Source organism: Marmota flaviventris, chromosome 16, assembly GCF_047511675.1.
Source record: "Marmota flaviventris isolate mMarFla1 chromosome 16, mMarFla1.hap1, whole genome shotgun sequence".
In the NCBI taxonomy this organism is placed as follows: Eukaryota; Metazoa; Chordata; class Mammalia; order Rodentia; family Sciuridae; genus Marmota; species Marmota flaviventris.
Genome location: NC_092513.1, coordinates 78,453,023 through 78,568,505, shown reverse-complemented (window position 1 = coordinate 78,568,505; position 115,483 = coordinate 78,453,023). Strand labels below are relative to the sequence as shown.

Genomic DNA, 115,483 nt, shown 5'->3' with positions numbered 1-115,483 from the left:
TTGGTCTATAGTGTCTTTTTCTGTTGTGTCCTTTATAGATTTGTTAGCAAGGCAATATTGACTTTATAGAATGAGTTTGAAAGCTTCCTTTCCCTGTTTTATGAATTAAGTTAAGCAGCATTGGTGTTAGTTATTAAAAACTTTGGTAAGATTCAGCAATGATTACATCTGGTCCTAGGATCATTTTTTTTCTTCTTTTAATCTGAAAACTTTTTATTACTGCTTCAATCTCATTTATTGTCATCAATATATCCAGGTATTTTGTATCCTCTTTGTTGAATTTTGGTAAGTTATATGTGTCCAGAAACTTTCCCATTTCTTCTAGATTTTCTAATTTATTAGGCACAGAGTTTTTCAAACTTTCCCTAATGATCATTTTAATTTCACTCTTTTCTATTTTTAAGACTCCTTTTTTAAGTCTAACTTTATTTCCTTGGTCCTTCTCTTTCTTTTTGTCAGTTTAGCTAAGGGTTTGTCAATATTATTGTTTCAAAGAAGCAACTGTTTGTTGTATTGATGCTTTATATTATTCTTTTAGTCTCTAATTTATTTATTTTTTCTCTGATCTTTACTATTTATTTTCTTCCATGGATTTGGTTTGTTTTTGTTTTTATAAGACAGTATGATGAATCATGGCATTATTTAGTTCTGTTTTTATTTTTTGATATAGGCATTCATTGCTATAAGCTTGCCTATTAGCACTGCTTTCCTTGTTCTGGTGTGTTATGGTTACATTTAATTTGATTCAAGAAGTTTTAAAATTTACCCTCTGATTTCTTCTATAATCTACTGTTCATTTAATAGTGTATTGCTCAATTTCTCTGTGTATTTGGGATTTCTGCAGTTATTTATATTTTCTTTTTATTGTGATCAGATAAAATACAAGAAATTATTTCATTTAGAAAACATTTGGTAGGAGTTCTTCCATAATCTAATATATGGTCTATTCTGGAAAACATATTTTGTGCTGAAGAAAATAATGTGTACTTTACAACTGTTGGATGTAATATTTTGTAGATGTTTGTTAAGTCTATTTAATTTATAGTATAATGTAAATCTGATGTTTCTTTGTTGATTTTTTAGTCTGGATGATGTATTTATTGTGGCCTATCTTTCCATTCATCTCTAATCATGTTTGTTTTTTAAAATTGGGTGCTCTAAGACTCGTTGCTAATGCATTTATAATGATTATATCTTTGTGATGAATTGTTCCCTTGATCAATACATAGTGACCTCCTTTTCTCTTCTGATTTTGTTTTAAAATCTGTTTTGTCAGTTATAAATGTAGCTACTCCTTTTTGCTTTTGGATTCCCTTTACTGGGAGCATCATTTTCCATCCTTTCACTATCATTGTGTGTATGGTTTCGTATGCGAGGTCAGTTTCTTGTAGGCAGCATATTGTTAGGTCCTATTTTTTAATCCATTTAGCCAATCTACATATATGGAAAATTAATAATATTTACATTCATGGTGATTATCAAAAGGTATGTACTTGTTCCAGTCATTTTGTTCTTTTTTACTTCTGTGGTTTTGAATATTTTATGTTTTTTTTCTTCCTATCTTATTCATCTTGGAAGTTTGATGGTTTACTATTTAGATAATGTATGATTCTATACTATTTCTAATGTCTGCTCCTTTAGTGGGATTCACTTTCTCACATTTGCTGATTATTTTATCTCCCTTCCTCCTCTGGGTACAGTATTCCCTTTTGTACTATCTTAGCTTTTCATCACTGTGACACAATACCTGAGAAAACTCTTTAAAGAAAGGAAGATTTATTTTGCCTCATGGTTACAGAGGTTTCATTCTGTGGTTGGCCAGCTCCATTCCTTTGTGCCTAAGGTGAGGCAGAACATCATAGCAGATGGGCTTGGCAGAGGAAAGTTGCTCACCTCCTGGCAGCTGGGAAGCAGAGAGAGGGACAGGAAGGGTCTGGAGACAAGACATATTCCACAAGGGCCTGCCCCCAAGGACCTACTCCTTTCAACTAGACCCCACTTCCTACAGTTTTCACCACTTCCCAGTAATCCATTCATATTATGAAGCCATTGATGGATTAATCCACTTAGGAGGTCAGAGTCCTCTTGATTCAATTTTTTCCTAAAAGCCCCACCTCTGAATACTACTGTACTGGGGCCTTTGGGGACATTCTGGATCCAAACTATCACAAGTATCTTCAGTGATGCTGGTCTAGTGGTCATGCCTTCCCTCAATTTATTTTTATCCAAGGTCTTTATCTCCCCTGTTTTCTTGAAGACTAACACTTCTGGATATAGTAGTCTTGTTTGGCATGCTGCTCCTTTACCCAGACTTTCTTCTTTTTAAATATCACCAGTCGGAATGGATTATAGTCAAGCATATGGACCTTAGTTTACCTTAATTACTTCTTTAAAGGTCCTATTGCCAAATACAGTTCCATTCTGAAGTATTGGTGGTTGAGACCACATATGAGTTTGGGGGCACATAACTCAACCATAATAGGCAGGTGTGGAGAGATTGGTTGTCTCTGGCGAGCATCAGGGTCTTAGGGCCACCACAGTGTTTGTAGCAGGGGTGCTCATGGGGCCTACGGATGAGGGTGGGGTGGCATGGCTAGAGAAGCTCTGCCTTTGTTTCCCCAGCAAGTGACGATAAGTGACCTCATGCATAAGTCAGTCAGTAAACAGCCCAGGGACAACCAGGGTCTCTAGGACTAGTCAAGTGGTAGATTGCTTGATAAAATGAATAGTACTGTGTAAAATGTCAGATTTAATATCCATAGACTATAAATCCAAAATCTAAAATAATTGTACAGAATATTATGAATTATGAATCCATGTGACATAACCTAGAAAAAAATAGTGTGATGTCACTAAATTCCGATTTTATTTACCCATGAGGCCAATCTGATGTTTATAATGAAATTGTATAATTGATACTGTAAATATGTGATCAGTTTAGAGACATGCTAGAAGCTTAAACACACATTGGTTCCCATCTCACTACATTAGGCCACCCCCACCAGCACCTGTCATCCCAAAAGGATGTGACGAAACATCAGTGTGTCTTGTCAATACTGTTGAATAAAATGGAGTCATTTAGCATTTTTCTACCAGTTGGCCTAATGGAAGCCAGTGTCAATGTTGGTTCAAGTCTATGGGGAATGAGAGCAACAAGAATGATGTGACAGGTTTGTCTTAAGTAAAATGTGTCCAATTAAAAGTGCTGTCCTCAATTCTGAGATTATGCCCTTCTTAAAGTTTGCATTAAAATTTACTTACATTTAAGAAATGAATGTCATAAATTCAGTTGTTTTTAACTTTCTGTTTTATTTTAAATATTTTGCTTTTATACTTGGCCAACACAAAACAAAGATTTGGATTTGGGAATATCAGTGTTTTGTTTATTTAGAGGCTCCATAAATGTATAAAGTTGAAGATTGTCCCTATAAAGCAGCATCTCCTGGGCCTCAGAGCAGTTCCAGGAGCCGTGCAGTACAGGCAGCTTGTGTGGGGACCTGTGTGTGCATATCAAGCAGAAGGGGCATCCTTATTTTCCTCATTGTTAGTGAGCAGGTGGTAGGGTACCTCCCTGATCCTTGACAGTCCAGGTCCTCATGGATCTGGGATCTGCAAGTGAAGAGGAGCATCCTCCATGCAGAAGGTCTGAAGAGGGGGGGGGAGGTCTCTACAATTATTCCCTCTAAGCAGAGGTTGGTGATCCCAGCTGTGGGTGTCCCTCTATAGGACTTGCTGATGTCGTTGTCTAGTTATCATTGAACAACCCAGCATGGCCTTGTGGCTTAAGAAGGTTCCTGCCAAGAACCTGCATACTATGATGGGAGTAAGTAGGACCCTGATAGATTTCATGCTCTTGTAGCAGGACTTCATCTGCCAACTGACTAGTAAAACCAGTGGTAAACTAATCACAGCTGCAAGAAATGAAGCATTGTGAAGAGGACCTTGGAAATGCCATTATCCTGACAGTAGCACTGAACTTACTCTGAGGGTCATAGCAGAGCCATTAGCAACAGAGGCTTTTATTTGCATTAAATGCTGAGCAGTCCCTTTTGTATAATATGCTGTGATTTTTATAATATATACTGTTAACCTTCTTTATCTGCAGTCCTCGTCTATGGATTCAACTAACCTCCAATCAAAAATATTGAGAAAGAATGATTTGTCTGTATTGAACACAGACTTTTTTCCTTGCTGTTATTCCCTTTACAGTACTGTATAACAGTTATTTACCTGGGCCCAGAGCCCATGGGAAACATGAAGTGGCAGGGCACGAGCCCTCCCAGATCATCTGAAGTTCCGTACACTGGGAACACTCCTTCTGTGCACTGTGACTGTGGCACTTGGGCTGGGGAGCATCCTGACTTGGCTTCTCTTGAGCAGTGACTGAGACTAAATTCTGACCTGCTTAGAGGTGCCGTCTGTCTCAAGTGGGGTGCTCAGGGTGCACTGGAATATACCTGGAGAGAGGACCTGACTGGCACCTCTGTAACTGATTTGCTGACAGTGAGCCTGGGGCCGAGATGATAATGACGGCCCACAGGTATCACTAACCAGACACAGTGCCCACCGTTTTGCATGAATTAAGTAAATCGCCATGTTCTTAGGATTCAGATGTGGAAATAAGAAGCTTGCCCCGGATCACACAGTGGGTGTGGGTGGGGAGTGATGCTCAAACCTGCTAGCATGGCCTCTTTTCCTGACCCATATGGGTTTCTGGACTCTCTGGGAGTGTGGCCAGGACTCCTGACCCTACAGATATGCTCAGGGGGCCCTTGGCAGGGACTAGTGTTTACTACTGATTCTAAATGCAGGAAACAGGCCCCTTTCCTCACCCAGGGAGCAGCTCCTGGGGCAGGTGGTTGTTAGTTGTTCTCCACCTTCCGTGGGATAATCCACAGTTCCCTGTGGAAAGGACAAACCTTCTGTTTGTGGGGGAGCACATACACTCTAAAGCTGATAGATGCCTGATATTCTCTTTGGGAAAGCTGCAGTTGTCCTTATGAACAATGTTAATAAACAGAGAGAAGTAGACATCTCAGGAGCACCCTTTCATCAGCTTGTTGTTAACAGGTTAGCATGAAAAGCCCCTTGTGCAAAGGAGAACTGTGGAAGGACTCACTCCTGCCTTTGGGAAATATGGAGTGTGTCATCCACACCCAGGGCGGTGCCAGCCCTGTGCAGGTATCCTTGGCTGCATCGGATGGAAGAGAATGGAAGGGAGAAACTGCCATTTCACTGGGCTGTGGGTTTATCCTTTCTTGTAGAGGAAAAAGAAAAATAAACCTGAAATCTATGGCACTACTAAAGGAGGAGGGAGGGTGCAGGGCAGATAATCTTTTTAACTAGAAAATATGCCTTACCTCTGCATAATTCTGAGAATTGTTGTTAGAGAATCTGAGCATTATTGAAAGTAAATTCTAAGAAAACCATATTTATTATACATATAAGTTTAGTAATCTGTTACCAATATTATTTCAGGGAATATTTTGGAAAAGTATTTTGTTAACTGGAATCAATCCCATTGGCATTAGTAAATAAACATTAATAAAATGGGATAAAATATATTTAGATTATTTGGGTTTTCCCATTATCACTTTATTTATTAATTTTAGTAGGTTAGCAAGATAAAGAAATCAGAATGTTCACCTTGCTCACAATCGTGGTCACTAGCACAACTCAGTAATTTATGGAAATTTAATATTTCTTTGGTTAATGACCATAACAACTGTGGGTTAGAGCTGAGGCTAGTAAAAACCTGTAAAGGAAGGAGTTTTTCAGGTCCACACTTGGAATCTGCAGTTTTCTTTTTCCTGTTAGAATGCTGTGACATTACAAAGGAACAGAAGTTCTTGAAGATTTTCCTAAGCAGAGAAGACCATTTGGGGGGCTGTGTTGAGAGTGTCTCAGTGTTTCAGGATTCTGGCTAGAGAACAAGGCTTGGGTGGACACTCTTGTGTTTCCAGTTGGCTGAGTGTTTTCAGATCCACTGAGAAGGAAGAAAGGATGTGGGGTGTCTGTGGGAAGTCAGTGTGTGTCAATTCTCTGTGGGAACTTTGTGAGGTGTCTGTGAGATGTCTTCGTGTGAGTCTCTCAGAATCTGTGTAACGTCTGTATGAGGTCTCTGTGTGAAGACCCTCCATGTGGTCTCTGTTCTGAGATATCTCTGTACTGTGTCTTGGTGGTCTCTGTGGTGAGTTCTTTGTGGTGAAGAATCTCTGTGGAGATGTTTCTCCAGGGTCTGGAACTTTAAGGGAGGTCTCTGGGAGGACCATGTAGCAGTGAAAGGCTATGGCAGGTCTGTTAGGTCTCTCCTGGTACAAGCCTCCATCAGAGGTCTCTCTGGGAAGTCTGTGTCAGGGGTTCTGTGAGATATCTGCATGAGGCTCTGAAGTTGGTATTATTTCTGAGGGATGTCCTTGGGTGTCTGTAACTACTGTGTTGGAGGTTCTTTGGTGGTCTCTGGGGCAGTCATTTACTTGGGTCTCTGAAGAGCTAAGTGGAAAGATCTAACTTGTGTCTGACAGAGGATTCTCTGGGGGTCTCATACCCATGTGTCTCTGTGGGGTCTACTGATTGTCGGCATTACTGCCCTTCATAGATACAGAGGTGACAGAGCAGAGGGCACAATGACTTCTCCCTCATGCTTCTGGCTGTCCCTCAGTGTCACTGTCTGTGGCATTATCCCGTCAGGATCCTTGGGGTCCACATCCAGCTCCTCTGCAGTAGGAACCTGCCTCTCTAGGCTCTGAGAGGACCCAAAGGGGCCAGATTCAAGGAACTAATTCTCTTCTATTCCATCTGCTTTCTGGGTCTATTCTTGATGGTGGACCCACTCTGTGGTCTGCTATGATCAATGAAGGGACGGGACTTGGCTCAGGAGTGGCCTGTAGGACCTCTGCCTGCACCAGGAAGGACTCTCTGACCCCACCCGCATATGTAGTACTGTGAAGCATCAGAGCAGGGTCATGCCCACATCATCTTCCTTGGTGGCACCTCCTGCATAGGACTCCATCAGGGAACAAATAGGGCTGAGAGCCCCGGAGTGGTGCCAGGGTGAGTGGCACATCCCCTATGTTCCTTTGTCCTTTTCCCAGGCTGCTGTGCTTCTCATCCACCTGTATGCCAAGCCCACGCTACTCTGCTTCCTTCCTTGGCTCCATTCTTTCTAATTCTCCACATCCCACTCTCTGCTCACTGTGCCCCACTATACATGGCCTATTTATTTATTTATTTGTTTGTTTGTTTATTTATTTATGGGGGTTGAACCTAGGGGCACCTACCCACTGAGCCCCAGCCCCAGCCCTTTTTAATATTTTTTATTTAGAGACAGGGTCTCTCTAAGTTGCTTAGGGCCTTGCTAAGTTTCTGAGGATGGCTTTGAACTTGCAGCCTGTGTCAGCTGGGATTGCAGGCATGCACCACTGCGGGAGTCTGGAGATTGTTATTGTATGCCTAGTTGGGCCCCAAGGGGAGTACAGTGGACCATGGACAGGGGTGTTACACCTAAATGGCCCTTAGCAGTCAAGTCACAGTTCCCACACCCACACATGTGGTGCTCCATGTGCGGTCCTGGCCAGTGCTCTTGAGCGTAAAGAAAGCAGGGGCAGAGATGGGTGACATGGCCATATCATAAGGACTGAACTGACAGCGGCTTTTGGGGCCCATTTCCATGCCAGCCTCTATCAGGCAAAGCAGAGTTCCTAAGGCAGACTTGTAATCTCAGATCCTCAGAAGGCTGAGGCAGGATGATTCCAAGTTTGAGGCCAGTCTCAGCAGCTTAACGAGACCCTGCCTCAAAATACAAAAAAAAAAAACAAAAACAAAAAACTAAAAGGGCTGAGGGTATAGCTCTGTGGCAGAGAGCCATGAGTTCAGTCCCCAGGACCATACCCACTACCCCACCCCACACAAAGATATGAGAGATTAGACTCCCCCACCTCTGAACTCAGGGCCAGCACACTAAGCCCCTCCATAACTTTCCTGTGCCCATTTTGTAGTATGTGAAGCCACTTGTCCCCACAGATGCCCAAAGTTCAAGGGAGGGGGAAAGAAGGGAGGGAAGTTGAGCCAGATATTGGGTGTGTTTTTTGGAGGGTTGCCTTATACTGGCAAGTCTCCAGAGTTATCTGTTATTTGTCTATGTGATGACCAAATGATGGATACATGATACAATGAGGGGATCTGGGGTGAGGGTGGTCCTCAATGTCACTTTTACCTCTCTGCTTTTCCTCTCCCTTCTAGAACCCACTGGGAGGAAGAACAGATGCCGACCCCCTTCCCTGCGCCCCACCATAGCACAGAGAGAAGACAGTACCTCAGATGAGAAGAGCATGTATTAGGAAGCAATAGACATCTCTGTAGGAAGAGCCCTTAGCACACAGCAGATGTGGTCATGACAACATGCCTTTTCCTCCACATGGAATGAACTGTTTCTTTGGGAAAAGATTTCCCAACAGCAAAGAAGTGAGAAACATGATGTTATTCACCAGACAACAGACTTCTCTGAAGACAGCGGTGCCTGTGACAGTGGACATGGTGGCCCAAGACACCTGCTGCCCTAGGCCTATGCTGGCAGGGGCTGGTGAGTGGTGCAGACAGCCTGGGCAGCAGGGCCTGGTTGCTCTCCTTGTCTCTGATTCATCTCTTCTTGGCCCGAAGGCTGTGGCCCTCAGGCCAGCTTGATGACCACAGGCCAAATTACACATCACTCCCCTTTGCTCTGGGGTGAGGGTCCCTTATGGTCACAGGAATATCTACCAACCAGGATCTGGAGTTCCTCTTTGTGCTAATTATCCTTTGAGGTAGAAAGGTTATGCAGCAGGCCCATTTTCTCCTCTAGGATCCATGCAACAATGGTTATGAGTATCTGGCATCAGCTTCCCCCTGTCTATAAACTTTGTGCCTGCTACTAACAGGAGCATTGGGAAATGGCTGATGGGGATTTATTTTTCAAGAAATGTGCCACCCCTTTTCCTTTATTGAGGAGAATGTATTGCAGAAAGTTCCTTATCCTGTTCCTGAAGTGCATCTCTGAAGGAGCCTGTCCTTTCTCTGGAGGGAGTCTCAGGAGACTTGTCCCCACAGTGTCTCCTGTTTTCTTGACCTGGGCAGGAGGCACACGCACCAGCATGGGAGGGCTTCCCTCCTGAACACTGTCCTTCCTGTATTCCTGACCTGGGCACACACAGCCCTCTGTCTTGCCAGTGGGACCAGCCATGTTCCTCTTGTTTTTCTTGGGCCCTGCAAGTTCAGTATCTTGGGCTCTTGCAGGTTCTGGCTGCTCTTTTTGCTGATTAGGAGATGACACGTCCCCTGGGATGTTGACACACTGCTGCTGGATATGTTCAGGAAGGTGGACAGAGTTTTCTGGGAAGCCAGATGTCAAGAGAACAGTCCTAAAGGAACACACCAGTGGCACCGTCTTGAAGATCTTGAGGCTGGTTCTCTCGCTCAGCATCTGTTCTCAGGCAGGAGTCTTCTGGGTCTTGGGAAGTGGAACTTCAAGATGAGGAGGGGATTTACTGGTCCCAGAACTCCTCAGATTCACATGAACAGTTTGGGAGTTGGACATCTTACTGGTTCACATGATGACTACCTCTTCAGAGGGCTCCTCCTGAGCCTTCTCTGTCTCCCCGATTTCTTTGGCCTTTGAAGTTTGGGACTCTCCATTGATCTAGGGTTGACATGCTGAGGCACGGTCTTGTGAGCCCACACCCCTCTCTCCAGTGGCTCCTGTCTGTCTGCCCTATTCTGGGCTTGGACTTGGCTCCAGGCTGCCCCTCCCAGACCCCAGGATGGTATTGCTCTGCCAAGTTGTGGCCACAAGAACTTAACTGGGGGCACTGAAAGGGCAGGCTGCTCCCATGTCCAGTTGGAGGTCCTCTGAGGGGCCACAGTTGTCACCAGATGGAGTCCTGCTCTGACCCTCAAGTGAGGTTCCAGGGAGAGGATTCTTCAGGGTGAGACCCTTCTGAGTGGGTTCTCCCAGGACCTTGGCATCGTGGACAAAGGAATCAGCCCTGGAGTCACAGAAGGCTGATGAGGGAGGGGCAAACAAAGGAAGGGCTGAGGCTTGAGACTTTCTCAACTTGAAGAGATTTATGTGCTTGAGGACCTTGAAGGGCAGGTCCCCCTGTGCCTCACACAGAGACTTTAATGTGTGCTGCCAGCACCTGAGGAGTGCCGGCGTCCAGGAGGGAGGGCTCCGTGAAGTGTTCCTGCAGGTCTCCCCACCTTTCAAGGATGGTCCATCCCCAGGTTCCTTGTGAGTCTTTGAGTTTTCAGGTGGTGCAGACACCTGATAGGTTGCAAACCTTGAATGACACCTGCCCACAGGAATCATGCCCCTTTGATCTGCTCCAACTTCCTCCTTGAATGAACTTGCAAGGTATCTGTATGCTTCTTTTCTGGATCTCTTGATGAATCATTTCCTGAGTCACTTTTTGAGAATCTGATCAAGTCCCTTCCTGACTTTGTCTCAGAGATGACTTCTAGAACCTTCATTGGGAAGCTATTTTAGGATCATTCTCAGATTATGCCCCCAGAACATTGCCCAGGTACTTCCTTACCTGTACTATTTCTAGGTTCCCTACCCTTCTGACTGCTATCATCTAGAATCATGGAACTCCAGAAAGATCCATAATTGTCTTTTGCCATATTGGCAATTTTACCCTGGGCTCCATTGGGTCTGGAGATAGCTGGATCTTATGGAATATTCCACACCAGTGCTGGGTGAACCTCTTCTCAAAGGTGGTTACTCCAGTTTCTTCTGGTGCTAATTAGTGATAAAATAACTTGGGAGTCTGGCAGTGGACTATGTTTCTGGGAGGCCATGTGCTGGCTGTGAGTTGTCTAAAGATTTCCTGAGATGTTTTGCTCACATAGGGTAAAGCTCTCATACTTTTTAGTTGATTCTTCAAAGGGTGATGTTCTGAGTGTTAAACAGCAATTAGAACAGGACATTGCATCCCCTTCTTGGGTTGTAGGGTTGTAGGGCATGAAATGCAACAGGAACTATTCAGAGGTGAATGGCTGATGGGATTTGGGGAGACAATGTGAGATGGCCCTTGTTCTGAATCTGTGCCAGTGGTGGGGCCTGAGGCCAGGATAAGGTTGGAGTCAGTTTGAGGTTTGACTACATGGTGGAGCAAGAGCTGAGAGAAAAGAGTCATACAGGCTCCTTAGTTTTAATTTGACTGAGATGGAATTAAAGAATAAAATGGAAGAATGTCTAGTGGGAGTCCCTATAGTGGGCACCAGAGCCTTGCTGTTTAGAAGGCTCACACAAAAGCTGACAGCATTTCTGCTGTAAGTGCTCTCCCAAAACCTTGGGTAAAAAAGCTGCTGAGGAACAGAAAGCTGCTGTGGTTTGACTTTTGTGTTCCAGAAGGGTTGGGGGGGGGGGTGGTAGTGTCCTGCTCATAACCCAGTGGCTGTACTGTGCTCCCCACAGAATAAAGGGGGTCATCTGATACCTTTTTGTTCTCAATGTACAAATTTTCAGTTCTGTTCTTTTGCTCACCAGTATTTCCTGCAGTTTCTGGACAACAGAGTTAATGAAAGAGGTACCTTTGGTCTCTACCTGAAAGCATGTGTGGTTTGCACAGAATGCATCCTCTGGTGGGTGGGAAACATGATCTCTCTGGGATTCACTGTGTGAAGAGTTGGAGAACATGAGACTCTGGCAGCCATCTGCTACCAGGAGAGGGATGCGATGGGACAGGTGGACAGAACATGGCCTGAGACTGCTGGGACAGGAGATGGCAATAGAACAGAAGAAGGTGATGAGACAGGAGATGGTGAAGGGACGGGAGAAGGCTATGGGTTAGGATCCTGATGGCAATGGGACAGGAGAAGGCAATGGGAAAGGAGATGGCAATAGGAAAACGTTATAGTTCGGATGTGAGATATCCCCCAAAAGCCCATGTGTGAGACAGTGCTAGAAGGATCAGAAGAGATAACTGGGTTGTGAGATTATTAACCCAGTCAGTAAATCAATCCACTGATAGGGATTAACTGAGTGGTAATGAAGAGGTAGGGGGTAGCGGGAGGGAGATTCACTGTTGAAGTGGCTATAGGGTATGTATTTTGTATCTGGAAAGTGGACTCTCTCTCCACTTTCTGATCACCATGTGAGATGCTTTCCTCGGACACACTCTTCTGCCATAATGTTCTGCATCGCCTTGAGCCCCAAGGAATGGAGCCAGACTTCTGTAGACTGAGACCTCAGAAACTGTGAGCCCTCAAATAAACTTTTTCTCCTTTACAGTTCTGATCAGTTCCTTTAGGCACAGCAGCGGAAAAAAAAACAGCTGACTAAAACAGAAAACCTCATGTTTTATAAAATATTTTAAAAGCTTCTACTTAAGTCTTCAATTGGTTCAGCTTTTTTTTTTCATTCAAGTTAGTTCTTGATTGATTATCTTAATCTAATCATCCTTGGCCTAATTGCATGGAAATGACTTTCCTTTATGGTGGAAATGAGAGTGAGGAAATAAACAGGAATAGTTATAGTATTTGTTTCTGATATTAAATGAAACAGTGTGCACACCATTGGAAGTTCATGATTCTTATACATATTAAACTGTGCTCATAGTTTGTTTGGGTTGCTAAAATCCAAATGAATCACCTGCAAAATGAACTTCCCATCATGTGATAGTTGTGCTCAGTTCCAGTAGAGCAGGTTTGCTGATGTTTTAAAACATCTCCCTGGTCATGAATCACAGCTAATCTCCATTGCCCATGACCTTCCTTTGAAATCATGTCTTTGCTGGGAAGGCCAGCACTGCTGCAGCTGACTCTGAAGTGCTTTCCTTAAAATACTCCTTTACATGGAAGGAGATAAGAAACAAGCTCAATGGAACACAAGTTACTGGTGGTAGTTACTTAATTTCAGCTTATTCTGCTGACCTATTTGAGGCACCCTGATGCACACTCCAGGGAAAATCTTCTGGCACAGGCCTCTGTTCTTGGGGCCTGAGGCTCTCAATGGTGGCTCTAGGTCACATGCTCAGGTCCTTACTGATCCTGGCCCAGGACACAAGGACAGAGTCTGGGGAGGATGCTGAGTAAACAATAGGAAAACACATGAGCATTCTCTAGAGGGGAAAGTGGTAATGGTAGAGTCACTGAGGGTCCATCTCTGAAGACACTGGTTTCTAGAAATGTAAAGATGGGATGGAAATAAAGTAAAATGACAATAAGGAATATGATTGGTTTAACTTGCAGAAAATGTAGAGGTGTATCAAAAACTCCTATAAAAACCAAGAACTCTCTAAGGTGAACTAGAAAGAAACCCAAGGAAACCATGCACCATGTTCCCACAGAAGGGGTCTGCCATACCCTCATGTTGTCCTTGCCTTGATGAGCAGGAGCCCTGCAGAGCCACCCTTCCACATCTTGGGTCTGGGTCCTCAGTTCATAATCCTCCTGGGGATGACTTTTGACTCTAGGGCCACTGGGGATAGGACAGCATTGTTAGTACATACTGAGCCCCCAGTAGGTTATGTGCTATGACAGTTGGGCTCAGAGCCAGAGGACTCAGGGCACAGATGAATCCAGGTCATCACTATTCCTTTGTCCTCTAACTGGAGCAGGTCTGAGTAGGAGGAGCTGGGCAGTGGCCTAGGACATGGCCTGTCTGGATGTGGCTCTTGAGACACATCAAAGCCTTGTACCAGGGGCTGATTTCACCAATTTACTCTGACCAGTGAGGTCTCAGTGCTGTGGCTCCCACTGCTTACAGGTCCTCTGCACCTGGTCTCAGCCACCCTGAGTAGCCTGCACATGGATGACCAGGACCTCAATGGAGTATCTGGGATCTTGGGCTCAGTGGACACAGAAAGCAAAAGTGGTCACCACAACCTCCAAGGGTCCAAAGTATGGAGACAGAGAATGGCTGATAGGTGATGGGTCTCAGTCATTAAAGCTGGGTTCTGCCAGGACACTAGGATCAGGCCCTGGTAATCTCTGTGACAAATCAAATGCACAGTTCCTTCAGCTCCCCAGGCCTCTCCACCCACACTCTGTAGCTCCTCACTGGAGTACTATTCATCATTTATTTGTGGACATATTCCAAGTGCCTGATTCTGGCACACAGCTTCCCATGACCTTGTACTTAGGGAAAGGGATGTGACTGGAATAAATACATAAATACTGTGGATAGCAGTGGGCCAGGAAGGGGCATGGACTAGGAAGAACAGACCTGGCTCTCCTGGGAGAGATCTTTGGGATGGGCTCTCAGGGAGAAGCCCATTGAGAAGGGAAGGAGCCCTGTAGCATTGGGGGGTGGGCATTCCAAGCACAGAGTTATCAAGCAGGGTTTCTGGGAAGGAACAGCATCCAGAATGGATCAAGAAAAACCCCAGCATAGGTGGCATGTCATGGGGGAGGGTCATGGTGAGAGTGAGGACACAGAGCCCCCAGGGGCCACACCCTGCAGGACTTTGAGACACTGGGTGAGAACCTGAGGTTGTTCTAACCAGGTGCATTGCACAGGAGGATTTTGAGGAAGGCGTGGCTTTCTCTGTAGGCATTCTGGGGCCTCTGTGAACAGGGAAGGAAGGAACGGAGGGAAGAATGCTGGGCTTAGATGAGGAGGGTATTACAGGGGGTCCATGGGGTCTCTGTCTCCCACTCGTGTTCCTGACATTCCAATCTGTTTCTATTTGTGGGAGACTGAGCATTCCCTCAGTCTCCCCAGAAGACCGCGATGTGCTCCAGGCCTGCACCTGTGGAGCAGTGTTCTGAGGGATGAGGGCAGAGGGCGAAGTCTCAGTACAGAGGGGGTCTGACAGTTCCCCTGATGAAGCCAGTGGTTATGGTCCCTCATGGTAGTTACAGCTGGATGGCTGAGGGGTTTGGGGTAATTTTGTATTTTCTGTGCTACACTATATAATTCATAGTAGAGGAATATTATTTCTCTTTTAATTCACAACTTATTCCACTTTAACTATGGTACCTAGTGTGTAGCAGTTCCTCAACTTGTGGTCTATTTGTGTGTGTGTGTGTGTGTGTGAGAGAGAGAGAGAGAGAGCGAGCGAGAGAGCGAGGGGGAGGGAAGGTGGGGGAGAGAGGCTGTACACTTTATTAGTGGAAACTTCTCTTTCTCTGTATTCTACTTTCTCACTTATTTATAACTCCATAAATTCCTCTCCGTCTTTTCTGCTCACCTTGTGTTTGTGTGGGTGGCTAGGATAATGTGTGGGTGCTCAGGCCCTGGGAGGTCGATGTGAGTCCAGATGCTCTTTGCTAGTTTATATCATCCCTAGAGTCCATCTGCTATAGGTGTTTATCGTGTTTCCAGACTAGTCAACAATCCAGAATTCAGTTCTTGTCTCTAATGAGATTAAAAACAAAAAAAAAAGTGACTTTTATACATTTGTGAAGATAATAACTAATACTGGACAAATTAGATGATTTCCCTCACTGGATGTTGGCTGCATTTTATTCGTGTTTAAAATTTGTGATTCTCTAACTGTGGGTCAGAGCTGAGGCTAGTGTAAACCTGCAGAGGGAGGAATTTTTCAGGTCCGCACTTGGAATCTGCAGTTCTTCTGTCCAGAGGCAACGGCATTACAAAGGAACAGAAGTTCCTGAGGATTTTCCCAGGCAGAGACGCCATCTGGGAGGCACACTGACAGTGTCTCAGTGTCTCAGGGGTCTGGCCAGTGTCCTTGTGCTTCCAGTTGGCTAAGGAGTTTCACATGAAAGAAAAATGATGTGGGATTTTCTGTAGAAAATTTCTGTGAAAGGCCTCTGTTCAGTCCCTGTGGGGATTCTGAGGTGTGACATGTCTTTGTGGGTCTCTCAAAATCTGTGTAAAGTCTGTATGAGGTCTCTGTGAGGACACTCCATGAGGTCAATGTGTTTGTGTGAGATGTCTATGTACTGTCTCTGGGTGGTCTCTGTGATAAGTTCCGGTGGAGGACATCTTTGTGGATGTTTCCCCAAGGTCTGGAACTCTGTGGAAGGTCTCCGTGAGAGATCACTGCATGAGGACCATGTGGCAGTGAAAGGTTGTTGTGTGAATTCTCTGTGTTAGGTCTCTGAGGTCTCTTGGTACAGATATCTGTCAGAGGTCCCTCTGGGGAGGTCTGTGTTAGGGGTTCTGTGAGATCTCTGTGTGAGGGCCCTGAACATGGTGCTATATCTGAGGGAGGTCCTTTGTTTCTGTGTCTGCTGTGTTGGAGGTTCTATGGTGGTCTCTGTGCCATCTTTAAGTTGGGTCTGTGAAGGGCTATGTGCCAGGGGGTCTTACTTGTGTCTGACTGAGGATTCTGTGACATGTCTGTGTGGGGGTCTCTGGGATGTCTCCTGGTTGTTGGAATTACTGCCCCTCATGGATGACAAAGCTGACAGAAGCAGAGGGCAATAGGACTTCTTCCCTCATGCCTCTGGCTGTCCATCAGTGTCGCTGTCTGTGGCATTATCCCCTCAGGATCCCTGAGGTCCACGTCCAGCTCCGCTGCCCAGAGAACCTACGTCTCTGGACTCTGAGAGGGCCCAGCAGGGCCAGATTCAAGGTCCTGACTCTGTTCTAGCTCATTCTGTGCCTGGGTCTGTTCTTGATGGTAGGCCCACCCTGGGGTCTGCTATGATCAAAAAAGGCACAGGACCTGGCTCAGAGTTGGCCTATAGTGTTGGGGACCACAAATCAAGTCAAGATGGTGCCTGGCAGTTTGCCAGGAGGAGTGGTTTGTGAGGCCACGCCACCGAGTCATTAAGATGATGGGGATTTCTTATTGGCTGACTGCTGTATCTAGATGATGTTAATTGAGACAAGCTGTGTGTAATCAGTAAGGTATATATACCCCTGCTGTTCCGCAATAAAGCGGCTCCTGCTACCTGGGTGCCCGCTACCTTGAGTTCCCACTCAGTTCCCGCTAAGTTTCTCAGCAATAAAGCAGTTCCCGCTTCAACCTTCAAGTTGCTTGTCACCTCCCGGTTATTTTGCCCAGCCGGACTGCGGCACTATAGGGCCTGTTTTTGCACTTGGGAGGGACTGCCTGGCTTTACATATGGAATATCTTTAGACATTAGAGGAGGTTCATGCCTGTGTCATCTGCCTTGGTGGCACTTTGTGGTATAGGCCTCTCCATCAGGGAACAAAAATGCCAGAGGGCGTTGGAGTGGTGCTGCTGCCTTCCCCAGGTGGGCCACAGCATCCAACACTCTGCAGACATGCCTTTTCCTCTCCCCTGTGGGGTCTACCTCTTTCCCGTGTAGACAGGCCCTGGGAAGAAGCTTGTATTGGAAGCAGAGTGCTACCCCCAGACCCAGCTTACCCCTACCTTTTAGACAGTCACTGCCCTAATATGACAAGTTTTGACCAAACCACCTCTTCTTCTTTAGTCTGGACAACAAGTCCTGGAAGCCTAGAGAATCTTGCGTCGTGACCCCAAGCTACCCCTTTGGCCTTTTAGGTCCCCACCTTTCCACTGCAGAAGAAGTGCTAGGGCCATGTGTATGTCTAAAGGTCCCTAAACTGGGAGTCACAGCTAGAGTTCCCTACTCTTGACTACTCCAGTTGATAACTCATCCCTTCTGTAATTAGAGAGGCAGAGACATGAGGCCCTATTCAGTATGATGCCAGGAAACGAATCTTCTCTACCAAAAGGGTTGCTTCCTCTCTTGCCTGTGTCATTGTTCAAGAGGCTTCTCCAGGTTTGTGGTCTGTGTGGGGCCAGGATGAGTCCATAATGTCTCCTCCCTGAGGTCGGCACCATCCACCATGGCTGTGCCATCCACCACATCTGTGGGAGGCCATCCTCGCACGTGATTTGAGTCACCTCCCTGGTTGGATGAGAGGCGCTTGGGCACTCTTTTGTCCAGAGCTTTCCCCACCCTTCTCAGGGCTAGTCCGTGTGGAGGCGTGTCTGGCCACTACCCCAAAGACCCAGTCATCTCCCCTGACCTTGGGACACTGCCCCCCTTAATCTTCATTGGATGGGATTTTCCCCAGAATTTTTTGTTCCCCAATAAAAGTCCACTCCCAGGCATGTTCTCTCTCTCTCTCTCTCTCTCTCTCTCTCTCTCTCTCTCGCTAGCCTCTTCAGTAAACCTTGCTACCATAATAGGTGGCTGGAGGCTGGAGCTAGGAGGAGCCATCCTGGAGCCTGTTTAAAGGTAATTAGAGTCTGTCTCTTTAATTCAAAACTCCCTAGAGGTTTCTGACGTTTCGAACCTTCATTCATGAAGCCAGTGCTGGTTGCGGGCTAAACACATCATCTGTGGTATCCCCATGTTACTCTGCCTCTTTATTTGGCTCCATTTTAATTCACATCCCATTTTCTGTCCTCTGTGCCCCGCTGTCAGATGGTTAGTGCATGCATATTTGTGTCGGCTATAAGGCAGATTGAGAGGTGGCGAGCTGCAAGTGAAACAGCCCTGAGCAGCCAACTTACAGTTCCCACCCAGACACACACCAATCTACAATTTTTATTCTGGACACTGCTCTAGAAAGTGAGGAAGACAGGGCAAAAGCAGGTGACATGGCTACAGCATGAACCTTAAGCTAAAAGGAGCTGGCAAGGCCCATCTCCATGTTAGGCTCCATAAGGCAGGGATTCTCAGGACAGGTGTCCTCTGATCCCGCCAAGGTATCCACTAGGCAGGACTCTCCAGCCACCTCTGAACTCAGGGCCTGGATACTACCCCCTCCCCAACTTTATTGAACATGGGAACCTACTAGGTTCCGTGGTAAACCTGTACCCCAATCTCTACAGCCACACAAATTTCAGAATAGAGAAAAGGCTCTGTTAGACTTTAGGGTGGGGTCATTGTGGGGTTGCCCCATCTTGACGAGTCCCAAAGGCATTCTGTTTTTTCTGTAATGATCAAGTCATGAATTCCTAGGGTATATGAGGGGATCTGACATAAGGGTGGGTACTCAATGCCACTGTCACCTTCCTGCATGTCCAGTCTCTTCTAGAATCCAGTCTAATAAAGAGCACACATGACCTCCCCTTCCCTGTGACCAAGCAAAACACAGACAAAAGGCTCTCTGGTTTAAGAAAACAGTGTTATTAAGCCATCATCACCTCATTAGAAATAAGCCATTATCAAACAAAGGCTGGGCTCACATGAGGACAGTTTCTCTCAGTGTGGTCTGAATTGTGGGAAAAACTTCTTCCCAGCAGGACAGGAGTGGGAAGCATGTTGATGCTGATGAGACAGCAAATGTCTCTGAAGAGCACAGTGCCTTGGACAGTGGACACTGTGGCCAAGATACCTGCCACCCTGGATCTCTGCTGGCAGGGGCTGGGCAGAGGTGCAGACTTCTTAAGCAGCAAGGCCGGATTGTTGTCCGGGTTTCTGATCCACCTGTTCAAAGGATGGCTGACCCTGAGGCTGGCCTGGTGACCATGAGCCATAGCTCCCATCCCTCTTCTTTGTTCCAGGGAGGAGGAACAGCTAGAATAATGGGATTGTCTACCCATAGAGGCCTGCTGTTCCTCTTTAAGTGTGTTTTTCTTTGAGGCCGAATGTTCATCATGAAACATCATTTTCTGATCTATGATCCATCCAAAAGTAATCATGAGTGCCTGGGCTTCTGACACTGCATTGTCTATAAGCACTTGGCTTGTGACTGACCCTTGGCTTTGGGTAGTCGTTGATGGGATCATGATTTGGGGTAGAGAGTTTGCCTGCTCTTTGGCTTTACTGGGGAAGATATTTTGCAGAAAGTTCTTTATTCTGTCTCCAAAGTTTCTCTTTGAAGGAGCCTGGGAGGACTTGTCCCCCACAGTGTCCCCTACCTCCTTAACTGGGACAGAGGGGCCCATTTCCGCAGCACAGGAGGGCCTCCCTTCTGAAAGCCTTTCTCCCTGTGTTCCTGACCTGGGCCTCACGCTGTCCGCCCTCTTGGCAGTTGGCCTAAACGTATTTCTCCTGCTCTTCCCTGGATCCTGGAGCTCAGGGATCTTGGGTCCCTGCAGGTCCTGGATGCTGTCTTCACTGAGTCCACACTGAGAAGTTGATGCACTCCTACTGGACATGCTTAGAGTGTTGGACTGTCTCTCCTGGGAAGCTAGGATGTCTGCAGCCAGGAGCACCTCAGGGGCACAGTCCTGATGAAACTTGTCAGTGGCAAAGTCTTGCAGGATGACACCTGTAGCCAGTTCTTGAGGCTGGTTCTTTGGCTCAGTCTGTGCTTTCAGGCATGAGTATTCTTGGCCCTGGGAAATAGAACTTATAGAAGGGGGGGGTCCTTCACTGGTCCCCTGAGATTCTAAACTCCCTAGGGAATTAATATGAACATTAGGGAAGTTTGAAGTCTTCCTGGTTTCCTTGGTGATTCCCCATTGAGAAGACTCCTCCTCATCATCCTCCAGCTCTCTGACTTCTTCAGTCTTTAAAAGTTGGTGTCCTACCTGAAGTGATGACATGCTGTGGCATGAGCCTTGTGAGCTCATACTTCCAGTCCCCAGGGATTCCTGTCTGCCCATTTCTAGGCTTGGACTTGGTTCCAGACTGTCTCTTGCAGATCCCAGGACAGTACCATTGTGCCAGGTTCTGCCCACGAGAATGTAAGTGTGGGGCTGAGAGGGCAGGCTGCTTTCATGTGCAGTTGAAGGAGCATCTGGGAGCCCACCGTTGTCACCAGATGGAATTCTGCTCAGGGACTCAAAAGAGGGGCCAGAGAGAGGACTCCTCTGGGTGGGAACTGGAGTTTGTGCTACCTCCTTCAGTCCTGGACCTTTCTGAGTGGGTTTTCCCAGGACCTTGGCATCATGGGCAATGGGGTTAGCCCTGGAGTCATAGGAGGCTGAAGAGGGAAGGGCAGGCTGTGGAGGTGGTGAAGCCTCAGAGTTCCTCACCTTCAAGATATTAATATGCTTGAGGACCCTGAGGGGTAGGCTCCACCTGTGCCTCACTCTTAGACTTGTAACATGTGCCTCCAGTTCCTGCCGAACGCTAGCATCAAGGAGGGAGAGCACCTGGGAGGTGTTCCTGAAGGCTTCCCCACCTTTTAAGGTTGGTCCACCCCAAGTTTCCTTCTGGGTGTTTGAACTTCCAGGTAGGACAGAGACATGGTATGTGCCAAGCCTGGAATGCCGAACACCCACGGGAATCGTGCCCTCCTGTATTATCCCTGGCCTCTCAGCACCAGCCCTCTGTACAGCAGGGCTCCTGTTGTCTGGAATCACTGAGTTCCATGAAGACTCACAACTGTCCTTTGCCTGACCTGTCTTTGGGATGTTATCCCAGGACTCCGTCAGATTCAGAAATGGGTCCATATTGGGTGGTAGTCCATACTGATGTAGCATGAACCTCTTCTGAAGGTGTTGATCCAGTTTCTCTTGAAGATCAAGGCTCGGGAAATCCCCTGGGGGCTTGTTGATGGGCTTGTGGTCACAGGAGGCCCTGTTCTCTGAAGTGAGATGGCTAAAGATGTTCTGAGACTTTTGGAACAAATGAGGTAAAGCTTCTCCAATTTCTAGTTGTTTCCTCAAGTGTTCATATTTAAGGTGTTGAAGGGAAGGGGAAAGCAGCTGGGTCCCCTCTTGGCTTGTGGGGCATGGAAATCCACAGGCAGTATTCAGAGGAAGATGGCATGGCAGGCTTGGGAGAGATGATGGGAGATGGTCCTGATGGTGGATCTGAGCCAGCAGTGGGGACTGGGACCAGGACAAGGTTGGAGTCCCAGGCTGGAGTTGGACAAGTGGGTGGAGCAACTGGGAGGCAAAGAGTGGCCCAGGTGCCGCCTGTACCTTCCCTGGAATGTAATTAGGTACTTCATTGAATGCAATGGAGGAAAAGTCTGCTGAGGGCTCAGACATGCTGACAGTAGCCACCAGGGACTCGCTGTGCAGAATGGGGAAGCCCCAAAAGAACTGGCTCCATTTCTGCTGTAAATGGTCGCTCAGAATCTCAGTGTAAAAGAGCTGCTGAGGAACAGAAAGCTTCTCTGGCTTGCCTTTTGTGTTCCAGAAGGGTTGTGGGATGGTGGTGTCCTGTTCCCTGCCCAGTGACTTTATGGTCATTCCTAGATTATTCAGGGAGTTGTCTAATTCACCCTTTGTCTTCAGATTACAAATTTTCATTTCTGCTCTCTTGCTGATCAGTATCTCCAGCAGTTTCTGGACACCAGGGTTAATGAAAGATTTCCCCTCAGCCTCTACCTGCGAGAGTGGGCCGTTTGCCCAGAGTGAGTCCTCTGGTGGGTGGGGAGCATGATCTCTCTTGGATTCACTGTGAGGGGAGTGGGAGAAGCCACAGACTCTGGCAGCCATCTGCCACCAGGAGAGGGATGAGATGGGACAGGTGGAGAGAACATGGCCTGAGACTGCTGGGACAGGAGGTGGCTGTGGGACAGGTGATGGCAATGGCACATGAGATGGCAGTCGTACAAGAGAAGGCGATTGGCCAGGAGTTGGCAATGGACCAGGAGATGGCATTGGCAGAGATGGAGGGTGGGCCATGGGATCAGGAGGACGAGATGGGGGAGAGGAAAGTCCACGTGGCTGAGGTGAACGTCCTTCTAGAGGAATCACAGACTCTGGAGACTGAGAGGCACTCAGGGATGAGTGAGACTCAACAGTATCTGAGGAAGTCATTAGGTCTGCTGAAGGAGCAGAGGCCAGGAGCAGAGGACGCTTGCTCAAAGGAGTCAGGGAAGCCAAAGGGAGGAAGGCAGTGGCCAAGGCGTCCTCCTCGGGCAGTGTGCATGACTGGTGGGCTCCAGCTGACCCTGGTTTGCACATCTCATCTGGGTCATCTCCTTTTAAAAGGAGGTGAAAGCTGTTGTCATCATGGCACTTCCCTAGGTGGCTACAAGAGATAGGAGGCCCAGGCTGCAGCCAGGAGCAGATGAGGCCAGGAGGTAGGGCAAGTGGCCAGGGGTGCGCACCTGTAGCCCAGGGCCCCTCACTGCCCCACACCCTGAGTGTCCAAAGCCTTGCTCTCCCATACCCCAGAGCTTTAGGCAGATCTGCCCCACGGAGGCTGCCCCTCCCCCATGAGAGCTTTGTGTGGCTGGATCTTATCACAGGCAGCAGGAGGAAGGGCACAGGGACTAGTGGGAAGGCCTCACCTTTGTAGAAGTGAAAGCAGGTCTTCAGTCTCTTCCCCTTTCTTCCAGCAGTCACTATAACCTGAAAATGGAGGCTGGGTCATTGTGGAGAAGGGAATGTCCATGTGGGGCAGACTGGGAGAGTAGACTCTGGAGGGCCAGCGCCAGTGTTCAAGGCCACAAGACAGGTGACAGGGATAGCAAGGCACATGCAGGGGCAGCACTTTGTCATTTCTTTCCACCTCCACCAACCCCCATTATACTCCCTATGGGGAGAAAGAGTCAGTCTTAAGGGCATGAGACCTTGTTCACACTTTGACCAGGAAGTCCCAGTACCATATCCAGATGAAGTGTGTGTGTTGGGGGTGGACAAGTGGCAGTCATTGTAGATAATATATCTGTCCCATTGGGAAGATGTCCCAAAAGGAAAGGAAATCAAATGATCTTTCCTTCTCCTCCTCCCATGTCCCCTCTACAACTTGTTGCTAAGGTAACTGCCCTGGAATTGCTCCTCCCTGCAGGGAGCTGTAGGAGTTGTTGATTGATGCCTCCTGGGCTGCTGCCTTCCTGCCTGGATCACTCCACCATGGGGCCCACCTCTGGGTCATGTATGCAGAATGGGAGAGGAGAGGCAAGATAAGGGGAGAAGGAGGACATGAGGGCAGAGGAATTCTAAAATATAAAAGGGTCTGGGCACCCCCACTTATTTATATATGCAGGTCTGGGACCCCTCTTCTGCAGAGGAATATAAATAAAACTCGCTTTCTATGCTTGCCTTGGTGTTTCTCGGGTGTTCAGTCTTCACCCCTAGGAAAACAACTCAGCCTTTATGGATCCTCCTCACTGGCAGGATCTCAGACAGCAAGGCTCCAGTCGTGCCCACACCACCCCGGCCCACCACAGCTTCATTCTGGGCACAGAACCTGAGAAGTGTCATTGGTATGATTTCTTTCTCAGGACCCTTCCTCTCAGGTTTCTGCAAGTTATATCATCTTGGACATGGCTCTGGTCTCTTGGGGATAGTAGATAGAAAGTCACCTCTGGGGTGGAAGGGCAGGGCCTTACCTTTCAGAATGCCACTCTTCTTCCTCTGTTCCTTTTTTACCTTCAGATGCTGACCAACAGGAAAAAAAAAAAAAAAAAAAGAGGCTGATGTCCAGTTCTCCCTCTGCTGTACTAGACCAGCTACAGACATTCCATGTTTCTGAACAACATCACTTTCTACAGCTAGTGGAGACCCTTTTATTCAGAGAACATTTTTTTGGGGGGAGAAAAATTTTATTTTTTAATTTCATGTTTCAAATTCATATCGTACAATAAGTACTACATAAATTTTGCCTTTAGTATATTCAATATTTGACTTGGGCAATAGTTCATCTAAATTCATTTAGTGTAATATAACTTAGCCTGTTTTAACATCAAAGATGCAAAATTAGAAAGTAGGGCATTATCAGGACTTTTTAATTGGCCCATGTACTTTTCTAACTTGCTATTAGGCTGTCATATTTAGCATTTTCCCTTAAGATTGGTAAAAACATGCCTAAAGGGGTGTTATGCAAGAGATTACATCTTAAAAAAGTGGTCCCCTGGGTTGTACTTACTATGACAAAAAAACCACTCACTGGCACCAAATACAATTTAGATTTGTATCATTGGTTACAAGAACTGGTGAAAGCCAAAATGAATCTTTGGGTTTATAGACTGGAGGGTAGAGGAATCCTGTACTGCATTTTACATCTCCTAAAAGTAGGAAATCTTTTAGCAGCTTAGACTTTTTTAGTTATAATACAAAACTTAATTACATTAGGATTTACTTTGTAATATAGTTTACAACCAAATCAATTATGACACATACACTGGCACTTTAGCATGAGGGCAAACTTTAAAAACAATTCTGTACCTTTAAAATTAGGCCATAGTATAAAAAAACAGTCCATCGTCTTTCTACATTCAGCAAATTCATACTAAAATATTCTATTTTTGTAGGCCAAGAAGACTTTACATATGCTACAAGTTTATTACATGTATTTACATGGCTCTTCTCCCCTAGGTACTTTGAACTTTCACATTATACAACTCCCCACTTTAAGCTTTGCAGGGATATGAGGCCAGATCACTGTCAGAATAGCTTTGCAGTTCTGTAATACAAAAAAAAAAAAAAAAAGTATTTTTTGAAAGCTATCAAGTGCTCAATACTTTTTCTGTAAAAAATGGTTTGGGTGCATTTATTGGCAGATACCTATCCATTGCAATTTAAGAAACAGGGCACCTTATACTGCATACTGTGCCTCATTCTAATAAACCCTAAGTGCCCTTTACACATTGATCACTGCAATTTAGTAAAATGCAACTATTAAAAATTCACATTCTTTCTTGGCAGTGCATTATGTTGTTGGCCTGTTACTAGTTTGGCTTTCTGGGACATTAAACTTTCAAATGTCCACCTAGTTTTCAATCCTTGTCTCAGCTAGATGCTTAATCTGATTCACTACCAGAGAACATTTTTAAAGTAGCAGAACTTCATTTGTTTCCTTTGGAAAACAAAAGGGGATTTTCTACATGAACTACCCCATGCATGTCCTTAGTCACTGATCCTTGGCTCAGGAACAGACTCATTTCCACAGGCTCTTCTCAGCTGTTTAGCAGGGTTGTGCTCCCTGAGGCCAGAGGGGACTCCAGCAGGTGATGGAGGCCCTCAGGGCTCAGCACAGCCCTCACACCTCAGCCCAATACAGAGGAAAGGCCTGCTCCAGAGATACACACCAGAAGAAGATGACTGAATGAGCAGTGCTCAAGGCCTGTCCTCCTCCAGAGGTTCCCAGCTCCCTCAGGATCCAGACCTCAGCCACTGAGTCACTGTGTGTGCTTCACTCTGGGACCTGCAGCTCCCCCCATGGATGGTCTGAGAGCTTCAGATTGGAGAAGCCCTAGTGCACACTCTCTCCCTGCCCTGCCCTTCCTGTCTCAGAGTGGTGGTCTGTTCTGTCCTAATGTTGTTTTTTTTTTTTTTAACTGTCTCTATTTCTTTTGGAAAAATGGAAAGAAGAGGAGACAAAAGAGAATCTGTTTTTTGTTGGGTATGGCCTGAGGGTTTCTTACCTTCCTGAGTTTTCCCTTTTTCCTTGGTGGTGGGAAGGATGGATTACCCTGGAGGCAGGGCAATAAGAGGAGAAAGAGCCACAGTCCACACACAAAGGCAAGGATCATATCCATTGTCGAGGTGGTGAAGCTGGGGTTCAGCCATGTGTCACTAACGCTGTTCAGAGGAAAGAGAAATTTCTCCATCTTCTGAATCGCACTGTTCTGTTTGGACAAATGAGTCCTGAGAGTTCACTTCAGCAATGAGGAGTCCTACCCTGACCTTTGTCATACAGGGCTGTGCCCTCTCATCACAAAGGGATCCTGACAGCAGGGGAGGGGCAAGAAGACCACACCCCTGCCCACCCTCCAGCCCAGCATGTTCCCTACTCTTCTAGGCTGTCTAGATCCTTCCTTCTAGTTCCACCTGCTCACCCTACCACAGGAGACCTTAGTCCATGTCCTGTTGTTTCTGCCTACCATGTAGACATGACCTGCTTTTTTGTATATCTGTTTAGCTCCATTGATATGACACTTTTGGAAAACTGGATCATTCCTGTAATTGTTATTTCACAGGGATTGTTACTCTCAGGTTCCCCCTCTCTGCAGTTCCAGCTTCCCACATTGTAGTTCCTTGCCTTGCATCAACTCAGACACAGAACTGACATGTCTTCTGTATGTATTTTTGTGAATTTTGAATAAAATTTCTTCATCATTTTTTTCTAGTTAATTTTATTATCTTCAGTTAGAGGGTCTTGAACAACAACAAATAACTAAATTAAAATATACCATTATTAAGAATTCAGAAGAACAGTATAGAAAGTTTTTTAAAAATTCAGAGAATTTTTTGGGTATTTCTAGTATGTTTGATTCCAAAATCAATGAATGTTCAATGGCAGAAGATATTTTTGAGAATTTCTCTACAAACACAGACATGGACACACAGAGGCACACACACACACACACACACACACACACACACACACACACAGAGATGCAACCCCAAGTATTCATGTGTGATATGCATACCAAATATGCATCCTGTGATGTGCATAGCAATGGATTTTTTTTTTACAAAGAGGAAACATTGAATCCAGAGGTCTGTGTTTTATAACAAATTTGCTAAGTTTCCAGCCCTTATTTTACAAGGAGTGTTTCTTCCCCCTTCTCCCTCCTTTCTCCCTGAGTCTCGCCTCCCACATGTGTCAGTAGCCGTGGTGATGGGGACGTCCAGGTCAGGCAGCCCCACTTGCTGGAAGGATCTCTGCTCCATGCTGCTGTGTCCCCTCTGCTCCTTTACTGTACACAGGTTGGCTGTACTGATGTGGGTCTGTTTCTGGGTCATATTTGCTAAGACTTCATTGTTATGTTTTCTTATCTTCTTTTAGGACTTAGTCTGTAGATTTCTTCTAATCTTTGTCTGATTTTGTTATTACATTAGAGCTGGTTTGATACAGTGGGTTAGAAGGTAGCTCCTTTGCTTTAATCTTCTGGAAGAGATCTTAGAGAATTGATATAATTTCTCTCTTAAATGTTTGTTAGGATTCACCAGGAACCTATCTTGAACTGGTGGCTTGGCCTTATTGGTTCTGTATCTTTGATAAGTTACAGTTCTGTTCAGATTGATCATTTCTTTTTGTGTTAAATCTAGCATATTTGTCTTGCAAGAAATCAAAAAGTACATTTCCTGTAGTTTCTTGAGTTTAAGAACATGGAGTTGTTTGTGGTGTTCCTTTACTGTCTTTCTAATGTCCATGGGATCTGTATGGATACCACCCTTGTAACTTCCAATCTTCCTCATTTTTATCTTCTATTTTCTTTGATATATTGTCTAAAGGCTCATTGATTATCATGATTTTAATTGACAAATAATCACACACACACACACACACACACATATATAGGGCCTAATGGGCCTAATGTAATGTTAGGATACACTATGTCAGGTCAACTACTATATCCTACCCATTGCTTCCCAGACTTATTTCTTTATGTGAGAAAATTTAAACTACATTTTAGCAACTTTGAAATATTAACTATAGTCCCTATGTTAATCAGCTTTTTGTCCCTGTGAATGAAATACTTGGCAAGAATAACTTAGAGCAAGAAAAGTTTACTTTGGGTTCTGCCATCTCCATCCCTGGGTGCAGGGTGAGGTAGAACATCATGGTGGAAGGGCATGGCAGAGGAAACTGCTCAGCCCATGGCAGACAAGAAGCAGAGAGAACCAGGTGTGGTGGTGTGTGCCTGTAATCCCAGGGGCTCCAGAGGCTGAGTCAGGAGGGGGCAGGAGGATTGCAAGTTCAAAGCCAGCCTCAGCAACTTAGCAGGGACCTAAGCAACTTAGTGAGACCCTGTGTCAAAATAAACATAAAAGGGCTGAGGATGTAGCTCAGTGGTTAGGTGCCCCAGATTTAATCTCTGGTCTAAATGAATAAATACATAAATAAGCACAGAAAGATAGGGGGGCGCAAAGAGAGAAGCCTGGGGCCCCACATACTGTTTCTTAATGTTACATTGTGCACTCAAAAGGCACCTTCTGTGACCTAGTTTCTCCAGCCACACCCATCTGTCTGCAGTTAGCACTCAGTGGTCCATTCAGATTAATTCATCTAAAAGAGAAAGTAGTCCACCCATAAGTTTGCAGATCTCATAATCCAATATATTCACCTCTGAAATTTGTGCATTACCTAATACCTGTGCTTTTGGGGGGACATTCCTAGATCTAAACCAGGATAATCACCATTCTTTACTGGACTTTAGAAAATGACTTCCTCACCCTTTGATTTTCTGCTGTTTGAGTATAAAATGTGAATGTTTTTTTGTTTGTTTAGTTTTGCTTTGTATTTCCCCTGCTTGGTGAGGGAAGGTATTCCTGGCCGTATGATTATATCTCAGTCTTTTAGTGAGTGTGGGCTCTTGAAAGGAGCTGCATCGGTTTCCTCATTTTCCCCCCTCTCATGGGACAAGATATGTCTGGAGGCAGCTGTGGTTGGATGTTTTCCTCTCTCATATGGAAGAGCAGTGGGCGCTGGTGTTGAGTGTGTCTCTTCTTCCAGGTGTGGGGCTAGAGCAGGCTTGAGTATGGTAGTTCCCTTATCTTGGGTCATTTAGGGTCTGACGAAATCTCAGTAGGCTTTTCTTTTGTAAAATAGTTTCTCCTAAGGTTGAAACTTCTCAAGAAGAACAGAATGCTCTGGTGCCCTGTGAGATCCTGGTTGAGATCCTGGAGGTAAAACTCAACTGGTGGTAAAACTCACCCTGAGTGACTGGGTCAGCTTTTTCACAGTGAGTTCAATTCTTGTTCAGGTTTTCCTAGTCCAGTATTGCTTCCCAAAGAAGATTCTGCTCGTGGGTTTCCACTCTAAGAACTTATGAGCCTCTGAATGTGCCTTTCTGTTTCACCAATTTTGGGGGATAGGGGTTGGTCCTGGGCTCCAGTTTCTTTGATGAATCTAAGACTTGTTGATTTTTCAGTTTGTTTACCTTTTTATATGTTATGAGGACAGCGTGGATTTTTGTTGTTGTTGTTGTTGTTTTATTTTTGTACTGGGGCACTCAAACACTGAGCCATATCTCAGCCTTATTTTTGTATTTTATTTAGAGACAGGGTCTCACAGAGTTGCTTAGTCCCTCACCATTGCTGAGGCTGGCTTTGAACTCACAATCCTCCTGTCTCAACCTCCCGAGCCGCTGGCAATACAGGCATGCACCACCAAGCCCAGCCAGAGTGGTGATTTCTAAGGTTGTTAAATGATGAACAAGAAAGAGGTTCCCCCTAACCTGATTTGTGCATTGTTTATTCCATTTTCCAATGTGACCCTGATCCTCTTAGGTGTATCTGGCCCATATGAGGGGGTTGTAGTAGACTGCTATGCTGATGATCCCCAGTGAACCACATCTCTCAGTAAATACTCAAACCTTTTGTGGTTTCTTGTTGCAGTGACTTCAGGCTTGGCCATATGACTTGCTTTGGTGAATGGTCTTTGAGTTACTGTAGGAGAGGCTAGGAAAGAGCTTAAACATGAGGCGTGTCTCTTAAAACTGCTGTTGTCTGTGGAAGCTCATTCTGACCCCATGGAGAATAGATGGTTCTCGGGTCTCTACCATGTATGCTACAATAGTGCCCACACTCCAGGTATGTGGGTGAAGCTATTTCAGAGACTGTAGGTTCAGCCAACTCATCAATTGATTATAGATTCATGAATGGGTCAGGCAAAACTAGCTCAAGAAACCACAACCAAAGCAGAGAGCCACAAGCCCTAAAATGATGCTGTTTGAAGTATGTGTGTATGTTAATGCAGCAATAGTTGACTGGGGCCTTCAACATTGACAACTTGAATAGAATATAAAGTCATGTTTAATGTTAATGTCATTATGATAGTTCGTTCACATATTATTGTGTTATATTTTACTCTGTGTAAATCCTTATGTTAAAATAAAATTGTTGCTTTATTTGCATTGTCTTATTTCTAAATATTAGATTCAATGTGAATTAGGAAGATTGTTTTTATCATAAATTAACATTTCTGCTTCTGTGAGTAGAACATCTTCCACTCTTTTCCCTGTTCTGAAATTACTAGGGACCTCCACATTGAGAGTAAGGGATGGATGCAGAGCTCTGCTGCCTCCCCTGGGGCACCATGAGGAGCCCACTACAGAGGGAGGAGGAGCCCCATCCCCACCATGTTTATAGGTATGCCCCAGGTCTGGCTGCTGTTAGAGCAAGAGCTGTCTATTTCAGTACTGAGGAAATGGTGATAAGAGGAATAAGAAATTATTGTATATGATATCCTAGGTGATGAATAATCACTTGCTATGTATAGGTACAGGACCCATATATGTGAATTCGCATTACTGTGTAATGTTTTGGTACTGATAACGTTCAATTTTCAAAGTCAAACCAGACATTTCTAAGTGGCCCACAGTGTTCCCCTCAGAATCAGTGTCCTGTGATATTTCTTCCCCAGTGCTCTAGAGTTGGTTGTCCTAGGTTTTGAGCTGGAAACAGTTGTATTCTGGGTACTTTGGATTGTTTTGTCTGTATTTTTCATTATGGCGCTCTCTCTCTCTCTCTCTCTCTCTCTCTCTCTCTCTCTCTCTCTCTCTCTCTCTCTCTTTATTTTTCTTCCTGCTCCTCAAGTCTAGTGCTTTCACTGCTAAAGCTATAAAAATTCTGACTTCTCATTGGGAGTCCTCACTAGTGAGCTCCTGGTATATAGCTCTTTCACCAATATATATTGTCTGTGTGGGGCTGGGGATATGGCTCAAGTGGTGGCACGCTCGCCTAGCATGCGTGAGGCACTGGGTTCGATTCTCAGCACCATATAAAAACAAAATAAAGATATTATATATATAAATCATCTATGGCTTCTGCTTCGGTAAGTGTGCCACTCATTTTACCCCAGCTTGGCTCCAGTTATTCCTTCTCCTTCTCCAAACCTGTCTACCAGCTATTGAATATCTTAATGATGGTGCAGATTCCATTGAAAATAGTATTTTAAGAGGCCTTCTGAAAATGTGATATATATATACACAAGGTATATTACTGAGCCATAAAGAAGAATGAAATTATGACATTTGCCAGTAAAAGGATGGACTGGAGACTATCATGCTAAATGAAATAAGCCAATCTCAAAAAAATCTAAAGTCTAAATGTTTACTCTGACATGTGGATGCTAACACATAATAAGGAGAGGGGAGGGAAGAATAGAAATTCTTTGGATTAGACAAAGGGGAATGAAGGAAAGTTAGAGGGGGTGAAAATGGTAAAGACAATTGAATAAATTGCACATACTTTCCTATGTTCATATATAAATATACAACCAGTGTGACTGCACATCATGTACAACCACAAAAATGGGAAGTTATGTTCTATATATGTCTGTCAAAAAACATTCTTCTGTCATGTATAACTAAAAAGAACAAAGTTTTTAAAAAAGCCTTCTGAGAGTCCTGAAAAGCAGTCTCTCCTTGTTCTTGTTCTAAAACTTCATGCACATCCTTTGTCATTCAGGATTATTTGCCTGGTTGAATTGTCTTTGTATATATCTGAGTTTTCTCATAGATGGTGAATTATTTTGAAGGATTTTTTAAAAGTATGTTATAGATTTACATATAAGTATAAACAGGTGTATATGTTTGGGGATTGAACCATTTATTGTTGACCATTGAGCTACATCCTCTGTTCTTTTTAGTCCTTGTTGTTTTTTGGGACAGTGTCCTGCTAAATTGCTGAGGGTCTTGCTACATTGGTGAGGCTGCCCTCGAACTTGTGATCCCCCAGCCTCAGCCTCCCCAGTCACTGGGATTGCAAGTGTGCACCACCTCCACTGCACCTGGCTAAATTCATCTATTGTAGTAATTGAGCTCAGCTCTGTACACCCCAGAGCCATTTCTTACATGTAGCAGCTGCCTTGTGAGCTGCCCAAATTCAATCATCTTAAATACTATCAAATTAATATTAAATATTTTTCTTTTGAGCTGTTTTAAAGCATATCATGATTGGGGTTTTATTGGAAAATGTACATAAAATAAAACTTATCCTTAACCATTTGAAGTGTACAATTAAATGGCGTTAAATCCTTTCACAATGTTGTGCACCATGGATATTTTCCATTTCTAGGCCTTTTCAGTTTGCTAAACAGAATTCCCATGTTGTTAAACAAGAATGCCCCATTCTTCCTCTTCTCCAACTGCTGGTAACCTCCACTCCACTGTCTGTCTCTATGGAATTGCCTGTTCCAAGGACCTGATATTTGGAATCATATTTTTTTTTCTGGTTTAGCACTTCTATTTTCCCAATTCATCTACATTATTGCATTTTTTCAGAGCTTTATTCCTTTTTAAGACTGAATGATACAACTTGGCATGAACATCCAACATGTTGCATATTCATTTGTTTATTTAGGGAACTTGGAGTTCTTTACACCACTTGGCTAATGTGAATTAAGGTGCCATGAGCATTGGTGTGCAAGTGTTGGTTTTAGTGTATCCTTCTAATTCTCTTGGAAATATACCTGTAAGTGGATTTGCTTAATCATGTAATAATTTTATATTAATATTTGGAGGAACTATCATACAGTTTAGTGTAGTAGTTGGTTAATTTAAATTCCCACCAGAAAATATTTTTCTTTCTTTTTTCTTTTTCTTTTTTTTTTTTTTTTTTTTTTTTTTTGTCCAAATTGAAGAGTATTTAGCCGGCCAGCTGGTGACTGCTCCCCACAGAACCCATAAGTGTCTCTGCAAAGAATAACCCTGAGCCTAAGCATTTGAGGATATTTAAAGGCAAAAACTGCAGAAACCACATCTGGGTTGACGTAGGTGGAACCCACCAGAAAATTTTATGATTTTGTTTTCTCCATCTTCCCTCTCAACATTCATTTTCCATTTAGCTTAAAACAGCCATTGTAGGGCTGGGGTTGTAGCTCAGTGGCAGAGCACTTGCCTAGCATGTGTGAGGCACTGGGTTTGATCCTCAGCACACATGAAAATAAACAAATAAAGGCATTGTGACCGTCTACAACTACAAAAAAAATTTTTTTTAAAAAAAAACCAGCCATTGTAATGCATGTAAAGTGATAACCACCAATTAGTGATTTGCTTTTCCCTCATGACAATGATATTTTCATGTGATTATTGACTATTTGTACATCTTCTTTGGGAAAATGCCTATTGTTTGTCCATTTTCAAATTGTATTGCTTCCTAGTTATCGAGTTATAAGAACTCAATAAGAATTCTTCATCAAATTTGGGTTGCAAATATCTTCTCTCACTCTGTAGACAGGATTATCCCTAAAATATAATGACTTGCTCCTGGAAACATCCCAGTGACAGGTGTGCTCCTGCCTCCTGTCCTGTCCTTTGAGCCATATTCAGGAAAAATACACTGAACAGTCCAACTAGTTTGGGACTGGCAGATTGTTCATATCAGCCTTTTGCCAAACAATAAAGGACACACAAAGCCTTAACCCTGTGTAGCTTTCCATAACAAGAGAGCTATTCAAAACACCACTTTCAAAGGTCTTGAGAAACTAACATAATGTATGGGTACTGATGCTGGATTGTCAGTCAGGACACCCAGTTCACAGGCCATGTTTTTCAGCATTGTTCCCAAGGACATGAAACATGAGGAAACTTCCATCTGCCATATAACTCTAAGTCAGCAAGCAAGTTTGGTGGAGAGAGAGCAAGTCTTGTTCAAGTATTAGGCAAACCCACCTTGGCCAGTTGGACTGGAATCTTTGGAGAAATGTATGTACAATATGCCAAAATACACTCTACTGCCATGTAGATCTAAAAAGGACAAAGAAAAAAGAAAAAAAGAAATGTTAATAGATTTAAATGCCCATAAGTCTTGGATGCCTTCTCCTATGAGCAGCTGGGAGCTCTGGCCCCTGCCCCAAACACCATGCATGTCCAAGCTGTGCACCCAGATGGTATCCTACCAGAGTTGATGCAAAGACAAAGAGCTCTGGGGTTTTGCACCCAGTAAGCATTAAGTCCAGGGTGGGGACAATTCCATGGGGGCTCAAGTGGCTTGTCCCCCACAGATGGGTTGGCTATTTCTTGCCATAGTGTGAGGAGTCTCCTAAGTGGATTCTTGTTGGCCTTGTTGGGCTCTGGACCTGTGATCATGCCCTCATGGATTAAAGAAAATATTCAGAGAGCTGAACTTAGCCTCCTACTCTGGCATGTCATTCACTGTCCACCTTTGGAGTCACTCATGGACTCTGTCCTCTTGGTCAGTGTTTGGGATGCTCTACAGCATCTCCTCCAGATGTTGTTGCCATGTTCTATGACATACACTATGCCACCAGTACTTTCTTGTTTGAAAGTACAGATTAACCTTGACAAGATCCTACTCAACATTTATTTTTCCATCCATAGCTGCAGTTCTCACTTTTTCTTTTTTCTATGGAACATTTAGTGTTATAAAGACAAAATGTTGTGTGTGTGTGTACAGTCACACACCTCAAGTCACAAATGAAGACACAAAGTAATGTCTTATATATTTCTTTCCCCTGATGAGGAGCAATTATAAGTCATTGATTTGGTTTCTGAGTCTCCTGGTGGGAAAAAAATGATTATTATGGTCATTTGCATAATTGTTTTCTGCCTGCTCTTTGTGCATGTGTCCTGTTGGTGCCCTGAACTCTGCTCACAAGCTGGATGGGTTGCATTTTGGCATGCTGTCTACACAATGCTAAAACCCCTCACAGGCTTAGGGCACACCATGGAAGAAGGGGCATGTGGGATTATAAGAGCCAGTTACAAGGGGTGGAATGTAGGCATTCAGCTTGACATGATTGAAGCCATCTTAAGTTGTAATCACCATGACTCACCCAGAGAAATCCCAGTGGTTACTCCTGCATTGTTCCCCAGCAAACTATAAACATATAAAATCATTAGAGTAGTATATGGAGCCTTATGACTGGAACTTAGTACTAGGAATGTGACCAACTCCTTGATACTAATTTAAGGTAAACCAGCTACATTGCAGCTAGGATGAAGTCAGTTTTGACCAAACCCATATATAATGTACACCTTTTGTTCTGTCCAAAGTTGTGGGAATGCATTTGCTCTTGCTGCCACCCAGGACCACACATGTATGTCAGTAAGTCCCCCCAGTAAACTGCACTCTGGAATCCTAGATCTGTCTGTGTCTTTTCTTTTTGTTTTAAATGCAAAATCACAATGAAGTGCAAACAATGCCCAGGAAATAAAACTGGACATGACAAAAATAAATAAAAGCCAACAGTGAGTCCTGTGTCATAGAAAGCATAAAAGGGGAACAGAGAAAAAACATGAATTCTATCATCACTGTGTTGTGCTGTGGAGTCATGTTTTATCCCCAGCATCTTTAGGAGTCAAATGTGACATTCAGTTTTGAGAATTTTTGCTTATACCTCCCTACTGTACTGACTAAAACAACTTGGTTTCCAGCAGAAGCCTGTGATCATTCCAACTGGGGCTCTGGCTCTTCTTCAGTACACGGTACTTGCTTCTTCTTGATGTTTGTCAGTAAATTGAAGATGTTGGACTGAGGTCGTTTCCGTTCCTCCCATTCTTCCCCAGGCTGCAGCACCTGGTCTCCAACCAGGGTACGTCCCAGGTCCCTGGACTTGGGTGATGGTGACTAGACAGAACATGGACCAGACCAGGCCAGACCCTCATGGCGGTGGATGAACATTTTTTAGTCCAAATAAGAGGGAATACAAATATGTAGGAACTGAGGCCATGGATTCTTGAAGGTAACAAACCCTGACCTGTAACCCCAGCAGCTTGGAAGGCTGAGGCAGGAGGATTACAAGTTCAAAGCCAGCCTCAGCAATTAGCAAGGTCCTAAGCAACTTAGTGAGGCCCTGTCTCTAAACAAAATATAGAAAAATGGCTGGGGATGTGGCTCAGTGGTTAAATGCCCCTGGGTTCAATCCCCAGTACCAAATACATAAATTTAAATGATACAACTAACTAGTCATGAGTCCCTTTTTAGTACCTCAGGCTCCATAGCTAGCATCACCTGAAACACTGAAAACAGGGACCACTGAGAAGCCCTGGAACACTCTTATGTCTTTTGGAAAGGAAAATAGATCAAGATACCTGTGAGTTGATCCTGAAGTAAGACAATGAAAGTATATTGGTGGCCTTGCCTGCTGATGCCAGGTACAGGGGATGTGTTGATTTGCTCATGAAATGAAACCACATCTGGTAGAAGAGCTGTAATTGAAGTCACCACCTCCTTAAGCTGATGGTAATCCACTGTCATTCTCTAAGGTCCATCTGTTTTTGCACAAGCCACACAGGAATATTGAATGGGATATAGTGTAAATCATACACCCTATGTCCTTCGAGTCCTTGATGGTGGCACTATTTTTTCCAGTCCCTCTAGGAATGCAGTATTATATTTGATTTATTATTTTTCTGGGTAGAGACAGTTCTAGTGTCTTCCACTTCACCTTTCCCACCATAATAACCCGCACTCCATGGGTCAGGGAACCAACATAGGGAGTCAGCAGCTGCTAAGTATGTTTATTTCAATGATGCATTAAAGAATAGGTGGAATAACAGCAGGTGGGATCAGGGACCTCTGAGCCAACTTTGAGATGCACTTGAGCTAAAATTCCATTGATCACCTGACCTCCATCAGCAAGCCCCTACCCTACTTTGTGGGCCACAGCAGTGTTTGGGTTTACTGGAATCAGTGTCAGTTCAGAGGCATGTCCCATAATCTCCCTAACACCTGATTATTTCCAGTATCTTCAGTGCACAGTCATCCTGGTAAGAAGTGGTAGGTCTGTTGGAATGAGTCTGGGAGAAAGATTAATCATTTACATGTTGGCAGTGCAGAGGGTCTTTACACAAGGGCACCCAGCCTTCCCTACATTCAAGACCTTCTGGTTCTGCAAACTGGCTCCAGTCTGGGAGTTGATTGAGGGAGGATCTTTAACTCTTTTTAGATTCAAGTTTGACTTCTGTTCACTTGATCTGAAACTCTTATGCTGTGCAGATTCAGTAAGAATCTAGTAGACTTCCCATCTGTTAAATTCCTAGGAATTCAGTAATCAAGCAGGCCATGCTGCAGGCCTCTGCTCCTCAGATTGCTCTGGCTGGTCCTTTGACCCTCCTGTCTCCATTGTAATCATGATCACTTTTCCTCTGTAACTGAGTGCTGCCATTCGGCCAGGATCAGTTCTTTCCAACTACATGCTTTAAGTTTTCAGATTTAGTGTCAGCAGTTTCCATTTAATTTCTGCCCTACAGTAAATGAGACTCTATACAAATTTATTTCTCAAAATTACTCTGAAAGATGTATTCTCTGGACTTTTATTTTAGGATAGGTGCGCAGATACTAAGGACAAGGCCATTCTAATTCATATGTTTCTTATCCTTTGAATTATTTTCTCTATGTCATTCCTAAATAGTTCTGGCAATAATTGAATTTAGGTCACCTTTTGGTCCACATTTCAGTCAGCAAACCAAATAATGAGATGCTGTTCGATACTGAGCTGAAGTGCTAAAAGCAGAATCTCTATTTAGTAGGCCTCAATCAGTACATTCGGTCTCATCCGACTTTATGTCTCTTCCACCATTGTCTCATAAGTCCACTGCCACACATATGTCCTCATTTTTATGTCTGTATAAATTTTTTTAAAAATCATGTAGCCTTTATGGAGTGTACCTCCTCAAGGATCCACTTTGAACCACAATTTTAAGGCCTATTGGGACTTGAGTATGGTTGTAGGCCTAGAAGCAAAAAAGGCAATGAGGGTGGGTCCTGAGGAGCATGAGTAGTATCTTACCTGGAGGCTGACTCGGGAGGGGACTGGAGTCTCTTCAGGCAAAGCTGGGTTAACTCAGATGGGGGTGGAGCAGCTGCTTCTAATGGCAAAGAGGACTGGGAATTCAGGGGTTCCATCTCTCAAATGTCATCAAGATCTTGCCAACAGTGCCATTTCAATTTATGGACCACCCCCACCCCCACCCCTGGCCCCAATCAATGCCCTCACAGCAGACGCTCTACAACGTTGGGAATTTAATGTGCATCATAATTCAGCCACTCACAGGATGTGATTCTGGGTTTGCTTTTTGGCAGTCTCAGCTCTGTGGTTACAGGGAATGAGGGTTTCTTCCAGGGCAGATGTAGAATCTTTGTGGTCATTTGTGTGAGATTGAGCTGGGAATTCGAATCCCTGAGTTCATCCTTTCTTTAGTCTACTTTGACCCTAACAATTAGGGGCACTAGCCAACAGTATAGTTGTTTTTAGTTTGAGGAAAATGCTCCAAGGTATCAAACGCATGGCCACCCAGAACCTTCCTTTTTTATGATTAGGAATGGGCAATGGAGATACTTGGCATACTTCTGTTGCTGCATCATGCCGTGAACTATCAGTGTTTTCTTCAGGTGCTCTGTGCTTGTTAGTGCTGCTAGCTTGGAAGACGACTGATGGGGTCTTGACTTTTTGCAAGAAATATGCCATCCCCTTTCCTTTATTGAGGAGAATGCATCGCAGAAAGTTCCTAAGGGCCTCTCTGAAGGAGCCAGTCCTTTCTCTGGAAGGAGCCTGGGAGCACTTGCCCCACACTGTGTCTCCTACCTCCCTGACCTGGGCAGGGGGCACATCCCCCAGCATGGGAGGGCTTCCCTCCTTCAAACCTTCCTTCCTTATGCTGAGCTGGGCCATACACAACCCTCTCTCTTATCAGTTGGACCAATTTTTTTCTTCTTGCTCTTTCTTGGGTCCAGGAGCTTGTGGATTCTGCAGGTTCTGGCTGTTCTCTTTGCTGGTTGAGACCCTACAGGCCCCTGGGCCATGGACAAGCTGCTCCTGGATATGCTTAGGGAGATGAACAGAGAGTCCTGGAAAGCCAGGATATCTGTGACCAGGAAGGAGCACCTCAGTCCTGAAGGAATATGTCAGGGGCACAGTGTTGAAGTATGATGCCAGTGGCCAGATCTTGAGGCTGGTTCTCTGGCACAGTCCTTGCTCTCAGGCAGGAGTCTCCTGGGCTCTGGGAAGTAGAAATCCTAGAGGGAGAATTTCCGAACCATGGTAAAGCAGACTGTAGTTCCTGACTGGGTTATACTTCCATGCCCTCTGGTTTGTAGGGTTATGTGGTTAGTTCTGAAAGATAAGTTGGATGTGGAATTGATAGGTCATTTCTGAGCCCGAATTGTCAGGACAAAATCGACAAATACTCTTTCACTTCTGCATTGTGACCCAGAGTTCCCAGTAGGTCATCAAGGTGAGACAAATATGGGAGTTTAAAAGACTGAATTGATTTGACATGAGCAAATGAAACCTGGAACCAAGGCCAGTCTGACTGCTCAGGCCAGAAACAAGATTCACAGTCAGACTTCAGAGCTACACCATCAGCAAGAAGTAACATGGGGCACATTCAATAAGGGATAATGACCTGTTCCCTGGGAACATGGACTTACCAAAAAGACTTTGATGAAAAAGTCCAACAGGACTCAGGAGCAGATACCAACCAATCTTCAGGGTTAATATCAAACTGCCTTAGCACATAGTGAAAGTCAAGGACCAACCTGAAGAGCTGACACATACCAGAATGTCTCCACCCATCACACAATTCCATTCAAATACCATCCTGCAAAGAAGCAGGAACAGCACTAAGAAATCTGAGCCCTCCTGAAAGAAGCTCACTCATCTGAAAGAGGCTACTGGGTCCAGTAGAGATCTGATTCTGGGGGCAGTTCTGTAATCTGGCATAGATGGTGGACAAAAATCACACCTAACTCTGACTCTCTGAAGGTTGCTGGCAATTCTGAAAACTGGGCTGACTTATTCTGTATGTCTCATTTGGTAACTTGAGCTGTGTACAGGGACTGAGAGACTCTGAACTGGAGAAGGAATGTGAGAAAATCACAAAAGAGCTTCCATGTGGCAATCTCAGGCAGCCTCTGTCCAAGCTGTTGGCGCTTCTCTACCCACCTGCTACCCTTGTGCATTCCAGACAAGCTTTGACTAAATAAAGGGACAGGGCTACCAAGACAGAGCTCTGTGAATTAACACATGCACATGTTTTATATGGATGATGTCAGCTTTGGCCTGAGCACAGCCCTCAACATCCATAGTGCATTTGCAGGGCCACTTGGTCAAAAAGTTAAAAAATTAGGAAAAAAAAAGTGATGACTTTAAAATAGAACATCTCTTTGCCCTTATATGCTAAATCTTTTAGAACAAATAAACAGAATTTTGGATTTTGCATTTAGAGACAAAAATATCCCTGCAATTCATGCAGCTTTACACAAATCTCATTTGCAAGCCCCTTTATTGTGATTTGAATAAATCTATTATCTGAAACAGGCCAACTCTAGCAGGATCCTCCCTGTGAATAGAAAAATAAATATGTTTTATGAAACAATATCAGGAAAATTTTACTTTTATAAGATCTTCCTCAAACATTTTGATATATAGTTCTGATTTATGTTAGGACTTGACATACTTTTAGATATTATATAATTTATTATTTTAATATTGCTTAAAAAAAGTATTTGAATTAAAAAGCAGTAATTTGGGGGCTGGGATTGTGGCTCAGTGACAGAGCACTTGCCTCACATATGTGAGGCATTGAGTTCTATCCTCAGCACCACATAAAAATAAATAAAGGTATGTATAATTTAAAAAAATGTATAAATAAAAAATTTTTTAATAAAAAAACCAGTAAATTTTGTATTATATGTTACTTGGAAAATTACAGAGTTCAAATAAAATCTCATGTTGAAAAAAGCCATTTAGTATCTTAAGGCCAAATCTAAACATTTTTCCCAATATAATCATTTTTATTTATCTTTTTATAGAATGTAAAGTACTTTATACTAGTAACTGTATGGAATTGAGAAATAAGTAGCTTAATGCTTAAAAAATAGTTTCTAAAGTGCTTATCCATGAATTGTGTTGGAAATATTAGGCAAAAAAAAATTTCCTGGCTCCACCAACAGATGAGTGCAGTCCATGTTCTGAGGAAACAAACTCAATGGCTCAGCATGGGAAAGGTGACAACCACAAAAAAAAGGAACAATCTAGTCAATCCCTTTTGTCTGCATTGACTTTATGCTGTATAATACGTGATCTGTATCCTGAATGCACTTTTTTTTTTGTTTGTTTGTTTTTTGTTTTTAATCTTTTGTAAATTTAATATAGAACAATTGTAAATAGTTTTATAATAAGAACCTACGTGTTATATAAAGAACCTCAAAGTTTCAGTGTGATTCATAATTTATTATTACAGAAGACATTCATCTTTCTAGAATCCTACTTAGATTCAAATCATTTCTAAAAATTTATTTTGGCACTCTAAGCATATTTCTTAAATTTACATCTCTCTGTACAAATAAAGAATTTAAAATTTTAATCAGTGTGAAATCCAGATAGTGAGACTCTTCTACATAATTTTATGCTAGTTTAATAAGTTATTAAATTTTAACATTTCAAAGTTCTGCATTAATGATTATCATTATTAGCATGATACTTTATTTTGCCTTTCTCAACAAACATTTGTTTCTATAAGATTTTTCATAACACTTGATTAGACCTGAGTTAACTCTGTTGTTGAAGGCTGTACCTATTTGTGTATTGTTATAACTTCCTAAAGTTTAGAAAATGTTAGTATTCTTGAATTTTTCTATTAATTTTATATGATAAACATGTTAGCTCTTTGATCATTCAAGGTAATGGTAGCCAGGAATAAATAAAATGTCAAGGTAATTCAAGCAATTTACCTAATAGTCTCCACAATCCCCTTATGTCCAAGTCTTCTCTATGCTCCTGATTGACAGGGAACTACAATTATCCATCCTCTGATGGCTGGGGTTATAGCTCAACTCTACTGCTGAGCTATAACCCCAGCCCCTATTGCTTATATCTCTCTTTAAGAAGACAGGAAAACATCAGTTTATTTCAGGGTATAATGAAGCTAACAGAACATACTTTAACACTTTTTGCTACTATTAAACGAAAATAATTTTAAATAGGGATGCTACATAATCTTATCCCCTCCAGGTATTTTTATGGATCTACTGATCCATAAAAATCTAGGCGCATGAGTAAGAGGAACATCTATTAAGTAGAGGATCAATCTCTGTATACTTGAAATTAGGCTGTAAATGCAAGTGGATTAAAATATTTGTAAAGTAACTTAACCCACATTTGAAAAATCATTTTTCACTTTCTGTTCCAGATAAATGAGCCATCATTGCCATCAAAAAGAAAAATGGTGAGAAGAAAGTCTACTTCATGTTTTGCTTTCTCTAGATTTGTTATATACTTTTCTCTTGTGTCTGTTTATCTACATAGTAGCAACATCCATTTGTGAAAGTAAAGCTATTACAATGAGTTCACCAGAAGACTTCCAATTTTTCCTAATACTAAAAAAAAAAAAAAAAAAAAAAAAATGACTCTGAGCTATAACTCCTTTTAATTTTGTAAATGGAAGTTTATATAAGTGAACATAGCTGGTTTTCCTTAAAATTTAATTTTTTATATGAAAGTAATTTTCCTAATTTGTTTTTCCTTTAGCTGTACTGAGGATTAAACCCAAGGCTTTGGGTTAGGCCATAGAATGCCAAGCACACACTGAGCTAAAAGACCTTTTTAAAATGTTTTTAGTTTGAGACACAGCCTTGCTAAGTTGCTGAGGCTGTCCATGAACTTGCAATCCTCAGGTGTGCACTACCATGTCCAACACATCATTTGTCTTTTAAATTATTTGCTATTCTTTTTTTTTTTTATAATTTTTATTGTTGGTTGTTCAAAACATTACATAGTTCTTGATATATCATATTTCACAATTTGATTCAAGTGGGTTATGAGCTCCCATTTTTACCCCATATACAGATTGCAGAATCACATCAGTTACACATCCATTGATTTACATATTGCCATACTAGTGTCTGTTGTATTCTGCTGCCTTTCCTATCCTCTACTATCCCCCCTCCCCTCCCCTCCCCTCCCCTCTTCTCTCTCAGCCCCCTCTACTGACATTCGTTTGTCCCCCTTGTATTATTTTTCCCCTTCCCCTCACTTCCTCTTGTATGTACTTTTGTATAACTCTGAGGATCTCCTTCCATTTCCATGCATTTTCCCTTCTCTCTCCCTTTCCCTCCCACCTCTCATCCCTGTTTAATGTTAATCTTCTTCTCATGCTCTTCGACCCTACTCTGTTCTTAGTTACTCTCCTTATATCAAAGAAGACATTTGGCATTTGTTTTTTAGGGATTGGCTAGCTTCACTTAGCATAATCTGCTCTAATGCCATCCATTTCCCTATAAATTCTATGATTTTGTCATTTTTTAATGCAGAGTAATACTCCATTGTGTATAAATGCCACATTTTTTTTTTATCCATTCATCCATTGAAGGGCATCTAGGTTGGTTCCACAGTCTAGCTATTGTGAATTGTGCTGCTATGAACATCGATGTAGCAGTGTCCCTGTAGCATGCTCTTTTTAGGTCTTTAGGGAATAGACCGAGAAGGGGAATAGCTGGGTCAAATGGTGGCTCCATTCCCAGCTTTCCAAGAAATCTCCATACTGCTTTCCAAATTGGCTGCACCAATTTGCAGTCCCACCAGCAATGTACAAGTGTACCCTTTTCCCCACATCCTCGTCAGCACTTGTTGTTGTTTGACTTCATAATGGCTGCCAATCTAACTGGAGTGAGATGGTATCTTAGGGTGGTTTTGATTTGCATTTCTCTGACTGCTAGAGATGGTGAGCATTTTTTCATGTACTTGTTGATTGACTGTATGTCCTCCTCTGAGAAGTGTCTGTTCAAGTCCTTGGCCCATTTGTTGATTGGGTTGTTTGTTCTCTTATTGTCTAATTTTTTGAGTTCTTTGTATACTCTGGATATTAGTGCTCTATCTGAAGTGTGAGGAGTAAAGATTTGTTCCCAGGATGTAGGCTCTCTATTTACCTCTCTTATTGTTTCTTTTGCTGAGAAAAAACTTTTTAGTTTGAGTAAGTCCCATTTGTTGATTCTAGTTATTAACTTTTGTGCTATGGGTGTCCTATTGAGGAATTTGGAGCCCGACCCCACAGTATGTAGATCGTAGCCAACTTTTTCTTCTATCAGACGGCGTGTCTCTGATTTGATATCAAGCTCCTTGATCCATTTTGAATTAACTTTTGTGCATGGCGAGAGAAAGGGATTCAGTTTCATTTTGTTGCATATGGATTTCCAGTTTTCCCAGCACCATTTGTTGAAGATGCTATCCTTCCTCCATTGCATGCTTTTAGCCCCTTTATCAAATATAAGGTAGTTGTAGTTTTTGTAGATTGGTTTCTGTGTCCTCTATTCTGTACCATTGGTCCACCCGCCTGTTTTGGTACCAGTACCATGCTGTTTTTGTTACTATTGCTCTGTAGTATAGTTTGAAGTCTGGTATCGCTATACCGCCTGATTCACACTTCCTGCTTAGCATTGTATTTGCTATTCTGGGTCTTTTATTTTTCCATATGAATTTCATGATTGCTTTCTCTATTTCTACAAGAAATGCCGTTGGGATTTTGATTTTCATTGCATTAAACCTATAGAGAACTTTTGGTAATATCGCCATTTTGATGATGTTAGTTCTGCCTATCCATGAACAGGGTATATTTTTCCATCTTCTAAGATCTTCTTCTATTTCTCTCTTTAGGGTTCTGTAGTTTTCGTTGTATAAGTCTTTCACCTCTTTTGTTAGGTTGATTCCCAAGTATTTTATTTTTTTTGAAGATATTGTGAATGGAGTGGTTGTCCTTTTGATCGTGCTGCAGTCAAAGCAGTTGACAGTTTCCAGTGTCTCCATGGGGTCGTACAGGCAGGTGGCACTTGAAGATTTACAGCCCAGGATTTCAGCATCTGAGTTATGAAGAGAGCAGTCCCTGTCAGGAAACGAGTATGTATTGCAAGCTTTTGTGGGGAGCAGAAAGAAAAAAAACCTTAATATGATTCCTCTGGTCAATTTCAACCACCTCTGCCAAGACCAGGGTTCTCTTCACCAAGCTGCACCTACAGCCCCCATGACTGACAGCATGAGAAGTGGCCCTGAGGCTGGAAGGCAGCAGCCTCCGGAATGCTCTGAGCCAGCTTGATCAGGGTCCCTAGAGCAGCAAGAACGGCAGAACGAGGGACTCCCTGCACAAGCAAAACGTGGAATGCAAGGCTCACGTGGCTACTTTTGGAGACAGTTTTCTGGGTGTTTGTTTTTGCTTTTGGACTTTCGTTTGGGTAACTATGGAACACAAAATTTCTTAAGGAGATTTTGGAGAAGAAAAATGAGATTGAATACTATAGCATGTTCTTATCTAGAATGCAGAAATTTCAGCAATCTGCTCTTGTATGGAAAATATTAACTATTTTAATTTTAGGAAATATCAATTGAAAAAATAGTCAAATCCAATTTTCTAGATATTTAAATTTATATCTAATGGCATCAATTTTCTCAAGCAGTTATTTTACTTTTTAAAATCCATCAGTTTGGGAGTTTTATTTCAGGTATCTTGAGATGCTAACTTTTTAGCAATTTGTTGCCCTGTACAAAAAGTTAAGGTATATTCTTATATTAGGGTCATTTTTTTTATATGCATATCCAAAACACAACTTCAGCAAACTCAGACTTCAAATGGTGTCACAGAGCTGGGGCCTTTCAGGAAACTGAAGCAGCATGAAGACCCACCCCCAATTCAAACCCTGATTCTTGCAAAAGATTTCAGAGTAACAGGAATGAGTATATTAGAAGGGATGGGAGAGGGAAAAGGGGACACTGACAAGGGATAGAGGAACAGTGTTTCTCTCTTGCACTCCAGTTTTATTGGGGACATCAGAGAAGTTTCCAGAGAGTCCTGTTCAGATCCACCTCTTGACTTTTGATTGATATGAAGATGACATTAGACTTTCAAATCCCCACTGCCATGACAACAGTATTTCACTTTGGCCCATGCTGACTGGTTCTTTTTTTTTTTTTTTTGGTACTGGAGATTGAACTCAGGGACACTCAACCACTAAGCCACATCCCCAGCCCTATTTTTTATTTTATTTAGAGACAGGGTCTTACTGAGCTGCTAAGCACCTTAACACCTGGCCAATGCTGAGGCTGGCTTTGAACTCACAATTCTCCTGTCTCAGCCTCCCAAGTTGCTGGGATTACAGGCTTCTGCAACTGCACCCAGCTCAATTTGATTCTTAACCATAAATTTTTTTACAGATTTATGGCTAGGAGGATATCATCCTTATTTCCCTGTGTTTTGGGATCTGGTATATGAAAGGGGCACAAAATGTCTCCCCTTTCAGGGTAACATGGGCTTTTCTTATTGACATTTTTTTCAGGCCTGCATTCTTCTGCAGATATCAGGTAGTTTTCTGAGAAATGTGACATATCCTGTCCACTTAGGCCTGGCAGGACTGCAGGTAAATTGCTTCTTGAAAAATAAAGCATGTGGTTGTCAACCCAATGGGCCCATTTTATAGAATTATTTTCCTAACCTTGGGTTCCCACCATTCACATCTGTCTGTCCCCTAACAATGGGAACTCTAGAAGAAGAAGGAGAAGAGATTTCAAAAATAGACTCTAGGAGTGTTTAACTCTTTGTTGAATTATAATACTAACCCATTGCTATCTCCATGATAACCAGCTCTTCTGAGGGAGCTAGTAAATCCACTGACAAATGTAGTGGCAAGACCACGGGCCATGGTGCTCGGCAACTTGGACACTGCCTCACTTATTTTGGTCCTTGGATACACAGGAACCTGCCCAGAATTCTCCACTAAGTCCTCTCAGTAGAGCCTTTCTTTGTTATAAACGTTTTTCTAAGAAATATTTTATTGCTTTTTCATAAATCAATAGAAAACAAAATAAATATGTATGTAAATAAAACACATGAGTTAAAACAAAATAAACACATAAAACAAAATATAAAATGTGGAAAGAAATTTAATTGATTAATAAATATGTTTTCTGTACTGAACGAGGGAAGTACTTTAAAAACAATAAAACACAATAAATAGCCTAAAGTGGATGGGAAATAGCAAGATATCATAAAATAAACTAAATAGTGCATTTTGATTACTTCTTGCCATTGTTTTTAATACAATTAGCTTAATTATACATTTATATGACTTAATGTAAAAATAATGACTGTATTTTAACACTGGCTTACAAAAGTCAAGAAAAATTAATGGTTGGCTTCTGCTGGCTGAAATGGGAACCAGATTGGCACCAAAAAGGACGGGTAGACCAGTGGTACAGAATAGAGGACTCAGAGACTAACCCACAAAATCATAATTATCTTATACTAGACAAAGGCGCCAAAAACATCATTGGAGAAAAGACAGCCTCTTCAACAAATGGTGCTGGGAAAACTGGAAATCCATATGCAACAAAATGAAGTTAAACCTCCACCTCTCACCATGCACAAAACTCAACTCAAAGTAGATCAAGGACCTAGGAATTAAACCATAGACTCAGCGTCTAATAGAAGAAAAAGTCGGCCCTAATCTTCATCATGTGGGATTAGGCCCCAACTTCCTTAATAAGAATTCTGTAGCACAAGAATCAAAACTAAGAATCAATCAATGGGATGGAATCAAACTAAATGGTTATAGCAACAAAAGAAACAATCTGTGAGGTGAACAGAGAGCCTACATCCTGGAAGCAATTTTTTACCCCTCACACATCAAATAGAGCACTAATCTCTAGGGTATATAAAGAACTCAAAAAGCTAAGCACTAAAAAAACAAATAACCCTATCAACAAATGGGCCAAGGATCTGAACAGACACTTCTCAGAAGAGGATATACAATCAATCAACAAATATATGAAAAAATGCTCATCATTCCTAGCAATTAGAAAAATACAAATCAAAACTACTCTGAGATATCATCTCAGTCAGAATGGCAGCTATTATGAAGACAAACAACAAGAAGTGTTGGCGAGGATGAGGGGGAAAGGGTACATTGCTAGTGGGACTGCAAATTGGTGCAACCAATATAAAAAGCAGTATGGAGATTCCTTGGAAATCTGGGAATGGAACCACCATTTGACCCAGCTATCCCTCTCCTCGGTGTATACTCAAAGGACTTAAAAACAGCATACTACAGGGACACAGCCACATCGATGTTTATAGCATCACAATTCACAATAGCTAAACTGTGGAGCCAAGCTAGATGCCCTTCAATTGGATGAATGGATAAAAAAAAAATGTGGCATATATACACAATGGAATATTACTCAGCAATAAAAGAGAACAAAATCATGGCATTTGCAGGCAAATGGATGGCATTGGAGAAGATAATGCTAAGTGAAGTTAGCCAATCCCAAAAAACCAAATGCCAAATGTTTTCTCTGATTTAAGGAGGCTGACTCATAGTGGGGTAGGGAGGGAGAGCATGGGAGGATTAGATGAATTCTATATAGGGCAGAGGGGTGGGAGGGAAAATGAGGAGGCAGGGGATTAGCAAGGATGGTAGAATGTGATAGACATCATTATCCAAAGTACATATATGAAGACACGAATTGGTGTCAGCATACTTTATATGCCACCAGAGATATGAAAAATCGTGCTATGTACATGTAATAAGAATTATGATGCAAAAAAAGAAAAAAGAATATGGGTACCAGTGTGTGACTACTCAATGAAAAAAATATTAGAAGAATGTCCTTTAAAATCAGGAGAAAGACCCAGTGGTTCTGGAGGCTGAAACAGGAGGATCACAATTCAAACCCAGCCTCAGCAACTTCTCAAAGTCCTGAGCAACTTAATGAGACCCTGTTTCAAAATGAAACAGTAAAAAGGAAAAAAGGCTTCGTGAGCCCATGTCTCAAAAGGAAAAAGGCTGATAAAGGCTGTGGCTGTGACTCAGTGGTTCAGCACCCCTGGGTTCAACCCTCCCCCATATCCTTGTTGTAATAAGACCCATTTAAAATTAGAAGCCCAAGTACTCTTTAAGTACTATTTTTCCTACTTATCATTCATTTTCTGGTAAAACTATTTACTCTGTCCAGATTCCTAGAAGCCGTCATCTCATGCAGAGAATGGAAGCTAAAATTGCTGTCCCTCAGAGCCCTGCTATCCACAAAGGTAGAAATAAAGTCACGACACTTCCCTGGCCTGGCACAGTCTGGTTGACTCTACATATGCACATTTCCTGGCTCTTTTTTTTTCCTATAAATTTTTACATTTATGTAGGGCAGCAAAGGCAGATTAGCTGTTTTATGAGATTTGGCCAGACTCTGTTTCAAACATTTTTTTTTCCTTTTTGTATAATTTCTTCTTGATTGTGATGTGAGTGAGCAACTGAATCCAGCTCGCTTGGACCCTGGTATCCTCTGGCCTGGGTGATATTCTCAGTACCCAGGAGCAAGTAAGAACCTGTCCTCTGCATTTGCAGCTTGGCTGCTCGGCATGGCTTTTGGCCTGTCTTGACTTTCCACTTGCCTTCTGCATTGAACTTGACCACGAGTGGCTTTTGATTTAAAAATGAAATGAGTAACTCTTCCTTTCATTTAAACACTGTGAGGCGATTGCATATACTAATTGCCCTGATTTTTTTAAAAAACAAATGATGCCATATTTAATTTATAAATTAGAATAAGGAGAATTTTGAGGAAGGTGTGGCTCACTTAGCTTCCTCTGCTGGGGTTTTGGGGGCTCTGTGAACAAGAAAAGAAGAAGTGAAAGGTCAGGGAAGGATGCCGGGCTATTGATGAGGAGGGTATGGCAGGGCATCCAGGTGGTCTCTCTCTCCCACTTGTGTTTCTAATCTGTTTCCAGATGTGGGAGACTGAGCCATTCCCTCTGCCTCCCCAGATGACTGTGATGTGCCCCAGGCCTGCACCTGTGGAGCAGTGTTCTGGGGGATGAGGGCCCAGGGCGAAGTCTCTGTGCAGAGAGGGTCTGACAGTTCCCTTGCTGAAGTCAGTGGTTATGGGCCTTAGCTGTAGTTGCAGCTGGATGGCTGAATAGGGCTATGCCTATTTTTGTGTTTTCTGCCCTGCACTATATAATTCATAGCAGCAGAAAATTGTTTCTCTTTTAATTCACAATTTATTCCACTTTAACCACAGTGCCTAGTGTGTAGCAGTTCCTCAATTGTAGTATATGTGTGTGCGTGCATGTGTGTGTGAGAGAGGGAGGGACAGAGAGGAAGAGAGATTGCACACTTTCTGTTAGTGGAAACTTCTTTTTCTCTTCTACTTTCTCACTTTACATTTTGTAACCCCATAAATTTCTCTTGATCTTTTCTGCATATTTTGTGTTTGTGTTGATCACTAGAATATGTGGGTGCTCAGCCCCTGGGAAGTGAATGTGAGTCCAGATTCTTCTTTACTGGTTCATTTCATTCTTAGAGTTCATTTGCTACAGGTCTTTATCGTTTTTCCAAAATAAGCCAGCTCTCTTAAATTCAATTCTTGTATCCAATAAAATAAAGAAGTGATATTTCTACATTTGAGAAGAAAATAAGTAAAACTGGACAAATAAGAAAATTTCTCTCACTGGAAGTTGGTGGCATTTATTCATGTTTAAAATTTGTGGTTCTTTAAACAATGAGTCAGAGCTGAGGCTTGTGTAAATCTGCAGAGGGAGGAATTTTTCAGATCTACGCTTGGAATCCGCAGTTCTTCTGTCCAGAGGCAATGGAATTACAAAGGAACAGAAGTTCCTGAGGATTTTCCCAAGCAGAGACGCCATCTGGGAGGCCACGTTGACAGTGTCTCAGTGTACTGGGGTTCCAGGGGCAGGGGCTGGTGGTATCCCTCTTGTGCTCCCAGTAGTTTTAGAGAAATGAGCAATGGATGTGGGGATTCTGTGGGAAGTCTCTGGGAAAGGTCTCTGTTTCCAATCCCTGTGGAAATTCTGAGGTGCCTGTGTGATGTCTGTGTGGGTCTCTCAAAATCTGTATGAGGTCTCTGTGTGAGGACACTCCATGAGGTCAGTGTGTTTGGGTGCGATGTTTCTGTACTGTCTCTGGGTGGTCTCAGTGATGGATAAGTTCTTGCTGAGGATATCTGTAGGACATCTCTGTGATGATGTTTCCCTAAGGTCTGGAACTCTGTGGGAAGTCTCTGTGAGAGATCACTGCATGAGGACCATGTGGCAGTGAAGGTTGTGGTGGGAGATCTCTGTGTTAGGTCTCTGAGGTCTCTGTTGGTACAAATCTGTCAGAGGCCCCTCTGGGAAGTGTGTCAGGGGTACTGTGAGAGCTCTGTGGGAGGACCATGAAGTCGGTGTTACTTCTCAGAGAGGTTCTTGTGTTTCCATGAGGCTGTGTTGGAGGTTCTGTGATGGTCTCTGTGACAGTCTTTTTGTGGGATCTCTGAAGGGCTAACTGTTGTGGTGTATTGTGTCTGACAAAGGATTCTGTGAAAAATCTCTGTACAGGGTCTTATTGTGTATCAAACCTGGCAGCAGCAGAGGGCACAGGACTTTATCCCTCTTGCTTCTGGCTGTCCCTCAGTGTCACTGTCTGTGGCATTATCCCCTCGGGATCCCTGGGGTCCATGTCCAGCTCCTCTGCACTGAGAACCTGCCTCTCTGGCTCTGAGAGGACCCAGCAGGGCCAGATTCAAGGACCCGACTCTGTTCTAGCCCATTCTGTCCCTGGGTCGTTCTTGATGCTAGGCCCACTCTGGGGTCTGCTATGATCAAGGCACAGGACCTGGTTCAGGGGTGGCCTGTGGGGCCTTGCTCACACTGAGAGGGACGGCCTGGCTTGACATGTGGAGGACTTCAGGCCAATATTGGGGCAGGACCAGGCCTGTGTCCCTGCCTTGGTGTCACTTCCTGGTAAAGGACTCTGCATCAGGGAGCAAAAATGGCAGGGTACCTGGAGTGGTGCCTCCCCAGGTGGCCACAGCGTCCAACACTCTGCAGGCACAGCTTCTCCTCTCCTCCTGTGGGTCCTGCCTGCTCTCCCCTGTGGACAGGTCCTGGAAGCACACTGGGGGCAGGGAAGGCTCCTGCTTGCCCCCTGCCCAGCTTGCGCCCACATTTTGGACAAGTCGCTGCCCTGATATGACAAGTTCTAACTGAACCACCTCTAGTCTGTGGACAAGCAAGTTCTGGGGCCTAGAGAACCTTGTTTTGTGACCCCAGGCTCCCCTTTGGATTTTTTAGGTCCCCACCTTTCCACTGCAGAAGAAGTGCTAGGGCCATGTGTCCATGTTCATGTCTGAAGGTCATCAGCTCCAGTTCTGCACTCCTGGCTACTCCAATTGTTAACTCATCCCCCCCTTCTACAGTTAAGACACGAGGACTATTCCATATAATGTCAGGAAATGAATCTTCTCTACCAAAGGGCTTGCTTCCTCTCTAGCCTGTGTCATTGCTAAAGAGGCTTCTCCAGGCCTGTGGTCTGGGAGCCAGAGCAGAGTCCACAGGGGTGGGGCCAGGGTGAGTCCATGATGTTTCTACCCCCCCAGGTTGGTGGCTGATACTGGGAGGGCAGGGGCTTCCCATCCACCACACCATCTGTGACATCCCCATGTTACTCTGCCCCTCTCTTTGGCTCCTATCCCACTCTGCCCACTGTGCCCCACTGTCACATGGTTAGTGCATACCCATTTGTGCCAGCTGGGGGTTGGAGAGCTGAGAGGTGGTGAGCTGCATGTGACACAGCCCTCAGCAGCCAACTTGCTGTTCCAACGAGACACTCACACACAGATCTGCAGTTTGTTTTCCTGGTCACTACCCTAGAGAGTAGGAAGGCAGGAGCAGAAGCAGGTGACATGGCCATGGCATGCAGCCTGAGCTAGAAGGAGCTGTCAAGGCCCATCTCCATGTTAGCCTCCATAAGGGAGGGGTTCCAAGGGCAGGTGTCTTCTGTTCCCCACCAAGACATCCAACAGCCAGGACTCTCTGACCATGTCTGAACTCAGGCCAGGAAACTACACCTTTTCCCAATTTCCTGGGCCCGTTTGTGGCGTGGGAGGCTATTAAGTCCCATGGTAACCCTGCACCCCAATCCCTGTGGCCTCACAAAGTTCAGAATGAAGGGAAAGGCTGATTCAGACATGAGGGTGGGGTTCCAAAGGTGTTCTGTTATTTCTGTAATGATCAAGTCATGAATTCTTAAGGTATAACAAAGGGATCTGACATAACGGTGGGTACTCAATGCCACTATCACCTCCCTGCAAGTCCAGTCTCTTTTAGAATCCATTCTAATGAAGAACAGACATGACCTCCTTCCTTATGACCCAGCACAATAAAGACAGAAGCCTCTCTGATTAAAAAAAAAACATTATTTTTAAGCAATTGTCACCCTATTAGGAAGAGGCCATTATCAAACAAAGGGCTCACAGGGGGACAGTTTTTCTGAGTATGGTTTTTATTATGGGAAAAACTTCTTCCCAGCAGGACAGGAGTGGGAAGCATGTTGATGTTGATGAGACAGCAAATGTCTCTGAAGAGCACAGTGCCTTGGACAGTGGACACTGTGGCCCGAGATACCTGCCACCCTGGACCTCTGCTGGCAGGGGCTGGGCAGAGGTGCAGACTTCTTAAGCAGCAAGGCCGGATTGTTGTCCGGGTTTCTGATCCACCTCTTCAGAGGATGGCTGTGGCCCCTGGGGCTGGCCTGGTGACCAGGAGTCATAGTTCCGATCCCTCTCCTTCGTTCCAGAGAGAAGGAACCCCTAGCATAATGGGATTGTCTACCCACAGGGGCCTGGGGTTTCTCTTTAACTATGTTTTCCTTTGAAGCAGAACATTCATGTTGAAACCTCATTTTCTGCGCTATGATGTATCCAAAAGTACACAAGAGTGCCTGGGCCTCTGACACCCTGACATTGTCTATTAGCAGTTGGCTTGTGACTGACCCTTGGCTTTGGGTAGTAGTTGATGGGATCATGATTTTGGGTGAGGAGTTTGCCTGCCCTTTGGATTTACTGGGGAAAATATTCTGCAGAAAGTTCTTTATTCTGTCTCCAAAGTTTCTCTTTGAAGGAGCCTGGGAGGACTTGTCCCCCACAGTGTCCCCTACCTCCTTAACTGGGACAGAGGGGCCCATTTCCCCAGCACAGGAGGGCCGCCCTCCTGAAAGCCTTTCTCCCTGTGTTCCTGACCTGGGCCTCACGCTGTCCGCCCTCTTGGCAGTTGGCCTAAACGTATTTCTCCTGCTCTTCCCTGGATCCTGGAGCTCAGGGATCTTGGGTCCCTGCAGGTCCTGGATGCTGTCTTCACTGAGTCCACACTGAGAAGTTGATGCACTCCTACTGGACATGCTTAGAGTGTTGGACTGTCTCTCCTGGGAAGCTAGGATGTCTGCAGCCAGGAGCACCTCAGGGGCACAGTCCTGATGAAACTTGTCAGTGGCAAAGTCTTGCAGGATGACACCTGTAGCCAGTTCTTGAGGCTGGTTCTTTGGCTCAGTCTGTGCTTTCAGGCATGAGTATTCTTGGCCCTGGGAAATAGAACTTATAGAAGGGGGGGGTCCTTCACTGGTCCCCTGAGATTCTAAACTCCCTAGGGAATTAATATGAACATTAGGGAAGTTTGAAGTCTTCCTGGTTTCCTTGGTGATTCCCCATTGAGAAGACTCCTCCTCATCATCCTCCAGCTCTCTGACTTCTTCAGTCTTTAAAAGTTGGTGTCCTACCTGAAGTGATGACATGCTGTGGCATGAGCCTTGTGAGCTCATACTTCCAGTCCCCAGGGATTCCTGTCTGCCCATTTCTAGGCTTGGACTTGGTTCCAGACTGTCTCTTGCAGATCCCAGGACAGTACCATTGTGCCAGGTTCTGCCCACGAGAATGTAAGTGTGGGGCTGAGAGGGCAGGCTGCTTTCATGTGCAGTTGAAGGAGCATCTGGGAGCCCACCGTTGTCACCAGATGGAATTCTGCTCAGGGACTCAAAAGAGGGGCCAGAGAGAGGACTCCTCTGGGTGGGAACTGGAGTTTGTGCTACCTCCTTCAGTCCTGGACCTTTCTGAGTGGGTTTTCCCCGGACCTTGGCATCATGGGCAATGGGGTTAGCCCTGGAGTCATAGGAGGCTGAAGAGGGAAGGGCAGGCTGTGGAGGTGGTGAAGCCTCAGAGTTCCTCACCTTCAAGATATTAATATGCTTGGGGACCCTGAGGGGTAGGCCCCACCTGTGCCTCACTCTTAGACTTGTAACATGTGCCTCCAGTTCCTGCCGAACGCTAGCATCAAGGAGGGAGAGCACCTGGGAGGTGTTCCTGAAGGCTTCCCCACCTTTTAAGGTTGGTCCACCCCAAGTTTCCTTCTGGGTGTTTGAACTTCCAGGTAGGACAGAGACATGGTATGAGCCAAGCCTGGAATGCCGAACACCCACGGGAATCGTGCCCTCCTGTATTATCTCTGGCCTCTCAGAACCAGCCCTCTGTACAGCAGGGCTCCTGTTGTCTGGAATCACTGAGTTCCATGAAGACTCACAACTGTCCTTTGCCTGACCTGTCTTTGGGATGTTATCCCAGGACTCCGTCAGATTCAGAAATGGGTCCATATTGGGTGGTAGTCCATACTGATGTAGCATGAACCTCTTCTGAAGGTGTTGATCCAGTTTCTCTTGAAGATCAAGGCTCGGGAAATCCCCTGGGGGCTTGTTGATGGGCTTGTGGTCACAGGAGGCCCTGTTCTCTGAAGTGAGATGGCTAAAGATGTTCTGAGACTTTTGGAACAAATGAGGTAAAGCTTCTCCAATTTCTAGTTGTTTCCTCAAGTGTTCATATTTAAGGTGTTGAAGGGAAGGGGAAAGTAACTGGGTCCCCTCTTGGCTTGTGGGGCATGGAAATCCACAGGCAGTATTCAGAGGAAGATGGCATGGCAGGCTTGGGAGAGATGATGGGAGATGGTCCTGATGGTGGATCTGAGCCAGCGGTGGGGACTGGGACCAGGACAAGGTTGGAGTCCCAGGCTGGAGTTGGACAAGTGGGTGGAGCAACTGGGAGGCAAAGAGTGGCCCAGGTGCCGCCTGTACCTGCCCTGGAATGTAATTAGGTACTTCATTGAATGCAATGGAGGAAAAGTCTGCTGAGGGCTCAGACATGCTGACAGTAGCCACCAGGGACTCGCTGTGCAGAATGGGGAGGCCCCAAAAGAGCTGGCTGCATTTCTGCTGTAAATGGTCCCCCAGGACCTTGGTGTAAAAGAGCTGCTGAGGAACAGAAAGCTTCTTTGGCTTGCCTTTTGTGTTCCAGAAGTGTTGTGGGATGGTGGTGTCCTGCTCCCTGCCCAGGGACTGTACTGTGCTTCCCAGAGAATTCAGGGAGTGGACTGGTTCATCTTTTGTCTTCATTTCTGCTCTCTTGCTGATCAGTATCTCCAGCAGTTTCTGGACACCAGGGTTAATGAAAGATTTCCCCTCAGCCTCTACCTGCGAGAGTGGGCCGTTTGCCCAGAGTGAGTCCTCTGGTGGGTGGGGAGCATGATCTCTCTTGGATTCACTGTGAGGGGAGTGGGAGAAGCCACAGACTCTGGCAGCCATCTGCCACCAGGAGAGGGATGAGATGGGACAGGTGGAGAGAACATGGCCTGAGACTGCTGGGACAGGAGGTGGCAATTTGACTGGAGAACGCAAAGTGTCAAGAGAAGTTGATGAGACAGAAGATGGCGATCGGATAGGAAATGGCAATGGGACAGGAGGTGATGATGGGCCAGGAGAGGGCGATGGGTCAGGAGAAGGCGATAGGCCGGGGGATGGCAGTAGAACAGCAGATGACATTGGCACAGGAGAAGGCAACCAATAGTTGTTGGGTGGAGAGGCGCTCTGTGGGCTGGTTCCCAGTGAGTGTGTCATTGAGTCACACTGAGGAGGAGTCAGGCTGGGTCCTGGCAGAGATATACGATGGGCCATGGGATCAGGAGGACGAGATGGGGGAGAGGAAAGTCCACGTGGCTGAGGTGCACGTCCTTCTAGAAGAATCACAGACTCTGGAGACTGAGAGGCACTCAGGGATGAGTGAGTCTCAACAGTATCTGAGGAAGTCATTAGGTCTGCTGAGGGAGCAGAGGCCAGGAGCAGAGGACGCTTGCTCAAAGGAGTCAGGGAGGCCAAAGGGAGGAAGGCAGTGGCCAAAGCCTCCTGCACAGGCAGTGTGCATGACTGGTGGGCTCCAGCTGACCCTGGTTTGCACATCTCATCTGGGTCATCTCCTTTTAAAAGGTGGTGAAAGGTGCTGTCATCCTGGAGCTTCCGTAGGTGGCTGCAAGAGATAGAGGCCCAGGCTGCAGTCAGGAGCAGATGGGCCCAGGAGGTAGGGAAGGTGGAGCAGGGGTAAACACTGTGGTCCATGGCTCCTCACTGTTCCACTGGCTGATATTACCAAGCCCTTGCTGTCCCATACCCCAGAGCTTTAGTCACATCTTGCCCCACCTGAGGCTCCTTGCTGCCCCACGAGAGCTTTGTGTTGCTGGATTGTCACAGGCAGCAGGAGGAAGGGCTCAGGAAGAGGTGGAAAGGACTCACCTTTGTAGAAGTAAAAGCAGATCTTTAGTCTCTTCCGCTTTTTTCCAGAAATCACTATAATCTGAAAATGAAGACCTGGTTATTGTGGAAAAGGAAGGGTGTGTGGAATATCCACAGGGGGCAGACAAAGAGAGTGGACTCTGGTTGCCACCACCAGTGTTCAAGGCCACATGACAAGTGACATGAATCGCAAGGCACACGGAGGAGCAGCATTTTGTCATCTACTTCTACCTCCACTAGGCTCCGTGGTACTAACAACCACAGTACTGAGAGAAGGATCGGACAATTTCAAAGAGGAATGTCTCTTAGGGAAGAAGAGCTTGTCCACACTTTGACCAGGAAGTCCCCCTCCTTGTCCAGATGAAGCAGGGGAACCAAAGGAAGTCAGGGTAGATAATAATGACTGGTCCAATTAGGAGATGGGTCTGCTGGAAAGTAAAGGAGACCTAACGCTCTTTCCCCCTCCTCCTCCCATGTTCCTTCCAGTGTTCCTCCCACCTATCGCTAAGGTAACTGCCCTGGAATTGCTCCTCCCTGCAGGGAGCTGTAGGAGTTGTTGATTGATGCCTCCTGGGCTGCTGCCTTCCTGCCTGGATCACTCCACCATGGGGCCCACCTCTGGGTCATGTATGCAGAATGGGAGAGGAGAGGCAAGATAAGGGGAGAAGGAGGACATGAGGGCAGAGGAATTCTAAAAGGTACAATGGGACAGGACACCCCTGCTTCTTTGGATACCCAGCTCTGGGACCCCTTTTCTATGGAGAAGTCTGACTCTATTCTATCCTTTAAGAAAACTTGCTCCCTATGTCTGCCTCTGCATTTCTTGACTGTTCAGTCTTCACCCCTGGGGAAACAGAACTGGGCCCTGATGGATCCTCCTCACTGGCAGGATCACAGACAGCAAGGCTCCAGTCGTGCCCACACCTCACTACTGGACATCACCACCCCGGCCCGCCACCATGCAGGCCTAAGGAGTGTCTCTGGTGAGATGCTTTCCTTCCCAGGATCCCCCCTCTCAGATCTTTGCACCTGACTTCCTCTGGGACCTGGCTCTGGTCTCTTCAGGACAGGTGGCAGCAAGTCACTCTGGAGTGGGAGGGCAGGGCCTTACCTTTCAGAATGTTGCTCTTCTTCCTTTTCTTCTTCACCTTTGGGTGCTAACCAACAAGAAAGAAAAAGAGGCTGTGGCCCAGTTCTCCCTCCGCTCTGCTAGGTCAGCTGCAGACATTCCGTTTTTCTGAACAGCATCACGTTCTAGAGTTAACTAGTTCTCTTGGTTCAGAGAACATTTTTAAAGTGGCAAAATACTTTATTTTTCTTCTTTGGAAAACACAAAAGGAGATTTTCTACATGAACTACACCATGCATGTCCTGCGCAGTCACTGATCCTTGGCTCAGGAGCAGACTCATTTACAGAAGCTCGTCTCAGCTGCGACACAGGGTTCTGCTACCTGAGGAGAGGTCTCTCCAGTGGGTGATGGAGGCCTCAGGGCTCAGCACAGCCCTCACCTCAGCCCAACACAGAGGAAAGCCTGGGCTCTGGACTTTAACCTTCCACCATTGCAAATGAGTTCTGAAAGGAGGCACAGTAAATAGCTGCTGTGGGAATCAAGGGATCCCACAGGAAAACGAACAGCAATGGGAAGGATATGAACTCCTATCTCTAACAGTGACAAAGGGTTTCAAACTTTTTATACCTGCCTTCCTGAGTTAAAATTTTTACCTGCACAACTAGTTCCCTGACTGTCTGAAGGGCCATTTGCAGTTTCCAATGATCAATTCACTCTCCTTGGAAACTATAGAACTCAGACTCCTTCTCTAACTGTGGGTCATTTTTATACCTAGAAAATGAGCCCTTCCAGTGCCTGATGGATTGACTGTGCTTCAGCATACAGGGCAGCTTGCCGATTCATTGGAGGTCTGCTTCCATCCTGGTTATTTGTATTTTCATTACGGTGCTAAAACCATGTTGGTTATTTTTGCTTACATCTAGTGGACACTCTTCCCCTGCTTTCCCCGCCTGTCCCAGAATGATGCTCTCTTCTGTCCTGAGATTTATCTTTTTTGAAGTGCTTCTACTTGTTTTGGAAAAATGGAAAAAAGAATAGACAAAACAGAACCTAGTTTTTGTTGAGTCTGGTGTGAGGGTTTCTTACCTTCCTGAGTTTTTCCTTTTTCCTTGGTGGTGGGAAGGATGGATTACCCTGGAGGAAAGGCATTAAGAAAAAAAAGAGCCCCAGTCCACACACACAGGCAAGGACCATGTCTACCGCCCAGGTGGTGAAGCTGGGGTTCAGCCATGCGGCACTAACGCTATTCAAAGGAAAAAGAAGATTCTCCATCTTCTGAATCACACTGTCCTGTTGGACAAATGAGTCCTGAGAGTTCACTTCAGCAATGGGGAGTCGTACCCTGGCCTGTGTCACACAGGGCTGTGCCCTCTCATCACAAAGGGATCCTGACAGCAGGGGAGGGGCAAGGAGAGGAGGCAGCACCACACCCCTGCTCCACCCCCTGGCCAAGCCTGTCCTCCACCCTCCTGTGCCTTCTAGATCTTTCCTTTCAACTCCACCTACTCACCCTGTCAGAGGAGCCTTTTGTCCATTCCATATTCTTTCTCCTCAGAACCTAGACGTGACCCACTTCCTTGTAGATCTCTGCTTGAGCTTCATTAATTTCATAGCTTTTGGAAATTCTTTTTTTTCTCTGGAATTTTTATTTCTCAGGGATTATTACTTTCAGGATCTCCTCTCTTTGAAATTCCAACTTTTCCATATGATATGTTCTTGCCTCGTATCAACTCGGCGTAGAACTAAAATTGCTTTTATGCTTATTTAGTTATATCAATTTTAAATAAAATTTTTTCAAATTTATTTTACTATCTTCATCTACAGGATTTATTTTGCTGGCAGCAAATTTTCTCATGCACTGGGAGTATCTCTTTTTTTCGTTATGAAAGGACAGATTTTCTGGTCATGGAATCTTAGCTGGTCCTCCTCGGCTTCCTTTGATGACTCCCTACCACTCCCTCCTTCCATTATTTCTGATGGGGAATCAACTGATAACCTCACTGTGGTCTCCTTGTGCGTGAGTTTTTCTCTGATGCTTTTAAGAGAGATTTAAAGAGAGATCTTTGCCTTTTCACAGTTTGACTGTGCTGTGCTTAGGAATGAATCTATTTGTTTTCACTTTACAAAGGCAAAGCATTGAATCTAGAGGTTTTATATATATATATATGTATAATTAAAATTTGCTAAGTTTCCAGCCCTTATTTTACAAGTTTTTCTTCCCCCTTCTCCCTCCTTTCTCTCTGGTCTCTCCTTCCACATGTGTCAGTAGCCGTGGTGATGGGGACGTCCAGGTCAGGCAGCCCCACTTGCGGGAAGGATCTCTGCTCCATGCTGCTGTGTTGCCTCTGCTCCTTGAATACACATCAGTTGGCTGGACTGATGCGGGTCTGTTTCTGGTCTCTCCAATCTGTCCACTCACCTATTTGTCTACTCTTTCTCCAGTATCCCACTGTCCTGATAACCACTGCTCCACAGTAGGTCTTGAAGTCAAGTACTGCCTGTCCTCCAGATTTGTTTATCCCCAGTATCGTTTTATTGTCTCTCCTTAAAAACTTTGAAATTGTTTTTTTTAGTCTCCACAAATGAACTTGTTGGAAGTTTGTTTGGATCACATTGAATATAGAGAGCAAATTGGCAAGAAGTGACATCTTAATAATGTTCAGTTTTTCTATCCACGTTATCAAATACCTCCCCGTTCATTTGGATCTTCCTTATTCCATCACGGCTTCAAAGTTTTCCTCATATCGGTCGTATAAATTTTTTTTTAGTTTTCTTTCTGAATAATTAATATGGGGGCTAATAAAAATAATAATTTAAAAAATTTTATATTCTACTAGTTCATTGCTAGATTTTTCTACATTAATCTTCTCTCTTGCAACTTTGGTATAATTACTTATTCATCCAACGTGTTTTCTTTTTTTTTCTTTTTTTTTTTTTTTATTGGTTGTTCAAAACATTACAAAGCTCTTGACATAGCGTATTTCATACATTTGATTCAAGTGGGTTTTGAACTCCCAATTTTACCCCAAATACAGATTGCAGAATCACGTCGGTTACACATCCACATTTTTACATAATGCCCTATTAGTGACTGTTGTATTCTGCTACCTTTCCTATCCTCTACTATCTCCCCTCCCCTCCCCTCCCATCTTCTCTCTCTACCCCATCTACTGTAATTCATTTCTCTCCTTGTTTATTTTCCCATTCCCCTCACAACCTCTTATATGTAATTTTGTATAACAATGAGGATCTCCCTCCATTGCCATGCAGTTTCCCTTTTCTCTCCCTTTCCCTCCCACCTCATGTATCTGTTTAATGTTAATCTTTTCTTCCTGCTCTTCCTCCCTGCTTTGTTCTTAGTTGCTCTCATTATATCAAAGAAGACATTTGGTATTTGTTTTTTAGGGATTGGCTAGCTTCACTAAGCATAATCTGCTCTAGTGCCATCCATTTCCCTGCAAATTCCATGATTTTGTCATTTTTTAGTGCTGTATAATAATCCATTGTGTATAAATGCCACATTTTTTTTATCCATTCATCTATTGAAGGGCATCTGGGTTGGTTCCACAGTCTAGCTATTGTGAATTGTGCTGCTATGAACATCGATGTAGCAGTATCCCTGTAGTACTCTCTTTTAAGGTCTTCAGGGAATAGTCCGAGAAGGGCAATAGCTGGGTCAAATGGTGGTTCCATTCCCAGATTTCCCAGGAATCTCCATACTGCTTTCCAAATTGGCCGCACCAGTTTGCAGTCCCACCAGCAATGTACAAGAGTACCCTTTTCCCCACATCCCCGCCAGCACTTGTTGTTGTTTGACTTCATAATGGCTGCCAATCTTACTGGAGTGAGATGGTATCTTAGGGTGGTTTTGACTTGCATTTCTCTGACTGCTAGTGATGGTGAGCATTTTTTCATGTACTTGTTGATTGATTGTATGTCCTCCTCTGAGAAGTGTCTGTTTAGGTCTTTGGCCCATTTGTTGATTGGGTTATTTGTTTTCTTATTGTTTAATTTTTTGAGTTCTTTGTATACTCTGGATATTAGGGCTCTATCTGAAGTGTGAGGAGTAAAAATTTGTTCCCATGATGTAGGCTCCCTATTTACCTCTCTTATTGTTTCTCTTGCTGAGAAAAAGCTTTTCAGTTTAAGTAAGTCCCATTTGTTGATTCTTGTTATTAACTTTTGTGCTATGGGTGTCCTATTAAGGATTTGGAGCCCGACCCCACAATATGTAGATCGGAGCCAACTTTTTCTTCTATCAGACGTAGAGTCTCTGATTTGATATCTAGCTCCTTGATCCACTTTGAGTTAACTTTTGTGCATGGCGAGAGGAGGGGATTCAGTTTCATTTTGTTGCATATGGATTTCCAGTTTTCCCAACACCATTTGTTGAAGATGCTATCCTTCCTCCATTGCATGCTTTTAGCTCCTTTATCAAATATAAGATAGTTGTAGCTTTGTGGATTAGTCTCTGTGTCCTCTATTCTGTACCATTGGTCCACCCGCCTGTTTTGGTACCAGTACCATGCTGTTTTTGTTACTATTGCTCTGTAATATAGTTTTAAATCCGGTATCGCTATACCACCTGATTCACACTTCCTGCTTAGAATTGCTTTTGCTATTCTGGGTCTTTTATTTTTCCATATGAATTTCATGATTGCTTTATCTATTTCTACAAGAAATGCCATTGGGATTTTGATTGGCATTGCATTAAACCTATAGAGAACTTTTGGTAATATCGCCATTTTGATGATGTTAGTTCTGCCTATCCATGAACAGGGTATATTTTTCCATCTTCTAAGATCTTCTTCTACTTCTCTTTTTAGGGTTTTGTAGTTTTCATTGTATAAGTCCTTCACCTCTTTTGTTAGGTTGATTCCCAAGTATTTTATTTTTTTTTTGAGGATATTGTGAATGGAGTGTTTTTCCTCATTTCCGTTTCAGAAGTTTTGTCGCTGATATACAGAAATGCCTTTGATTTATGCGTGTTGATTTTATATCCTGCCACTTTGCTGAATTCATTTATTAGTTCTAGTAGTTTTTTTGTAGACCCTTTTGGGTCTTCTAGGTATAGAATCATGTCATCTGCAAATAGTGATAATTTAAGTTCTTCCTTTCCTATTTTTATGCCTTTAATTTCTTTCATCTGTCTAATTGCTCTGGCCAGTGTTTCGAGAACTATATTGAATAGAAGTGGTGATAGAGGGCATCCCTGTCTTGTTCCAGATTTTAGAGGGAATGCCTTCAATTTTTCTCCATTGAGAATGATGCTAGCCTGAGGCTTAGCATAGATAGCTTTTACAATATTGAGGTATGTTCCTGTTATCCCTAGTTTTTCTAATGTTTTGAACATAAAGGGATGCTGTACTTTGTCGAATGCTTTTTCTGCGTCTATTGAGATGATCATATGGTTCTTATCTTTAGTCTATTGATGTGGTGAATAACATTTATTGATTTCTGTATATTGAACCATCCTTGCATCCCAGGGATGAATCCTACTTGATCATGGTGCACAATTTTTTTGATGTGCCTTTGTATCCGATTCGCCAGAATTTTATTGAGGATTTTTGCATCTAGGTTCATCAGAGATATTCGTCTGTAGTTTTCTTTCTTTGAGGTGTCTTTGTCTGGTTTAGGTATCAGGGTGATGTTGGCCTCATAGAATGAATTTAGCAGAGCTCCCTCTTTTTCTATTTCCTGAAATAGCTTGAAAAGTATTGGTATTAATTCTTCCTTAAAGGTTTTGTAAAACTCCTCTGTATACCCATCCGGTCCAGGGCTTTTTTTGGTTGGAAGTCTTTTGATTGCTTCTTCTATTTCATCCATTGATATTGGTCTGTTTAAGTTGTGTGTATCCTCCTGACTCAGTCTGGGCAAATCATATGACTTAAGGAATTTATCGATGTCTTCACTATCTTCTATTTTATTGGAATATAGGTTTTCAAAATAATTTCTAATTGTCTTCTGTATTTCTGTAGCGTCTGTTGTGATATTGCCTTTTTCATCCCGTATGTTAGTAATTTGAGTTCTCTCTCTTCTTCTCTTCATTAGCATGGCTAAGGGTCTGTCGATCTTATTTATTTTTTCAAAGAACCAACTTTTAGTTTTGTTAATTTTTTCAATAGTTTCTTTTGTTTCAATTTCGTTGATTTCCGCTCTGATTTTAATTATTTCTTGCCTTCTGCTACATTTGCTGTTGTTTTGCTCTTCCTTTTCTAGGGCTTTGAGATGAAGTGTGAGCTCATTTATTTGTTGGTTTTTCCTTTTTTTGAGGAATGACCTCCAGGCGATGAATTTCCCTCTTAAAACTGCTTTCATTGTGTCCCATAGATTCCGATATGTTGTGTCTGTATTTTCATTTATCTCTAAGAATTTTTTGATTTCCTCCTTTATGTCTTCTGTAACCCATTGATCATTCAGTAACATATTGTTCATTTTCCATGTGATGTAGGATTTTTCCTTCCTTCTTTTATCATTGATTTCCAGTTTCATTCCATTATGATCAGATAAAATACATGGGATTATCTCCACTCCTGTATATTTACTGAGGGTTGCCCTATGGCATAATATATGGTCTATTTTTGAGAAGGATCCATGTGCTGCTGAGAAAAAAGTATATCCACTTGATGATGGTTGATATATTCTATATATGTCAGTTAAGTCTAGGTTGTTGATTGTGATATTGAGTTCTATAGTTTCTTTATTCAACTTTTGTTTGGAGGATCTGTCCAATGGTGAGAGAGGTGTGTTGAAGTCACCCATAATTATTGTGTTGTGGTCTATTTGATTCTTGAACTTGAGGAGAATTTGTTTTATGAACGTCACAGCACCATTATTTGGTGCATAAATATTGATAATTATTATGTCTTGTTGGTGAATGGTTCCTTTTAACAGTATATAATGTCCTTCCTTATCCCTTTTGATTAACTTAGTCTTGAAGTCGATTTTATTTGATATGAGGATGGCCACCCCTGCTTGCTTACGAGGACCGTGTGCGTGGTATATTTTTTCCCAACCTTTCACCTTCAGCCTGTGTATGTCTTTTGCAATCAGATGTGTCTCCTGGAGGCAGCATATTGTTGGATTTGTTTTTTTGATCCATGTTACCAGCCTATGTCGCTTTATTGGAGAGTTTAAGCCATTAACGTTTAGAGTTACTATTGATATATGGTTTGTACTTCCAGCCATGTTTGATTATTTATCTTCTTTTTTTTTTTTTTAATTTAATTTAGTTTGTTTCTCCATGGTTTGCTTTCCCCCCGCCCTCTGTTTTTATAGAGGCACTTCCCACTGATGGTTTTGGTTATTGTTTTTCATTTCTTCCTCGTGTAGTGTTTTGCTTAAGATGCTTTGCAATGCTGGTTTTCTGGCTGCAAATTATTTTAGCTTTTGTTTATCATGAAAGATTTTTATTTTGTTGTCATACCTGAAGCTTAATTTTGCTGGATACAGAATTCTTGGTTGGCATCCATTGTCTTTCAGTGTTTGAAATACGTTGTTCCAGGATCTTCTCGCTTTCCGCGTCTGTGATGAAAAATCCGTTGTTAACCTTATTGGTTTACCCCTGAATGTAATCTGCCTCCTTTCTCTTGTAGCTTTTAATATTTTCTCTTTGTTCTGTATATTGGATATCTTCATAACAATGTGTCTTGGCGTTGGTCTACTGTGATTTTGTGTGCTCGGTGTCCTGTATGCATCTACAATTTGTATATCCGTTTCCTTTTTTATTTCTGGAAAGTTTTCTGTAATTATTTCATTCAGCAGGCTACTCATTCCCTTGGTTTGAATCTCTGTACCTTCTTCTATCCCGATGACTCGTAGGTTTGGTTTTTTTATGTTATCCCATATCTCTTGGATGTTTCTCTCGTGATTTTAAACCAGCCTTTCTGAGTTGGCTAGGCTCTTTTCAAGATGATATATTTTGTCTTCATTATCTGACGTTCTGGCTTCTACTTGCTCCACTCTGTTAGTGATACTCTCATTTGAGTTTTTAATTTGGTTTATCGTTTCCTTCATTTCTAGAATTATTGTTTGATTTTTTTAATAATCTCTATCTCCTGATAAAGATGCTTAACTTCTTCTTTTATCTGTTAATGTAATTCATTTTCAATGTGTTCTTTCACTGTTTGAATTTTCTGTCTCGTATCCTCTTTAAGGTTCCATTCCATCTGTCTAAGGTATTCCTTGAGTTCTTTATATGACCATTTTTCTGCTGACTCTAGGTCCTCCTGAATATTTAGGCTGTCCTTCATTGTTTGTACCCCTTTTCTTCCTTGCTTTTTTATGCTGCTCATGTTAGTTCTTGTTCTGTTTGACTGCTGAGTTACTGTTTACTCCTATAAATTTATTTGATGCTTGGGAGGAAAGATATTAGAAGGGAAGGGAAGAAGTCACTAAAGAGAATGAGAGTAGGCAGGTAGAATTCAAGGAAGGGGGAATAAGAAAATTGAAAAGAAATGGAAAGACAAAAGAAACAAAAACAAAACACACACAAAAAAGTTAGAAAATAAAGAAAGAAAGAAAAGAAAAAAATTTATTTTACAAAAATAATAATGATAATAAAAATAATGAAAATTAAAATTAAAAAAATTATAATAATAAAAAAATTAGAAACATTAAAAAAAGTTAAAGAACAACAACAATAAAAAATTGAAAATGAAAGAAAAAAAAGAAAAAGAAAAAAAATGATAATAATAATAATAATAAATGCAGTCATAGAGTTCGATTAATTTCTCTTCCAGTAGGTGGAGCTGTGCCCACTGGGTCAAGCTTCTCCTCTCACTAAGTGGGAACCAATCACTGTGTAGTAGCTCTTCCTCACAGACTGGGCGGGTCTCCAATCCTGAGTGCCTAGGGCCTTCTCTTGTGTTTCCTCAAGCCAGGCCGTGCTCACCTGTGACGCTCACCACAATACTGGCTACACGCCATGTCTGCTGCTCCTGGGAGCCCTGTTGCGCTGGTTTCAATGCAGTTATCTCCTCCGCCCGTGACGTCAGTTCTCTGCCAAGGTGGTATCACATGTCAAAGGTGACCGTTCGTTCCCTTTGCCGGGTGACCAATGCAACGGGTGGGTCCTGACTGTCTCTCCCAATCCCCGTTTCAATCCTGTGGCCACTGCCTATGAAGGCTCGGTTGGTTTTTACCTCTGAAAGTTCCTAAGGGCCAACCAGTTATTTCAGCGGGATTGTTAGTGCTGAGTCACGAGAAGCAGGCGAACCGGAGCTTGGATGCAGCCGATCCGGGCTTGGTGTGTGTGTTCTGAGGGGCCCAGACTGTACACCCCAGATCCACGTCAGCTCAGCATTGCCTAGTGATCCTGGGCAAACAGCATTTATACAGTTTACAGCTCCCTATGCCCGCGCAGTTGAAGAGGTCAGAGACTTGATCTCTCCCCGCCCGCTGCCGTGTTAGATCTCCTCAATGATATTCATGTTGCCCTTACAGCTTCCTGGCATAAGCAAGTTCTTGGGATTATACAAACTGCTGCTTCTGTTTCCAGTCCAGATTTCTAGAAATTAAACCCTGCCGCCGTCGCCTCTTCCCCGGGGCCACGCTCAGGGGCGCCGCGCTCGTCCGCGACCTTAGCTGTGCCGCCGACCGGTGCCCAGCCCCCGGGGCCCAAGCGGCTGCCGCCGCGGCTCTCCGGCTCCCTCCTCTGAAGCACGGGTCCCCTCGCAGGGGCATGCAGAACGACCCCAGAGCAGGCTCTGCCCGAGGGTGCAGCGGCGAACAAGCGACCCAGGCGCTCAAGGCTGCGGTCCAGCCTTTGGAGGACAGGGCTCGGCACGCAGCCCAGCTCCAACCTCTAGGTGCGGCTGCCGGACAATGTAGCCGGCAGAAAGCAAATGGCGGCTCCCGCGGAGTGGATTTTCGGCACAGAAACCGCAGCCCAGCCAATGATCCCAATCCACAAACTCTCCCTGTATAAAAAATATTCAAAAAAAAAAAAAAAAAAAAAAAGGCGGGGCGCACTGAGCTTTCTTTGCCTAGGATACTTACAATCCACTGCTGATTACACATTCCCTTTTCTGCCCGGAGCGAAGCGAAAGAGGAAGCAGATGGGAGCAAAGCGCCCGCGGCTCTCTAGAGAACACTTCTGATGAGTGGGTCCCCAACATGTTTTCTAGTTGATTGTGTTTGATTTTCTATGTAGACAATGCGGGCACCTGCAAAGATAGTTTTATTTCTCCCTTTCAAATCTGTATAAACTAAAATCTTTTGTTTTTTAATATGAGATTACATTAATTAATTAATTTATGAGGGTTGACACAGAGATAAATCCCAGTTGGTTTTACTATGTAATTCTTTATATTTATTGTTGAAGAATATTTGTTTATATCTTAATCGTTTTGCATCTCTTTTTGAAAGATATTGGTCTGTAATATTTGTATAATATTTCTGTCTCATTTTGTTATTTGAATAATACAGACCCAATAGAATGAGTTAAAATATTGTTCCTCTGCTTCTATCTTCTGAAAGAGATTATACAGAATTTATTCCTTGAAAATTTTTGTTAGGGTTAACCAGGAAACTATCTGGGCCTGAGGATTTCTGTTTTAGAAGGTTATTTATTTTGGTACTGGGAATTTAACTCGGGGGAACTCAACCACTGACCCACATCCCCAGCCCTATTTAATTTAGAGATAGGGTCTCACTGAATTTCTCAGTGCCTCACTTTTGCTGAGATTGGTTTTGAACCTATGATCCTCCTGCTTCAGCCTCCCAAGCTGCTGGGATTACAGGTGTGTACCACTGTGCCCAGCTTTGTTGTAAGGTTTTTATGTATTGATTCAACTTCTTCAATAGTCATAATTCTGCTTAGATTGTCTATTCTTTTGTGTGGATTTTGGCAGATTTGTCTTTAAAGAAACGAGTCCGCTTCATGTCGTTTATTGAATCTGTGGGCAAAGAGTTGTTCAGAGTGTTCCTTTATTATCTGGTTGGTAGCCATAAGATTCAGTATTACTGATGCTTCCTTAATTTTTGTTATTCCTGAGTTGTACTTTTTTTTTTTTTTTTTTTTGGCTTGTTAGCCTGTCTAGAGATCTATTTATTATATTGTTTTTTCTTTTTCTTTTCTTTTTTATATTAAATGTTAAAATTATTGACATTCTAGGTAAGGCATAGAAATTATGAAAATCTTAGCTATTATAGCTATTAAAACCTTACATACAAGAGCTAGTTCTAATTTATTACAAGACTTACTTCCCAAACAGCTAGTCACAGCTGGATTGATAGAGTACTTGGGAAATGTGGCAATATGGTTTATGTAAGTATCCCACATTATAAATCTACTGGAGATGCAAAGTTATTGGACCTTGTGGAATTCAAAACAAAAGGACAAGCAGCAAAAATTATTGAGGTACATCCAGATACCAAGGGGAAAATAAATCGAAAGGTGTAACAAGAGTCCCAAGTAGGAGAATTTTTTTTGCAATCATTTCAGTTTCTCAACAATCTACCCAAAGCAGCATCAAGAAAACTTGCCAAAACAGTGAAAAACAAGCCTATTTCAACCAGAGTAGCTGATATTTGTTTAATATTGAAATAGGTGTAACTAAACTAAAATTAATGATTACTTGTTTAGAAGAAAACAAAAAGAAGAAAGTTTGAATGAAGAAAAAAGACAAGGGCTGCGGTTGTGGCTCAGTGGTAGAGCAGTTGCCTCGCATGTGTGAGGCCCTGGGTTCAATTCTCAGCACCACATATAAATAAATGAATAAAGTAAAGATCCACAACACCAAAAAAAAAAAGAAGGAAGACAATGTCCAGATCAAAGAGTTAAATACAGACACAGGCAATATAACCGTGTGTAAATGAAAGATCAAGGATTCGTGTCCAAGGACTCTGAAGCAGAAATTCCTGAACTCCAAATACAACCTGCAACAAAGAGGAAAAAACAGGAAAGAGAAGTGTCCAGCTTACCTGGAGTCAGAATAGGAACGAAGAAGAGAAGTAGTTCTGAAGACGGAGACGTCCTAGCTCCCGAATCAAAAGTAAAGAAAATGGCTCACAAAGACCACATTAAAGAAGAAGCTACTGAAGTTTCCAAAGTAAACAGAGGTAGAACATTAAGGTTATGGTTTGATATGCTGTTGGTGTTTCAACCCCCTTAAAAATGCCTTTAACTGTATTTTGATTTCTCTAGATTTAGAATTCTCTGCAGAAGAAGAAAAGGATCCTGGCAATATGAATGACAGCTCACTACTGAAAACAAGAAGGAAGCATGTCATGACCCTCATCCTCCTGGGGGTATCTGGCACATATAAGGGGATTGTGGTGGGCTGTACAATGATGACATCCCAACGAATTACACTCTCCAGTAAATACACCTTTGGGTGGTTTCCTGACAATGATTTCCAATTTGGCCCCATGATTTGATTTGGTCAATGGTCCATCATAGAGTGTAATGTAAGAGAGGCTACAAAAGAGGGTACACATTGGGCTTGCTCTCTCAGAATACACCTATCATCCACTGAAGCCCAGTCTAGCCTAGTGGAGGAAGAGTGAGCACAGGAAGCACAGACATCCACCTTCCAGTACCCAGATATGTGGGGGAAACTATTTTAAACATTCTTGGTTAAGTCAATTCATCAGCTAAATGTAGCTCCTTGAATGGCAAGACTAGCTGAATAAACCACAATCAAACCAGAGAATCTCAAGCATTAAAATAGTAGTGTTTGAAGTCACTATGTTTTGAGATGGATTCTTGTGAAGCGAGAGTTAACTGAACCACAATGGTGGTTTCTGTGTAGGTTTGCCTTCAGGTATAAGTAAACTAAAATTAATTTGAATAGGACTAAAAATGAAGTCAATTTTGATATTTAAATCTTTCATGATAGCTTATATTATCTCATGTTAGATTTTACTCTACTTAAATGCCCCAGCTAAGATAAAATATATTGGATTATTTTTATTGTCTTTTATTCCTAAATATTGGGTGTAGTTGTAAATTTGGAAGATCATTTCTTTATCTTAAATTAACATTTCTGTGTTAGTGAGTTGTTCTTTTTTAAAAACCTTCCAGCTCTTCTACCCTGCTCTGGAATTGCTAGGCATCTCAGCATTGAGAATGAGGGAGGGATGCAGAGCTCTTCGGTCTTCTCTGAGGCATCAAGAGAAGCCCATTAAAGGAGGAAAAGCCACACACTCTCATTGTTGATAGTTATGCCATGAATCTGGCTGCTATTGTACCAAGAGCTGCTTCCATGTTTCACTTAGTGAGGTAAGTGGTGATATAAAAATAGAAACTCCTATATAAGAAATATCATGCACTACACAATTGTTTACTGTATATAACTACAGGATGTAACTATGTGAGCTTACCTTAGTCCATATTTGATAGTACTCTCACGACATTTATATAGTGACTTTAGAAAATCACTTCTAAGGACACTGAAAAGCAATCTCTCCTTCTTCATGTTCCATGAACTCCTGAAAAATCCTTTAAGTCACTCATGATCATTGGCCTGCTTGAGTTTTCTCTATATGTGCCTGAGTTTTCTCCTAGATAATGGGTTGGGAGTTATGCAGCACTTTTACAAATTAATGTTGTTTGTGAATTTAACTAATCTGTGTACACACCATAGCAATTTTTCACATCTAGCAACTGCCCAGTGTATGCCTGTTAAGTGAACACAAGAAGGATTGGGTCAACTCTGCTGCAATATATATTTCTCATATATATATATATATATATATGAAAGGGGGCTGGAGGGAGAGAGATCCACAAATTAGAAGCACATAACTTGCCAAAACCTGCTTAGCATCAGGGTCTATTTCGAAGTGGGCTTCTGTAATGAGGAAGACGACCTATAACATAATTATTTCTAATAGTAATATTTTTAAAAAAAAATTTTAGTTGTTGATGAACCTTTATTTATATGCTGCACTGAAAATAGCTGCAGTGCCTCACACGTGCTAGGCTAGCGCTGCACCTCTGAGCTACAACTCCATCCCCATCTAATAGTAATACTGTGATTTGGATATGAGGTGTCACCCGAAAAACTCATGTGTTAATTCAGGAAGGTCCAAAGTGAAATCATTAGATTATGAGAGCAGAAACCTAATCAATGAATTGATCCATTTGATGGAATAATAATTTGAATGAATTGCTGGGGTAACTATAGGCAGGTCAAATGTGGCCAAAGGAAGTAGGTCACTGGTCACTGAGGGCATCCTTAGAGTTGTATTTTTGTCCTTGGCTGCTTGTTCTTTATTTTCTATCCCCCACCCTTTTTTTCCTCTCTCTCTCCTTCTTGGCTGCCATGAGACGAGAAGTTTTTATCTGTTAGTCCCCTCACCTTGGGTCCATAGCAATAGAGTCAGTTGACCAAGAATTGAACCCTTTAACCACGATCCCTCCAAAACTCTTCCTCCTGAAGTTGTTCTTGTCAGGTATTTGGATGACAGTGATAAAAATTTGACTAACCCAAGCAATCTGTGTCATTGCAATGAAAAAGTGACAGCCCGTCTACTCACTGGTGCATTCTAAAGCAATTAAATCGCGTCAAGATTCCCTCAGTTCCTTAGGCTATGGCACATGTCGTCAGTGAGGCTCAAGTGCCTTGATGTTAGAGGACCTTCCCAAGGTCATATGATCAGTGAGTTGCGTAAGAAGGTCTGGCACCCAGATTTTTAACTTGTGATGATCCACAAATTATCATCTCCTCTGACTTGGCCAAAAATAGATATCTGGAATCTAAAATAGGCCTAATATAGCTTATTAACATGTGGACTTTGCCTTTAAAGAATCTGTAAGGAAGGGTAAGGGGACTATAAAAAGGAAGATCATGAGTAACCACGACATAATCTATGACTGAACAGACACAGTGGCATCCTTAAAATAAAGTCTGTCCAACTTTAGGAAACTTCTCTTTCTGCACTTATAGACTCCAAAGTCTATGTACCACACAGGTTATAGACAGTCATCGGGTCTGAGAATAGTACCTGTGTTGCTCCTGACTTCACACATATCCTCTTCCTTAATGTGCTCTGGGTGTGTACCACATGTCAGGGTTCCTTCAGTTAAGCTCTGATCGGGCTGGTTATAAACCAACTTGTCCAACTATTTTACATCCTTGATTAGATTAGAGAACTTTTAGATGCACACAAGACATAAGTTTTCTTCAGGTGAAAGGGAGTGAGAGGTAATCATTACCCTTCATCAAAAAGCATGTCAAGCCCTGGGATTCCGTCACACATCTCACCTTCTTGCTCATGCAGCTGCTCTGCCTTGTGTTAACCTCTTCACTATGGGTCTTGGGGGCAAGCATGCGGGGGCTCAGGTTTCTGCAGAGAAATGTGGGATTACCATTAAGTACACACTGAGGTTGAAATAGTTTGTGACCCTCTAAACTGGTGCCCTTTCAACCTATTCATGGTTAGCACTTAACTAAAATTTCAAAGGGTCTGCTTTGAAATCTCTTCTTGCAGATTTTCCTTTATGAAATACCATTAGGTCTTGGGGCAGCTTGTGCTTACTTAGAATAAGAAAATTCATCACTAAAAAGACTGGGGGTGAGGAAGAAATGAAAAGTCAATCACCATGTTTATAAAGGAAAGGAGTTAAAATACTTAATAATCTTAAATGATATTGAATTGATAGTGTTTTGATACTTAAAACATGCCTACCCTAGAGGAGGTCCCATTCTTCATCACAACCCACGGCCATGCCCTCTGGCTAATCGCCAGGTGCTCTCTCAGCCACATGTGGCCCAGGACTGGGAAGGGGGTAGCAGCCAGCAAGTTAAGTTTCCTCTTTTCTGATGCAACATGCCCCACCTTACATCATGCCCTACAGAGCATGTGAGAACTGGTAGTTTCTTAGAATCTTAAGCTGAGGCATCTAGATTATTAAATGTAGGTTAAAGAACCAACAGTACCTATTTTCTTTTCTGGTGCTAGAAATTGAACCCAGTGACGCTTAACTATAACTACTGACCTCATCCTCAGACCTTTTTATTTATTTTGAGACAAGACTAAGTTGCTTAGGGCGTCGGTTAGTTGCTGAGGCTGGCCTCAAACTTGAAATCCTCCTGCCTCAGCGTCCTGAGCTGCTGGGATTGCAGGTGTGTGCCCGGCAACAATATCTAATTTCTAACATTGTTTAAACAGCTATAAAGTCAGGAGCTGTTGCAGCAGGAATGATACTCAGGATTGTCAGTTGACTCTCAGCTGAAACCAGACAGACTTCGCATTTACCAAACATTAGATTGGAAGCTGGGACAGACAGTGGGACTTGGCAAAAAGGACTGAGTAATGGCCCACCTTGTTGTGAAAAGCAAAGGCTGAGAACCTATCCCAGTGTTGGGAACTCTAAAGAGATAGGATGACAACATTTAATGTAAAATCCTGGAGATTTTACAGAAAAAGTGAGTAAGTGGAAAACTCAAGCAATCAAAATAATTTGAGGTCTTGTTAATGACATTGTCCTGCTGACTTCCTGAATATATATAATTATCCCATCATATGACTGTTGCTGAGAGTGGATTTTAAGATTCTTACCACCAAAGAGTTAGTATTGTGGTAATATATATGCTAATTACACTCTGTAAGGGTCCGGCGAAGTGTCGGAGAAAGAGACCACCAAGTGACCACTCATGCAATTGGCAGAAGGGGATTTATTGATCCAGCATGCTGGGGCTCCATGCCCACTCGAGAAGGGAAAGCAGCCCAGAGCCCAGAGCCGGGGTTGAACAATGCTTAAGTACACTTTTTTGGGGAGGGCAGGGACTTTACATACATCACAGTCTCCTTTAACAAATCACCATACACCGTGGGAAAGTCAAACAACAATTCTTAGACTTGATTAGTACATACATTGGCAGGAACAGGGCTGGCTGGAGTGATAGGTCATTCTTAAGGAGGGGGTTACATTTAAACTGATTGGTTTAGGCCCTGAGGTGTGTATGTGCTGGACTGCACAGGATCTTAGGCTATAAATCAACTAAATGGCCAGTAGGGCATTGTCTTAACTGCCTCAGGAATTTAACCCATGCTTTGCAGTTTAGAAGCAGGTTTACAATGCCTGGTCCTTTACATTTTAACTCAGGCTTTGCAGCTTAGAAACTTTACCCTTTCAACTCAACCATATATGAATATGTCAAAATGTGTGGTATACCATAAATACATGCAATTTTTGTTTGTCAGTTAAAATTAATAATATTGTCCCAATGTTAGTATCTTAGATTTGATCAAAGTGTCCTGGGGAAGCAAGTTAAAAAGGACATGGAAATTGCCTATACAATCTTTGTAATTCTGCTGTAAATCTGAAATTCCTTCAAAATAAAAATACAGAAAATGCAGTATAGAGCAGTCATAATTACAGCTGATTTGAGATTCAGGATCAAAGAAAAAGACATTGTGCTTAGGAAAATTTTGACTATTTGAACAAAGATTTAGTGATGCTAATGAGGAAATCTTAGAGGGAATCAGGGACTAATGATCTGCAGGCTTTATATTTTCCTGGAGGATCAGCAGCACACTTGTGTAGCACGGAGCACGGAGGATATAGCCAGAGGCAGGGGTCTGTGTGTCCCCTTTGGCACCTCCTGCAGTCCTGCAGGTGCCAGATCATCCTAACCATGTCTACTTACAAACAGGGCATGGGCGTCAGTGCTATTGATTAATGAGCAGAAACAAGTGAACAACAAATGCAGTCTAAAACTGTCAGACATTATTATCAGAACCTCAAGTTTCAGGTATAAGAATAGTGGGGGAAGTTTAGGAAAAAAGCAACTTTTGTTATATTAGTAGTCATTAGTGTAAGGGTAAAAGAAATTGAAGTTAAAGTGTAAAAGACCGGGCATTGTATAAAGTTTCTAGGCTGCAAGGCCTGAGTTAAAATGTAAAGGATTAGGTATTGTTAACCTGAAATTCCTGTAGTTGTTAAGACAATGCTTGGAACCGCCCAGTAAATATTCCCCCTGACTGCTTGGTTGTTTAATAATTCACGGCTCTGTGTGATCTTGCACGTAGGCATTGCAGGGCCTGGACCAATCAGTTTGAATGTGTACCCCGTTTAGAACTGACCTATCACCCCCGCCCAACCTGTTCCCGCCAATGAATGAACTAATCATGTTTAGGAATTGTTTGATTTTCCCGCGGTGTATGATGATTTGTTAAAGGAGACTGTGATGTATGTAAAATTCCTGCCCTCCCCCAAAAAAGTGTACTTAAGCAGTGCTCAGCCCCTGCTCGGGGCTCTGGGCTGCTTTCCCTTCCTGGGTGAGCATGGAGCCTCAGCGCGCTGAATCGGATCCTCAATAAATCCCCTTCTGCCAATTGCATGAGTGGTCACTTGGTGGTCTCTTTCTCCGACGCTTCGCCGGACCCTTACAATTAGCAAGCCATTTCTGTTTTCTAGACATTGTTAGAGAAATATTGCAATGATTTTCAAATATTTCCAAATTTTATGATTACATTTTAAGATCAGAAAATCCAATACGAAAAATATAAATCTACATACAGTTAGTTCTCCATATTCACGTGTTCCTCAGCCATAGATTCAACCTATGATCAGAAAAAGTGGTCTGTGCTGAACACACACACAGACATTTTTCTTGTCATTATTCCATCAACAATACCATATAATAGCTGTGTACATATCATTGCATTGTTTGGGTATTGCAAATGATCTAGAGACGATTTAAAGGATATAGAGGGTAGTTTATATGTAAATACTACATCATTTCATATAATGGATGGACCTGAGCATCCTAGGAATTTGATATCTAAGGGGGTCCTCAACCAATTTCCTGTGCATACCTATGGGTGGCTGTGCACAACTCATATTTCTGTTAAAATGGGAGAATAAAATATGTCATCAGTGTATCCTCAGACACCCTGAATACTTCTGTTTCAGCAGGCATTGGACACAACAGAGCACAGTCATTTCTGTTCTGCTCTATGGTCTTGAATGCCTGGGGAACTCCTTGTCTTTCCAAACAGTGAAGGCACCACTTTCCAGGTGAGGGTCTCTCGAACCCTCCCAACTTGCCCTCATAACTCTGCCTCTTCTGCACAGAAATCTCCATTCCAACACCCTCCACCCTCCACTGCACTTTATTTCAAATAGTTTTGAGATGTCTGTCAGTCCTATGAGTCTGCAAGCACCTGAGTGCTTCCCGCCATAACCATCTTACTACTCCAGGGTTGGCACTGTGCCTAACACTGGGGATCCACAATTTAGGTTTTCTAGCTGTGCTATGATGTTGAGGGCCACAGCTGAGTAGGGATGACGCACGGCATTTTGCCAGAAGGGAGTGGTTGAGAGGGTGAAGTACAGTGCCTTCCTCAAATGGCTAATTGGGCTCTATGTCTTTCCTTGATTGTGGCTTATGAGAGTTCTTTGGATAATCAGGTGCAAATCTCTGGTCAGATGTGTGATCTGCCAGCATTTTCTCCCATTCTCTGGATTGTTTTCACTCTGGGTGTTTTCTTTAGAAGCACAGAAGTTTTTAATTTCTTTTTTTTCTCTCTCTCTTTTTTTGTGGTAGTAGGGATTGAAACCAGGGGTGCTCTAACACTGAGCTACATCTCTAGTCCTTTTTCTTTTTTATTTTGTGAAACAGTCTCACAAAGTTGCCCTCAAACTTGCAATATTCCTGCCTCAGCTTCCTGAGTAGCTGAGATTACAGGTGTGCCCCACCACTCCTGGGAAAGTTTTTACTTTTGGAAAAATTCAATGTGTATTTTTTTTTTCTCTTGTTGCTAGTAATTTTGACATCTTGTGCTAAATCCTGGGTCATGAAGATTTACCCGTGTCTTCCTCTAAAAGGTTTTTGTTTTGTTTTTGGCACTGAGTGTTAACCTAGGACCATATGTTCATACGTGCTCTGTCAAGGAGCAACCCCCTCTGAAAGCTCTAGACTGTTAGCTCTTAACATTAGTTCCTTTTTCTGTGTGGTGTGAGGTAAGGGTCCAGGTACATTCTCTTGCATGTGGAGATCCATCTGTTCCCGACCATTTGGGAAGGCACTGTACTTCACCCCTTGAGTGATCTTGGCACTCTTGTCAAAAAGTCTGTTGGCCGCAGCTGTGAGGGTTCACCTCACATCTGTCCACGTCTCCACTGCCATTTCTTTCCAGTAGGTCGTAAAATCAAGAAGCATGAATTCTCCTGATTTGCTCTCCTCTTTTGGTATTGTTTGCTATTCTGGATCTCTTGGGATGCCATATGAATTTTAGAATCAGTTTGTCAGTTTTTCAAGGAAAGCAGCTGTGATTCTGACAGGGATGGCTTTGAATCTGTAAGTCATTTTGGGGAGTGTTGACCTCTTAACAATGTCACATCTCATGGCTTCTGAACCTGGAATGTCTCCCCATTTATTTTGGTCTTTAATTTTTTTCAACAGTAGTTTGCAGTTTGCAAGTGGTGAGGTCTGCATTTCTTTTACGAAATTTACTCCTAAGTACTTTATTCCTTTGCTACTGTAACAAATTATTTTCTCAGGGCTGGGGTTGTGGCACAGTGGTAGAGCACCTGCCTAGCACTAGCCTCACCCTGTGAGGCACTGGGTTTGATCCTCAGCACCACATAAAAATAAAATAAAATAAAGGTATTGTGTCCATCTACAACTAAAAAACATATTTTAAAAAATTGTTTTCTCAAATATGTTTTTGGATTGTTCATCACTAGCACTTGGAAACAGGGCAGCACCTCGTCTCTGTGGCCTACAGCTTTGCAGGCTCATTTCTTTTCTCTAGCGGGGTATCCGTGGGTGAGTACCTTCTTTGAAGTTTTGACATAGATGACCATGTTATCTGCCTGTAAGTTAGTACTTCATTTACAATCCCAATACTTTTTTTTTTTTTCTTTTCCCTACCTAATTGCCCTGGATAGCAACTCTGGCACTGTGAAAGGAGTGAAATTGGCTATCCTGGTCTTGTTCTTGGAGTTTTGCCTGATACTTCTTCTGTATCTATTACAATGGTTGTGTCACTTTTTTTCTATCAGTATGATGTATTCATGTTTTTGTGTCTGCGTGTGTGGCACTGGAGATGGAACCCAGGGGTACTTTATCACTGAGCCACATTGCCAGCTCTTTTTGTTTTTCATTTTGAGATATAGCCTCACTAAGTTGCTGAATCTAGCCTCCAACTTGTGATCCTCCTGCCTCAGCCTAGTGAGCTGCTGGGATTACAGGCATGTGCCCCTATACCAGGCTTATTAACTGATTTTTGATGTAAAAAACGTGGTTTTATTCCTGGGATAAATCTCACTTCCCTATGGTCTATAACTTTTTATTCATTGCTAATTAATGTTTTCTTTTATCCTGTTAAGTGTCAAAAGTACCTGTTATTAGTTCACCCTGTGTTTTTTATTGATCACTGAAACTTTTTCTTTTTTTTTTTTTTTTTTTTTTTTTTTTGCAAAAATGTGAATGCAAAGAAGAAAACTGTTTTGTTTCTTGGTGAAGCATCAGAAGGAGAACTGGAGTGTCTGTGGTGTTTGAGGGCAGCTTGTGATGTAGTAAAGTTTTCCTCATCTTGTTTTTGGCATTTTTCATGACGGGCATGTCTAAGAGAAATACAGAAGCTGACAATGAGCTGGGAGGGTGTGTGACTTGGGGTTATAGGGGTGTGTTTGTGTGTGTGTATGCATCTTCAAACCTCTGGCACCTCACGTAAGGATCCAGGCCACAGGGCAATGGAAGTGCCCTAGGAAATATTTAGTATTTTATGTTTCTTTTCTTTTTGCAATACGAGGGATGAAACCCAGGGCCTCCAATAGGCCAAGCTCCCCACTTACCAGGGGGTAGCCCAACCTCTCTTCTGTATTACTATTATTATTTTTGAGGCACTATAAAACTAGCTTCAGTAGATTTATGGAATGCTCTTGGGTGCTAACCTGTGTCATTAAAAAACAAATCAGTAAAATCTTCTCAACTCTCTCTTTTAATTCATTTTCTTTTAGTCTCAGATCAGTGTCCTGGAGGGAGTCTCTTGTCATGATTTGCAGAAATTTGGCAGCCTTGTGTCTGCTGTGATCACCAAGTCCTGGCCCAGGAACAACAGAGAGGCTGTGGAAGGCCTGGATGAGATTCTTGAACACCTGCTCACGGGGCCAGATGTGAAGCAGCTCTTCAAGTTGTACGGTGCGTATAGGACTGGTTGGAGTTGCTGTCCTTCCTTGGGCAATAGAACAGGCAAGGTCCTTGACCTGGTCCTCAGCCTGCATGTGCTGAGGTTTGGTAAAGGCAGGATGCATGGAGGTGCCCAGGCAGGTGTTAGGCCTAAAGACCATCTAACACTAGATGCTGAGTGCCTGCTGAATACGTGCTCCTGGGGGGACACATGGTTCTTGAAGCAACCCCTCTGAAAGTCCCCAAGCCCCTTGATTCCCAGATGAGGGAATGGAAGTGCCCAGGGCATATTGCTTAACCAGGGTGTTGGAGACTCACTGTGTCCAAGATAACAAATGATTAGAAATCAAATCCAAGCCCAGCTTGCCTCCCTGTGAAGCTCATGTGTCACATTTTGAGACTAATATTGATAACTAACAATATGTGACTCTTCAGCCATCACCTTCCCAAGTGGCATGCATTGCCCTGGAAATGATGGTGCAGGTTTATGTGTAAATTGCTAGATTCAGATGCTGTCGTGGGAAAGCACTGGTGTGGCAATAAAAACCCAGGGCCAATGATTGTCTCAGCCAAACCAGCTGCTCTGTTCTACACCAGGACATAGGCAGGAGTAGTGTGTGGACCTGAAGGTGGCTGCTGTGTGCACGGGCCACAGCAGCCTGCTGGGGAAGAGTTCACTGTTACACTCCACAGCATGCATTTAAGGCTCCTCCTTGTCTTTTCCTGGCTTCATGGTTCCGTTCCTTTTATCACTGAGTAAAGCCCCCTTGTCTGGATGTGCCTGGGTTGGTCCATTCTCCCCCTGAAGGTCATCTCAGCTGCACTCTGTGTGGGGGTGATGCTGTCGATGAACCAGGGATTCATGCCTGCTGGCCTAGCACACTGCCACCCAGCTGCACCCCAGCCCCCTGTTATGTTTGTTTTGTTTTTTTAAAGAGAGAGAGAGAATTTTTTTAATATGTATTTTTTTAGTTTTTGGTGGACACAACATCTTTTATTTTATTTTTATGTGGTGCTGAGGATCGAACCCAGCGCCCTGCGCATGCCAGGCGAGTGTGCTACCGATTGAGCCACATCCCCAGCCCCTTATCTTTGTTTTTTATGGTAAAAATAAACTTGGTCTTCTCATAATACTCTGTGAACCTCATATTACTGTGAGATAAATAGTCTGGCAGTTAAACTAGTCATGTTTTAAAATATTGTCCTCTAGTTGCTCCAAAAGCTCATGTTCCAGGTTTTGATCTGCAGACAAGATAGGCAGAGCATGAAGCTGCAGCATGGATCTGCCTCCTTCCTGGGTGCTGTGCAGATGCTTCCCTGCACCCGTGGAGTGGCCTCTGATGTGAGCTTGTCCTGTTGCAGTTTATTTTCCTACTATTGCAGGGATTCTCAAGACAGGGGTGCCAGGTTTCTGTACTTGTGACTAAAAGGCTCAGGGGTCACTCCAGTTGAACTGGGCTGACTGGGGTACGCCAAATAAAACACAAGAGACACAAATACCTTTATGTTTGGGGTCACAGTGACGGCTCCTCTGACTTTAAGGGTCCGCAGGAAGAGAGAGAGAGAGAGAGAGAGCACGTGCTAACCCCTTTTATTGAGGAGAAGCAATTCAAATGAGGCAAGGGGTCAGGTTTCAGGGGGCTGAGTCTATCTTTATGATGTCCACTGTCAGCAGGTTGACTGACATCTGAGTAGGCCACACCCAAGGGCACAGTAAGAGAAGGGGACACACACAGGCACTTCCATGAAGGATTCTATCCTAAACAGGGCAAGGGGTTATATTACAAAGGAACAGGTGAGCCTAGCTTCACCCATGGTGCTGTAGCAAGACACACCTATGCACAAGACACTGTCCCTCAAACCCAAGAAGGATGGGGAAAGCTTTGCCATATTTTTGTGACTGAGTGCCTCAGCACCCAGCCGGGGAGTGTGACTCAGTCACATGCAAGGTTGGTCTCCCACAAGGTGAATTTCGAAGAATATCATATGTAGTTCAAGAAATACGTTCACTGTAGCATGGGCTCAGGACTTCAACCCTGAGCACTGTGGTTCTCCTGGCTGACTTTGGCCATCTCCTCCTCCCAGCCAGGAGATGCACTAGGTTAAGACCTGAACCTCACAGGTACAGACATAGCTGAGTGAGGCATCAGCGCATCTGGAAACACCACTGACTGCTGCCAGCGCCGTGTGGGCATGGGGCTGGTGAGAGGTTCTAATGGCAAGGAGAGGGGAGGGCCGCATGCTCATTGTGCTCGTTATCTTCTCAGGGACAGATGAGAAACTCTTAGCCAACATCACAGAGGATGCCAAGAGGTTGATGGCTGCCGCCAGCTCTGTCTTCGCAGAGGTTGCTGGCGATGTCCTGAATGGGTCCATATTGGTCAGACGGTTGGAGCTGATCCTGAAGCACAAAAGTCAGTTTCTGGACCTGTGGCAGTTAGGTGAGCTGAGGCCAGGCTGGTAAGAAGCCCGTGTTCACATGTGTGCTGGCTGTCCTCCTCTATGCCACCAAGTGGGGGCCTCCTTGTCCTTCTGATGGTGACTGCGGGGCACTCCCAGGGAGAGAAAGGGGTGCCGTGAAGTTTGTTTCCTTTGGCTGACCTTGTCATTATTTTCCAGAGACAGAAAATTCTTCATTCCAAGAGAAGAATTGTGACATGGAAGAGACACTGGACTGGAGGATGGGCGAAATCATGTTTCTGAAGAGAGAGAAGAGACAGGTGGACAGTCTCCTGAGGCTGTGTGAGAAGGTGAAGCACCTCGTCCAAGGTACTGCTCCCTCAGTCGCGCTGGGAACCCTGGAGAGCTGTCACAGGGATGAAGCAGGCCACAAATAGAGGGGCCTTATTTTTCAGGGAGAAGCTTTTAAAAAACATTCTTGACCCAGTTTTCAATGAGTTTGCCCAGGGAAGCAGCTTCCCCTTGTACATTGTTGTTTGTGTGCCTCCACACCCATCCATGTCCTGATTTCCCAGTGTCAGTGTCCTATGCTGGCTTCCCAAGGAGGGGAGGTGTAGATCTTTCTCCAGTCTGTGCCCTGCACATGAGGCTGCTTGCTGCTCTGTCACTCCCAGTGGTGTCCTGAGTTACTGTACCTTCTCCAGGGTCAGGCCTTCGCCATGGTGTGAACACAGGATTCACAGGCGAGCCGTGCGGTGGACCATGGCCACTCCACGGTTCTGGCATAAAGTTTCTGTAGCTGGTGGAATTGCATTTCTTGCCTTGGTAGTTTCTTTTCCCCTTTTTCATTGCGTTTATTTCAAATTCAGCCCCAAACTGTACCAGCTGTCTGAGTGGATGTCTCTGAAGCGTCTCTCAGGACAGAGGGCTTATTTTCCCTAGCGGGGAGTTGGCCCTTAATCTCCTCTGTCTCTCAGGGTTGCCTTGGCCTCTGGGCTGGTAGGGCAGGTCCTGCATCTCTGGCCTGTGCTTGACTCCTGTTTGACAGAGGGTGGCATCTACTGCTTGCTGGGACAGGGACACAGGAGGCCAGATACAGAACTATGCCCCTGCTGTAGGTTGATCATTGGGCCAGGGGCAGAGTTTCCTTCAGAGTGCTGCCTGAGTGCTGCCTTGGGATGTCAGATGCATTCTCGCTACTGATCCTCTGTATGGAGCTTGTTGTCCTTTGGATGCCCTTGAGAACTGTCGGGCCCTAGTGTTCTGAAGTTGACATTAATCTGTGCCTGGCCTTGGGTCTCTTTTCCATCTCTAGGATGGGGCACTGGCAGGTCTCAGCGAGAGATCTCGTCTTAGAGCTCTAGGGCGTTCTCCTGAATTGGTTCATCGTGCTTTCCCTGTTGCAGGGTGCACATCAGCAGCTGCTGGGCCTCCTGGCATGGTTGCCCGACTCCCATGACATCTCTCCTGCTTGGGCTTCACTTCCTGAGCCTTCTCTTCAATCTCCTCCTGTAACCTGGGCATTGAATTCTTCATTTCAGCTCTTATATATAGTTAATTTGAAGGCACTCCAGTTTACCCAGTAAAGACCATAGTCCACTGGCAACTGTGCCATCTACAATGTGAGGCCATGGTGAACTGTCCAGTTAGTACAAATATCCAGTGACCAGCTCACAGGTACTACAAGCCATAGTGAATAATTCTATCTTCTGGCTGTTCAAATTTTCTTCTGTCTCATGCCAGAAAGTATGAATAACAGGTTGTAATTCAAAATCAGTACAAATTCTTGACTCCCCCCATGCCGGACCCATCTGTATATGAACAATTTCCAGGCATGGGGGGGATACTCCTCACACACTTGGGAGACCAATGGCCCTGGGGCAGCCACCTGGGTGGTGGGAAATAGGTAAAGGCACCTATTCAACAAGCTGTTGGTGAGAACTCTGCATTGCTGTAACACACATGCCCTTTATTTAGGGGTCTGTGCTATACAAGAGTGATGCTGGTGACATAGGCCATCCACCCACCTTTATACGTAGGCCAGTTCACATTATGTCCAGTAAATTTTTAGACAGTGGCTCCACTTGTGGTAGGTCATCTTACACTCCTAACAACTGCTGTTGTAAAGGCTGCATCTACTAGTTTCAACTCCCTTCCCACCATGACAAAATCCTAGAAGTACATTTTCCATTGTTGTTCTTGCCAGAAAGCTAAGTGCATCCCATCTGCTTTACAGGTGACATCTAAACTATTTTACAAAAGAATAGCCTACTGAAATTTCGTCAGACCCTAAATGACCCAAGATAAGGGAACTACCGTACTCAAGCCTGCTCTAGCCCCACACCTGGAAGAAGAGACACACTCAACACCAGCGCCCACTGCTCTTCCATATGAGAGAGGAAAACATCCAACCACAGCTGCCTCCAGACATATCTTGTCCCATGAGGAAACCGATGCAGCTCCTTTCAAGAGCCCACACTCACTAAAAGACTGAGATATAATCATACGGCCTGGGAAAATCCTCGGGAACTTCTGTTCCTTTGTAATGCCGTTGCCTCTGGACAGAAGAACTGCAGATTCCAAGTGCGGACCTGAAAAATTCCTCCCTCTGCAGGTTTACACTAGCCTCAGCTCTGACCCACAGTTAGAGAATCACAAATTTTAAACAAAAACGAATGCTGCCAACCTTCAGTGATATAAATCATCTTATTTGTCCAGCTTTAGTTATTAACAAGTCAAATGTGTCAGTGTCGCATTTTATGTCATTGGAGATAAGAACTGAATTCAAGATAGTCGGCCACTTTGGAAACACAATAAAGACCTGTAACAAATGGACTCTAAAAATAAACCAGCAACCAGGCATCAGGACTGACTCCAACTCCCAGGGAGCTGTCCAACTAGCACATTTTTCTGCACATAACAGGTAGTGTCAACTTTGGAGAATCTGCTTTATTTTCAAGTGAAACAAGAATCATGGAAAGATTTTTTTACAAATAAGATTTCTGGCAATATTCTTATTTCATCCTCTGGGAAGGCTATTTTTAATCCTCTGTAGTTATAATGTTTTGTTCCTTAAAATATGGTAAAACCCTCAAATGATATTGCACATTTCTAAAACAAAAGTATTAACATTCAGTGAACATAGCTTAAACTGATGAACTAAATAGACAATTTCACTTTGAAAAGAATTCTAAGAGATGAACATTTTCTAAGACTCAGGCAGTCAAGTTCTGTTATATATTCATTATAGGACTGAAAAGGACACATTGCTTCAAACAGTTTAGAATCCTTCAAAATATATCAGTCTATGTTTGAGATACACATGGAGCCTAATGAAACTACTACTGAGGAATATTTAAACACCCAAATTGAGAAAATTGTATATTTAATCAAATTTATATTAGAATAACCATAATGAAAAGTCTCATTTATTTAAGCCTCAGCTCCAAAAGATGCAATTGGTAAGACTGCAAACTTCTTATCACTCATGAGCAACCCACTGTTCTTGTCTCATTTATTTTAAAGACATCTGTCAAGCATGTCACTGGTCGGGTCTCTCAGATTATCCATCATGATAAAAACATCACACTCCTTTCATTAAAAAGAGCAGAGCTGTCGCAAAGCTCTTTAAGTCTGTTTCAACAAGAAATCCCCTTCAACATAATTACAAAGTTATACCTATTAATTTTCTACTGTACTCCCTTATAATGTCATCAAATCACAAAATGAAGCAATATGATCATGAATGTCCTCTAGTACTCTCTATTGGACTATTTGGTTTTTTATAGTGAAACTCTACAGGGTAAGTTTAGGTTATCAGATCAACAGGAAACAAATTAGGAAAGATTCTATACAGAAAATATTTTACCAAGAATACTGTATGCTTTTCAAATTTATTTTTTTTTTAGAGAAAGAGAGAGAGAGAGAGAGAGAGAGAGAGAATTTTAATATTTATATTTTAGTTTTTTTTGGCGGACATAACATCTTTGTACGTGGTGCTGAGGATGGAACCCGGGCTGCACGTATGCCAGGCAAGCGCACTACCACTTGAGCCACATCCCCAGCCCCTCAAATTTATTTTTTAAACAGGGTTAAATTAAGTAATTACTCCTCAATCTTTAGAGGCACTTGTAAAGCCTGAACACAGACAAACATTCATAACAAATAGTTAATTACTATGACATTCTGAATGTGTTGTCCCTCAGTAGCAACTCATAGTTTAATTAGTTGTGCAAAACAACAAAGAACAGATTGCAATAAAACAATATTCTCATCCATCACTGCATATGCATCTGTCACAAGTCATACCGATGATCTGTGTCCAATTTTCATGGCAGAAACCCAGAACTTTATCCAGAAGAAGTAAACCAGGGGATTCAATCCATTACAAAGACATTGACATTACAGACTTTATGGCCATCTGTATTTTATTTTCATAAGATTTATCTACTGTAAACCTTATAGATGTTTTAGCATTTTTATACATACCAAGAAATAGATAACCAAAAAGTTAGGTATTAGAGAAAATAACAAAAATATATCTCATTTGTTTTCAAATTTTTTCACATCAAAACATTTTGCTGCAAATAATTTGTTTTATTTTGCAGTAACTAGAGAATGAATCCAGGGACTAGTACAAGCAAGTGCTCTACCACTGAGCTACAGCCCAAGCCCCTTTTTAATTTCATTTTGAGACAGGATCTTGCTAAATTGCATAGGTTGGCTTCCAATTTGCAATCATTCTCCCTCAGACTCCTGAGTAGCTGGGAGTACAGGGGTGTACCACCATGTCCAGCTTGAAGTGACTTTTTAAATCCACAGATGAAAGACTCTCTAAATGACATTTAGAATCTATTGCAAATTCAGTTTTGAAATAGACGTTTATTTAACACAGGGTTCACACTGACTTCAACAAATCAGGCGTTCCAGAATACAATCTGGAGTGGTAAAATATGTGATGCCTTCTTCATACTCCAAGAGAAAAAGCTCTTTTGCAAATAAGCAAAACCAAATCCAAACAAAAACAGGGAGGCCTTCTACATTGTTGTCTCTAGGAACAATTCCCCTTCATAGACTACAATGCTGTTGACAATGTCAAGCACTTTGACTTGTAAATAACTCCCACAGGAAGAAGTTTCTCCAAGTTTTCCCAGACACAGCTACACTTTCTGTCCTTCTCACCACCTTAACAGTAGGACACATCTAGCTCCAGAGAGTCCCTATGGCTTCCCCCTGTGTTCTCTAAAATTGGTCACATTCACAACCATTCTTGTAACACAATCAGTTGCTGTAATTATTTCTGGGCCCATGTGGATTGCTGCATTTTCCAAACAGATGCAGGTCTCTGTGATTACTCAGAGGTCTGCTAGGGCGCCCCTCCCTGGGCTGGGGAATCCTGATCAGAACACCCATCTCCCCATAAACACGTGGCCCATGCTTCTCACTCCCTTGGAACCACAGTTACACAAACCACACAGGTGAATCTAACGTCCAGAAATCTATAAAATAATGCTGTGGCAGCCACAGTGAATAGGGATTAGAAAATGCTAAGCTCTCTCGGGAACATGGCTGGCACAGCCCTGCAGTCTGATCATTTTTGTGCATTAGCTTTCCTCACTCTCATTCTATCTGCAGCTCTTCCTTCCCCCCTTTGTCCAGGACTGGAAATTGCTGCCACCTGCTCCCTCATGTTGTCACAATCTCTACCAGTTTACGCCAACAACCACTTGACCACACAGATGTCTCTCAGCTCAGGAATCCTACTGAAACTTTTCAAGAAAGACCATCCCACCACCCTTCTACATTCCTGCCGTAATCTGTTGCTAGGAATACTTTACATACCTATCTCCAACATCAAGAAAAACTTCATAAGATGCACGAATTTCCTTTGTACACTGTGGTCCCTGGAGTGAAACTTTCCACATTCTAGGTCTATGACTTAGGCAAGTCCCTCAGTGTCTCCAACATCACTTCCTAAAATGAGAATGAAAGTTAATAATATTGTAGTGAAAAGGAAATGAGTTACAATACTAAAACACTTTGCATAATTCCTACTGGATGATTTTGATATCATCATTGTTTTTATTTTTACTGCATAATTGCCAACTTAACATTTACTTGTTGAATAAAGTACACAGAATTGTGGTATATTGTTTCCAGAATTAAGCAATTCATTTTCTAGCACAAAAGCTAACATTTAATACACACTAGAGATTTACAGTTCTGAGGAAAAAAGGAATATTCTTTCAAGTAACTTTTCAAATCTCTTTTTTGAACATAGTATTTTGTGGGTTTCTATTAATTTACTTTGGCATTATAGGACTATTTTCTCTAATCCCAGTTACTGCTGCAAAGTGTTGTGGTTTGGATATGAAGCGCTCCCCAAAAGCTCCTGTGTTCATGGTGGAAGTGAAATGATTAGGTTATGAAAGTTGTAAGGGAATCGGTGGATTAAACCATTTGAGGAATTTATAATTTGAATGGATGACTGGGTGTTACCTGTAGGCTGGAGGAACTGAGCAATTAGAGGAGTGCCTGGGGGATTTTGTGTTTTGTTCCTGGCTCCTCCTGACGGCTCTCTCCCTGTTTCCTGGCTACCAGGAGGTGAGCAGCTTTCCTCCTCCCATGCTGTTCTGCCAGGATATTCTACCTCGCCTGAGGCCCAGAACCATGGAATCAGCTCACCATTGGACGGCGCCTCGGAGACTTTTCACCCTCCTAAATTGTTCTTGTCAAATATTTTGATCACAGTGACAAAAATAACACTGTAGGCATGAAGGGCAAGTGTTCCAACAAATAAGAGTGATTACTATCGTTGCAACATAGCAAAACATTTCTGAGCCCCATGGCAGGAAAAGAGGGTGAGGAAGGAGGGTGGAGGGAGAGAAATCACTGCTCTCTACTTATTTCCCCTTCTCATCTCAGGGGAAGATCCGGTGACTCTTATCTGGTTCCATAGAGATCTGGGCTTATTCTGATATTGAGATATTAGATTTCAATATCCAGAAGTGAACAAAACTGTGAAACATAAACCCTCAAAACTATCTTGGACCCCCAAAAAGAAATGAAGGCATCTCATTAGAGGTTGAATTATGTCCCTCATAAAGTTGGCAAAGTCTCAACTGCAGTACCCGTGGTGGCCTCAACTGGAAACTAGGTCTTTGCAGATGATCAATTTACGATGAGACCATTAGCATGGGCCCTGATCCAACATAATTGTGTCCTTATGAAAAGGGGACATTTGGACACAGGCAAACGGGGAGAGCTCCATGTGAGATGGAGGCAGAGGCGGATAATACTTCTACCAGCCAAGGAATGCCAGACTGACGGAAACTTCCAGAAGCTGGAGAGAGGCCCGGGGCAGATTCTCCCTGCCAGCCTCAGAGGGAATCAACCCTGCCCACACCTTGATCTGTCCTTTCAGCCATCTAGGTTGTGCTATTCTGTCACCCAATGCACAGCTACCCTGGGCCTTTCCTCCCATGCCTTCAATTAGAGAGAGAAATGATCCCTCGAGGTCGCCTATTTTCCCCCACTCTTCAAGTCTGCTGGTGGCTATAGTGTAGGTGGGACCTCGAGGATGGGCTGGTGTCTGTGCTATGGCTCTGTGCAGCTGGAGACCCACGTCCTCTGGGGAAGCGAATGAGTTCCCACAGGCAGCATCAGAAATGGTCATCAGTGGTCACAGATGCCAAGAAACAGGGCCTCTGACAACTGCAGGCCACCAGAGCCCAGTGCCTAGGTCTACATCTGTGCCAGCTTCAGGGGACTGCGCTGCTCCGTGGGCACCAGACTCTCAGGTCAGATGCCCCAGGTGGACCTCTGGCCCCTCAGCATACTTGTCCATGACCTTGAGTGACCCCCTGGAGAAAGAGTTTCTTAGATGTAGTCCACTAAGAAGAAAAGTCATTTCTTACTTGCCATCTTATTTTTGAAATATATCAATCTAATCGTCTCCAAATGTAAGATATTCAGGGATCCTTCATTATTTAAAGGTCGAACCTAAAATAATAAAAAACAAGATTACCATTTCAATGAATAGTTTAAAGATTATAAAAAGAACATTTGCTTGAGAAAGCATTAATTATTAAAATGTTTTATTTAGACTCACCCCTCTAAATACTGTGATCTCAAAAAAAAATTCAATCTAGCAGAGTGGATGTGTTAGGTGTTACAAACTCGTATTGATGAAATTTCAAAATGTGAATGTCATAGTTTAAGAAAAATTAAAATTATCAACTTAAATAGAAATCCATTAATTTTTAAATGAACTTTTTCATTTTGATTTGTTTTGTTTTGGGCAGTGTTAGGGATCAAACACTGAAGTATGTAGCTAAATGCATGGTGCATGACAGGCAAGTGTTCTACCACTGAGCCACACCCCCAGACCTCAATTCACTTTTAAAAAGTGACTAGTAACTAAAAAGTTTCTGAAAAGACTCATCATCTTCCTTGTGAATTCATTTTGCCAAACAGTATTGTGAGTAGTTTACATTCAAAATAGACTTTCAGAAAAATATACTTTCAGAAAAGTATATTTGAAGGTGTTATGTGAAGGATAGTCCTTAGGACGGCTATTGCTTAAAGCAGGACAAAAATCTCACAGTTAACTGTGACTTCTCCCATATAAACTCCTTTTTGATGGTTCATGCTATATATTTTCTACATACCCTGGAGTTATTCTTAAATCTCCAATGTTCTTCTCTTACTAAAATACCAAATATTTTTCTTTACATTTTTATCTGGGATTTAAATTATTTGTAGTTGAGATACAAAATACTTACTTTATTATGAATCTGTAAATTCCTTGTTGAAAATCTGAAACACTTTGGCTACATACTTCAATTTTGTCTTTCTTTTTTCCTTTCTGTATAATTTGCCTTCATGGGAGTTCAGATCACACCGAACAAAAGTTAGTAATGATTGAAAATAATTTTAAACCAAATGGAAAATCATTACAATACTGTAGGATTTAAACAGATGTAGTATAAAAACCAGGGTGGTTATAATACATCTAGATATGTCAAGTAGCTCCAGTAGTAGTAATAAAACTAATGAAATGGTGTTTGGTTGTATTTGGGTTTTAATCCTCCAAATAATTCACACCCAATGGAATACTCCTGTGTGGACTTTTCTTTTTTCATCTTGAATTCATGGTTACACGATCTTCATGTCAAATACCTTCTTGAGGGGGACAGTCTGGATCCACTCCATGGAGTTCACATCAAAGACGTCCACTGCGTTTTCACTGTATACTGAGAGATATGGGGCACTGTAACGGGGGGGGGGGGGGACAGCAGATGTGGGCTTTGTGTTTAATTTTTATGGAAATAGACTCCTATGTAGTTGTAAAAATAATACAGAGATAATTTCTTGTACCTCTACCCAGCTACCCCCACATAATGATAATTTGCAAAGCAAAAATATTGATATTGATTCAATAAAGGTACCAATCTTTAGCAGATTTTTTTCCCCCAGATTTGCTTGCATTTGGAGCAGGGCACGTGTGGGTATAGGTGTTAATTGCATACAATATTATCACCTGTGTAGGAGGATGTGTCCACCACCACGGTCAGGACAATACACAGCTCCCACACCTCAGGACCACTCACCCAGAACTTCCATTACCATGGGACTCCATAGCACAGGACCCCCATGGTGCCCTTTTATGACCACAACCATGGCCTCTCCTTCCCCCTTCATTTCTAACATTTTGTCACTTCAAAAATGTTATTAAATGGCATCCTATAGTATTCTCGATCGATTTTCATCCACTAAGCTGAAATTATCATTTTTTTTAAGTTTAGGTTAGAAAACCAGGAGATTCTCATTTAAATACCCTATTATCATACAGTAACTTCCTCAAAACATATTTTAGAAATATACATGGTTTAATTAAGGCATATTAAATAAGCCATGCACATGAGTCAAATTATAGAGCAGCTTTCAATGTTTATAGTAAAAACCGCACAGAAAGCTGCCCAACACCTCTCTCACTGCAGCTGTGTGAATCCATGTCAACCTTTCAAACTCTGCCTCTCCTGCACCTGTTCAACTCACAGCAAAGGAGCACAGGGTATGGTTAGGGAAGCGCAGGTGGAGGGTGAAATTCCTGAGCAAAGAAGTGAAGCCTTCCAGCCAGTAGCATTCTTGAGACTTTCTAGTTTAATAATCACCTCTTATGGTTCCTAGAGATCCAGCCTCTGAACAGGAAGATGTCTGCCCATTAAAACAACCAAAATGATACCTTCCATCCACATCCCTCTTCCGGGTCTCCTTCTCTTTTCTTCCAGTCCAGTCCCTCAAAGGGCCACTAGCTTTCCATGTCCCCCGTTCACCCCTGTTCATCCTTCAGTCCTTGGCAAAGTGACCTGCACCTTCACCTCTCCACTAGAACTGCTCACTTCCAGGTCTCAGCCAACGGTTGCTGCTACATCCAACAGATGGTCCCCACCTGGCCTTCCTGCTCAGTTCGCTTGACTGATCCCTCCTGGGCTGGATGGTGCTCTTCTCCATGTTTCCCTTCCGCTTCCCCAACTCTCCTCCCCAGCTTCCTTCTGGGCATCTCTTGCTGACCTGAGTCCTCTTCCTCCTCGCTCCGTCTTCTCTCCACTAGGCAAGTGGGGGCTGACAACACCTAAAACCCCTCCCCAATTTTACCATGACGAGTGGAATGGACAGAGGCTAAGTGGCCCCTCGATGGGATTCGGTCTACACAGGATCATTCATGATGCCTTCTTACTAAAAGCCTCTAGAGCTGGTTTTCACTTATAAGAAATTCAGGGTGTAGACAGTTAAAAAGCACCATGAAGAAATGGAAAGCCGGATCCCCTTTGTGGAACATTCTTTAGGACAAGAAGTCAGTGGCGGGGAAGACTACTCGGGATCGGAAGAAATCCAGAGAAAAACCACGGTGTGCAGTGTGGATCCTGCTTGGATTTTGATTCCAACAAACACATTTTGAAAGGAGTCGTAGTGGGGTTCAATAGGGATACCTCATAATAAGGTAGCCAGAGTCATTAACTTCTTCAGGAGTGATCACAGCAGTGCAGTTATGTGAGAAAATGTCTATTTTTAGAGATGCATGGAAAGTACGTAGAGATGGGTGTGCAACGTGGTGTCAGGGACTTGATTTAAGATATTTCAACAACAGCAAGAAAGGGAAAAAATAGCCAGGTCTCTTCCTCCGCTCCCCGACAATCTGCTCCTCCTTGTGCCCCACTCTCTCAGTCAGCATCGGTGACTCCTCTGCTAAAGTCAGAAACCTTAGGATCATTCCTGAGTCTCATGGCCCTTGGCTTTCACATCCCAGTAATATGAAGATCTGCAATACAATCGGCCCCAGTAAAATCAAACACGGATCCAGCCCTGGGATCTAAAGAGGTCACCAAGCCCCAAGCAGGATGAATGAAAAGAAAACCACATCTGAGCACTTCATTGTCAAATTGCTGAAAACCAAAGATAATTAAAAGCAGCCAAGTAGAAAAGACATTTTTATAGTGCTAAAAAGAAAAATAAAGTCCATTTTGTAGGTCTCCGTGTTCTACCAGTTTGGATTATGTATCTTTCCCGGTGTTTCCATGGGGTGCTCTACTTCTTTTATGCAGTAGTTGCTTAATTGTTGCTCTCCTCCTCTTTGACTGTAAGATACTATGTGTATCTTGTGACCTGCTTAACATTGATTGTACCCTCCCCCCTCAGCATGGTAAGTTTGCTCAATTGCTATTTGCTAAGTGAATGGAAGGCCACATTTATTTTTTTAGATACTGGCTATATCAATAAGAAATGTGAAATAGACTAAAATTATTTAGGAACAATTATGTGTATACTATACATAAGCTAAACCTAAAAAGGAAAAAAAAAGATTTAATAACTATATTCTACAATTAAGTAATGCTTACATTCCACAAAAATACTAATTTGGGAGCATTGATAAAAGCAACCGCTTGGATTAAGGCAATACTCAAGATAAACTGTGCTTTGTAATAAAAATGAAATGCTAAGTTTATTTCAAATGTGTGACTTAGATGTAACATTGTTAAAGTGATTCTATTGAAAAAGACATCAACCAATTAGGAAAAAACCTTCAGTGTTGTTGTTTTTAAAAACAAAATCTGTCATTAACAATATGAGGGCCAGACACAGTGGCGCATGTCTATAATCTCAACGGCTCAGGGAGGCCGAGGCAGGAGGATCACGAGCTCAAAGCCAGCCTCAGCAACTGAGTGAGGCCCTAAGCAACTCAGTGAGACCCTGTCTCTAAATAAAATATTTAAAAAGGGCTGGAGATGTGTCTCAATGGTTAAAGGCCCCTGGGTTCAATCCCTGATACAAATTAAAAAAAAAAAAGAAGAGTAAAGTAAATAAATCAATCTTAAAATATGAGAGAGCGCTGCAAAGTAGCCTTACCACAATAGCTGGGAGTTGCGGGCCACATCAGCTCAACGGGCCTGGATCGGAGGCCCCTGCTGTCGATGTACACTCCAATGCTCTTAAAACACAGCAGGTACTCGATGCTGGAGATCTCGACTGCACACAGAGCATCCTCCGGGTGACGGGCGATAAATGCCAGGGTGGGGTCGTGTGCATGCAGCATCCTGTGTGGGATTCCCTCTCTCCTCAAGGGGTATCTCAGGAAGCCCGACTGGAATCCTACACAGAGCTGCTCACCGAAGATGGCCATCCACTGGACATTGGCTGGGACTTGGACTTCTTTAAATTGTCTGTGAGAAATCTTCTTGCCCTGGAACAGCTCAAAACAGAGGACCTGGCTTTTCCTAGCTACGCAGAGGCAGGTGCGGGCCCCTTGGCACACTGTTCCAGAGGTCATGGCCTGGCACCCTTTGGTTTCCACCAGCTTGTGGACGCTCATCTTCCGGCCGTCCAAAGCTGACATGGGAAACAGCTGCACGTGGTGACTTCGTCCAGAGATCACCGCCACGATCTGGCCATGTGGGATGAGCTCAATCTGATGGACCTTCTTCAAGTCACCAACCCGAAGAATTTCTGCACGGACAAACAAGATGGGAAGTCACTGTCAAGTTCAGAGTGATTTCGATTTCTTTATTTTGACCCTTCTCCCAATTTGACCCAAAAAGCATTTAACAAAGTTGCCCATCAAAAATATCTGATAAATCATCTTAATGTCATCAACATGAGTAATGTGCACAAATAAAAATGGCACGTCACTTTCAGACTAGCTGTGTCAACTTATCTGTACATTCTCGGTTATTTAAGTCAGGCTCTGATCCCAAAGGAATCACGGGTTGACTCCCAAAAGATCAACTAAATGTCTAAACTGGGACAGACAAAGAATAGAAAGGGGGTGGGGGAGAGGAGAAGAAAGAGGGAGGGGACAGGGAAAGGTGAGCCTCAAGTATTTGGGGAATAATATCAAGAGAATTGATACTGATGCAAATACATGAAATGAAATTTTCTGATTTTTAAATTCTTTCCCAGTGGATTAAAGTCAGGTTCTAAAACAATAACAGACACATTCACAGGGTTGGTTTGAGGACGATCAAAATAGACCAGAAGAAAAGAGTATCACCTACAAATTGTACAGGTAAAAAAGAAAAAAAAAGGAGATTAAAATCTATAACTAACTTAGCCATCCCAGATAAAATCATCAAAATAAAGCACAAAACTAAGCCCTGGAGGTAGAGACCTCTCAGTGCCTACCAAACGGAAACATTCCATTTCTTTCAGGAGGAGCAGTTCTGACACTAAATGGATTCCTATATTTCACAAATATGTGTTGAGTGCCTGCTGTATGCCAGGCACTATTCCGAGTGCTTGGGGTACAGCAGAGAACAAAAGAGACTGGAGTCCCAGCTGGACTCCTAGGTGGACCGTATGTGGACCTCCTCACTAGAGCCAAGTCACCCAGAGGCCACAGGAGGCTTCCAGTGAAGGCATAGCTGGTGTCCCTCAAACTCGGGGTTCTCCTTTATCTAACCTCATGCTAGGAGGGAAGACCTCAGGAGGACCAACTGCACTAAACTGGCTCCTCTTGCATACGTTATAAGAGCAGGGGAGGAAGGGAGGAGATTAACACTCTGAGTTGTTAGAGCAGACTCACAGATAAAATCACCTGAGAAAATATTTAGACTTTAGGGGATTATGGGCCCTTGGAAATTAGAAAAGTCATTTGACTTGAAAACACTTGAAACCAGATGGGGAAGGTTTTTATTTATAGAACAAAAAAAAGTGGGAGGGGGACAAATCTGATACTATAATCATAAGAGTTTAAAATTATCCCAGATCAGTAAATCTCCTTACCATCTATAGTAATGTGCACGACAAATAGCCCTTCTTCATTGCCCAGAACGATTCTTTTGGGATCTACACATGACACATAAGTAAAAACACCACGCTTTCTTTTCGGAAAACACTAAATAAAGCTAATAAATTGGACAAATAGGTTAATATTTTTAACGTTTCAAAACAAATCAAATAATTTCATTGAAAACCAGAGGCAGACTTAGCATACAGAGAATGAAAAGAAATAATAGGAAAAGTGATTGACAGTATTATTTTTTCTTCCAGATTACAAAAGTAAGCATGTTAAAACATGACTTTTTTGAATACAATGATTATTGCAAAGTGATCCTCATGAATACTTGAAGAAAGCGTAATAGTCAAGTAGAGACATGCTTTCAATTTGAACGTAAATATTTATTTCAGAAATGAAAAAGTTTTATAATCTAATTTGTCAGTGATCTTGGCCTGAACACTCATAGCATTGAGAAGCAGTGAAATATCGGGAGAATTTAAACTCAAAGCGCTGAGATACTATTGACCGAGTGAAGGCCTTGAATACAGAGAACAGGGCTTCACACACATGCCCTCATCTGTTCCTCCACATGACCATGAAAAACCAGCTTTGTCTGCACCCAACACGCGTGCACAGTAGTGCTCAGAGAAGTTGACCCACTTGCTCCTTGTTGCACATGTGACAAGTAGCTGAGAGTCCCTCACTGCCACGCCATCTGCATCAGGAGAAATGGCACTTGGGAAATGCAAATATTCCTCCTGCTTAATAGGAAAAGCTTAAGTGTAGATCTTACTAGAGTTACTTATTCATTGATTCATCTGTTTCTTTCCTTTTTTGCAGGGGATGGGCATAATGGGGATTGACCTCAGGGGTGCTCTAATACTAAGCTACTTCTGTAGTCCTTTTAATTTTTTATTTTGAGACAGGGTCTCACTCAATTTGCTGAGGCTGGCCTCAAACTTGCTATATCCTCTTGCCTCAACTGCTTCAGTAGCTAGGATTCCAGGCCTGAGTCCCTGTGCCTGGATGTTTTTCATTTATTTACTGGGCATGGGGAGAACAGAATTAGAAGATGGTTCCTTCCCTCAAGATATACGGTTATCAATTATTGTGTAGAACCACATGTTGGGTGATACCCTTGGGGCCAGATGTGGGTTGGAACGCAGAATTTTTCAGGCTTGAGAAAGGTATTACTGTATATTTTCAAACACCATATTATCCCAGGCACCACCTTATAATCAAACATACTGATCTTTTTGCAGAGACCCCTGTGAGTAAGCATAGTATGGGGAGAAGGAGACCATAAACAGCCTTCTTTCAGTGCAGACCAGGTTTTGTTGCCAAGTGAGGTGGGAATCAATGTTATTCAGAGTTTGCTTTTGGGATTGCAGTGAGAAGATGTGACCCTAGTGGGGTAAATGTAAATCCATACCTATGATTGCAGCTGCCTGGGTGGTTTTGATCAGGGGTAGACTGCTGTCATAAGCCTCTTTGAGAACATAGCCTGAGCAGTCTCTGAAATGATTCTTTTTCAATATCCTATGCAATTCACTCAGCACTTCCACCCACTCACTCTTCTCATTCTCGATATCTGCTAATATTGGGATTGAATATTTATTACTAGGTGCTGAGAGCTGAGAAGCTGTGACCTAGAACGATGTAAGGAATATCTACGTTATAAGAAGGCAGGCACTCCTTTATGCAGCCTGTTTAGCATTTTTCCGTTAAGCTCACCATTGGCAAATGACACCTCTAGTAGGATCACCCTCAGCCCAGCTAGGAGATCAAGTGGTGAGTACCAGCACCCAGGTGGGTAGCAAGGGACGGACACTGTAAAATGTGAGAGTCACTTCTGATCTAATCTTCATGAAAACACCCAAGGCTATGACTGACTAACACATTGGACTCCATCAAATGAAAATAGTGAGCATTTTAGCTGAGGGCAGACCCTGCTTGGGGAGGGAATTGACAGGTATTAGTTCATTTAATCCTCCCAGAAACCTCACCAGGAAGGTTCAACTATTCTCTTCATTTTACTGGGAGCAAAAAGGGTACAAAGCAGGAGAACCCAGGCTGTGTAATGACGGAGCCTTAATATTTTATCAATTCTGAGACACAGCTTTGCCCCTTTGGGCATCTCTGAATTGGCAATGCACCTTGCAATTGGCTATCAAAATACAATTGCAATAGAATTCAATGCTCACGGTTTTCTAATTGTTAAATTAAACATGTTTAAAGATGCCTATGCTGTCTGCCTGCTCCACACCTACAGCTCACATCATTACTCATCAAAGGCAGACCAAACTCAAATTTAAAATATGTATTTAGGCTAACAGAACTCTGGATTATGTGTAAGACTTTCTTACTATATACCCATTAAATAGCAATGACATAATAAATGACAGAATCTCCCACTCTGTAAATGAGTTCCAAATGGCCAAGTCTCTGTAGGTCTCTTGGAGGATAGGTACAGTCTAAGCATATCTATCTTGGACCTGAGGGATGTGGAACACTTCTGTTTGGAGCTGTCAACTAGTTTCCTAGATTGATTCTAGCCACATTTCAAACAAGGGGACCTAGTTCCTTCCTTAAGTCACATTATATACCCATTCAAGAACCATTTTCATTTTTCACATGAATTTTTAAACAGTGGGACTTTGTTTCTTTCTCTTTTTTTTCAGATTGCAAAACCACATATTGCCTCCATTTTTTTCCCATGTGGTAGTCTTGATTTGGATTTGAAATATGAAATCCGACTTGTGAGAAAATGGCCCAGAGGAAACTTGCTTTGTCAAGTGCCCTCAGGTCTAGAAGGCATGCCCGGGAGTCTACAATGTCCAAGTCTCATGCTTTGGAATCTTCTTTCTTTGGGGGGGGGGGGGGGGCAGGGAAGGGAGGTGGTTCCAGGGATTGAACTCAGGGGCACTCAACCACTGAGCCACATCCCCAGCCCTATTTTGTAATTTTCCTCTCTCTTTCTCTCTCACTCTTTTTCCCTCTTCTTTCACTACCCCTACCCCTGCCCCCATCCCACCCTGTCAGCTCACCCAACCTTCAGCTAGGATTCTGACAGCTGTCCTCAACAGCTGCCTGGTTATGGAAAGAGTGGACAGTCTCAGGTATATTCGCTTTTTTAAATCAGAGATTAACTTGTAGAAGGAAAGAGCGTGACCTGTACCAAAAACTACTGATAATCCATGTGACTGAGAAGAGAGTTACGGTTGCAAATGGGGGTGGGGGAAAATGACATCTCAGCACTTCTGAAACCTCAGCCTCCAGTGACCTGCAGCAGCCCCGGGAGCCTGGATCCCAGCAGAATCCAAACAGAAACCAACCAGGGACCCAGGCAGCATGAGCACTTACTTTAAATATGCGGGGCATTTCCTCTCTCCTGGCAGGAGTAAAATCAGAGGGCCACACAGAACCGACTGAAAATGCTCCATCCCTAAAGGAAAAGCAGGAGGCGGCAGGTGAGTAGAATCACCCAAGAGAGCGTGAAGCAACACACAGAAGCACAACCCTCCCTTTTAATTTTACCGCATTTTAATGTTATTTCCTGCATTAATTGTTAATAAGCAATGGAGTGTTTCACCTATGACCAGCCAGCATCCCTAAGAAATTGAAAACCCCAAGTTACTTCTAGTGTGCCCCACATTCAGAAAGTCTGCATGGAGCTGGGATAGGAACACTAGTCTGACCCCAAAGCAGTGCCCCTAAGTAAAGCCACATGCCCTGAAATATATAATTGGATATATTTTTTAAAAATGTTACTGAGGTATACTGGTCATATAAACCATAATTTAAAGTGTGCAATTCAATAAGTTTGGATTTATGTGTGCACCTGCGAAACCATCACTATGATGGACTTAAGGACCATATCCACCAACCCCCAAACTCTCCTTCCTTTCTTCCCTAGGCAACCACCAATCTGCTTCCTGTCCCTCCAGATACTTGGCACTCTTGGCACTCTCTAGCAGCTTATATAAACGGAAACATACAATGTGTTCTTTGTCTTTCATAGCATATATGGACATACACCTTGATTTCTCTTGAAGTGTGGTGGCTGGAGCATAAGATCAGTGTGCATTTAACTTTTTTTTTTTTTTTTTGGTGAGGCTGGGGATTGAACTGAGGACCTGCGTATGCAAGACAAACACTCTACCAACTGAGCTATATCCTCAGCCTTGCATTTAACTTTTGAAGAAACTGCTAAACTGTTTGCCAAAGGGGTTGGATGAGTTTTCCAAGCAGTGTGTGTGAGTTCTAAGTCATTCAGATCCTTCCAACAATTGAAATGGTCAGTTTTTAATACTTTTAGTATCTCGTGGTTATTTTCTTTGAATTTCCCTAATTAATATTAATATTATTGAGTATACATGCAGGTGCTTATCTGCAATATGTCTGTCTTCTTTATTGGACTATCTTTTCAAATACCTTTCCCTTCTTTTAAATTTGTGTTTTTTCTTTAGGTATCTGGATAAATGTCCTTCAACAGGTATTTGATTTGCAAATATTTCCCCAGAGTTGGGCTTTGTTTTTCTACTCCTCTTAACAGTGCCATTTCAAAAAGCAAGACATTTTAGATTCAAACATTTTTCCTTTTATGGGTTGTACTTTTGTGTTGTATGGAAGAATGATTTGATTTGAATTTGAGTTATTTGAAAGATATTTGCCTATGTTTACTTCTACACACTTGATAGGTTTACATTTAGTTCTACAATCTTTTTGAATTAACTTTTATATATGTTACAAAGAGTAGATTAAAAGTGGTTTTTTTTTTCATATTTTAAGTTCCAGTGTCATTTGTTGATAATTTTTGTCACTTGTTGAAAGTATGTGTATTCAAGTAATAGAACAGAGACTCCAAATATGTGTATACTTGGATTTTACATATATATATATATATATATATATATATATATATATATATATATGATATGTATGTATATCATATATACACATATATCATATATATACATAGGGTTAATTCTTTTCTTTTTAATTTTTAATTTTAGTTGTTGATGGACCTTTATTTTATTTATTTTTAGGTGGTGCTGAGTACCGAACCCAGGGCCTCACACATGCTAGGCAAGCACTCTACCACTGTGTTACAACCCCAGCCCTATGGTGAATTCTTCAAAATTATTTTTTAGGTATTTTGACTGTTCTGGATCTTTTACATTTCCCTATGAATTTTAGGGTCACCTTGTCAATTTCAACAGAAGAAAAAATTTAAAACCTGCTAGGATTTTGATTAAGACTGTGTTGAAACACACTAGAAAAATTTAGTGGTCATAACAGTATGATAGGGGCTGGGGTTGTGGCTCATTGGTACAGCACTTGCCTGGCATGTGTGAGGCACTGGGTTTGATCCTCAGCACCACATTTAAATAAATACATAAAATAAAGGTATTGTAAACAAACAAACAAACAAACATGTTTTAAAAAACCAGCATGGTATTGGCAAGAATACAAACGCAGAGGCCAATGGAATAGAATGGAGAGCCTAGAAGCAAACACACGTATCTACAGCAAGCTGATCTTCAACAAAGGTAATAATAACACACACTGGAAAATGAAGAGTCATCAATAATTGATGCTGAGAAAATTGGATATCCACATAAAGAAGAATGAATCTAGACCCCTATCTCTCACCAGTTACAAAAAAGCAACTACAGTGGAATAAAAACTTAAATGTTAGACCTGAAAATTTGAAACTTACTAGAAGAAAAGATAGAGGAAATTCTTTATGACACTGCAATGGGCAAGGATTTTATGGATAAGACCCCTAATGCACAGGAAACAAAATCAAAAATAGACAAATGGGATTACATCAAACTAAAAAGCTTCTGCATAGCAAAGGAAACTATAGACAAGGCAAAGAGACAACCAATAGAATGGGAGACAATATTTGCAAATTAAGCATCTGACAAGAAGTTGATATCCAGAATGTATAAGAACTCCAAAACTCAATAGCAAAAGAATAAATAAATATGTCAATTAAAAATAGGCAATAGACCTAAATAGACATGCTTCCAAAGAAGAAATACCAAAGGCCAAAGGGAATATAAATATGTTCAAATAAAAAAAATAAACAAAAGAAAAAATGTTCAAATCAAAATTGCAGTCAACTGTATCACTGTACCCCAGTAAGAATGGCTGTTACAAAAAAATTAAAGATAACAAGAGCTAATGAGGAAGTGAAGATAAGAGCACCTGTGTACACTGTTGGTGGAAATGTAAACTAGTACAACCTTTATGGAAAACAAGATGAAGCTTTCGCAAAAATTAAAAAATAGAACTATCACAGTATCCAGCAATTCCATGCCTGGATGTATATCCAAAGGAAATGAAAAATAATTTTCTCTGGAAATGTTTTCTTTCATCTGCATTTTTGAAAGATATTTGCACTGAGTGCAAGAGTTAAAAGTGAATTGGCTTTCAGTATTTAAAATATTTTTTAATATTCTTCCAGTGTTGGTCATGAGACCTCCAACGGCACCCATTATTCTGTTCATCTCTACATAAGGTGTGTCCCACATTACGTGCATGAGGTGCTATTGTGCAGTCATTTGACTATTAAGAACCTTTGTGATATTTCTTAATATTTCTTTTTTTTTTAAAGAGAGAGTGAGAGTGGGAGAGAGAGAGAGAAAGAATTTTTTTTAATATTTATTTTTTAGTTATCGGTGGACACAACATCTTTGAATGTGGTGCTGAGGATCGAACCCGGGCCGCATGCATGCCAGGCAAGCGCGCTACCGCTTGAGCCACATCCCAGCCCCTTCTTAATATTTCTTGAACTTGGGCTGTATTGGATTTCTTGGATCTGAGTTTGAATTTTATATCAAATTTGGCAATATTTTGGCCATTTTTTTTCTTCAAAAATTTTTTCCATTCCTCCCCACTCCTGTGCTTCTGGGACTCAAACTACACATATTATTAGCTGTTTGAAGTTGAACTATGGTTTGCTGAATAGAATTTCAAAGAGTATAATGACTGAAATGAAAAATTCACTGTCAGAACTCAACATCAGAGTTTGTTACAGAAAACAGAATTACTGTACTTGAAGATAGAGTAATCAAGTTTTTTAAGTCATTTTTATTTGTTTAATTTTGGACAATTATTGTTATCTTCTGAAATGTTTAATTTTCCCTTAGTTATATCTAATGTATTTTTCATCTTGGATATTATAGTTTTCATCCGCATCAGCTCTGGATCCATTTTAACTGGTTAATTTTTCTCTTCATGATGAGTCTAACTTTGTGTTTCTTTGTAAGCTTGACCATTTTTTTCAGCTAAATGCCTGACATAGGTAGATGTTATCGTGTTGGATAAAGGATATTTTTGTATTTTTCGGTATGCGGAAACTAGGAAAAAGTTGGTCCTTTCAGGTCTTGCTTTTAGATTGTGTTAGGGAAGACCAGAAAGCATTTATGAAAGGGCTAATTATTCCCTAATACTGAGTCAAATAGGTGCAAATACCAACAAAAAGAAATTATAAAAAGAACAAGATAGAACTTCTAAAGTCAAAAGTATAATGACTGAAATGAAAAATTCACGGTAAGAACTTAACATCAGAATTTGTTACAGAAGACAGAATTACTGAACTCGAAGATAGAGTAACCCATCGATTGAGGGTAACTAGTCTAAAGAAAAGAGAAAAAAATAATGAATAAAAATGGAAGAGCCTCAGAAACATGAGAGACAGCCTGAAGAATATGCTAAAAATACACATGAAAGGAGTCCCTGAGAGAAAAGAAGGAAGAAATTCTTTCTTCAGCCGAAAAAAAGAATAATTGAAGAAATAATGACTGGAAAACTCCTCAATTTGTTGGTAACTATTAATCTCCATATCCATGTATCTCAATAAACTCCAAGTAGGATACATTGTAAAATATCCCACACATGGACACCTCATAAACAATTTGCTTGAAAGAGAAAGAAAAGTTCGAAAGCAAAGAGAAGGAAGCAATCCATCATGTACATGGAATCCCCAATGGGGTTAACAGAGGAATTCTCACAGGAACTCATGGAGGTCAAAGGGCACTTAGATGATGTATTAAAGGAGTAGAAAGAAAATTCTGTTATGGGCTGAATTACGACCACCCACAATTCATCTCTTGGATGGAGTCTTAGCCCCCAACATATTTCATGAGATGTAATTAAGTGAAGCAATGTGAAGAATCTTCAATTCAATATGGCCAGTGCTGTAATAAGAAGATGGAAATACTGTGGAGATGTGCTTGCACACAATAGAAAAGACCATGTGAGGACCCAGTGACAAGAGAGCCACCGGTGCACCAAGGAGAGGAGCCTCAGAAGAAGCCAACCTTCCCACCACCTTGATCCTGAAATTCCAAGCTCCAGAAATGTGAGGGAATAAGCTTCTTTTGCTTAAGCCACCCATTGGGGTTACTTTCTTAGGACAGATTTAACAAACCAATACAGATTTTGGTACCAAGAAGGGGGGTGCTTTTCTATCGTATACCTAAAGATATGGAAGTGACTTGGAAGCTAAATAATGGGTGAAGAATTATAAGAATTTTGAGAGGCAAGTTTCTTTTAAAAAGCTTAGACTGCCTTAAAGAGGTAGAAATATCAATGTATTGGAAAGATTTATTGAGGCTCAGAGTTTCCGAGGTTTCATTTCATGACTAGCTGGCTTCATTGGTTTTGTGCATCATTGCAGAAGGGTGTGATGGAGGAAAGCTGCCCACTTTGTGGCAGCTGGAAAGCAGAGAGAAGGGGGCGGAGGACAAGATACAGACCCCAAGGTATGCCCTCCAGAACCCAGTCTCTTCAACTAGGTCTAACCTTCTACAGTTCCCACCACCTCCCAAGATTCCATCCAGCTATGGACTAGTCCATTAGCGAGATAAGTTCCCCTGTGAGTCAATCACTTCCCACCTCTGAATCTCTGAATATTGCTGCATTAGGCATCAAGCCATCCATACATCAGCCTTTGGGGGAACGTTCCAGGTCCAAACCACAACAGAGTCCTAAGCCCAGATTACCTCTGTATTTGTAGAGAAGACCTCTAAATAGACCTTTTGAAAGTTAACTGAGGTCATATGAGTGGGCTCTGAGTCAATATGACAGATGTTTCTTTAAAAAAAAAAAAGGACAGATACTAGGGATGTGCCTGCAGAGAGGAAAGGCCAAGCAAGGACACAGGAGGAAGGTGGTATCTGTGCAGCAAAGAGAGAAGCCTCAGAAGAAACCAACTCTGCCATCACCTTGATCCTGGACTTCTAGGCTCCTGAACTACGGGAAAATACATTTCTATTGTTTAAACCACCAATTCATGGATTGTCCAGCCCTAGAAAACTTATCCAAATCCTGTCAACCATGAATTACGTATCCAGCCAAATGACCCTATAGAAAAATAACCAAGGACACATTAAGACATCCTCACATAGGCAAAAACCGAGAGAATTCATCCCTATCAGACCTGCTGCCTTAGAAGAAACACTGAGGAGGAGCTCTTTCCAGCTGAAATGGCTGCAGTGACAGCGTAAATCAGGAGACACAGCTCTGTAGGAGAACAGCTGGGTACGTCGCTGAAACTGTGTTAACCCAAAGTAGGTTGTTGTAAATTGAGATGCTAATTTTAAACCTCAGGGAAACTACTAGGAAATAATTTAGAATATATTCCAAAAGAAATAACAAGGGAATTCAAATGGGAGACTAGAAATATCTATCTGACAAAAAGACAAAAAGGAAAGGAGACCTCAAAGAACCAAATGGCATGAGACAGAGAGAGAACAATGAAAACGGATTTGATTCTCCATTTAAAAAGTAGAGATTGACTGGATGGATGAGGACGTGATCGCAATGCACTGTGTACGAGAGGTATGCTCTGGACTTAGAGACACGAATAGATTGCAAGCAAAAAGACAGGAAAAGATACACCATGCAAAAAAGTAACCAAAATGGGGCAGGAGTGTCTATATTAAGATCAGATGAAATAAACTATTATAAGACAAAAATTGTTACTAGAGACAAAGATTTTCATAGTGATAAAAAAGTCAATCCATCAAGAACAAATAACAAACATATGTATCTACAACAAAGTCTCCAAATTCATGAAGCAAAATCCTTCAGAATTGAGAGGAGGAAATAGACAATTCAACAATAGTAGTTGGAGATTTTTGTACCTGATTTTCTATGACAGAACAACAACTAGGAAGAAGGTAAGCAAGGAAACAGACTTGAACTACACCATATTATAACAAGACCTGTATGGGACACTTCATCTAAAACAGCAGAATACATTCTTGAATTCAAATGGAACATTGTTCAGGAAAGGCCATGTATAATTCCATAAAACAATTCTCAATGAATTTAAAAAACTTGAAATCATACAGTGCATGTTTCTGACCACAATGGAATGAAATTAGAAAAAAAAAATAACAAAATAAAATTTGGAAAATTTATAAAATATGGAAATTAAGCAACATACTACCAAATAATTAATGGGTCAAATAAGAAATTGAAAACATAAGTTAGAGGATATTTTGAGATAAATGAAAAAAGCATACAACATAGCAAAATTTCACTCTCTCACAGGGAAATTTAAAGATGTAGTTACTGACATGGAAACAGAAGAAAGGTTTCAAACCATAACCCCACCGTCCCCTTAAGAAACCAGAAAAAGAAGAACAAACTAAACCCAAAGCAAGCAGAAGAAAGAAAATAATAAAGACTGAAGTGCAAACTAATGAACTATAGTACTGAAAAACAATGGAGAAAATCAAGAAAACTAAAAAATTGGTTCTTTGAAAAGGTCAATGGAATTGAATAACCTTTAGCCCAAGAAAAACAGTGAGAAAAGACTCAAATTGCTATCAGAAATTAAAAAGAAGACACTATTACTGATTTTTTCAGAAATTCTAAGAAGTACAACAAATTAGATCATGTAAATGAAATGGAAAAATTCCTAGGTAGGTATAAGTACTGAAATTGATTCAAGAAGATAAAGAAATTCTAAATAGGCTTATAACTAATAGGAGATTGAACTATTAATCAGAAGAACAAAGCCAGATGGGGTGGTGCACGACTGTAATCCCAGAGGCACGGATGATTGAGGCAAAAGGTTCACAAGTTCAAAGTCAGCCTCAGAAACTTTGGGAGGTCTTAAGCCACTCAGTAAAACTCTGTCTCAAAATAAAAAAAATAAAAAAAGGTTGGGGATGTGGCTCAGTGGCTAATCAGCTCTGGGTTCAATATCCAGAATAATAATAGTTATAATAATAATAATAATAATAATAATAATAGAGAGTGAACTACTAATCAAAAAACTTCCCATAAAGAAATACCCAGGACCAGATGGCTTCACCAGGGAATTATATCAAATGCTGACAAAAATTAATACAAATCCTTTTTAAAGTGTTCCCCCAAATGGAGAGTACTTTCTAACTCATTCTGAGCCAGCAGTATCCTGATACTGAAACCAGACAAATATATCAGAAGAAAAGAAAAACAAGAACCAATATTCTGTATGAATGTTAATATAAAATTCTCCAATAAATTTGGGCAATCCAAATCCCATAACATATTAAAGGGATTAAAACCCAAGACCAGGGGCTGGGGTTATGGCTCACCTTACATGTGCAAAAGCCCTGGGTTCCATCCTCAGCACCACAAAAAAATAAATAAATAAAATAAAGTTATTGTGTTAAAAAACAAAAACAAACCCAAGACCAAGTGTAATTTATCCCAGGAACGCAAGGTTGGTTTAACATACAAAGCCAAACAGTGTGGGACACATGATAATAGAATAAAGGAGGAAAATCTTACATGATCACCTCAATGGGCACAGAAACCATGCAGCAAACCCAACACCTTCTCCAGATGAAAACACTCAACAGACTAGGAATAGAAAGCAACTCACATCCTTAGTCTGATAAAGGTTATAAATCATAAAAGGTAATGAAGCACTGATTCATGCCATATGGGGAACCTAAAAATGTTATTCTTAGAAGAACACTACAAGATTCCATCCATAAGAGATGTCCAGAAGAGGGAAATTCATAGGGATAAAATGAGAAATAGGTTAGTGATTGGCAGGGGCTGGGGCCCGGGTGACCGCTAATGAATATGGGGATTTTTTGCTGTAGTGTGTACAGATGCTCTAAAATTAGACTGTTGTGATGATTGCGTAATCTTCAGAATATTCTTCAAAATCAGTGGATTGCACACTTTAAAATAATTTTATAATATGCGAGTTACATCTTAATTTAAAAAGTCTATCTTTGAGGTTTATATCCTTTCCCACTACACACACATGCATGCGTGCTCACAGCACACACACACAAACAGACACACTCACACATTCCCACACACATGCAAGTAATAATAAAATAAACTTTGAAAAAAGTTTTATAAATATTTCTTCAAATCCATGTCTAAAAGGTAGTGATAACAAACTTTAGGCAAAAATCTTGCATTGTAAATTTCACTTGGCAATGGAGAAAACTGAAGACTTAACATAAATGACAATATCATTTTTTAAAATATCAGGAACCAATTTTATTCACAGACATTTGACACAAAAATAGCCACCTTTTCGGAGCTTACCTCATGTCAATCACTTGACTCACTACGGCATTGGGTTTTGAGTCTCTGTCTTCATTGATGTCATAGAAGAAGAGTTTGAAGTCACAAACTATAGCCAGTGCTCTCTGCCATCCTTTTCTTATTCCTGTTTTCTTTGGGATCTTTTGTTTATTTTTTTTTTAAAGACAAGAATAATCCAAATGGAAACATCAAATACTACCCATACAAAATTAAAAGAATAAAAAAATGTCACAAATAGGCCACTTTCCTTGTTAAAGATATAGAACAGAACTATGTAGCATCATTACAATTTTTAAAGACAAAGCTATTCATTCCTATGGCTCTTGTCTTGTGAAAATAAAATTGATGCCATTTCACTTAACCCTTGTCATTCATTAAATTGTTACAGCTTTTCCTCTATGTAGCACCAAATTCAAATCTGGCAACACCTTCTTCAAATTCAACTCAAATTTTAAATATTTCTAAAGAAGGGCACTTTGCTTTTCGTTTCATACTTTATGATACCCAATTGGAAGTCAAAGTTACACCATTAGTAGGAATTTCACCATATGTTCATCACAAGGAAAGAGAAAACTTCAAGACATTTAAATCTGTCTTTCTAGAGACAGATAAATTTTGTTCTGAAATAATTTTCCTAGTATGGAACAAAAATTTTCAATTGTACATACTATAATTTATATTGTATTGTGTATATAAATAATACATATTATATATGCATATATATGTAAATATACCTATATACATCTATAGGTGTGTGCATATATTTTACATTTATATTGGTATATATGTATATATACAGTAGATAGTATATATATGGGTATATATATGTATACACACGTACACACACACATAGGTATTTATATTGATATTGGTATATAGACAATTGTGCTCCCAAAGTGACTGGTGATCAGCAAACTTTCTAAGAGTTCATATAAACCGATCTATTGACACTTACCCAGACATGGCCTTCATAGGCTGTCCCCAGACCCTGCCATGGGTCTAGACAGAAGGGTTCTTTCTTCTGGTGATCAGGCACTGGACAAGCTCTTGGAGCTTTTTCGACACAGGTTGTGTGACACAAGAACCCACATGCTTTTTAAAAGAAATGGAGACACGGTTGTGGTGGATATGATGGTTCCAGACCCTCGGCCCCCATTACGGTTGTCTGCTGTGGCAGAGTTTGAAATGCAAACAGCTGTCTTTCCCAGATTGCCTTTCAACTAAGGTGTGGGACCTCATTTAAGTCCTACTAACAGGGCTGGAGGTGTAGTTCAGGGGCAGAGTCCTTGCCAGCAGGTGTAGGGTCTCGGGTTCAATTCCCAGCACAGCCAAAAAAAACACAAACAAAAATTCCACTAAGAACATACATATGTTGGAGACTGCATCATGCTGGGACAGAAGACGCAGGATGCAGAGCACCTGTTTTTCTCTGTGGCTCCTGGCAGAGGGAGCGTGGAGTCACAGCTACACTGGCGTCTTGTGGATTTGGGGGTTGGGGTGGGAGTGCAGCAGTAGCAGGTCCCAAGGTTGCTTTGGTGATGGCAGCTCCCTGATCTATTGTCTTTTTGTTACACTAGCGGCTGCTAAGCAGGAGGGTGCTGGGGGCCCAGGATGCCTGGGAGCACAGCTCAGAGCCTGCTTCTGCAGCCCAGCACAGACTTCCCCACTCCTAATCCATCGTGTCACCGCAGGTACAGGGAAGGTGGAGCCTGCTGACACCATGCAGGGGGCCGGAAGTCTTACTCAGCAATGAAGCCCTGAGAGAGCTGTTGACATACCCGGCTAAGAAAACCAGCAAGGACAGCGTATGTTCCCTAATATATGGAATGAAATGGCTTACGTGGCACAGTGATGGACTTTTTAATATTTCTGAAAACATATTGTTTTCCTTCAATAATATGTATGGAAATAAATTGAGTAAAATAAGGCTGTGAAAGTCCAAGAATCATCATTGCAAAATTTTCTTGTCACATGAACTAGTGAATCTGGCCTTCACAATCTTACCATGTGACAAAGAACAAAATGTATTTAAGTACATTTTCCTTGTAAATGTGACCCTGCCTGCAGGCCTGCACTGAACAAATCCAAGGGGTGCAGTCCACGTAGACGGCGGGAATCAGAGCTAAGGGGACTGAAGAGTGCAGAGGTCCTGTTGAACTGTTTCCAAGGACCATCCATCAATCTTTCCAATACACAGCAGGTTTTAGGAGAGTGATCCTCTCACTGCAGTGCTTCTTACAGAGAAGACAATCTTCTGCTGAACAACTTAGGTATAACCAGGATGGCTCTAACCCAGGTGCCCCTTCCCGTGGCAGTCTTACCTTCACAAGCACAGCCCTGTCTTATCAAACCCACCATCAGAGACGTGCACTGGTGACACTTGGTAGGAGCAGTAAAGGACGTGAGGAAAAACTGGTGGGTCTTACTCTACAAAAGAGGCCAAACACACACTGATGATTAGATGATTTTGAAAAGGTGACTCCTTCAAACCCACCCTGACCAAAATATCTCCAAACCAAGGAAAGAAGCCCTTTCCTCATCTCACCAGCAAAACAGATTCTTGTCCCCTACTTATTTCTTAATTGGAAAATATTGAGTAAGAGAACCCCCAAATTGTCCAAATTATTACTATTGTTATTATCATCATCGTCATCATCGTTATTATGTGGCAATCTAATGTTTATTAAAGTTTTTGGAACCAAGTAAACAAAACCTAGACTTGATTTGTGCTGGTCTGTCCTAAACATTTGAAAAGGTGCTTGGCCGATTGATAAATTCTTGGTCTTTAACAATGAATTAAGTATGAATGACCTATGTGCAGAAGCAAGTGAAAACAATTATATTTTTATAATAGTTTTATATTATACTTCTTTGGAGAAAAAAAATGCATTCAAAATTTCCTTTCTATAAAAAATTGCATTTAATTTTCCATTTTCAATAAATATAATATACTCCTTGAATTAATACATTCCACCTTGTGTGAAACAGGCCAGAGCCTTGTTCAGAAAGAGGCCATTCTGAAATTTCTAAATAAAACTCCAATAATTAGAACTTCAAACATCTTCACAGATTTACCTATAAGTTGGTCATCCACAATGGAGTTCCCATTTCTGGACCATGCCTCAGAGCCCCAAATCACTGCATAAATTATCAATGTGTAGATAGCATAAATGATATTAGCGTATTAAAGTTTATCATCAACATTATTAGCATAAATTAGCCATATGTAAATTATAACCAATTTGGCCTCTCCAATGATTAGCTGGCAATTTTCCTGCACTTGTGTCTCTGTGTCCTCATCTGGATTGTGGATATTCATAGTTCCTGCCGGAGGCAATGTATATTTTTATACAAAAGTCTGCCTCCTTCTCACCTCGTTCTTCAACTAGCCCCCCTGTTCTCAGCACTGAGGGTCCTCGGGTCCCTAATGGGTCTAGTCTCTCTGGGTTCATCCTGAGATAATAGTCGTCTTGCTAACTTGACAACCAGATTTCTAATCTCTGCCAACCCTTCACTTCCAAAATCATGTTAACTTCCTACTCTTTTCCCTCTCTTTAATGCATGTCAGTAGAGAGCAGAAATATATGCATATTTAACCTATCATGCTCAGCCAGAAATTGGAAGGAAAGATGACTTTTGGTATTCTCATTGATGCTGCTTTAAAGTCAGACATTAACTTTGAGAGAACGGAGAGCTCATCATGTTTATTTTATTCTTAGTTTCTGTTGATGTTGATATGCCAATTACTTCTAGTTTCTTTTCTAGGTGTTCACTATATAATATAGATAACCTGCATTATTTTGAAATTTTAACTTACATGCAAATTATCTAATTTTAGTTTTTTAAACTTGAGTCTGTGTTTTCTGGACAAACAATCATATCAACTACATTATAAAGTAGTTTTTATCTTTTATTGTTCATGTCAGTCTTTTTATTTTCATTTCTTATTGCACTTTTTTAGAATATTAATAAGTTGCTGAACACTAATGGTGATATGGGGTAATTCTACAGCATTCCTTATTTTAATTGAAAATTCACAGTGTTTCATAATTTTGGATATTATTTTATGTCAACTTTTGGAAAACAGTCTTTAGGATATTTCTAAGTTTTCTTTTATTCCTTTATGATGCAGCTTCTGGTTTCTTATTAATGAAAAGGAATGCTTTGATTATTTTTATCATTTAAAATCACTATGAGCAGGGCACTGTGGCACATGCCTATAATCCCAGCAGCTCAGGAGGCTGAGGTGGGAGGATCAAGAGTCTAAAGCCAGCCTCAGCAACAGTGAGGTGCTAAGCAACTCAGTGAGACCCTGTGTCTAAATAAAAATTCAAAATAGGGCTGGGAATATGGTTCAGTGGCCCAGTGACCCTGAGTTCAATCCCCAGTAGCCCCCCCCCCCAAAAAAAAATTACTATGAGTAAATGCCAGGGCAATAACAGAGAGCAAAAACAACGTATTCTCCTTATTTACAGAACCCTAATAAACTTATAACTAGGTCAAGTACCTTAGGAGGAAAGAGGATGCTAGTGTGATATTTCTTTGTCTTTATTGTTGGTGTATGAACAGGAAGATGAGCAGAATCTATGATCTGAATTAAAGGGATAAAAATGATAAAAAGGCAAATTACATGCTTTTTTCAAAATTATAAGAATTAATAACTCTTCAAGTAATGTAAAAAAATAATTATATTGATTAATAGACAAAGATTCAATAAAATTAAAATTCTAACGGTGATGGAAATATATTTTAATTAAATGAAGTCTGCTTGCAAAGTATACAAACAAAATACTTCCTCATTTCCTTTCAATCTGGCTAATTTAAAATAACATGAAAAGTAGTTCAAAAAGGGAAAAAAGAACAAGAGCAATAAAGAGAAAACAATAGTAAGTATAATAGATAGTAATCCAACTATATCAATAAGCACTTTGAATATCAATGATCTAAATGTAAAAATTATCAGCATGGATCAAAAAATCAAGATTCAACCATATGTTTTCTATAAGTAATCCATTTTAAATATGAAGACACATGTAGATTAAAAGTGAA

At 42.3% G+C, this 115,483-nt stretch overlaps 3 protein-coding genes across 6 annotated transcripts; 1 reads left to right on the top strand and 2 right to left on the bottom strand.

Annotated features, from left to right (window-relative positions):
• Positions 1-6,592: 6,592 nt before the first annotated feature.
• On the bottom strand, positions 6,593-39,072 carry LOC139702178 (spermatogenesis-associated protein 31E1-like). The gene is made up of 7 exons (XM_071602620.1): positions 38,953-39,072; positions 36,093-36,230; positions 34,313-34,387; positions 23,036-23,096; positions 19,232-22,723; positions 9,125-9,366; positions 6,593-6,745 (listed from the first exon to the last, which is right to left on the bottom strand). The coding sequence occupies exons 1-7, from the start codon at positions 39,070-39,072 to the stop codon at positions 6,593-6,595; spliced, it is 4,281 nt and encodes a 1,426-aa protein (XP_071458721.1).
• A 14,852-nt stretch (positions 39,073-53,924) lies between these two features.
• LOC139702177 (spermatogenesis-associated protein 31E1-like) lies at positions 53,925-61,419 on the bottom strand. The gene is made up of 5 exons (XM_071602619.1): positions 61,297-61,419; positions 60,176-60,379; positions 59,131-59,176; positions 58,020-58,080; positions 53,925-57,756 (listed from the first exon to the last, which is right to left on the bottom strand). Exons 1-5 carry the CDS (start codon positions 61,417-61,419, stop codon positions 53,925-53,927), a joined length of 4,266 nt encoding a protein of 1,421 aa, XP_071458720.1.
• An 8,833-nt stretch (positions 61,420-70,252) lies between these two features.
• Positions 70,253-89,724, top strand: LOC114083603 (E3 ubiquitin-protein ligase RNF213-like). Of its 4 annotated transcripts, none has more exons than XR_011704752.1 (7): positions 70,253-71,152; positions 71,238-71,411; positions 72,117-72,314; positions 81,009-81,189; positions 83,445-83,618; positions 83,797-83,946; positions 85,814-89,724. XR_011704752.1 is itself a non-coding variant. In XM_071602578.1 (6 exons), exons 4-6 carry the CDS (start codon positions 83,495-83,497, stop codon positions 85,822-85,824), a joined length of 285 nt encoding a protein of 94 aa, XP_071458679.1. In that variant the 5' UTR covers positions 70,253-71,411; positions 72,117-72,314; positions 81,009-81,189; positions 83,445-83,494; the 3' UTR covers positions 85,825-89,724. The 4 variants fall into 4 exon arrangements, 1 of the variants encoding a protein (XP_071458679.1); XR_011704754.1 differs by having other exon boundaries at positions 70,253-71,411; positions 85,814-86,500; positions 89,212-89,724; XR_011704753.1 differs by having other exon boundaries at positions 70,253-71,341.
• The last annotated feature ends 25,759 nt before the right edge of the window (positions 89,725-115,483 follow it).

What these genes read in the sequence shown, in the direction of transcription:
- LOC139702178 (XM_071602620.1), bottom strand. Translation starts at nt 39,072, where the DNA reads ATGGCATATTTCTTGCAAAAAGTCAAGACCCCATCAGTCGTCTTCCAA. An exon ending in TTCCAGTCCAACTGGCCAAG is followed by an intron (nt 23,097 to 34,312) that starts GTGGGTTTGCCT and finishes CTCCATTTTCAG; the next exon opens with GTTATAGTGACTGCTGGAAG. An exon ending in AGGGAAGCCCTCCCATGCTG is followed by an intron (nt 6,746 to 9,124) that starts GTGCGTGTGCCT and finishes GGGTCCTCTCAG; the next exon opens with AGCCTAGAGAGGCAGGTTCC.
- LOC114083603 (XM_071602578.1), top strand. Translation starts at nt 83,495, where the DNA reads ATGGCTGCCGCCAGCTCTGTCTTCGCAGAGGTTGCTGGCGATGTCCTG. An exon ending in TCTGGACCTGTGGCAGTTAG is followed by an intron (nt 83,619 to 83,796) that starts GTGAGCTGAGGC and finishes ATTATTTTCCAG; the next exon opens with AGACAGAAAATTCTTCATTC.
- LOC139702177 (XM_071602619.1), bottom strand. Translation starts at nt 61,419, where the DNA reads ATGGAGCAGAGATCCTTCCCGCAAGTGGGGCTGCCTGACCTGGACGTC. An exon ending in AGAAGGGGGAAGAAAAACTT is followed by an intron (nt 60,380 to 61,296) that starts GTAAAATAAGGG and finishes TTTGTCCAACAG; the next exon opens with GACAGTGTGATTCAGAAGAT. An exon ending in CTGCTTTTACTTCTACAAAG is followed by an intron (nt 57,757 to 58,019) that starts GTGAGTCCTTTC and finishes TATCTCTTGCAG; the next exon opens with CCACCTACGGAAGCTCCAGG.